The sequence below is a fragment of the Schistocerca serialis genome, chromosome 1, assembly GCF_023864345.2.
Source record: "Schistocerca serialis cubense isolate TAMUIC-IGC-003099 chromosome 1, iqSchSeri2.2, whole genome shotgun sequence".
Classification (NCBI taxonomy): domain Eukaryota; kingdom Metazoa; phylum Arthropoda; class Insecta; order Orthoptera; family Acrididae; genus Schistocerca; species Schistocerca serialis.
Window position 1 is genome coordinate 953,865,823 of NC_064638.1, and position 144,179 is coordinate 954,010,001.

The window sequence follows — 144,179 nt, forward strand, 5'->3', positions numbered from 1 at the left end:
CAGTTGGCACAGCATCATTGAGTTTTCACCGGGGATCAACAGAAACGTATCGCCTGTCGAATGAATTGCAATCTTTGTTACACCAGATCGATAGTTGGGTCCTTACACGGCTCATTCAGGCGAATTGCTGCATGATACATGCACCTCGCCACAGCTACATGCCGGTGATAGCAGAATTATGCTATGGGATACATTGTTGGGCTCCCACGGGATCTGTGGTGGTAATCGAAGGCAGTAGACTAAGTGAACATTACAGGCAATTTGTAGATGCGCAGTATACTACTTCTGGCAGCAACAAGTTCTCTAACGGACCTTGACATTGAGTCGAAGTGAGATTGAATGATCGATACAGGTACGCCTTTCCATGCTTCTTCAGCTCTAGACCAGCGTCATGAGCCATAGTGGCAACAGAGTGGTGGCATACTAGTCTCTCCTAAAGTTCTCAGCGGTTAGAAACCTGTAGAACGAGCTAGCCACTGCAATAGTCGAACACCCTCTTTATCGAGATAGTTAAGGTCAGCACGGGAAACATTAATTCTTACGTTTTCTTGTCGAAAGAAAACGTCACGAAGATCCTGAAGGTACACTATGTGATCAAAAGTATCCGGACACGCCCAAAAACATACGTTTTTTATATTAGTTGCCTTGTGCTGCTACCTACTGCCAGGTACTCCATATCAGTGACCTCAGTAGTCATTAGACATCGTGAGAGAGCAGAATTGGGCGCTCCACGGAACTCACGGACTTCGAACGTGGTCAGGTGATTGGGTGTCACTTTTGTCATACGTCTGAACGCGTGATTTCCACACTCTGAAACATCCGTAGGTCCACTGTTTCCGATGTGATAGTGAAGTGAAAAACCCACCACTAGCATCCAATGGCACCCTAAAACATCATGCCACTTGCTGGGCCCATATGACGACGAATGCAGCTTGGCAACGTTCGTTCTCCTGTCTCCACATTTTCATCTTGATACTGTGTATAGAATTGGGACTCGTCTGAAAAAACGAGACGGTGACACTCATGCGTCCAGTGTTGCCGTTGGGCGCGTCACTATGTTGCTGCAGCCTCTGCTGTTCCAGAAATCGGTGCATTGTGCAGGCGGATACGTTGCCTTACTTGCATGCAAGCGAACTCGTTTCCTCGCTGAAGGTACGTGTTGCGGCTGTATGGCTGTGAGGTCGGAGCGACACAAGCTGCTGATTAGGGCGCCAAACTGAGAAGTGCGCCAGTGGTGTTGAAGCGCAAAAATTTTAAAGGTCTTACTAGTATCCCAAGGACTGGCAAATAATAATTATCAAAAATAAATACAAAACAGTCTCGATCGCGTCTTTAGAATGTTTGTTTGTTGGTAACCGGTTTCATTCCTTTCTTCAGACCATCTTCAGGCTTACACCGCTTTAATACAGTAATAACACGCTTTTAGTACAGGAGGATGAAAACATGCTAACAACGTCTAAAATATTAGCTACAAATTTATACGCATTATGGCTGCTGTTTGCGATAGACAGAGCGAGATCCGTAGAAGTACGGTTATCACTGCTGAATAAGGCAATGTTGATCGCCTACAGAATTAGATCACTGATAATCAATGTAGAAATACTACATTGACTGGTTTAGTCTGATTTATAAAAAAAAAATAGATAAAGCAATAAATACATAAATTGCATATATAAAATTTTACGCGTCTATTCCATGGTAATGACAGGCATGCTGTAATCGCTTATGTGTTCCCCACTGTGGGCATTTGTATATACTCGCTGAAAACGCGATCGAGGCTCTTTTATTGATTGTTAACATTTTATACCGATCACTGTGCTTTATTCCAGAATGCTTTCTAAAACTTTAAAAGGCAAATAATGTCTCAGGGGTGGGGGAGGACACCAAATGATGCATCACTTCCGTGGAGAAATGTTCTCTAACTGCCCCTGTATAAGATCGCCAAGGGCTGTGTGAACAATACAACTGTCGACTCCGGCGCTAGTCGTATGGGACAGTTGACACATGCATAGCGTTGAGTATGGGAGCCCTGAACTAGTCGACTTCATACTTGCGTGAGAGATATGGGATCCACGCACCCAACGTGTGCAGTAATATCGCGGAATGATAGGCCACCATGTCGAATCCCAACGTGTACCGATAGACGTTTTTCCTTGCACGATGCTTGACAATTCTGACAATCAAACGGTATTCAAATGCGATTCCAGAATGGCACATCCTCTGCGTAATCTTGGATTATGTACAGAATTCTGTAGTACTACTCCTGCTCACTTTCTGCTGTTTCTCTAAATACCGAGCAAATTACAATTTGAGGTTTGTTGCAAGCCGTCTTTAAGGTATTCCAATTTGAATCCCTAGCTGTGTACTAATGTTGAACATTCGCCAGAACTGAAATTGCCTACTGCTGGGTAGAGTGTCACCGCACATGTGTATCTTAGCCAACTGGACCACAAAATCAGTATAGTCTGTACTTAGTTTCAAGACCTCGAGAGATTCAGTGTCCGAAGGGTCACAAATCCAAGACATAAAACGACGCACTGTACACGGCCGGCGGTGTCGGCCGACTGACCCCCCCCCCCCCTCCCCGGCCAGAGGCACGTGAGCGGGGCGGCCTCGGCCTGGCGTCTGTTTGGGCCGTCTGCTGCGTTTCCAGGGCAGCGGCGCGTGGAGCCACCGCCACCGCCACCGCCCGCCCCTGGGAGTTCCGCTGGCCGGCCGCCAGCCAGACGCAACGCTTTTAGCCGCCACGGGCCGTGGCGTACTGCGCCCAGCGCGACCCTGGAATTAACCGCGGGTCGTCGGCCCTGCACGCCAGCTGCCAGCTCGGCCGCTGCTGCTGCCGCCGACGACGGCCCTGGATTGGTCGCGCCTCCGTGTCTTCCACTTCTGTCTAGTCTTGACAGCTGGCAATCAGGGAACAGAGGGTGTCATAAAAAGGCTTTCAATGGTGCCGGAGCTAGTGTCCAGGCAGCCATGCGTATACTAGAACCGAAATCTAGTGCAACAAAGCAAAACAGAAAAGGTGAAATCTGTTTCAAATGTTTCTTTTGCATGCAAAATCCACGGCTACTACCAAAGGTTACATTTCTTGTCACTGCAAAGAAGAATGATATACACTACTGGCCATTAAAATTGCTACACCACGAATATGACGTGCTACAGACGCGAAATTTCACCGACAGGAAGAAGAGGCTGTGATATGCAAATGATTAGCTTTTCAGAGCATTCACACAAGGTTGGCGCCGTTGGCGACACTTACAACGTGCTGACATGAGGAGAGTTTCCAACCGATTTCTCATACACAAACAGCAGTTGACCGGCGTTGCCTGGTGAAACGTTGTTGTGATGCCTCGTGTAAGGAGGAGAAGTGCGTGCCATCACGTTACCGACTTTGATAAAGGTCGGATTGTAGCCTATCGCGATTTCAGTTTATCGTATCGCGACATTGCTGCTCGCGTTGGTCGAGATCCAATGACTGTTAGCAGAATATGGAATCGGTGGGTGGTAATACGGAACGCCGTGCTGGATCCCAACGGCCTCGTATCACTAGCAGTCGAGAAGACAGGCATCTTATCCGCATGGCTGTAACGGATCGTGCAGTCACGTCTCGATCCCTGAGTCAGCAGATGGGGACGTTTGCAAGACAACAACCATCTGCACGAACAGTTCGACGACTTTTGCAGCAGCATAGACTGTCAGCTCGGAGACCATGGCTGCGGTTCCCCGTGACGCTACATCACAGTCAGGAGCGCCTGCGATGGTGTACTCAACGACGAACCTGGGTGCACGAATGGCAAAACGTCATTTTTTCGGATGGATCCAGGTTCTGTTTTACAGCATCATGATGGTCGCATCCGTGTTTGGCGACATCGCGGTGAACGCACATTGGAAGCGTGTATTCGTCATCGCCATACTGGCGTATCACCCGGAGTGATGGTATGGCGTGCCATTGATTACACGTCTCGGTCACCTCTTGTTCGCATTAACGGCACTTTGAATAGTGGACGTTACATTTCAAATGTGTTACGACCCGTGGCTCTACACATCATTCGATCCCTGCGAAACCCTTCATTTCAGCAGGATAATGCACGACCGAATGTTGCTGGTCCTGTACGGGCCTTTCTGGATACAGAAAATGATCGACTGCTGCCCTGACCAGCACATTCCCCAGATCTCTCACCAATTGAAAACGTTTGGTGAATGGTGGCCGAGCAACTGGCTCGTCACAATACGCCAGTCACTACTCTTGATGAAATGTGGTATCGTGTTGAAGCTGCATGGGCAGCTGTACTTGTACACGCATCCAAGCTCTGTTTGACTCAATGCCCAGGCGTATCAAGGCCGTTATTACGGCCTCAGATGGTTGTTCTGGGTACTGATTTCTCAGGATCTATACACCCAAATTGCGTGAAAATGTAATCTCAGGTCAGTTCTAGTATAATATATTTCTCTAATGAATACCCGTTTATCAACCGCATTTCTTCTTGGTGTAGCAATTTTAATGGCCAATAGTGGAGATATTAGTGTCAGTGGCGTTGAGAAACGGCTGAAATTGCTAAAATAGTTCTAAGTTCGAGAGCTAGGTGGAATCTCTATAAAATTCTATACAAAGTTTCCGTATTAATTAGCCCTTTTGTTAAACATAGTATAACACAGATTCCATGAACAAATCGCTTTTCCCAACAGCTGGCAAAAAGCGCAAGTCACACATCCGTCTAGGAGAAGAATAGAAGTCTAAAGAGCTACCACCCGATATCTTCGAAATCCTTGTGTTGCAGAACCACGCAATATATTCTGAGGTCGCACATAATGTTCAGTCTGGAACAGAATGACCTCCATGATACCAGCCACCATGGATTCGGAAAACATCGATCATCCGAAGGCCATCTTACTCTTTTCTCACATGACATCCTCAAAGCCATGGATGAAGATGGTCCTGTAGATCCATTATTTCTTGAATTTGAAACATTCCCTTAGAAAAATTAATGAATTACTATGCTGGTAAACCCCTTACGTTATTTGATTTTCAAACAGCTGAGCAAAACTGAACGTACTCAGACATTTCTCTCTTTACTTATTCTGATCATCACTAAACTGACACACAATATTTTTAGCGCAACGCAATCTGACTTTCAATAATCCCTGCAAAAGAATGGCCCTGACTAACAATAACCTATACCTTTCATGAATCACTCACCTCACAAAAATCTTCGTTACTCGAACTACTGCAAAACAGCGAGCGCCAATGTATTTACCTTAATAGTGTTCAAAAGTCATTATATATATATATATATATATATATATATATATATATATATATATATATATATATATATATCAGTTCATGGTATCCAGTCTTACAAATTTATTCTTTCTGATGGACACACGTCCAGATCATCCGCTCTCGAAACTCCGCCATTTCTCTCCCCACATCCACCACTGCTGGCGGCTCACCTCCAACGCTATGCACTGATCACATCCAACTACCCAACACTACAATAGAAAATAAGCCAACAATGAAAACCAGCCACAGACTGCACACAGCACAGCCAGTGGTTTTCATGCAGAGCGCTACGTGGCATTACCAACATAAAAACTTAAACAGCCTACTTACAAATTCAGAAAATCATTTGACACAGTAGCAAACCAACACTTCTTAATGGAAGTACGATCACATGGGTTACTAAATGAAATTAGCGACTGGACTGGAGACTTCATGGTAGGGAGGTCGAAGATTTTTTGATTCCTAGTCGTCGACAGGCATGTGCCAGAGAAGTCTATTAGTACCCTTCCTATTCATGTTGTATATTGAAACACGTATGTAACATAGCAGCGATGGCGAGGCATTGTAGCATCTGTGACCAGAGAGTATGCGCTTGACCGCGCGAGTGTTGCGAGCGGTTCTCAGTCTGTCAGTTGTCGTTGCGAGTCTGTAGCTCTGTCTAGTTGTCGCTATGCAGAGCAGTACTCTAGTAGTAGTCGTGCAGTGAAGTATGCTAATAGTCGTCATGCAGAGCGGTCGGTCAGTAGTAGCAGCCCAGTGCGGTTGTGTGATGTAGGCGGTCGGCAACACTGGTCAAGATGGTGAATAAGGTATACTATTAATTAATATAATCATTAGATAATGAAAAAATTCATTTATTGTAATCATTCTCCAACAAGTCCCCCAATAATAATTTTTATTTCAAAAGCATTTTCTCAAAAATTTAATTTTTTATTGAACTCAAGATTTCGTTGCACTTCCCATTTCATTCCACTTCTTTTGAAGAAAAATTCCACTAAAATCACAAAAAAAGAGAATATTATTATTTGCAATGCAGTTCCTCCAAGCGGTGCGCAACAACAAGAGCAGAAATGTGACATCCATTTATTCTGAGGTAAGACTTTAATTCTGATTGTTTTACACAGGGCCAAAGACCGATATTTCGGTTTAATTAAATTTTCTTATCACTGAATGGACTTTATTTTTTCATGAGGAATTTATATTTGAGTCAGATTGCGAATTTCACATTTTTGTTGCCATTGTCAGTACATTTCATTGTGGGCAGGTTACGCATAGAGCAATGTCCATCAGCATTTCTAATTAGTATCGTCCTTTCTTTTAAAATTTTTGTGGGGAGGTTACACTTGGCTCCCATTTGTATTAAGTATTGTCTTTTTCCTTTTAAATTTCGGTGGGGAGGTTACACTTGGCGACACCCAGTCCAGGATCGTATTTCGTTGAGAGTCTTTTGAGCAACAGTCAGATATCTGCTCTTATTTGCTTAGATATAATTAGGATTTGGCGCAACGCTTTTATTAACTTGTGACTTTTTTCTACAGGTCAACGGCAATTCGTTGCTCTGTTGTATTTGTGTGTTGTTTTTGCATTTGTGATTATTTGTTTTGTGAATAATTGTGACTGTTGTTAAAATGCCGCGAAAGACTGTGAATAGTGTATCGCGAGGTATTATGAACGAAATAAGCGAATTAAATAACTTCACCAATAATACTAGTGACACGCAGTGTAATCATGACAATCCTGCGTCCACTAACAATCAGTGCATTCCAACCACTAATGATGACTTTCACCTTAATGATGAACAAACGAACTCAATTGTCTCGTCTGTTAATTTGACGACAATTGATGACGCGGGACGCTCTATTGTAATGAGCGCTGCCCAGCTTAACACACCCGATTTGGAAAATTCAAGTAACATACAAACAAATTTTTCGAATGAAAATGGTCAGTGTAGTGAAAGTACGACGGATTTATTTAATTCCGAAATAGGGTCTGACAGTGTATATTTAACTGGCAAACCTTTTTGTAAATTACAGAATGACCAAATGGTCACGCAAAACGAGACAATTCCAGATCGACCATTGAACAGCACAGAGAATAGAAATGCTAATTTTGAATCGGATCCAATTATGGCATTTTTGCGGCAAAATTTCAAACAGTTTAATGAAAAATTTAATAAAATTGATGAAAATTTCAAACAACAGAACGAAAAACTTGACAATAATGACAAAAAACAAGACAAACTTAGTGAACAGGTCCGACAACAGAGTGAAAATTTCAAACAACTTAGGGAACAGAACAGACAGCTTAGTGAACAAATTAGAGACGTTGCCGCGCAGTGCCATGACACTAAGGAACAGTTGCGCACGGAAATTGAGGCTTGTTCACAAAAAAATAGCGAAGAAATTAAGTCTGTTGCGCAAGAATTAAGGGAAATGCAAACAGCCGCAACAGAAACACTCAGAGACGAAATTAGCGGAGTCGCCAAACAGTGCTCTGAAAAAGCTACACAATTACGGGACGAGTTTAAAGCAATGACGGTAGAACTTTCGCGCACAATGGACGCAAAGATAGACGCGAAATTCGAACAGCAAAACACTCAGATTAACGAGCGCTTTAATCAGCACATACAGAACAGTGATACGCGTTTCCGCAGATTTATTCAAGATCAAAACAAAGTAAAACGACAAGTCATGGAAACAATCACTGCACAAAGACAAGAGGACAAACGTAAAATATTCGCGAAAGCGAAGACGTATGTAGACAATAATATTACTACAGTGTCCGACAAAATTAATACCATAGAACAATTGAACGCGGAATTACGGGATGAAATTTCTGACCTTAAATCAAAAACAGATACACACACAGTAAATATTCAAACAGTGACAGATAGATTCGAACAATTAGATCTAACACAGGATTGTGATGTTATCAAAGCTGATGTTAAAAAACTGAGCGAAACTACGCGCAAGTTGCAAAAACAGATTAATGCGTCTGATTCTAAAACCGATGATCAGGTTAAAATACTGACTGAAAAATATGATGAATTGGCCAGTCGTATTGATGTTATCGAAAATACTAATGACAATAAATCAGACGATACTGCACCTGTTTCATTTATCCAAACACCTGAATTTCAAAATTTACAGCAGACAATTAATGAGATCGATTCATCTAACAACACGTTACGTAGGAAGTTATCAAATTTACAACAAGAAGTAACAGAGATGAAAAACATTTCAGTTAATAACATGCCACAACAGACGCCACTTTATGAACATGTGTCAGACTCACGCAGCGCGTATAATTTGGGTAATCTACAGAGAGTACGGGACTTAGATTCCGATCAACCACAGTTCAATAGATTCTCTTACGATCCTGAACCTGTTCCATCACACAGAGATGATAATTTCGACTACAAACATTTTCTGTCAGTGAGAAAGTTTAAAGTTTTTAAAAACGATAGAACGCAGATTCACCCACTGGATTGGATTCAACAATTTAGCTTTGCTCTTCCACCGAATTGGCCTGTAACACACAAACTTGAATTTATTTGCAGTTTTTTGGAAGGCGAACCGGCAACTCGTATGAGACCGATCGCGAGGCAATGCTACTCAGTAGAGGAATTTCAGAATGCTTTTCTGTCAGCGTACTGGTCGAAGACGACACAGCGCGGAATTAAAGACCAACTAATTAGTTTGCCAAACTATGAAAACTCAAATTTTCCCAGTGTAACGCAATTTTTTGAGCACATGGTACAACAAAACCAGTACCTAAGTGAACCGTACAGTGAATCCGCACTTATACAACTATGCATCTCTAAATTACCACGGTCATTACGAGTGTCACTTCTAACGCGCCAGCAAAAAGAAAACATTTCAGCATTCAGAGATCTTTTACAGCTCTTGGAAGTACAGCAATCTGATTATTCTTTTGTAAACAAAAACCTTTTGAGTAACAACCAAGGTCAACAACAGTACTGCAATTATGATCAGGGACGTAATTTCAATCGGAAAGATAACAGACGCTTTAGGAACGACAACTACCAAAACTTTAATAACAGGCAAAATTCTAATTATCAATACCGTCAAAATTTTCAGCAACAGGAACAACACTTTAGTAACAATAGAGGTGTTTCGCAACAACAACATCAAAACCAGCCGGTTAACATACCTAACCAACAATGGAATACACAAGGTCAACCAGGCTTTAATGTTTCGCCGCGTGGACGTATAGCCCCTGGTCCAACAAATAGTAACGCACGGGAGCAGAGAAACAACTATGTACAAAGAAGACAGTATTTCAATTCCTATCGCAATCCACCGTATAGGAATGATTATTACGACAGACGTAAAAACGATGAGCACAATTACCAGCGTACATATAATAACAGTCGGTCTCACCAACAGCAAAATCATACGCAAGAACATATTCTCATGAATGAACCCGACAGTAGGTACCATCCAGAGCGTAACACGTCTGGAAGAAGTAATAGAACAGTTCAAATAGTAGAAATGCCACAGAATCCTCCTAGTAACAATAACACGTCAGATAGAATCTGACTAGATAATGTACAGGACGCATCTTCCAATAATACAAGCACTCCCTTAGACACGCAAAATGTTGTTCACGAAAATGTAATTACTTTTGACGACATCAGAGACACTCTTTTACAGGAAAGACCAGTTATTCAGAAAACCATTTCACATCCTGTTATCGAAATTAAAATTGGTTCATCGAAATTCTCAGCAGTAATTGATTCCGGATCACCAATATCAGTAATAAATGAGGAGACTTTCAACGAGTGCAACAAAGAGAATACCTATCCGACATTACCTTTAGGCAAAACAAAAGTGAAAGGAGCAGTACCGAGTAAAGGAGTAGACGTTAAATTACAGACGCATTTATCATTTTGTATCGCAGGTCACACTTTTCACTCTAATTTTTGGATTGTTCCTTTATTGACAACAGACGTTATTTTAGGTACAAATTTTCTGGTACAACACGACGCAGTTATCGATTTTCAGAATTCTTATTTAATGTTAAAGGATGAAAATGTACAATTGGCTTTAGAATTTCAGCACTCTTTATCTACGGAAGAACAAACAATTAACCGCACAGAGGTCATTTCCGCAACACGTAACATAGACTGTAATCCCACATTGTTCACGGATACGTACGTACACAACTATAATACTCCAGACGAAGCTGACTACGACGTAATGCAATTGATTTCTGATAAGGTTAAAGAGAGCAGTGCAAGTACAGACGACGAACGAACGCAGTTACACAAGATTCTTTTACAGCAAGCTCCAGTTTTTGACAACGTTCCTGGTACTATGTCCGGATTTATGTATGAATTTCAAGTCAAACAGCACGATACATTTAAAGCAAAGCATTATCCCATTCCATATATTCACAGAGAACGGGTTAAAAAAGAATTGCAGGATATGCTCGACCAAGGAATTATAGAACCAGCAGTTAGTCCGTACATAAACCCGCTACATATTGTTAAGAAAAAAGATGGCTCACTTCGCCTTGTACTTGATTCACGTCACATTAATGACATTATTATTAATGAAACAGATCGACCACAGACACTAGAGGAACTTTTACAGAAATTTCACGGTACAGCTATTTATTCTACACTAGATTTGAAATCGGGATTTTGGCAAATTCAACTTCATCCGAACTGCAGAAAATATACAGCTTTTCTCTGTTTCGGCGACTGTTATCAATTTTGCAAACTACCGTTCGGCTTAACTATTTCTTCTGCAGCTTTTATTCGCGGTTTGAATACTATACTTCCGACAGAACTTAAGGACAGAATTACGACGTATGTAGACGATATTCTTATCGCAGAAGCTAACTGGTCTGAACACAATCTGATTCTTGAACAACTGTTACAAACTTTTCGTGCACAAGGACTCACAGTTAATCTTAGTAAATCGCACTTTGGCAAAACTTCTATAAAATTTCTTGGACACGTAATTTCAGCAGAAGGCATTGCACCTGATCCGGAAAAACTTCAAGCTCTACGTGACATTACTATTCCCACGACGAAGAAACAACTACGCAGTTTTTTAGGCTTAATTAACTTTTTTCGCAAATTTATTCATCACTCTGCTTTAGACACGCCTAGACTATGCCAATTAACAGGTAAAAACACTATTTGGTCTTGGGATAAGCAAGCACACTCTGAATTCATGAACCTGAAACATGCTTTGTTGAATGCACCACTATTATCGCACCCAGATCTTGCTAGAAATTTTTCCATTGCCACCGACAGTTCCAACACCGCCTTAGGCGTACATATTTTCCAGGAAATTGAAGAAGATGGTTCAATAGTAATTAAAAACATCGCATTTGCAAGTCGCATTCTGTCACCTGCTGAACGAAATTACTCCGTTACAGAATTGGAAACATTATGTGTTGTATGGGCTTTCACGAGATTTAGGCACTTTCTTTATGGCAGACATACTACCGTTTACACAGACCACAGAGCGATACAATTTTTGCTTTCAGCTAAATTCACTCACGACAGATTAAGCAGATGGAAACTATATTTACAGGAATTTAATTTTACAATTGTTCACATTCCCGGCACACAAAATGTTATAGCAGACGCACTATCGCGTTCTCTCGGCAACAATCAGCAAGACGTAGCAACCAACTTCTGCAAAACAAATTTCAGTGTCATGTACATTCAGCAAGTTGCATTTGAAAACTTTATTTCGTCGTCATTACAGGACATAGCAAAGGAGCAAAATAAGGACAATGTGTGGAAAGAAATTAAACACCTTTGGCAAGATAGAAAAAATGTTACGATTAGGAACCATTACACTGTGCGCAATGACATTCTGTTTCGCCGCTCTCATCCTGACAGCAACAATTGGTTATTATGCATTCCTGACGAACTGGTCAACAAATTAATTTGGTACACTCATTTAAGCTACGCACATTACGGAGCACGAAAATGTTTTCTTATACTGAGACAGAACTGTTATTTTACCAACATGGAGAAACGTATACGACGAGTTTTAGCGTCTTGTAAAATTTGCCAGAAAGCTAAATCAGACACCACTTCACATATTCCTCCATTATATCCCATTATACCTGTTAAATTAAGACATATGGCCGCAGTAGATATTTTTGGTCCGATTCCGAGAACTAACAGAGGTTTTTGCTACATTTTTGTCGCTGTTGAGCTCACTTCAAAATTTGTTACTTTCACTCCGTTACGCAAAGCTACTGCTAAAACTATTTCGAAAGCATTTGTAAAACATTTTCTGTTTCATGTAGGGCATGTGATGAAAGTAATTTCTGACAATGGATCTCAATTTCGTAGTAGCGTATGGACACGCATGTTACGAGCCAGAAACATTTCTCCGATCTATATATCCAAGTACCACGCTTCTTCGAACCCCTGTGAAAGATTAATGAAAGAAATTGGTAAGCTGTGCCGAATATACTGCCACAAAAGACATATTGATTGGGATACACACATACTCTCATTCCAAGATGTAATTAATTCCATTCCAAATGAATCCACTATGCTATCTCCGTCTGTTATACTGAAAAATGCTGAACCACCTAACAAAATTAAAGAATTAATAACATTTCCTACATCTCGTCGATTACGACACAACGAAATAATTGACATTGCGCTGAACAACATCAAACGTGCCGCAGAGCGCCGGAGAAGACAGCAAAAACAGGTTTGTACACGCCGTGACTTTCACGTTGGACAGAAGATACTAGTACGTACACACTATTTATCCAGTAAATTAAAAGGTAAGTGCAGTAAATTTGAACTTCTATACGCAGGTCCGTATCGGATTCGCAGCACCCCTCACCCCAATGTTGTACACGTCGAAACTTTGAGAACCAGAAAATCGAAAGGCAGTCACCATATCTCAAACATTAAACCGTTTATTGAGTGAAACCACTGTATGATTCAACACACTATGATGTCATTTACTAATGCAATTAATTCACCTGACTAATTACTGATGATTATCGTATTTTTTCTTGGCAAGTGCCCGGCAAGGTAAGGTTAGCAGGTCGCTTTTCTTGTCGTTACACATCAGACCGTGCACATTTTCCACTTTTTTTTGTGTATATGATTGTACTCCAGTTTTGTTTGTATGATTGTGAAATAGTTAAGATATAACACACACCAGTCGACTTTGACATTTTTTTTGCCCTATGACATCTCAACATCGTGACTGTTTTACATTTTTTTTTTTTTTTTGCTACTGCATTGTATTATTCTGTGTACATTTTGCCTCTGAACACTGTCAATGCCTTTGACATATTACGTTTTCTGTCATGTTATGCTGTACGGTTAATTATGTTACCATAAACGAGTCATTATTTAGTGGGTATAGGATTTAAATGCAAGACATTAATCTTTGTTCATGAATTTCAGAAAGAAATGATGCGTGTAAGAAATAAATTCAACAGAAATGGGAATTTCACCTACGGAATAAACGAAAGAAGATGCAATAACTTTATGAGGAAGAGTAAATGGATCAGGATTAACAAGCATTAACAAGAATATACTATACTCATCGTAGAATAGCAGTCTTAACTAATTTTTTCTTTCAGAATACGAGGTGATTGATGCAGGCTGTCAGACTGAACTACACATCTTAGTTTTAGTGATGAAATATGCTAGAGATAAGGAATAGTTGTAATGAGTAATGAAGTGATTTTTTGCAGATGATAATGAATACTGATGAATAATGATGATGGATATGATGTTATGAATAATGAAGTTTTTCTTTACAGATGATGATAATAGTGAAGTTATGATGATATGGATAATGAAGTTTTCTTTACAGATGAGGATAATGTTGAAGTTATGTATTTATGTTATGTAGTTATTTAAGTATTTGTTCCAGTTTGCTTTGACAGCAGGTGTTATATTGCATAGTAGGATGACGGAAAGTTTTGGAAAGGACAGCTATGGAACACATTTTTATACACATTTCACTACCTGTTAATTCGAAGTTCACTACTTTTCAGCATAGTGTGCGTTTCTTCTTTCAGGTCAATAATCCATTTTGTATTTTTTTCAGGAGAAGCTTTTCATGATACTTGCTAAACCTGTTACTTATTATACCTGTTCTAGTACTTGCATTTTTTTTTGTATTTTACCCATTTGTGTTTATCATTTATAAATGTGATCACATGTACTGCCTTGTTACATAATCTTGCTACAGCTGACCAATGACGAATGACGTTACCTATCCTCATTTGCAGCAATAGGTCAAAAGCAAAAAGTGTTATGCCTCAGCAATTAATTATCGATCCCAACGCAATGCATTGCTACCAAAAAAATGTATTACCAGTCCCACATAATGTCACTAGTTTATGATAATTCTGAATAATACTGATCAACTCTGAATAGTATGTCACTTGAGTAAAGACTTCCTAATGAGACAAAAAAAAAAAAATATATATATATATATATATATATATATATATATATATATATATATATATATATATATATATATAAAATAATGCTTTGTCACTAGCTAATAACTGCCACTGTTTATTGTAATGAGACTACTCATAATGCCTGTGATTATTAATGCTATGACTGTAATTAACTGATTTTTAATAATGACTTCATAATAATCTGAATAATACTAAATGATGATTCTATTCAATACTTGCTGGCCACTGAGTGCCAATAATTAATGTCACTTGAAGAATTGTTATTAATTATGCCATTAATTAGCCCTTTTTTTCCCATGTTGAGTTTTCATGTTTTGGTTAATGGCCAATGAGTGCCAATAATTTGTATCACTCGATGTATTATGTTAATGCTAGGCCAATAATTGACTCTCCTTTTCAACTAAGACTTCTGATGAACATTATTCTGTCATACTTAATATACTTTGTAACTGGCCAAGGACCGCCAGTGTTTATTGTAATACGATTACCCATGATGCCAGCTAGATTGGAATGACACATAATTAATTAACTATGGTACTGTTTAATAATGCTTTGTAATTAGGAGAAGACTAATGATTCTTACTATATTAGAATGACAAATGATTAATTAACGACAAATGATTAATTAACTGTAATTAGACAAATGATTAATTAACTGTAATTAGACAAATGATTAATTAACTGTAATTAGACAAATGATTAATTAACTGTAATTAGACAAATGATTAATTAACGACAAATGATTAATCAACTGTAATTAGGAAAAGGCTAATGATTATTATTGGAATGACAAATGATTAATTAACTGTAATTAGGAGAAGGTTAATGATTCTTAATTATATTCTGTAACTGAAAAGAATGCAATTATTTCATAATACTTTGTAACCAGGAAAAGAAGGCTACTGATTCCATGTAAAACAATTAATGAACATTTTTCTGTAATACTACATACTTGGTACAGAAATGTTCAATAACTGGGCTGTGAATGCCACAAACTAATTAAGTCTGTAATTGTCAATATTATGTGACTTGATGTCCTTCACCTCATAAGCTGACTACCCTGAATTACTGCAATGTCCATTTGTCCTGTTTATCCTAGTGATCATGGAGCACTATCTTTGGTTTTGCACTAATTCTACGTGGGTGTGCCTTGTAAGAGCGTGGTGTTGACACGACATGCTGTCCACCACCGTGAGCGATGAAGACATTATTATGGTCCCACTGTTTGGTGTATGTAATGTACTGCCAAAATGAAAACATGGAACATTACTACGACAGTTCAGTGTCTTGGCTACACTGATAAATTCTGATGGGAAAAGATCTTCAAGTTGTGTCACTTGGTGTTGTACTTCTGTGGAAAGATATGGACTTTCAGAACAGCTGTGTGCAATCTAAAGTGCTACAACCATGATGCAATCCTTCCCTTTCCTATCCTAATTCTTGTCACATAATGAAAATCATTTTTTTGGTAACATCATTTCTGTTCGTAGGTTATACATTTTTTTCGATTCGCTGAACTCCAGTGCGAGTACACTTATGTCACTGGTCGACATGATTTTTTTTTGCTATTATGTTTATTTATTGCCAAAATGCTAAAGACATTTTTTTTATTTGTTCTGAAGTACAGTATATGTGCACTTTTGTCTTTTATATTGTATATACATTTTTTATTTTCTGAACTACAGTGCATGTGCACTTATGTTAGGTGTTAATATGTTTTTTTACTGAACTTCAGTGCCTGTGCACTTTTCTCATTTTTCAATATGATTTGTATAACTTTTATGATTTCCTGATATGTTCATTAAGTACACTCATGTCACTTGTCAACATAATATTTTTTGCCAGTCTGTTTATTTGTTCTGAATATGCTAAAGAATTTTTTCAGTGCCTGTGCACTTTGTTATCTGTCAAAAAATTTGTATATACATTTTTCTGATTTGCTACTATGTTTTGTATTCACATTTTGTCTTTGTCTGATATATTTTGTACTTAGTGCGTGTGCACAACATTTAAATATTCTGTAAGTTGTAGGATTTTGTTAATTAAAGAAAAATTTTGCCGCGCTTGGCAAGTCCAAATGACTCACCATCGCTGCCAAATTTTTGCCCCCCCAGTGGAGGGTTATGAAACACGTATGTAACATAGCAGCGATGGCGAGGCATTGTAGCATCTGTGACCAGAGAGTATGCGCTTGACCGCGCGAGTGTTGCGAGCGGTTCTCAGTCTGTCAGTTGTCGTTGCGAGTCTGTAGCTCTGTCTAGTTGTCGCTATGCAGAGCAGTACTCTAGTAGTAGTCGTGCAGTGAAGTATGCTAATAGTCGTCATGCAGAGCGGTCGGTCAGTAGTAGCAGCCCAGTGCGGTTGTGTGATGTAGGCGGTCGGCAACACTGGTCAAGATGGTGAATAAGGTATACTATTAATTAATATAATCATTAGATAATGAAAAAATTCATTTATTGTAATCATTCTCCAACAAGTCCCCCAATAATAATTTTTATTTCAAAAGCATTTTCTCAAAAATTTAATTTTTTATTGAACTCAAGATTTCGTTGCACTTCCCATTTCATTCCACTTCTTTTGAAGAAAAATTCCACTAAAATCACAAAAAAAGAGAATATTATTATTTGCAATGCAGTTCCTCCAAGCGGTGCGCAACAACAAGAGCAGAAATGTGACATCCATTTATTCTGAGGTAAGACTTTAATTCTGATTGTTTTACACAGGGCCAAAGACCGATATTTCGGTTTAATTAAATTTTCTTATCACTGAATGGACTTTATTTTTTCATGAGGAATTTATATTTGAGTCAGATTGCGAATTTCACATTTTTGTTGCCATTGTCAGTACATTTCATTGTGGGCAGGTTACGCATAGAGCAATGTCCATCAGCATTTCTAATTAGTATCGTCCTTTCTTTTAAAATTTTTGTGGGGAGGTTACACTTGGCTCCCATTTGTATTAAGTATTGTCTTTTTCCTTTTAAATTTCGGTGGGGAGGTTACAATATCAATAACCTGTCAGACAATATGAACCCTTTGCATGACACGCAGGCCTTAGTGGCTCTTGCGGGGAGTTAAAGGGGTATTTGCGTTGTCAACATTGGGGTTCGTGAGACCACAGAGAGCCAGTGTAAATAAATACTTTTCAGATAGTTGCTGAGCGGCTGGTGTAGTGGTTACGACAGCAATTGTTGCAAGATAAGGTGAAATTTTGTTTTTCCTATAATACTGTGGACCATTTTGACGCACATTTCATGCAAGGGGTGAATAGTAATCTGAAACTTTTCGCAAATTATTCAGCTACCTATAATGATGTACTGTCAGAAAAAAATCTACGCAAATATTCAGTTGGGTCTTGATAAAGTTTCAGAGTGGTGCAAAGATTGGCAGTTTGCCGTTTAAATTTTCATAAGTATAAAATATTGCGCTTTACAAAACAAGAAAGAAAATTGATAGGATCCTATGACTACAATATTAATCAAAGAACTCATACAAATACTTGGATTAACATTGTGCACGGCAGTAAAATGCAACAGTCACATAGGCTTATATAGATATGATGCAGGTGGCACTCTTCGGTTCGTTCGCAGAATAGGGCTCCAGACACAGATCCCTAAGGTTGTTAGGATTGAACCGAGCAGGGTGCGGTAAGAGAGCAGGGGGCGGTGAGAAGGATGTGTTCACACTCGAGGGGTCAAGAAAACATTGTTAACAGGAAAACATTTATTAATCAGAAATATAGGATTGTCTTCCCTAGACGCTGGCAGCTCTGTGAGGACCCGATCAGCAGAAGCGAGCAGGCAGCGCCTGCAATTCTGCTGCCTCGCGGAAGGCTCGTGTGGCGGCCTGTAACGCCACGGCTCGGTCGCCGGTCCCCCTAGCGTCGGCAGGCGCGGCCCTCGCTGAAAAGCCGTGGACAGCGCCCTCTGCGGGCCGACCTCCGAAGCGCTCTTGCCGGGGACGTGCGATCAGGAGACACGCCCTCCATCCCAGCCGGAAGTACTTCTTGTCGTGTAGAGACTGATTCGTGGCCTCCACTAAGGAGACACACCAGAAGCATCAGTGTAGGCCGCAAGAATGGGACAGGCAGCAGCAGTGGCTCCCTCTCACAATGGCAGATGACGTGCTGCAACTGCAAGTGAGATTACAAATAGCGTAATATTTATGTTAGTGCTTGTCTGGCTTCCCGGTCTCCTGTTTAAACTCCAGACCTACGCCCTTCCTGTCAACTACGCCCGTCTGTTTGCCTCCTTCCTCTCCCACCACCCCTCCTATGTTACCATCCATAACGGCGATTCCCACACCTTCTATCCCTCTGCAGGTGTGGCCCAGGGCTCTATCCTCTCCCCTCTCCTCTACCTCCTGTACACGGCAGATATGCCCCGACCCTCCCCTCCAGTACACCTCTTGCAGTATGCCCATGACACTGCATTCCTTGCCCCTGCTCCTACCCTCCAACGGTCCCACAGCCTTCTCCAGAATCACCTTGACCTTTTTGCCGCGTGGTGTAACCAGTGGCTCCTGACAATCAATCCTTCCAAGACCCAGTCAATCATCGTACGTCGTACCACTCGCTCCTTCCAGCTCGATTTCTCACATACCATCTGCGACCGTCCTGTCTGCCTCTCCCCCACCCTCACCTACCTTGGCCTCACCATTGAACGTCACCTCACCTGGACCCCTCATCTCCGCTCTATCCAATCCAAAGCCCACAACTGCCTCCGACTCCTCGAACTCCTCTCTGGCTGTACATGGGGGCTGAGCCCCTCTACCATCCTCCACACCTACAAATCCTTAATGAGTCCCCATCCTCTGTTATGTCAGTCCTGCCTGGATATCCACGCCCCCTCCCCCAAATTCTTTAAGTCCCTCCAGATCCTCGACCACCATGCACTCTGCCTCACCTTCTGTACACGCCTCCCATCCCCCACACGGATCCTCTATGACCTGATTCCTTTCCCCCATCTGCTCCTATTCTTCAAACATATCCGCATGCTCTACACCTCCCGCCCCCTCGCTCCCCACCATCCCCTGGTTGCTCCTCTCCTCTCCAACTCCCGCCCTCTGCCATGCCTTCACCATTGTGTCCCCCCTACCCTCCATCTCTACACCCTACATCACCTTTCCCAAGGTGGCTTCTGTCGACTCCCCCTCCCAGATGATGCCCTATCTCCCTCCATTTATCCCTCCTATCAACTCTGTTCCTCACCTGGCCCTCCCTTCCTCTGTCCTTTTCCTGGACTCCCTCTCCCCCTCCCATCCTGTTTTTTCCCAACCTACCCTCTCACTGGCTCCCTTCTCTCCCCCGAGTCCTTTTGCATTTCCCTCCTCTGCCTTTCCCCAATTCCTCTCGCATCTGCTCTGCCCCCCCCCCCTCCTCTACCTCTTTCGGTTCCCCCCCCCCTTCGTTTTTCCTCTTTTCCCCCTTTTTTCCCCTCATCTGTCCACTTCCCCCCTCTCCATCTGCCCTTGGCTGTGGTGTGTCATCTTCATGCCGACTTTTTAGTGCAGGGTTTCCAGTGAGTGTTAAGTGTTGTGCATCTTTTCCGAAGTGTTGCGAACGGACATGATACTGTCGCGGGGTGTGATTTTTATACCTTTTGCTAACAGAAAGTAGACTGTCGCCGTGTTTTTTAATTGCATGTCTACTATTTTACGTCTGCTTCCTGTGTATTTTATTAGCATCACCAACAACATTCTTTTATGTTTTAAACTTTCCACAATTTTCCACCGTTTTACAATTTAAGTCACCGTTTTATTGCCTGCTTTTATTGTTTCTTATCTTCTTATGTTTTAAAAATTATGTAGGCTGAAGAGCAGCGTACTAAGCTGCTGCCAGCTCGCCCCCTTCGGGAGGAATCTAAATTCAATAAAGGAAAAAAAAGTGTGACCTACTGCAGTGTGTGTAGCACTGATACCATGAATGAATGCACTACTTCTCTCGTGTGGTCAGCTTTACTAATGCCTTCAGACTTCCGTAACTTCGTCTTTCAGACGCTCTTTTCCGCTGAATCAGTGACTCTATACTTGTGTTATACTTGGGCTTTCCTGTGACACTCAGCTCTGTCGTCAGTATGAAGATATCCGTCTGTTGCCAATATGTCATTGTGCTTCACTTGAGGACGGGGTGCTCGGCCAGTCTCGCCTCTCGCAATCGCTTCCGTGTTCGCCGCCCCCTGCTTAGCATTTGCTCAAAGCTGGCAGTTTGCCGGTCATTGACTCAGGCGGCTTGAAATCTTGCGTCGCCAGTGAAGAACTTTAACAAATTTTTAGTGTTAGCCGGAGATACTATTCCGGGGAGCTACTGTAGGATACTGGGAAAATGCTGTCACTCTACAATGGCTCACAAAAAACTCGCGCATCCCAGGAAAGGCGCTGCAGGCGATGACGTGCTGTTAGCAAATACACTCGCGACGGTCGTCTGCTGCCATAGCCCATTAACGCCAAATTTCGCCGCACTCTTGCCGTACGTCCCACATTGTCTTCGGAGGCTATTTTACGTTGACGTGACTGTTAGCACTGACAACTTTACGCAAACGCCGCTGCTCTCGGTCGTTAAGTGAAGGCCGTCGGCCACGGCGTTCTCGTAGTGAGAGTTAATGACTGAAATTTGGCATTCTTAGCACACTCTTGACATTTTGATCTCGGAACATCAAATTCCCTAACGATTTCCGAAACGAAATATCCCTTGCGTCTAACTCCGACTACCAATCCTCGTTCAAAGTCCGTTAATTCCTTCGTGGCGCCATAATTACGTCGTAAACCTTCTGGCATACATCACCTGAATACAAATGACAGCTCCGCCAACGTACTGCCCTTTTATACCTGTGCACGCAATACTACCGCCATTTGTATACGTTTATCTCGATATACTATGACTTCTGTCACCTCAGAGTAGACTAACTACAAAGCGCGCAGGAGCTTTTAATTAACCATTTCTCGCCCGCTAATGCAACGGAAAGGAGCCCTAATAAGCGGTACAATTGCAAGTACCCTATATCAAGCACTTCGCCGTGTTTTGCAGAGTATAGATCGAGTTTAATGTCAGTTAAGGCTGGTTCCAAGTCCATGCTTCCATTGAAATACTTTTAAGCGATTTCCCTATCAGTAGTTTCTAACTTCTCTTTCGAAGACTGGGAAACACACAGCGATATGAAGTGGGACAAGCATGTAATGGCAGCTGTCGGGAAGGCGGATAGTCGTCTTCGGCTCATTGGTACAATTTTGGGAAGATGTTGTTCATCTGTAAAGGAGACCGCTTATAAACCACCAATACGACCTATTCTTGAATACTGCTCGAGCGTTTGGGATCCCTATCAGGTCGGATTGAGGGAGGACATAGAAACAATTCAGTGGCGGGCTGCTACATTTGTTACTGGTAGGTTTGATCAACACGTGAGTGTTACGGAAATGCTTCAGGAACTCGGGTGGGAGTCTCTAGAGGAAAGGAGGTGTTCTTTTCGAGAATCGTTACTGAGGAAATTTAGGGAACCAGCATTTGAGGCTGACTGCAGTACAATTTTACTGCCGCCAACTTATATTTCGCGGAAAGACCACAAAGATAAGATAAGAGAGATTAGGGCTCGTACAGAGGCATATAGGCAGTCATTTTTCTCTCGTTCTGTTTGGGAGTGGAACAGGGAGAGAAGATGCTAGTTGTGGTACGAGATACCCTCCGCCGCGCACCGTATGGTGGATTGCGGAGTATGTATGTAGATGTAGATATTTTGTTGACAGATATTCTATTGTGGAAATTAATTATCGTTGTTTTTACAAATTTCATACTGCGGTAGTGAAATTTATATTCATTTATTTTAACTAGATCTCTAAACAACATCAAACAGTCAGCTCAGTACCTCAGAACAGAGCTAAAATATTATCTTTAATTTTAATTCAGAAGTTGCCGAGGGATTAGATACATAATTAACTGTTGTTACTTGCTTAACCACTCCCACACCTGAAGGAAATAATCAACTGAAGTAAGTATTTATGAAGATAACTAATATGCACGCTCCTTGAAACTAAATTATTTCGTGACAGGGAAGGTTCTCATCAAAGTTCAAATCCTTCGTTATTATCTCTTCAGAGAAAATGCAGATTCCCTTCACTGTACTAAATGCTCTTGATTAGACTCTTTCCTGTATGTCGTTGAAAATTCGATAGACCCTGTCGAGAATTGGAAGACAGTACTTAATGGCGCTCTACAGTCTCGTAGGAGGAGCAGCTGCAGATCTCCGCCGGTGGTCTATGAATTGCTGTTGATATTTAGTAGTTTGTGTAGAAGCTTCTAAAATTGACCCAATGGAATTCAAGTATCATTTGGTTCGACGAGGGGCAGTCAGACAGTGGGTTACTTCAGTCATCGGTAAAAACACCTCCCGATGTATCCTTAGACCTTGATGCAGATTAATCAGTAAATATAACAAACCAAATGTCCGAAGGTCCTACAGTAGCCCCGCACGTATGTTCACTCTTGTAAATGCCCCGGTTATAAAACGAAAGTTGTTTAAATATCCAGAATGAGATTTTCACTCTGCAGCGGAGTGTGCGCTGATATGAAACTTCCTGGCAGATTAAAACTGTGTGCCCGACCGAGACTCGAACTCGGGACCTTTGCCTTTCGCGGGCAAGTGCTCTACCATCTTTTTTTTTTTTTGTTTTTTTTTTTGTTTTTTTTTATTGCCTTTCGCGGGCAAGTGCTCTAGCAACTTTTTTTTTTTTGTAATCTTTATTATGGAACAAACGGAGAGTACATATATATATACACAAAGCAAAAGTTCTTCAAGGTACCAGTTAAACATATACAAAGGAGTGTTAGGTAAACAAATTATTAGAATAACATGAAATACAACAAATTAGAACATATCCTGTTTTCCTTTTTTTTGTTTTTTTTGTTTTTGTTTTTGTTTAAAAATTTGTATTGAACAAACTAAGGTACATATATATTCACTATGCAAGAGTTCTTCAAGGTACCATTTAAAAATATACAATGACTGTTAGTTAAACAAAAAAATATTAAAAAAGAAAAACATTAAATACAACAAAATATAACATATTCTGTCTTCTTCCTTTTTTGTAAAAAAAATAAATAAATAAATAAATAAATAAATAAATAAAATTGTGTTTGTTTTTGGTCGATGCATGAGAACGTGGATAAGGGTGTTGCATCATGTGACAGGTAGGCATGGTACACCCCAACTTTGAGGGGGGTCAAGAAAGACGCTGCGGAGATAACCGGCAAAAGTTTGTCGGTAAGATGGTTTTCGGATGAGGGTGCTATGCGCGGTCACAACTTTGTACCAGAAGTCAAGGACTGTATGCGGACCACTCCGAAAGAGATATTCTAAAGCCTGTCCTCGAAACCAGATTAGGGTATGGTGCTTAGCAAGAGGGTAGTGAAATGTCTGGGGCAACAACAGGAAATCCGGGGTTACCGTCGTTGGCGGGGCACGGAGGTAAAAGCCCACGATTCGTTGGATGAGGAGCCATACGTTTTGTTTCAGGGGGCACGTAAGACGGTGCTCGTCGGTGTCTTCGAGCTGACAGTCAGGGCAGAGTGGGGAGGTGGCCAGTCCTATGCGGTAAAGTCGACTATTAGTCGGGAATTTCCCATAGACTAAAACATACCAGAGTGCAGACACAGACGACGGTAAAAAGGGTGCATGCACACACCCCCAAACCGTGCGCCAGTTAATGTCAGGATGCTGTAGCACCATGGGGTCGCAAGGGTTGGACAGCATAAACAAACGATAATAATCTTTTGTACGGGGAGGACGGGTGACTGGAAGATCGGGCCGAACGTAGCTGAGTTCTATGAAACAATTGGCGAGGTAGTACAATAATGGAGAAATAGGTGCCACATTGATCGGTGGATCGAGAGAAGCTGGTCGGAGGATATCTAAGAGACAGCGTGTTAAAGACGGGACCGGCCCCTGCCAGTGCCGCAACAGAGTGTGGACAAAGAGTGCAGAAGAGCGTGCCCGCACGTTGATGAGTCCGAGGCCACCTTTTGCAGGAGGCAGTGTTAGAGTGTTGTAGCGGACTTTGAAAAGTGCCCCTGCTGACACGCAATATCCAAAGGCTGATTGGATGCGGCGGCCAAGGAGTAACGGCAGTGGGAGGATCTGGGCGACGTGTACCAGTTTAGGGGCGACATAGATGTTTACATAGGACACACGTTGGAGTTGGTTTAAGTTACGGTGCACTTGACCGCGGACATGGTGCCGAATCGACTGCAAAAGCCGCCGGTAAGCCAGGGCCACTGTGCGGTGTGTGGAGCTCGTAAATTCGATACCCAAGTAACGCAGGGTGGCACTAACTGGGAGTGGGGTCGGCACCATAGCCGGGAGGCCGCGCCCAATGTGCATCATAGTCGATTTACGGACATTAAGAATGCTACCAGAAAGACGTCCATACTGCTGGATCCATTGGATGGCGTCATTGAGTTCCGTGGAGGAGCAGGTGAGAAAGAGGAGATCGTCCGCATAAGCCCTACAGCGAAAGGTGTGGTCACGCAAAGTGAGGCCCTGCAGTCTAGAGGTAAGTCCAGTGATGAGGGGCTCAAGTGCAATGGCATACAGTAAAGTAGACATAGGGCATCCTTGACGCACAGAGCGGCGTATAGGAATCGGTCCTACAAGCCTCCCATTGACTTGTACCATCGAGACCGCGGGAAGGAGTAACCGGCGAATGGCATCGACAAAAAGCAATGGGAACCGCATACGTGTCGCCACCATGAGGAGGAAAGGGTGTCGAACGCGATCAAAGGCACTCGTGAAATCGACGGATACCAGTGCTGCACGAAGGCGACAAACCGACGCCAGTGCAATGAGGTCACGGCATTCTCCCAGGGCTGTTTGTAAGGTGGCCCCACAACCACGTGCAGTCTGCTCAGGAGAAAGGACCGTAGGTAAGACGGTGCGTATGCGCGCTGCTAAGAGACGTGCATAGATTTTATAGTCTGCATTCAGTAGTGTAAGGGGGCGATATGCAGAGACATGAGACCCTCCCTTCGGTTTAGGCACAGGTAGAAGAATGCCAGTGACGAATTCAGGTGGAATTGGGAAGGACGGAGTAAAGAGTTCCTGAATCATTTCCGTCCAGCGAGGAAGCATTAACGTGGTGAACGCCCGGTAAAACTCCACTGGGAGACCATCTGGTCCGGGTGATTTGTTCTTGGCCCCTTTGTTGATCGCTTCTACCACCTCTTCTGCGGTGATTGCAGACATCATGGACGTTGACTCCGCTACGGTAAGGGTCCGTTCAGGGGAAGGACGGAGATCATCAGGAATGGGCGTCGCCATCGCTTCATCATCATAAAATTGGCGATAATGTTCAGCAAAGGCGGACACGACCGCCGCCTGTGTTGTGTGGTGAACACCATCGGAGGTCGTGATGTTGGGGACGAAAAGCCGACGTCGACGACTATGGTCGGATGCGGCATGGATTGTGGATGGGGTTTCGTCGTGGAGGAGGTCTTGTCGTCGGGAACGCACCACGACACCATGCAGTCGTGCACGTTGAAGAGAGAGGAGACGAGCTTTAGTACGTTGTCGTTCCCTGTGGGTGTCAGGTGATGGAGGGAGCGGATCGAGCTCACGGAGGACGGCGTAGTGAAAATTTGTGGTGTCTCGATGCCATGCTGCTGCTTCCTTGCCACATTGTATGAAGGCCTTTCTGATCGCAGGTTTGGCACATTTGAGCCACCAATGGAACGTGGATGTGTACTGCGGAAGGCGTCTTTCGCAAGACGCCCATGTAGCGGCAATACATTGTCGGCAGTGTGGATTATTAAGGAGGGAGGTATTAAGCTTCCAGTAACCTCTGCTGCGCCACACTGACTGAGGTGGCAGAGCCAGGGAGCAAATGACGGCGCAATGGCCCGAAAATGCAAGGGGCCATCGTTCAGCGTGGGCGACTTCATTGCCGAGGTGAGCAGAGACATAAAACCGGTCCAGTCTGCTCGCAGAATGTGCTGTATAATGGGTAAAACCGGGGGTATTGCCATGAATTTTCTCCCAAACGTCCACTAGATGAAAATCTTCGATTAAGGTGAGCAGCGCCGGGCATGGCGAATAACCAGGTACTTGGTCCTGCGGATGGAGGACACAGTTGAAATCGCCTCCCATGATAAGGCGATCATAGCGTCCAGAAAACAGGGGCGCCACGTCATGTCCGAAGAAAGTGGACCGCTGCCGTCGGTTCGTGGAGCCAGACGGAGCGTAGATATTGATGACGCGCGTGTCGAAGATGGTAACAGCCATGCCTCTTCCACAGGGAAGGATTGTCGTGTCCGTGAGTGGGATTCCTTCGCGTATGTAGAAAGCCACTCCACGCCCTGATTCATCACATGTGGACGTGTATGAGTCGTAGCCGTAGACTGGTGGTAGTGTGGCAACGCGTACTTCCTGAAGAAGGGCGACGTCGACGTCAGAGGCCCGAAGCATGTCACATAGGAGTTGCAGCTTGGGTGCAGTGCCGATCATGTTGATGTTCAGTGTGGCAAACCGGTATGTTTGTTTCAGTGGTGGTGGACGCGCATCTACCATCACCAAGGGAAGTAAGAGGAGGGCACCGACAGGAAGTCCCGTCCCATCAGCTGCAATGCCTCGCTTTTGATGTTAACAGGCAGCCTCGTCCGGCGGAGGTAACTCATCCGGAGGAGGGGGCGTACCTTCCTCAATGTCGTCGGCCCATGCTCCTGTGCCGTGGGTCTGTCCAATGTCCATGGGAATTGCGTCTTGGTGAGAGAGATCTGGAGTTGTCGGCGGGGAGACAGGCGTCTCAACCGGCGCACCGATCGTTACATTGTGCGTGGCGACCTCCATAGTGGTCCCGTCCTGCGAAACGTCTTGTTCATCGTGAAAGTTGTCCGCCGACCTCTGCGTGGAAATGTCGGCTGCTTGGGTGTCGTCTTCGTCGTCGCGGGTGGCAACGCTCTGAGAGCCCGTAGGGGAACGGCGACGGCGTTTGCGCCTACGTGGCGAGCATTGTTTGCGCACGTGTTCCTCAGTGTCGGACGACGGCAAGGAGGAGCGTCGACCTGGTTCGAAGGCGTCGGTGGGTACGATGAGATTGTCAAACAGGTGTTGTGTAGATGTACTGGTCTCCTCAGCGTCCGGTGCGGGAGCCTGTTCGGCGGCAAGATTGTCAGGTGGGACGTCTGTACCGTCCGTTGGTGACTGGGACGGTGGGACGTGCCGACCAGAAGGACCGGGCGACGGACTGGACGAAACTGTAGACGTGGCAAGAGTCGCTGCGTAAGTGACCGGTAGGGCGGTCATCGTGGGTGTGACGGACGCTTCCGACAACGGGAGCTGCGCGACACGTCGTTGAATGCATTCAGACCGTAGGTGACCTTCTTTCCCGCAACCGGAACAGGTCCGAGGTTGGCCGTCGTACATTATAATGGCACGGCAGCCTCCGATACGTAGATAGGAAGGCACGTGTTTCTGCAACTCGATGCGGACCTGTCTAACACCGTTTAAAACTGGATAGGTCTGAAATTGGACCCATCGTTCGGCAACATGTTCCAGAACGTTGCCATAGGGACGGAGCGCCTCGATGACGACGTCTGCAGGTAGTTCGAACGGCAGTTCGAAGATCCTTATAGTCCGTGTGCCGAGACCTGCGTGATCGACGGTAACGGGTCCGACGTTGCCGTCGGAATGACAGAAGCGCAGTCCACGTTTTGCCTCTTGAAGCACCTTGTCGCACGCCGCATCGTTGATCATTTTGACGTAGACGGTACTGCTAACTATGGACAAGTGGATGCCAATTAGATCCGTTGGTGGTATTTTAACTTCATCGCGTATAAATCGTTCTACCTCCAGGGCCTTGGGTCGGGCGAAGTCAGAACAAAAGTTGAAACGTAATGTCTTCTTCCGATAGTTGTGCGCCATGGTGGTCTAGAAGGAAAACGGCACTTACAGCGGCCGAAGTAAACACAAACACACCGTGCGCGCCTCGCCCGCAGCGCTCTGGCGCGTGACCGCCTCGCAGCACTGCCGGCGGCAGACTACGCCCATCTGAGCTACCGAAGCACGACTCACGCCCGGTACTCACAGCTTTACTTCTGCCAGTACCTCGTCTCCTACCTTCCAAACTTTACAGAAGCTCTCCTGCGAACCTTGCAGAACTAGCACTCCTGAAAGAAAGGATATTGCGGAGACATGGCTTAGCCACAGCCTGGGGGATGTTTCCAGAATGAGATTTTCACTCTGCAGCGGAGTGTGCGCTGATATGAAACTTCCTGGCAGATTAAAACTGTGTGCCCGACCGAGACTCGAACTCGGGACCTTTGCCTTTCGCGGGCAAGTGCTCTACCATCTGAGCTACCGAAGCACGACTCACGCCCGGTACTCACAGCTTTACTTCTGCCAGTACCTCGTCTCCTACCTTCCAAACTTTACAGAAGCTCTCCTGCGAACCTTGCAGAACTAGCACTCCTGAAAGAAAGGATATTGCGGAGAAATGGCTTAGCCACAGCCTGGGGGATGTTTCCAGAATGAGATTTTCACTCTGCAGGAGAGCTTCTGTAAAGTTTGGAAGGTAGGAGACGAGGTACTGGCAGAAGTAAAGCTGTGAGTACCGGGCGTGAGTCGTGCTTCGGTAGTTCAGATGGTAGAGCACTTGCCCGCGAAAGGCAAAGGTCCCGAGTTCGAGTCTCGGTCGGGCACACAGTTTTAATTTGTTTAAATACCTTTGCAAACACTATATTGTATCCTACCAGTCTTTTCTCTTCAGTACTTTTAGCAAATTCGTCACAATAGCAAAGTAAAATAAAATTCTCTTTAACGGCGGACAACACTGAGGTAAAAGCTGTTCAAGATTTGTACACGTCTATTGTCGACCGCACAACGTAGCAGAGTGAGTCATCTAGCGGTGCTTTTTCCTTTAGATTTAGCTGGCTAACGTTCGTTTAACAGTAATTCCACCAAACGTGACGTCATTTTGACATCATACACGCAGTATGTACGACCGCATGATGGCTATTGACTTTCGTTAGCATTCGATACGGGCCTCTCACAAGATTTAATCCGCGTACCTGTAATTAACAAAAACATGCCGGTCTTGAAACGATTTATTACAACTATCGTTATAATAAAATGTCACTTAATGATTTATCGACTGTTTATGCCTTCATGTAAGTGTTCTCTCTTAGGAGTGAGCTACTATCGTCAAAAATCTACAAATTAAGAATGAAACACACGTGCTTTATAATTTGCAGTATCCCGTTCCAATGTAACGGAGAACTGAAAACTTATCACAAACACATCATCACTGTCATTAAATGTGACTTCTTAACGCGTCAACCGATAGAAGCCTCCACGGTAGAATATGATAACCAAGAACGGAGTCAAACGTCACAAAGTTAAGTGCTGGTGTAATAAATAACGTTGTCGTTTAGGGAGTCGAAAGTTGTTGGTTCGCATCCCATTACGTGCATTTTTTTCATGTTAGCGTTGTTAATATGTTCTGTTAGTTTCTTATTAATGTAATACAAGTATGTTATGCAATGTTGGATGTTATTTACATTCAGTTTCATCTGAGAACGAAAGATGAAATAAACATTTAGCGATTTCCGTGTAAGTTGTTAGGCAGGAACCTAAGAGGACAGCTTAAACTACGGCAACTGAAATGAGCAACAACAAAATTCATATTCTTTCTTCTCAGAAATATTTGGCTCTTTATTTCTGAATACGTATCGTTTTTCGAGTGTGTGGTTAAGCAGGAACCTAAGCGGACAGTTTAAATTGCTGAGAGTGAAACGTGGAACATTAACATTCATATTCTTCCTTGTCACAAATATTTTGCTGTTTACTATCGAATGTGTAGCGTTTTCTGAGGATGTAGTTAAGCAGAAGACTAATGACCGAGTGCAACAATCTCGATTAACAGTTATCCGCGGTTAAGTCGATATATAATCCTGTTCAACGCAAAATTCTGGTGCACCGTAAGTTAAATGAGTGAATCGACCGTGGTTATTTTTAACCGGGGCTCTTTCGTGGTTTTCTCGACATAACCGCGATTTTAAAAGCATACGCTATTAAGATGGCGGCGCGTTTTGATGTTATGAATGGCATTGAGGAAGAATTGTCATACAAAATGGTTCAAATGGCTCTACGCACTATGGAACTTAACATCTGAGGTCATCACTCCCATAGACTTAGGCTAATTAAACCTAACTAAGGACATCACACACATCCATGCCCGAGGCAGGATTCGAACCTGCGACCGTAGCAGCAGCGCGGTTCCGGACTGAAGCGCCTAGAAGCGCTCGGCCAATTGTTAAACCTTAACTATTTAATCCTGGCCGTAACCGTGTTGGAGTGATTGTGGAAAGGGGAAACCCTTTTGAAGATTATGGTGACAGGAAGTTTGAAGAGAGATTTCATCTGTCGAAAGAAACAGTGCGGTGGTTATTAAACCAAATTAACGATAGGTTAGAATGTCCTACTGATCAGAATAACCCTATTTCGCCGATGAATAGACTTTTGATTACTTTAAAGGCATACGCAACATTCTTATTGGGGAGAACAGTAATATACATCGTATGACAGCACAACGACTCATCAGTGATGTATCATACATCATAGCATCAATGTCTCCTCGCTTTATAAAATTTCCTACAATAGAAGATGTGCGCTCTGTGATGTACGGTTTTAGTCAATTGGACCGATCTCCTGGTGTTCTTGGTTCAAATTGTTCAAATGGCTCTGGGCACTATTGGACTTAACTGCTGAGTTCATCAGTCCCCTAGAACTTAGAACTACTTAAACCTGACTAACCTAAGGGCGTCACAGACAACCATGTCCGAGGCAGGATTCGAACCTGCGGCCGTAGCGGTCGCGCGGTTCCATATTGTTGCACCTAGAACCGCCCGGCCACCCCGGCCGACAGTGTTCTTAGTACCTAGGATTGTACCCATATAAGAACTTTTCCGCAATAGGAAATCATATTTTTCCTTTAACTGTCAAACCATTAGTGATCACAATTTGTTAATAAGAGATATTGTCGCTCGATGGACGGGCTCTGAGCACGACAGTACCACCTATTTCTCAACTGCGCTCGCAGAGCTCAGTTTGAAAACGGAGAAATACCACAAGGTCACTTATTGGGAGATAGTGGTTATGCATGTAGATCGTACTTGTTAACTCCACTTTTAAATCAGCAAAACGAAGCAGAGCATCGATGTAACAGATCTCATATTAAAACTAGAAACACTGTTGAGAGAAAATATGGCTTGTGGAGGAGAATATTTCCCATATTATCTGTAGGAATAAGATGTAATCCAAAGAAAGCAATGTCAACAATTTTGGTACGGCTGTATTGCGAGGAGTACAAGCAGTGAAGAACCACCAGAAGATCCAGAAATTTCTCGACTTTTAAATCAGTTACGTGACGAGAGAGGCCCCAACGTTGAAGATAACGAAACTGTGCTACCTGTACAACAGATGTATCGTGATGACACATTACCAGCAAGAGCAGTTCGCCATGCTATAATTAATGAACCTTTACGATAAGCTAACATAAATTCAGAAATTGTTCAGAATGAAAAATGGTTCAAATGGCTCTGAGCACTATGGGACTCAACTGCTGAGGTCATTAGTCCCCTAGAACTTAGAACTAATTAAACCTAACTAACCTAAGGACATCACAAACATCCATGCCCGAGGCAGGATTCGAACCTGCGACCGTAGCGGTCTTGCGGTTCCAGGCTGCAGCGCCTTTAACCGCACGGCCACTTCGGCCGGCTCAGAATGAAAAATTAAGATTGTAGTTACGGGATTTCGCCGTATTTTTAATTTTTAATCTATTTTTTCTGTTACCTAGGGTACATAAAAGTACTCACTGAACTGGGTGTGTGATGAGAAACTTGAGGTGGAGTGCCAGGGACAGGATGTATGGCCTACAGACAATTACCAAGCTGCTGCTTTTCTGAGATATTTTTTAGTGTGGAACTGTTGATAATTCATTATTAAAGAGACATTTTTCGTATCACATTGGTTGTGAAAGCAATACAGTTCGCTGTTATTTACATACATGTTCAGTTTCTGTGTATGTACTTAAATTTGAGAACAAATGGCGCCTTTACATTTAGAGAGTGTAAGAGTAAAAGCGAGTGGAATAAAATGTAATGGGATAGCTCTGTAGTATGTTCACTATACATCCTAAACATCTCTTAAATTTTCTACTGTAACAAATATGTGAATGTCCAACAGTTTTGCAATATTAAAAGTGCACATTGTTTATTATGAGAACTGAGCCATGCACGGCTCGTGTTCATGTCATTGTCATTGTCATGGCACTGTCGTACCATCTCTGGAGCGACCAATATTATTTCCGGGTCATTGTGTGTCTGCAGTCAGTTGGAGATGGACCAGCAGTGCAGTCGGGACGCAGCAGCAGTGAAGTCGGGGATGGAGGGGAGCGGACAGCCAGTGCCGCCGACCGCTGGCGACACACAGGCACTGTCCGACAGAGGGAGGTGGGAGCGGGACGACCGTTGGTTGGTCGTTCGATTGGTCGCCTCATTGGACGACGTATATTTTCTCCTTTCACCGTATCCGCGCCTGGGCGGTCGGTCGGTTGACGAGGAGCAGCAAAGAAGTCTCCGTCGCGCATACTCTGGCCAGGGCCACTGGCGGTGTGCACGCGTGGTTGGAGTGTGAGGTGCTGCTTGCGGGGGCTACGAAGTTCGTCGCCCACCGATCTTGGACATGAAAGTTGAGTCCTCACTTAACCTACTATCGAGCCTCAACTGTTTACATTTCTTCGTTTGATCCAGGTATCGCTTTTGGGACATTCCTTCGAGCAACAACGTGTGTGTATTCAAATCGGCCAAGATTCCATCCGCCTTCCTGTGGAGTTTAACTTAATTTATTCCCTGTTATTGAAGTTGACCAGCGGTATTTTCTGCCTTGTGGCCGTTGACGTTCCGGTTACCTGCCCTGGCCGTTGACATAATTTTCGGTAGTGTATTTTCCTCGTCATGTTGTTGCTGTCCAGTGAGGCGTGAAGTTCGACAGCTGAGGTGTTGTTGGTCGTTGTGGGCGCCAATATTCTGTGTGTCGTTGTACTGAAATCTTGTGGTCGTTTCGCTGGTTGCGTAGAGAAGAACTCACTTTGTTGATTGGTCAGTCGGCTGTCTGTCGGTTGGATTGCCTTCAGATTAAGAAGTCGTTGGACAGGCTGCCTGTCTGACCTAAACGGACTTTAATGTTACAGTCCCAGGCCGACCCTTGGGAACTTCTGAGCGCCATTCCTTGTGTGTTACATAGTAATTTCATTGTTTGGGTTTTAGTTATTTGGGTGATGTGTAGCCTTCAGCTGAGTATCAATATCTCTTAAATTAATATTCTTGTATTGCTCTTAAGGCATGAGATTGTTATGCTTATACATGAGCCCTTCAACAGAATTTTACATGAGATGTTTTAAGATAAGGCCTTCTGCCTTTTTATTGAAACTTTTCTTATTGCTTAATATGTGGCCTCCAGCCAAGTTCCATTAAATTTAATTGCTCTTTAGATTGAAGATTTAGAAAATATTCTTGGGTGAAACTTACAGAAGAATCTTGTATTTCAATTTCTTGCTAAGGCCTTGTGTCTTGGATTTTAAGTGTGGTCTTCCGCAGATGTAAAGTTAATCAAAGGAGGTCGATTTAACTTTTGAGTGTTTTGCACCCTTGTTGTAATACTGTGTGTTGATGAATAATGTTTGTATGTTGAGTGCAACTGACAGCAACTTATTTGGGCCCCTTTCCACAACTTAATCCGCTCTGTCCTGCTAATCCAGACATTTCAAGAACCTTTCAGATTTGAGATTATTTTACTGCGCTTCTGCTCACTATTAATGCAGTCTTATCACCTAGATTAGCTTAACCTTGTGAAAATGCAGTAACCACATAGGCACAAAATAAATAATCATTTGTGTAATAACACAAAATGTTAGCGTGGGATTGTTTATTTGTTAAATTGTTTCCATATTAATCACTACTCTTTGTTTACAGTATGATTTGCTTCAAACATAAGTGTGTTCGACTATAAGGTCGTAACCCAGATCACTTACGTGATTGGGACTGTAGATTTCTAGAAAAATGTTGATGTAATGAAAACTGTGCAAAAAATTGAATTACATTGTTAATTCTAGCCAGTAATGCCTGTAGCAGCACTTTACACAATATTATATACAACTGTATGGTATAAAAATGAATGGATGAAATTGAAGACAAATTCGTGATTACAAATTGCCACCAAAAACAAGATCACATTGCTACAAATGGCAATGAAATTTTGTGAGCAATGTCTAATACTTTGATGATCAGTGCAAGAGCAATAATTAGTTAAGGAGTGTGATACTTCGGAAGATATGAAAGTGGCACCATAATGCTGTGGGTCGTCTGTAAGAAATGTCATACTTTAAGTTATTATTAAGGAAAAGTCTCTCCCTCACTCCGTCACTGATATTGATGCAGTTTTTTCACATATTTAATGCTCACCTTTGCAGAAGGTAATTCCTTGTCATAGCATACTGCCACTGAAAAATGCCTCACTACAAATACAGTTGTGGCAGAAGTTATGAGTTGCCATTGTAAACATTAGCAGGTGCAGATATTTGCTAAGAAAGCCACACCTGCCATGCTTGCTATAGCAGAAAACAGTGCCCCCATCATAACAAGGCGTTAGTGAAAAATACCGAACTACAAATTCTGTTGTGATAAAAGTTAAAATGAAAGAGGAAGCCGTCTGGAAGAATTTTGCACCGAGCATAACTTAATCATAGCAAACACTTGGTTCACGAATCATGAAAGAAGGATTTAATACATGGAAGAACCCTGGAGATACTAGAAGGTATCAGATAGATTATATAATGATAAGACAGAGATTTAGGAAACAGGTTTTAAATTGTAAAACATTTCCAGGGGCAGATGTGGACTCTGACCACAATCTATTGGTTATGAACTGTAGATTAAAACTGAAGAAACTCCTAAAAGGTGGGAATTTAAGGAGATGGGACCTGGATAATCTGACTAAACCAGGGTTGTACAGAGTTTCAGGGAGAGCATAAGGTGACAATTGACAGGAATGGGGGAAATAAATACAGTGGAATAAGAATGGGTAGCTTTGAGAGATGAACTAGTGAGGGCAGCAGAGGATCTAGTAGGTAAAAAGACGAGGGCTAGTAGAAATCCTTGGGTAACAGAAGAAATATTGAATTTAATTGATGAAAGGAGAAAATATAAAAATGCAGTAAATGAAGCAGGCAAAAAGGAATACAAACGTCTCAAAAATGAGATCGACAGGAAGTGCAAAATGGCTAAGCACGCATGGCTAGAGGACAAATGTAAGAATATAGAGACTTATCTCACGAGGGCTAAGATAGATACTGCTTCCAGGAAAACTAGAGAGACCTTTGGAGAAAAGAGAATCACTTGTATGAATATCAAGAGTTCAGATGGAAATCCAGGTCTAAGCAAAGAAGGGAAAGCAGAAAGGTGGAAGAAGTATATAGAGGGTCTACACAGGGGCGATGTTCTTGAGGACAACATTATGGAAATGGAAGAGGATGCAGATGAAGATGAAATGGGAGATATGATACTGCGTGAAGAGTTTGACAGAGCACTGAAAGACCTGAGTCGAAACAAGGCCCCGGGAGTAGGCAACATTCCATTAGAACTACTGACGGCCTTGGGAGAGCCAGTCCTGACAAAACTCTACCATCTGATGAGCTAGATGTATGAGACAGGCGAAATACCCTCAGACTTCAAGAAGAATATAATAATTCCAATCCCAAAGAAAGCAGATGTGGCCAGATGTGAAAATTACCGAACTATCAGTTTAATAAGCCACAGCTGCAAAATACTAATGCGAATTCTATACAGACGAATGGAAAAACTGGTAACCTCGGGGAAGATCAGTTTGGATTCCGTAGAAATGTTGGAACACGTGAGGCAACACTGACCCTACGACTTATCTTAGAAGAAAGATTAAGGAAAGGCAAACTTACGTTTCTAGCATTTGTAGACTTAGAGAAAGCTTTTGACAATGTTGACTGGAATACTCTCTTTCAAATTCTGAAGGTGGCAGGGGTCAAATACAGGGAGCGAAAGGCTGTTTATAATTTGTTCAGAAACCAGATGGCAGTCATAAGAGTCGAGGGATATGAAAGGGAAAAAGTAGTTGGGAAGTGAGTGAGATAGGGTTGTAGCCTCTCCCCAATGCTATTCAATCTGTATATTGGGCAAGCAGTAAAGGAAACAAAAGAAAAGTTCGGAATAGGTATTAAAATCCATGGTGAAGAAATAAAAACTTTGAGGTTCGCCGATGACATTGTAATTCTGTCAGAGACAGCAAAGGACTTGGAAGAGCAGTTGAACGGAGTGAACAGTGTCTTGAAAGGAGGGTATAAGATGAACATCGACAAAAAAAATGAGGATAATGGAATGTAGTCCAATTAGGTCAGGTGATGCTGAGGGAATTGGATTTGGAAATGAGACACTTAAAGTAGTAAAGGAGGTTTACTATTTAGGGAGCAAAATAACTGATGATGTTCGAAGTATAGGGGACATAAAATGTAGACTGGTAATGGCAAGGAAAGCGTTTCTGAAGAAGAGAAATTTGTTAACATCGAGTACTGATTTAAGTGTCAGGAAGTCGTTTCTCAAAGTATTTGTATGGAGTGTAGCCATCTATGTATGTGAAACGTGGACGATAAATAGTTTAGACAAGAAGAGAATAGTAGCTTTCGAAATGTGGTGCTACAGAAGAATGCTGAAGATGAGATGGGTAGATCACATAACTATTGAGAAGGTATTGAATAGAATTGGGGAAAAGAGGAGTTTGTGGCACAACTTGACTAGAGGAAGGGATCGGTTGGTAGGACATGTTCTGAGGCATCAAGGGATCACCAAATTAGTACTGGAGGGCAGTGTGGAGGGTAAAAATCGTAGAGGGAGACCAAGAGATGAATACACTAAACAGATTCAGAAGGATGTAGGCTGCAGTAGGTACTGGGAGATGAAGAAGCTTGCACAGAATACAGTAGCATGGAGAACTGCATCAAACCAGTCTCTGGACTGAAGACCACAACAACAACAACAACAACAACAACAAGATCTGTTATGATAAAAGCTTTAAGTTACCATTATAAACATTAACAGGTGCAGCTCATTGCTAGAAAAGCCATACAATGCTAATCTCACTACTGCAGAAAAGAGTGCCCATATTAGCAATGTGTCACTCAATAATGCCTCTCTACAAATACTGTTGTGTAAAACGTTCCACCATACACATTAGCAAGTGCAGAGTATTACTAGGAAAGCCACATATGGCATGCTTACTTTTGCAGAAAAGAGTGCCCACCACAGCAATGTATTTCTCAAAATACCTCACTACAAATTGTATTGTCATAAATGTTATAAGTTGCGATTATATACATTACCAGGTGCGGAGTATTGCTAGGAAACTGCCACACATGAAGTCATGGTTTGGAGCACTTTCCCTCATAATTTGTTAGGATATTTCTGGTATAAATAATGCAAAACATGATTACATTGGGCCTCATGTATATATCTGTTACAGCACATATGTTCAGTTCAAAGTTAGAGTAACAGGGATGCTTTATTAATATTATTTTGTTTCATTAACAGTCTACAACATTGTTAAATGATTTAAGTAGAAATTGGCACCCGACATTATGGCTAAAAGCCTTCAACTGACATGTAGCTTATTAATGTAAATAGCAGTGTTGCTAACCTGTTTTTTGTTAATGAAGTAATTCTAATTTTAAGTGACTGAATGAAACTTAGTTCAGACCAAATAAGTTGTAAGCAGATATTAGACAGACAACAATAGAATAGCAGCAGTCATCACTAACGGAACAAACACAGAGAAACAGTTTGAACTGTGAGACAACTTCACGGTAATACATTAGAATACAACACAGCAGAAAAAAATTACAAAAATTCACTGTCACAGGAAAAAAATCACATGTAAATTGTATTTTTCTTCTTAAAGTATTTTAGTTTGTCTTTTAGGGCCAGAATCTTTAAATTTTTAATCCTCAGCTCCTTATGTTATGCATTCATCATGTGTAACTGGTCCTCTAGTACTTCCACTCTCGGCTGTCCCCGGCGGAGGTTCGAGTCCTCCCTCGAGCATGGGTGTGTGTGTTTGTCCTTAGGATAATTTAGGTTAAGTAGTGTGTAAGCTTAGGGACTGATGACCTTAGCAGTTATGGCCAATAAGATTTCACACATATTTGAACGTTTTTTAACTTCCGCTCTCTTCTTGCACACATTTTCAATTACTGTTGCCGAACCTGATGGCCCTGGTTTTGCAGGCATCCTGCGACGATGCCTTGTATTTTTCGGTGTGCAAATGTTTTCTTTGGGTGGATCAGGAGACTGCGAAACAGACAGCAGCTGGGTGACATCCACCAGAACGTTCTTTGAAGTCTCGTTACTTTGTACTACGTCAGGTGTGTGGGAAGTGATAGGTTGTGCGCACTCTGCTAACTTGACAACTGAAGCAGGTGGCGTGTTCTCACTGTACTGCACTCCATGTGTAAGTAGGCTGTTTAGGTTTTCTTATTGGTAACGCCATGTAGCGCTTTGTATGAAAATGACGGACTGTCTAGCCACAGACTGCACACAGCACAGCCAGTGATTTTCATTCAGAGCTCTATGTGGCGTTACCAATTAACCTATACCTTTCACAAATCACTTACCTCACAAAAATCTTCGTTACTCAAGCTACTGCAATACAGCAAGCGCCACAACTGCCAGCTAAATAAAAGATTCAAACTACTGCAGGCACTAACTACTGATAGGCATAGTTAGCAAATGAAAGATTTTGATAGAGAACAAACAATGTATTTACCTTAATATTGTTCAAAAGTCATAATATATATAGCAGTTCATGACATCCATTCTTACAAATGTACTGTTTCTGATGGACACACGTCCAGATCATCCGCTCTCAAAAATCCGCCATCTCACTTCCCCACATCCACCACTGCTGGCGGCTCACCTCCAAATGCGCAACGCTACACGCTGTTAACAGCCAACTACCCAACACTACTATGGCAGACAACAATGCAAACTAGCCACAGACTGCACACAGCACAGCCAGTGATTTTCATACAGAGCGCTACGTGGCATTACCAATAAGAAAACCTAATGAGCTTACTTACATAGCCCCCATGCTCCCCACAAAAAATTTTACAAATTGTTTTGGTCAGTGGCCAATACAGATTTGAAAAAATTTTCATAATTACAATAACAAAGAAACCAAATGAACACATTTATTGATACAATGTTGGTCAAAACCTAAAATTTTCTCACAGTCCTGATCGTTCATCACAGTAAAATAGCAGTGTTTTTCTCAAAGCCTGAGCAGTAAATGCACACAGAAGTAGTGGATTTGCATGCACTCTTGAAGAAGTAGTGTTGTCCTTCCAACGGAAAGACAGTGTTGACTCTTGACATGCAGACAGGTAACGGGCCACAACTGAGCAAACCCACCGCAGAGTCAGTCGAAGTTTTGAAGAATATTGGTAGGTAGGTCAACACAGAGTAGACCCACTGTAGTCCTGGTAGAGATTACGGTATTGGTGGGCCACCAGAGGTGCAGACCCAGTGCAGTCATTGTAGAAATAATGGTATTGTTGGGCCATCAAAGATGCAGGCTCACTGTAGTCCTTGTAGAGACGACCATCAGTCATCTGTTGCGACTGTGCAGGTGCACAATCACCATCGAAGAGTCTTGTGGAGAATATAGCAAGTCCATAAACCACCACTTGTGCACTCACAAAGTTTTTGGAATTGACTTAGAACCAGCAGTGCTGTTAACCAGTCCCTTGCTGAATTATTAACACACGTCCAAACACTAACAGTCCTCTTTTTTGTTTCACATATTGTGCATACAGTATGACCAACAGAAATATGTGCAGTGAAATGAATGCTTACAAGTTACTTAATTTGATGATCTGGTGTCAATTACAATTTTATAGCATGAGAATACAATAACAAAGGTAAAAAATACATCATTAAATAACATAACAATACAGATAACATTTGTAGTAATACGGGCTTTACAAAAGAATCGAAATAACATATACATCTGTGTTACAGGAATTATGACATAAGTACATACATAAAAGATCAGAACATTTGAAACATCAACTTCACACATGAGCAACAAAACAGAACAGATAAATAATGTCTAAACATCTTTACAAAGTAAATAACATAGTATTAGAAAAATTCTACAACATAACTCTCATCAGCTAAACACATAAAGACAGGAAATACACAAATAAGCAAGGGTACACAAACACATAGCAGAATAACACAAGAGGAAAGTGCAGGGTTTGTTTTCAGTGTAACATTTGGTACTGCAGTCCAACCCAAAACTTCATTCCATAGATCTTTCGTCTTATTTCAACATTTGTTTCCACCAAAAAAACCCTATCCAAGCATGCTTTCTGTATTTATATGTTCACATATTTCTTACCTCATTATTTATTTCCCATTATCTTACCTCATCATTTATTTCCAAGAAAATCCTACCTAAACCTGTTGTCTCTAAACCCTACTTTTTTGTTCATATCCTCTTTCAAAACACTTTTTTGGCCAAACCATTTTCTTATAGCTTCTCAATGCATTTCTTCAAATTCATCACAACCCGTTCTCTTATATATCCTACCCTTTCTTAAGCTAACTTAAATCTACGGAGCTCAGATGCTAAACTAAGGGACGAGGCAATGCAGCAGCACAAAACAATTAACACAAACAGCAATGACAAAAAAATGCAAAGTGTCAAAGCAAGCAGCCGTAAATCTAAATTAACAGAGCAAATACAACATTACAACTAATATGAGCCAATGTGCAGCAACAAGAAAAATAAATTAGTAGTAAAACTGGCTTAACAGAGTAATACAAAGTGACATTCAGTAGCACTATGCCTGGCAAACAGCAACAGCAAATGCTATAACTTATCCTAAACATGACAAAGCTCAAGCAAAAAAAAAAATTACAGTAAAGATATGAAAAGTCTAATACCTATATCAGATCTTAACACTAGGGTGATGCATCACCTTGACTTACTCTATGAAACAAGTTACCCAGTCATTGACAAAAATTATGTATGCAATTCCTCTGAAGGGAAATGTCTTTTTGCACTCCCTCGTTTTTTTTTTTTTTGGAAGTAGATCATAAAATTATTATCTACTGGATCTGTAGGCATAAAATATTTATGTTAGTACGTCTATTAAATTTTATTTTAATCAATGCTGCAGTGCAGCTACAAACTAGATATTAAGCAAATTGAGCAATCTCTCAACTAGAAAGGCAATAGATGTAAAACGTTTCTCATCATTTCATTAGGCATTTTAGTAAATATCATAAATTAAGAGCTCCACAGTGTAATCATATGTTTTCAAGTTCGAGCATGTCGTATTTGCGATGCTTTCTGTAAAGGAATGTCAATAGCGAGGTTAATGGCATCTTTTTTTCCCACCTAATGGCTTTTTCTCCAGGCAGGTGGCACAGCTGTGCGCCCACGATGCGTTACGTGAAGGTCACTTAACTTTCTTACCGAAATATTTACGACCGCAGTGACAGTCTCATATAAAAAATTTCACAGGTCGAGAATTTGCGTTGCAAATGTGTAGAAACAATATCCTATGAATATAACAGTGTCCAAAAAATTTTCGCCGGCATTGTGATACATTCACCTATTTACACACCTTTCATAACTCTTAAAGTACGATTCTTGGTTTCAAACATCCTGTTTCGCAAATCAGAGTCCCTAACCACTACTCATTATTCCTTACCTTATTACACATATACATATTCGTCGACAGTTCTTCAATAATTCATCATAATAAATACGTAGCATAATCAGATTCCTCATATAGCATGGTCTCATTGATAATAAACATACATCAAAAGCATAATACACATCGTCGTCGTAATAATAACATCATAAAATCTCAGCCAAATCTCAAAAATGCCGTAGCTTTCTGCAGTAATTTCAAAACCTAAAAAAATTATCTGCTCATTTCAATAGTGTCATCAACCTCAATCGTACTTAAAAAATCGTGATCGCATACCAAATATGACATTCAAAGCTCTCATAGTATCACAATGGTTCCGAAAAAATATGAACAGTTCACAAAGTACAGACAAAATACAATTTCATAAGTGTGAAGTTATCCAACTGTGTAACTGCGTAAACATCTGTCACTGACGTAGTAAAAATATATTTGCTTCTCTGTTAAAATAATCAAATAGCTGTGTAATTCTGTGTCAGAGAAATATGGTACCGATATGTAAAGTTGTATAAGGAAATACCATATTAGCTAGGGCTCCTTGTGTTTGCCACACACTTGGTACACAAAGTAAACGTGTACCCCCCTGAGGATTAACGTAATTATACCCTCAGGTGTTACAGATTACAGCAATGGAATGAAATGTGTCACGGAAAACTTTCTTTGTAATTCAAAAATCTTTAAAAATAAATGTCTTAAGTACAAAATTAATCACTCAAATGCGTGTCCTGTAGCGCTAAATGTGCGTCTTGCTGTAAGATAATTCTGTGGAAGGGTCGTAGTTATCGTCCTCTGTAAGCAAAGTTCTGCTGAAGTCAATGTACTCACCTCATCATAAACAAAAGTGAAATGCTTTGCGTATAGATATCGTAGTTATTATGCTTATTGCCGTGATGAAGAAAGTACTGTACCGTAACGTATTACCGTGCTACGGAAAAGGCTGTCTCATTGTAGCTATACCACAAAGTTACTACTAAAATATGTTTTACTTTCCAGAATAATACATAAAAACTGTGCAGATATAAAACAGATACATCGCAAAAGCAACAATGTAAATTGTGTCACACATTAGTAGCGTCGTGATGTAATCGTGTAGCTGTCAAAGAAATCAAATAATAAGTCATCTTTAATCTCACAGAAAGTACTTCAAATAAAGAATGTCTTTTCAACTAACCCAAAATGTTGCATTAAAATCTCATTAGCAGTATTTTTTATGTTCCAAGTATGTAAGCCTTATAGTCGTTACGTAATCATGCAATTAACAAGCAAGAATGTACACACGTAATAACACTGTGTCCTCTGCTCACTATAACAATGCATTCGTAATTTCTGTTTAAATAAGTTCTCTTGGTTCTTGACTGGATATTGAACTTCAAACATTGTTGCATGTTAACAGATTCTAAGTCTGACAAAGCATACTAGTAATGTAAAGTGAAAAATTTTATAGCAAAGACTAAGTTAAAAAACAGATTATCTCTCAATAAACGGTTTTACATGTGAAATGTGGTGCAATCCTTTACTCTTCCTTGTACGCAGAGTTTCAGCTTCAACGCAATTATCATGTGGTATACGTCGGATTCTGTAAGGTCCATTGTAAATCAGAAAGAATTTGTGACTCAAGTGTTTCTTCTTATGTGACAATGAATGAGCTTTAATGAGAACTTTCTGACCAATATATAATTTCTTTGCATTTGCTTTACCGTGTAGTTTTCTCCTTTTGTCTGCTGCAGATTTTATATATTTAATAACCAAATCAATTATGTCTTTGTGTCGAAGTTTACGTGTATTCGGAAAAGGTACAAGCTCTCTGATTCTGTTCGGAGGGTCTTCAATCTTCAGTACAAGAATAGGTGATAAAGCAGTGGAGTCATGAGGCATTTCATTCAGCACGTTTTGAAATAAGTGTAAATATCTGTCCCAATGCTGATGCTTTCTGAGGCAATAAAGTCTGCAAAGCTTACTGATTTCTTTCATAATCCGTTCAGACGGGTTACAATGTGGTGAGTACAATGAAGGAGAAACAGGTTTGATTTTATGGTTCCGAAGCATGCGTCACCAAACAGCAGACCTGAATTGTGGTCCGTTATCTGAAATGACTTTACTAACGTGTCCAACTTCACGTAAGAAATTTTTAACAAAGGCGTTCGATACAGACCGTCCAGTGGCTTTACGTAACGGAGTGAAAAAAAACAGATTTTGGAGTAAGTTCAACAGCGACTAGAACGTACGAAAATCCAATCGATGTTCTGAGAAGGGGTCCCAAGAGATCAACAGCAGCAAATACTTTTAATTTAGAAGGAATGATAGGAAACAACTGAGCACGATGTGAGATAGTAGATGGTTTCGCCTTTTGACAAAGTTTACAAATAGACAAGACTCTTCGAATTCTCTTTTCCATATTGTTAAAATAACAAGTCGTTCGAAGAATATGATGACATTTTCGTGGACCAAAATGTGCGTAGCTGAAATGAATGTACCAAATGAGCTTATTAACAAAATCGTTTGGAATGCAAAGTACCCATAGCCTGTCATCAACAGTGCAGCGTTTGAAGAGTATGTTGTTTCTAACCAGATAATAATGCCGAATCTGAGTGTGTGTCTTCTCATGCCATTTACTTCTGATGTCTTTCCAAATCGGATCTTTGTCTTGTTCATGAGCAATTTCCTTTAAAGATGTGGAGATGAAGTTTTCAATGGCGACTTTCTGAATGTAAAGAACACTGAAATTTTTCTCGAGGTTGCCTTCTGTGTTACTTTTCTCAAGCCCAGCCGGTGCGCGTGACAGTGCGTCCGCAACAATGTTCTCCTTGCCCAGAATGTAGACTATTGTGAAGTGGAATTCTTGTAGAAACAATGCCCAACGTTTTAACCTGTCATGATTTAATTTTGAAGACATAAGAAATTGAAATGCACGATGATCACTGTATACTTTTACGTGCTTACCAGCAAGAAAGAAACGGAATTCGTTAAATGCCCAAACGATAGCTAAAGCTTGTAATTCAGTAACGGAATAATTTTTTTCAGATTTTGTTAGCACTCGGCTAGCAAAAGCAATGGTTTTCTGAACAGTAGTGTCATTTTCTATGGCTTCTTGAAATAAATGGGCACCAAGACCGACTTTAGAAGAATCCGTGGTAAGGCAGAAATCTTTTGACAGATCTGGATGAGCTAGTAATGGCGTGTTAAGTAGCGATTCTTTCAAAGAATCGATTTCCAACTGTGCTTGTTCATCCCAGTTCCAAATAGTATTTTTTCCAGTGAGAGAACAAAGTTTTGGTGTAACTAGAATTTGCATATTCAGAAAACGACGGTAAAAATTTACGAGACCTAGAAAACTGCGGACTTGTTTTTTTGTGGATGGAACTGGAATGGCTCTGATTGCTTCTAACTTTTCAGGATCCGGCTGAATGCTTTCAGAAGAAATAATATGTCCCAAAAACTTCACCTTTGTCCTACCGAATTCAGACTTTTGCAAGTTAACTGTAATTCCAGATTCTGCAAAAATATGTAACACGCTGTTGAGGATGCGATTATGTTGTTCCCATGAGGCTTCTGCTATCAGAATATCGTCCACTTATAAGGTGATGTGACGTTTTAAGAACTCAGGTAATATGGAATATAGCCCACGAATGAATGCTGCCGAAGAAATGTTCAAACCAAAAGGAAGTTTCCGAAACTGATAACAAACGCCGAAACAAAGGAAAGCTGTGTATTTTCTACATTCTGGATGAAGTTCGATCTGATAAAAGCTGGATCTGAGGTTAATGGAAGACAACACTTTTACACTATTAAAATTTTGAAGAAGTTCTTCCAAAGTTTGCGGCCTGTCTGTTTCAGGAATGATGATAGTATTGATTTGTCTCGAATCTAAGACAAGCCTGATTGATCCATTTTTCTTCTCAGCAACATGTAATGGATTGTTGTATGAGCTTACAGCATGCTTAATAATGCCCTCGTCAAGCATAGATTGTATTTCTGTTCTAACACGGTCCTTATAATGTGCCGGAATTACATATGGTCTAACACAAAATTTAGTATGCTCACGAACACGAAATTAGTATTGAAATCCCTTGATTGTTCCTGTTTTGCGAGTAAAAACTGTGGAATGTGCTTGTAAAATCTCAAAAAGCTCCTGCCTATTAGTGTCATTACAATTCTCAGTTGTTTGAATTTTGCTCTGAATTAACTCATTAGTATCAAATACGCTGTCGATATCATCCCTGTCAGTACTTGCAGAGTGATTGTTAGTGTCAAGTTCCGTCGAAAATTCCGAACTGTTGTCTAACAGTAGGTAAAGCCGATTAATTACCTCGTCATGGTTTGAGAGCCAATCTTCAAATTTCAAAGCTAACGACTTACTTTCTTTCTCTAAACTTATTTCAGCATCGTGAAAGTTTAAGATTGCTTTGTATTCTTTCAAAAAGTCTACACCCAATATAATTTCCGTCGACGATAATGGAACAATAAGAAAGTTCATAAAGAAGCTGTGGCTTTGACAAAAGAATTCTAAGTTGGTTTGTTCGCGTACATCTACACTTTTTCCAAAAATTGCACCCTGTAATTTAATCTTACGTAAAGGAAGTGTGGGGCAATCGTTCGATCTGTTGCATTTGCTAAAAGCTGTTTCATTAATTACTGAAATGGGACTGCCAGAGTCAAGTACTGCCGTAAATTTTACGTCATTTACTGTAATGTGAATCATAGGATATGCAATTTGTCATGTTTTTACGTCGTGTTCCTGGAGTAAGATGTCCCTAATGTCTTCCATTTTTACGTGTTTACTAGCTACGGCAGCTGCGTCGTCAGTTTCATAAGTACGTTTTGTGGCTGCTGACGGTATGAGTCATTGCCTATTGTCTCTCTGTTGGCGCGCGTCGTTATTGGGATTTGGAGACCTAACTTCGACAAATTCACCTTGTTGAGAGGGCCCTGCCCTGTTTGAATCCCGCCGGTTCTGATGTAATTCCGGTCTGTCGTTACGATCATATCGTCTGTCGTCATGTCGGTAGATTCCATGGTTTCTTTCTTGTCGGTCACATAGTGGAGAATTTCTCCCTGAATAGTAACTGCACGCTGGACCATTACGTCTGAAGTTATTCTGTCTCCCTTGATAATAATTATTTTGGTTCCCATATTGTCTGTTTCTCTGATTGTCTCTGTGATAGTCATTTCCGCGGAGAGGTGATCTTTACCTGTAGTTATTACTACTCTGCCAACGGTTGTCATACGGGTGGTGTCTGTTTTGTTCACGATTTACGTTGTAAGAATAGCCTTGCCGTGTCCATTTATTATTGTTGTGTTCCTGTTTTCGCGTTCCGCGATTGTCAGTGTCAATTTCCAATTCTTGTAACAGTCCCTGAAAAGCTTCAATGTCGCCTATGCAACGTCCTGCCAAAATAGTATGTCGTAAATGTTCAGGCAATTTGATTAACCAAATGCGGATGAGTTCTGAGGGGCTGTAAGGGTTTGACAGGTACTGATTCTTGTGCAACATGTCTTCAAAATATTTCACAAGACTGGAAAATTCAGATTGTTCGAAATGTTTCATCATTATGATGCTATGTTTTGCTCGGTCTTGTGTGGCTTGAGAGCAATATGTTGAGAGGAAGGCATGATAAAATTCTCCTTCACTGTGGCAATCGTGAATGACCGATCGCATTCTTACAGCTGATTCATTCTCTAAGTAGTCACACATAAATTCTAATCCGTGCTCTAATGACCAGTTGGGAGGAAATCAATGAGAGAATTGATGAAGCCACGCTTGTGGACGAATGTCGTTGCCGGAATTCTTAAATGTTTTTAATTTACGTGTAGTAATAAACAGCTTATAGTCAAAATCATCATGTCGGCGAGTCGCGTGTCGGTCATTGTTACGTCGTTTCGGCGGTTCCATCTCAAAATTCAGTGTACCTTGCCAATTTTTTTCATAATTTCCGAAGTGCCCTGTGTTATTATTTAGTGGCTTTTCCGTATTTCTAAGTCCCTCTTCCCGTGTTCGAGCGTGAGTGTCATCTGAAATATGTAATTCTTGTATTACCTGTGCCAACTGATCTTGTACTTCCCGGATTTCTCTTTGGTGTTGCGTATTAATTTGATTCTGATCTTGTTTGAATTTCCTAATTTGTTCGTACTCTTCTGTATCATTAAAGACTACCGGTCTTGTGTCATTCAGATTATCATCTGCCTTCGTAGATAAATTATTTAGCTGATCCGAAAGTTCGACTACTTTCTCTGATAATGAACTAATTTCCTCCATGTGTCTTTCTGAACCAATTTTCAGAGTATCTACTGTGTCCTTTAAGTTTTCCTGAGTTTTTCCAAGTAGCGTAACCGAATCGATAGATGCAACTGAGTCAATTTTAACCCGCAAGGTATGTTCATGAACAATGGTTTGCAGTTCTTTTATGGCTGCTTCGTGATTCTGTAATGCATTTTCATGCCGCAGAAAAATAGGTTGAAAATGCTCACAAATTTGTGTTTTTACGTCATTACAGACTTTTTGACATTTCGATTCAATGTTATGTAACTCAGTAGTTAAATCTTCACGTGTTTGTTCAAGTGTGGGGTCTAACTTCCGAAGATTTTGTGTCATTGTGTCTAACTTTTGAAGCTTTTGCTGTGTTTGTCTCTGATTTTGTTCCATTGTGTCTAACTGTTGCTGTGTTTGTCTCTGATTTTGTTTCATTTGTTGCATTGAAATGAGCGTTTTGGCGTCATTGGCCGGGAGGCCCCCCGCAGGGCAGGTCCGGCCGCCATATCGCAGGTCTTATTACATTCGGCGCCACATTGGGCGACCTGCACGCCGGATGGGGATGAAATGATGATGAACACAACACAACACCCAGTCCCTGAGCGGAGAAAATCTCCGACCCAGCCAGGAATCGAACCCGGGCCCAGAGGACGGCAATCCGTCACGCTGACCACTCAGCTACTGGGGCGGACATTTGTTGCATTAATTGCAACAATAATGTATTAGTGTCTGGAATCTGTTCCTCTATGCTTTTCGGCAGTGCATTTGCACCGGCAACATTCACATTTTGACAAGCAGAAAATGTGTCTCGACTTATTTGAGAAAACGTTGAGGACGCAAAACGTGAATCTACAGTATTTGCAAGATTGTGTCCTGTCGTTTCGGATTCCTGAGGTGAGCTGTTGCCGACCGATCGATCGATAATGCTTCCCTGTTCACTAATTGTTTCACTGCTTACACTATTATTGGCAGCCCCCTCCATTTCCCAATGCACAATTACCAAATTACTACTTTGAACATTAGTTAATTCATTACTCGGTGGCGCTAACACACTGCTTTCGTCTTCACTGTCATTTCTCAGTTTACTTTGGAGCCTAGTATTACGTTTTTCACACGCCATTATTGTCACAATATTTCACACGACAACACAGAAAAGCACAATCTGAAGAGCAAAATAAGAAAACACATTAACATAGTATTGAAAATAATATCGCGTTAATTGCAAGCACAGCTGCGAAATACTTGGTGCAAATCTACATGCATGCCACAACTGTTTTACTATACAACAATGAAAAACTATAACTACAAAGGAAATTCTCTCTACAATTACGCACTAGCAATAAACAAAGGCTACACTAATTACACAAACAACAAGAAAAAAATCAGAAGATTCCAGTGAGGTATCCGCAGCTAAGGGTCGACATATGAAACGTCCCTTAGAAAAATTATACATGACTGTGTTCAAACTGATACACAATCTGACTTTCAATAATCCCTACAAAAGAATGGCCCTGACTAACATTAACCTATACCTTTCACAAATCACATACCTCACAAAAATCTTCGTTACTCAAGCTACTGCAATACAGCAAGCGCCACTACTGCCAGCTAAATTAAAGATTCAAACTACTGAAGGCACTAACTACTAACAGGCATAGTTAGCAAATGAAAGATTTTGATAGAGAACAAACAATGTATTTACCTTAATATTGTTCAAAAGTCATAATATATATAGCAGTTCATGAAATCCATTCTTACAAATGTACTGTTTCTGATGGACACACGTCCAGATCATCCTCTCTCATAAATCCGCCATCTCACTTCCCCACATCCACCACTGCTGGCGGCTCACCTCCAACGGCGCAACGCTACGCGCTGTTAACAGCCAACTGCCCAACACTACAATGGCAGACAACAATGCAAACTAGCCACAGACTGCGCACAGCACAGCCAGTGATTTTCATACAGAGCGCTACGTGGCGTTACCAATAAGAAATCCTAAACAGCCTACTTACACATGTTAACAACATCCACAATCATACTAAACTGTGCATTGGAATCGTATGCTTTTGTTAACGGTTTCATTGAGGAACCAACAACAGTTTCGCTCGATCATGGATCTTGGTTTTTTGGGTTGGCTCCCCCACCTGTTTTATACGCTTCCACCTTTTCTTCTGCAAGATCTTTTTGAAGTCTTCTTTTCATGTTCTCGTAACTGGTTTTCAGCCTAACACAGGATCTTTTTTGTTACATCTGAAATTAAATAAATGTTGTAGTTTGTAGTACCTTAAATTGATTTTTATATTATTTACATTCATAAGTCCATTTTGCATTCTGAGGCTCTGAACTTATAACTGCAATAAAAATCTAAGATCTATATATGGCTGTTGTTTGCATATCAGTTCATTAAAAAGAAAGTGGTATAGGCATATATGAAGAATACGGGACAGGGCTCACTGAGAAACGTATGTTCACAATTTTCAACAAGTAAGCTTCCGTTAGTCACATATTATCTAGTTAACAAAAGCACGGCATTGCATTTTAAATTTAAAACAAACAAAACAATTCCAAGTGTAAATGTACTTAGCCCTATCCCCTATTTCAGTGGTACGCCAATAACACTTTCAAATTTCAAACTAAAAGCCAGAGTGTGCCGTATCCTATGCTTACGATTAACCCAGAAAAGTTATTAATTTATGAGTAAATTTACCAGGAGTAGAATTAAATTGTGCCTCCACATGGGACCACATTGAGTGTTGTTTTCTTTTAGGCTGCAGCCGTCCGTTTTCTTACTTTCAAGAACTGATGCATTTGCTCCCATCAGTTCAAGAAGTACATCTATCTCGTACTTCGAGAAATTCGGTGTTCTTCTTTTATTCTCCATTATTCTCCAAAAAAAAAAGAACAGATCAGTAATAGGAATCGACGTACGTTCACACACTTCTGCTTGTCGACGGAAAACACAGCAAAGGGAGAGTGTGACAAAAAAGTAATTCACCAGCGATTATCTGTGCAATTTCATATTTACTAACATCTTTGCGTCGCCAGGGCACGTTCTATTGCAATGTACAGAGTTTACCGCGATCAAACGCAGGGTTGGCTGAAGCCAGTTTTCTGACCAGCGATTAACGTTGGTGCACTGCAGAATCATTTGAAACACGATTTGCTTTTAACCATGATCGCGGTACCTTGGTTATCATGCTTTATGACCTGGGTTGGTGCATTCGGTCATAAGAGTACAGCTGCGACTGAAACGAGCAGCAATAAAATTTAAATTCTGTCTTTTCGCTAATATTTGGCTCTTTATTTCCGATTATGTGGCGATTTCCGAGGGTGTGTTTAGCCTGGAACCTAAGAATACAGCTTTAAATGCTGCGACTAAAACGAGCTGTAGTAAAATTTGTATTTTTTCTTCTCTCCAATATTTCTCTGTAGATTTCCGAATATGTAGCGACTTCCGAGTGTGTGGTTAAGTAGGAACCTAAGACGACAGCTTAAATTGCTGCCTGTGAATCGAGGTCCAATAATATTCATATTCTTTTCACGAAGTCGATACCGATATTGCGCGTAGCATCAAAACGTCACGCTGTTGTGAAACGAGCATAATCCGATTTAGCTCTCCAAGGAGCAACTACAGTCCAAAGAATAAAAACATCTCTCTCGCAGATGGAATGTGGTACATAGCCGTATTTCACAATTTATCGTCATGACCTCAGTGGACATCAAAGTTATGTGAATGATTGAATTAGATGCCTGATCGAGCTCGGGAAAAAATGTTTATATATTAGAGCAGTTTCTTCTATTCTGCCTCTGTGTGCGTCATGAGACCTCAGTGGACTTCAAAGTTATGTAAATGATTGAATTAGACGCCTAATCGAGCTCGGGGAAAAAATGTTGATATATTAGAGCAGTTTCTTTTGATATTTTAGAGCAGTTTCTTCTATTCTGTCTCTGTGTGCGCTTCACAACTTCTACGGATTCCCTGGCTATCGTTGATTACACTAAATCACAAAACTTGCGTGGCAGGATGGTTCCTTGAACGTGCCCGATTGAAACTTTCTTAAATCTCGCTTCACTTTGCTGATACATTAACATGACGCTATCCTGTATTATACAAAGAGGCAAACACGCTAATATCAATGATGGACCGCCGGCCGCGGTGGTCTAGCGGTTCTAGGCGCTCAGTCCGGAACCGCGAGGCTGCTACAGTCGCAGGTTCGAATCCTGCCTCGGGCATGGATGTGTGTGATGTCCTTAGGTTAGTTAGGTTTAAGTAGTTCTAAGTTCTAGGGGACTGATGACCACAGATGTTAAGTCCCATAGTGCTCAGAGCCATTTGAACCAACCATCAATGATGGACCGTCTTGCGTAGCTCTTTGGCTTCACAGATAGTCGGACTGATCGGATTCGTGACGTGTCTGACGTCTCTGGTTTGCAGCGACCAGTCGGATGACACATTAAAATGCCGCCATCCTGTTTTACTCTAAGAGGCAGACGTGTTAATATCAATGGTGGACCGTCTCGCTTAGCTTTTTGGCTTCACAGACAGTCGGACGCGTGACATTTCTGATGGGAGGCTCTTTGGTTTACAGTGGCCAGTTAGATGCTTTCTGCGAGATTTTGTTTTGACTGCGGCGTAGTGTCGCCCCGTTATTATTTTGTTTGTATTGGATCTGCTTGGCTACGCAGTCTTCCGTTGTGGCGTTCATGCTGCAGATCTTTTGGTGGGATCGCCGCATCCTTCTGGGTTAAGCAATGCACTGAAAATATATTCAGCTGCATTTATTTACGACGAACTTATTTTTCCGATGTCTCAGGTACAAGAGGCAGATCTTTTGCGTTTCCTTTGCAGTCTTACCGAAAACGAAATTTAAGAGTAGTTCTTTCTGGATTGGTTTAAGTCGTGTGTCCACCTGGACTGGGATATCCATGCATTCTATTGCCATCCATGATTGTACTAGGTACTAAGCGCCCCTGTCATTCGGTACCAAGTAAGTTTTTGGACACCTTTATGTAAATGTACACCTGCTTATTCTGTAAAATGAATTGTTTTCTAATAGAGCAGGTTATTAGCTAGCCTGGTATCTGCATGTTTTACAGAAATTCCTTTGTTCTTCCCATATCCAAGTGTACGTGTAAGATCACAGTCTGAATAAGGCCGTACTATGTTTACAGGTCCTGTATAACTGTATTGCTACTCAAACATCGGCACATTTCCCACTCTATGAGTGTTATTATATATTGAGCGACTTTCAGCATATGTAATTAAGTAATCCTGCAGGTGATTGATGGTAAACGCAACAGCGCAGTCAGCACTCGTTACAGATTAACTCTTGCCAAACGCCCATATAAAAGTTCAGTAGTATTCAGACATCACTGGTTGTACTTAAGTGATGTTCCGAGTTTTTAACACTCTATACAAAGTGCACAAATATGTTCGCGGTAAGGGCGATTTCGTAAATTCTGTGAATTTGTGGTAAGCTCCTATGGAACAGACTGCTAGGGTCATTCATTGGTCCCTAGGCTTACACAGTACTTGATCTAATTGAAACTAACTTACGCTAAGGACAACACACACACTAATACTGATGCCCGAGGGAGGACACAGGACACTAACCTCCGGCGGGGAGGGGGACTTCGACCAAGCGGCTACCGCGCGGCGATTTCCTAGGCCTTCATTACATTATCAAGGAGTCCCTCGAGCGAGAGGTCGCAATTTTAGTCTTTAGTAAGGCTCATTTAAAAGTGCTCTGGTATCAATTATGATAGGAGAAGTATTAGTTCCTAATGACTCACCATGTGCATCAATAGGGCAAGAGAAGATGAGTGTTTCGGGAGGTGCAGAGGTCAACATTCTGTTAACGTGCGTCCGCAGCTCGTGGTCGTGCGGTAGCGTTCTCGCTTCCCACGCCCGGGTTCCCGGGTTCGATTGCCGGCGGGGTCAGGGATTTTCTCTGCCTCGTGATGATTGGGTGTTGTGCGCTGTCCTTAGGTTAGTTAGGTTTAAGTAGTTCTAAGTTCTAGGGGACTGATAACCATAGATGTTAAGTCCCATAGTGCTCAGAGCCATTTGAACCATTTTGTTAACGTGCACCATGAACACTGAACAAAAAATGGCGCGCCTCAATGATCTTAAAGTTTCGCAACGTCAAGATCGAAGGCAAACTCCTTGGGAATTACAAACCATGCAGGATGTTCAGCTAGGTATCCACTCTTAAAGAACGCGTATAGCATCATATTGGTGTAACGGGGTGATGAGAACTGATGGAATATTATTTCACGCAACCAAGTGAGAAACATTCTGTTGTGGAGTTTATCGTGAAACGGGCTATCCTTTATGTCGTGGTTGCAGATAGTGCGGTAATACGTTTTATAGGAACGGAAAAAACTTCCAGATGCTGAATTTGTCCACGTGGTTCCAGGTGTTATGAACTGCAATGTCACACGCTTTTCAAGAGAGATAGATCTCTCTAATGGAGTACGAGTTTTATGTACAGTCCAGGGATCAAGCAAAAGCAAGTTACTTAGACCAACTATTGACCAAAAGCACAGCTCATACCACTGTTTTAGTTCTCATACGCCCATTTTCCCGTTCTTGCTTGCTCTAACGTAAATATTGCCTACTGCCCTTGTAGAATCACACAAACGAGAAAGAATCGTTGGGGACAGAGTACCTCCAACTTCTCACAGCACAATAAATAACCAGTTTATCATCCAGATTAACAGTGAAACCTCTAATTTCCAGGATTCCTTTCATATGGATGTCCTCTTCTGATCCCGGTTGTCGAAGCTGAAAGCAAATTCTTTACTGAATGATGACGTAAGTTTGTCTCATCTACAAATTTTCGGGCTGATTCCGCAGTTTGCTGCGCATCGTCAGATAGGCGCTTTGTTTGAAATTCGTTATCTTACGTCTTCCACATCTGTAGCACTGTATGAAGTTATGCAACCATCCAGTCCTTCCCTTGAAATAACTGTAATCTATGTCGCGCACAGTTTGATGTACGTAACGCAGTAGGTCACTATTACGCACATCCTGTACATCGTATCGAGCAGCCTTGAAATGCGCAAACACCAGTTTTTGTTGCACGTGTGCGCTCTCCTTCTTTGATATCCATATTTTTCTTATGAACTGCACGGTCATATTGCTGCGAACTTATTCAAAATCTGTTTATGATTCCTTTTTTTTTCGTTTTTTTTATTGTTCTGCGGACGATCTTACATGTACGTAAATATGTTCAGTTCCCGCTCCGTGGACAACGATTGTCCATCCTTTACTATGTTTCACTGGAGACGGGATTTGCTGCTTCCTGTCCGACAGGGATTATGTACTGCATGGCTCGATTCCTTTTTCAGTATCACTTTCACCTGTTAAGCATGTTTCGTCATCATTGTACTCCTCACGCACATGGTCCGCTCAGTCGAGCGTATACGACACCCCCACACATTCCACAGACATATCTTGCAAAAAAGTTAATATTTCATCTCACTTCGTTATCACTTTGCAAAATCCCTTGGGTTCCTTTCTGACGAATAAAATTAAAAACGGTAAAACACGTAACAGTCTACATTTCTCTGAGGGAAATTTAAAACCTGTGCTATCTCCGAATCCTGCAACCCTGTTATGCTCATTTGTAATTGACGAGTAATCATTGCCAAGTTGCAGGAGAAGCAGAATATTGCAAAGCCGTCAGCAAACAATGACAATTGAAGGAGAGATTTAACCGTGGGGTTAATAGCTTTGATTGTTGCTGCAAACAATCACGCTAAGACAAGCACTTGAGGGACACCAATCTCTTGCTCGAATGGCTTTGAGAAAACGTCGTCACGTGATATCCAAATAAAGGGCTGCAAAGGAAGGATCGTACAAGTACGTGTGTGTGTGTGTGTGTGTGTGTGTGTGTGTGTGTGTGTGTGTGGAGGCGTGCGTTGAAGCCACATTCATGGAGCTATCCGAGGGCGTAATGCCTTCAAGTAGAGTCATGGGCCTTCTCAAGATAAACGTATATATCAATGTGAAAAGAAAGAACTGTTTCACATAATTAGGATTGATTAATGCGACATTTAAACACTGTTATGAGTACAGCTGCTCTTTCGGTAGCAACTGCTGTCAAAAACTTCCGAGGCAGTTACTGCCGTCGTCAAAACTTCAGGAAACGCAGTAGCTTGCTGATGCGTGCCATCCGCAACCAACTACGGAGAAGCTGGTGGTTTTCATCAAGAAGTCTCACCGTCACCATCACCGATACGCTCGCTCTCATCAAAGTTAAGACCGCTGCAGCTTGTTCAACTTGACATAGCAAACAGGCAAAGTTTTCTGAGTCCAGTCCTTATTGCCCGTAAGGAGGAACAAGACAAGCCGGGCGAATCGTTTTGTAAAAACGAGACTAGCAGTAAAACAGTAAACCTCGGAGCACCCTAGTTCAAGGTAAACATATCTGCACTTCCGTAGTCATCTCTCTTTTGCAATAAGAAGAATTAAATATCTGTTCCCTAGTTCTTTCACTTATCGTTTCTTTTTGCAGCATCACATCTCATGTCCGAATGACAGTTGACCAAGTTGTGGTTAGTCCAGTGTGTATTTTGACGGGGAGGATGGCTGCTACAAGACGACTTGCTATTAATTTTATGCAAACCGCCGTCACACAGTGGGATTAAATTCTAGAATTAGATTCAAGCTGAATCGATAGTAGAGATCATAAGTAGCAAGGGCCTAGCTACGTTTTGATGTAAAGGTAACAAGGAATTTGTGTCCCATGAAAATACGTAGTCCGATTTTCTTTGCGTATTTTCAGAAATACGCAGAGAGCCTAAATCATAATAGTCGGACACTTGAAGGTGACTAATTTTTGTTACAACTCTTTTTTTTACCATATCTTTTTGACAGTTTTCCTTATATTGTGCTATGTTTCCTCAGTGTTGTATACTTTTCATTCCATCTTACATACTGGCTAGCGTAACACTCTTAATAATTCATAACAAGTAACACCAACGACGCATTTGTATTTTTACAGATATTGTTCTGTACTATCTAATCCATTTCAAAATCATATATTTTCAGACATTCCTACTCTCTAACACCTCAGCCATCATAACAAGTATTAATCTACTTCTTCTTAGAAGATATCCAGCCAGCTTCTACCATATTGTATAACTTACGCTGTTGACTTATAACTCCTATTTCTCCGTCTTAACCCTCTCTCCTCTATTCTACCCACTTTTTATGTAATAACATTATTAGATACTGCAAGTCTTCCTTTATTTGATTTTCTTTGAAACGTGCTTCACCCGTAACTGTGGTTAAAAAGTACTGAGTCAAGAGCTTCGTCTGTTCTCCATGAACATGGTGGGTTGTTAGTTTTAATGACTTTGCTTTTTATAACTACAACGACATAATTATTTTCATTTAGTCAATAATTATGAATGATACGCATTTCAGTACTGAAATCAGAGGCGCGCACACACAGTGCGTTCCGCCTGCAAAGTATTTCCGTTGCCACCAGTTTGTCTGTTTGAAAATATCTCCATAGTTGTTAATCCCATCTTCAGGCTGGCCTAGAATTTCACAATGGCAATTGAATTAGGTGCTGCTGATTTTTACTACCACAGCCTCAAAGAAAACAGCCCCTCTTGAATACACCGAAACACGAAATTATTTCCGACCAAAGGTTCTACAAAAAACCTACAGAGACCAGGTACTGTGTCTAGGGATAACACATTACCTGTCTCATAACGAAATTCTTTTATTGTATTTTTCAGCCTTGAGTCACACAAACAGCATCGTTATTTGTTTCGACCTCTTGGAGAGTCGTCATATGACGATCTTTTTAAAAATAGAGAAAAAAGGGATGGTAAAATATTAGGTAACTGATTAAAAATAATGAAAAAAAGAGATGGTAAAATATTAGATAACTGAGCTATAAATCGAACAAAAAACTTTACAGACAGCCAAGAACGTTTGTTTAAGCATGGGCCACTTTTGTTAGTTGAAATATAGTTTGGAGCTTGTGGGAAGTTCCATTATTTTTGCTTCTTCTCTACCACAAATGCCGGCGGAATGTTGGCGGAACATCATCTTTGTATTCACATAAGTGAACGGATGAAACTACTACTTGCTAATGATACTAGTGTCGAATGACTTCTTTACCAGTTTTCCTGCTTCATACTTAGTGTATTTAAGAGGAATCGCAATAAAATGTTCCGCAAGCTGAAGGCTTTCTTACTTTGATAAATTGCGTTCAGCTGTATTCAGCAAAAGAGGAAGGCAGTACTTTTCAGGCTGATATGAAAACTGGGCATTGTTTCAGCCAGGAAGGAATGATAGCTTCTGACAATCAAATCTGACTTCTCAACTCAATAACGATGTTAAGTTACAGCGCAAACGACTTTCAGACCACATTCTTTGCAGTTATTATACTAAAGCCATATTTAAGGCAAGTCCCACTTAAAAGATTTTTTTCTGATAATTATTGACTCAAGAGGTGCTGCAGCGTTCTCAAGAATTAGTTGTAACTTTTTTCAATTCGTTTAGTTTAACCTTGTTGATTATGGCTTGAAATATTTATGCATGCCAGAGGATATTTAATTTTTTTAACATGCTGATCCCACATAATCTTCTTTTTGGAACTGACACTATGGTCGAAATTGCAATTCTGCTTACTGTAGTTAAGGTGACTGAGAAATGTCTATGATTTGTTTTTTTAATTAAAGAAACAAAATAAAAATGTTTTATTCCATCGAAAACAGCAGTTAACAACATGATTTTCCTGGAAGAGCTAGTAATCACTAAGTATTACTAGATGGATGCTTACAATAATCGTTGTTTGCATTCATTTTTCCGTCCAAGAATACTGCAGCAATGCTGCCCTCAAATTCCTCTCCAAAAGCGGAGAATAAATCATTCTTCGGAGCTGCTGAGAAAGTTTGCCATGTCGGCGGGACCTCTCGTTCGCGTTTGCAAACTTTGCGTTTCCATCGCCCGCTCCTCGCTGATTGTTTCTGGAAGTTGCAAACATTTGCCGTCGCGAGTCCCAGACATCCCAGGGAATGAACTCGCCATTTATGAATATTATCTCCGCTCTCGGAACGCAGCAGCCGCAGAGCCACAGCGCCCCCTCTGGGTGCCGTGCTTCTTGTGCCTGTCTTCCTCGCCACAGAGGCTTGGCGACAGCCGCTGATACGGACCCACCCCTTCCGCCTCTTATCGAATGACGGGCCAGCAGTAAAGTCTGGCCAGCGTGCGATAAAGGAAATGAAGAGGTGGCCGACCTCTGATCCAAAAGGACAGTCTTGGCGACCGCTGCAAGATAAACCGCTCGACCAGCGAAAGGGTAAGCCGTGGAGAAACCAAAGATACTGTCATACGGTGTTTGCTTAAAATAGCAGCAAAGTAAACAGCAGTCCCTCCGCTGAATCACGTATTTGGGAAGCCCTGCGCTTCGGTCTCAGTTTCAAACAAAAGTGTCTAATTGTAACAGATTTTTTGTTTTTGTTTTAAATCAGTCTCTTGAATGGTTTGATGCGACCAGTCTCGAATTCCTCTCCTGTACCAATCTTTTCATCTCAGAGTAGCATTTGCAGCCTGCTTCCCCAAATATTTGCTGAATGTATCCCCGGCTCTGTCTTCCTCTAAATTTTTACCATCTACAGCTCCCACCAGTACCAGAGAAGTTCCTCCCTGATGACTTAACATACTTTCTATCATCCTATCCCTTCTTATTGGCAGTGTTTCCCATATTTTCCTTTCCTCGTCGTTTCTGCCAAGAAACTCATCATTTCGTACCTTACCAGTCTGCCTAAGATTCAACCTTCTTCTGTTCTGGTTTTCCCCACAGTCGATGCTTCACTATCATGCAATACTTTGCTCGAAACATACATTCTCAGAAATTTCTTCCTCAAATTAAGGTCTATGTTTGATACTAGTAGACTTCTCTTGCTCAGTAATGCCATCTTTAGCCAGTGCTAATCTGCTTTTTACTCATATATCTCCTTGCTCCGTTCATCGTGCGTTATTTTGCTGCCTAGGTAACAGAATTCCTTAACTTCGTCTACCTCGTGATCCCCAGTTTCTCGCCATGCTCATTACTGCTACTTCCCATTAGTCTCGCCTTTCTTTGACTTATGCGCAGTCCGTATTCTGTACGCATTAGACTGTTCATTCCGTTTAGCACATCCTGTAATTCTGCTTCACTCTCAGTGAGGGTAGTGAGGGTAGCACTGTCGCCAGCGAATCTTGTCACTGATATCTTTTCACCTTGCACTTTAATCCCACTTTTCATCCTTGAATAACGTATTTCACTTCCATACAGATAATGTACATACAGTAGAGTCTCGATAGTTCGAGGTGAACGGGACCGGAACTACCTCGAACTATCTAAAACTCAGACTATCGAAATTTAAATGGGAAAAAGAAATATTATGATATTGTAAGTAATACAGGTCGAAATATGAACTTTATTAACATAAAAGTATTTACACATGCATTTGCATTGGCAGAATAACAATAATTATATATTTAGACAAGTAATAGTGAAGTGTCTTTTGTTTGACGAAGCTGCAACGTTTCCTCGCGGCAATGTAACGCTACCGTCTCAGGAGCAGTAGGTCAGTTGGTGTCGCCTCAGGCCGTTGTTCCACGTAGCATATGGCGGCCTCGAGAGCAGCGTAGCCATCCGTGTGACTCATCATCGGTGCAGCCTCTGCCTCGTCACTCTTACACTGCGATGGAACGTTAACCATGTCAATTATAGAAGAGTCTGTCACTTCCAACTGTTCGTCCGAATTTAACCACTCGCCTACTTCCACCTCTTCTGCCTCTTCACACCCTGGCAATCTTCTGATTAAATTACACAATGGTTGATCGTCCTCATCTGCTAAATCTTCAGTTTCTGTGTCTGGACTACTTTCCTGTAGAATTTTCCTCCATGACTTAGAAATTGTGTCTGACTTTATTTCGCTCCAAGATTCGCTAATCCAGTACACGACGTCCTTCAAAGTCACTTTTTTCAAAGCTCCTACAATGCTTTCGTTGTCTTCGGAATGCAGGACTGACTGTAGCAATCGCCGTCGATATATTTTTAGACATTCCAGAACGCCCTGATCCATGGGCTGAATGAGACAGGTAACGTTTGTTGGGAAAAACAAGACGCGGATACCGTCGCACTGCAGTTATCCTGCACTTGGATGTGAGGACGCATTATCCATTAGCAAAATTGCTTTGCATGGCAGTCCCCTTTCTTTTAAAAAATTCTAGCAGTGAGGTACAAATGAGTTAAAAAACCAGTTCTTGAAGATTTCCTGATTCTGATGTGTATAGACAACTGGAAGAGCAGAGATGTATACATTCTTGAATGCTCTTGGCTTGGCAGACTTCCCAATCACAACTAGTTTCAGTTTGTGGTTTCCGGTTGCATTTGAAGCTGCCATAACTGTGAGCCGCTCTTTGCTTTTTTTGTGCCCAGGAGCACTTTTTTCTTCACAAGAAGCAAGTGTTCTCGCTGATAACATTTTAAAATTTAGCCCAGTTTCGTCACAGTTATATATTTATTCATTAGACAAATTTTCGTCAGTTATGATTTTTTTTAAACTCGACGATAAATTATGAAACTGCCTGAGCGTCACCAGAGAGTTTTTCTCCACATACGTCTCGTTGACGCACTCCATACCTCTTCTTCCATTTGCCGAGCCAGCTTACAATAGCGGCGAAATTGTCATCCCCTTCCTGCCGCTGGTTTCTGAAAAACAAACCTTTTTCTTGCAAGATTGGGCCAGAAATAGGAGCACCCTTCTGCCTCTGTTGGATAACCACATAAACAACACCTCACTTGTTTTTTCGAAGGCTGACTTTTTTATACTTCTTCGACTGAGAGATTCGTGTGAGCATTTCTGTGAAGAAAACTGTTCCAATTTAAGCCGGTTTCTTCGCCAGTCACCAACAGTAACTTCACCGACACCATATTCGAGAGCAAGTTTTTTTATTGTTTCTCCTTTGTCAAGTCGTCTTAGTGCTTCTAATTTTAGATGCAAAGGCACAAATTTCCTCTTTTCTGTTACAGCACTCATCTTTGTTAGGTGTACAACGGAACACGCAGTCAACAAACAAAACGACACACAACACTGTACAGTACAGGTACTGGGAACTACAGCAGCGTATGAACTCCCCAGTTTTGATCGGTAGCAGCCGGCAGCAGTCGGGGTATTTCGTGCCATACTGACAACAGATGCTCGTGCAACAGGGCAGCGAGCTAATCGTCGGTGTTGATTGCATTGTTGTCTGCGTTGTCACTGAGCTGTACTCTCCAACCTCTCTCTGATTATTGGAAACTCGAACTATCGAGACTCGAACAATCGAGACTCCACTGTATTTAGTTTCGTTGCTGCTGTTGTTGGGGAGGACGGACAATCAAATGAAAAGCTGATTGGCCTACCTGAAAGCAACGTTGCGCGCAGTATTTAATAGGTCTATCGCATCAAATGTCTTTGCCTTCCATGAATAACTTTTGCTTTTTAATAAGGATAGGGGTTGACCTAAAAGGAATGAAAAACTACTTAAAATGCGTAAACTAAATGTTATTAAACGCATATATAGCAATTTAACTAACCAAAATATTCACAAATGAACATAGTCAGAAAGTAAACACATTCGTTTCCACAGAAGCAAAAAAATTTTTGTTTTGATTGAAACGAAAACATAATTTAATACGTTCCTTCTAATGGAAAGGTATTCTCAGAAGTGGAAGTAGAGTTGGTGAACAATGTTTAAGAAAAATTTTGCCGTTATAGCTACGTGCAAAGTGAGCGACAATAACCTTGAGAAGCCTCATATTCTAACTGTAGAGAACACAGGTTGACATGACAATAACAGCGCGAAAACTACAAGACAGTTTTGTCGTTTACTTGTATGACTTGTAGGTCATCTGAAAACCCGATAGTACTTAGAACAACCTTATTTAGCACGTCCGTAAAAAAATATTTTCGTGATAGTGTTCTCGGTCGATCTTCCACCTCAGAGCACTTTCTGCCACAATGTTCACCTTCAGTTACGATTATGATCTTCTCCCAGGTATTCTTTCGTATCACAGATGCCACTATTGATCTACAACGCCTGATAACGCTCTCTCCTTCACAAAAAAGAAGTTTTGCTGTTGAACTTTCACGACATAACAACTGCTTCAATGGCATACAGTCATTACGTCGGTTGCTGTTGTATAAGCTGCTCAGGTTATTTACTGTTTTTGTGTAAATTGTCAAGGGATCCGTCTGTCAAAAACTCCATTATTACTACAGAGTTGATATTTGACTTCATAACTGGGTCACTAAGAATTTAAGTTGATCGAAGGTAATATAAGAGGAGGCCAAATAGATTTTATCAAGTGGTGGCAATATATGAAGTTACCTACAGTAAAGAGATTGAAGAGTTGAGGGCTGCTACTACCGGCGACAGAAAATTTCGACACAGGCATGACAAAGCTTACTCGTGTGACAATTGGTCTCGTAGCACTCAGCGTGATAATCCACGGTAACGAACAAAATTTACCTGTAAATACAAACTACTTACGTATTTACCATGACTAGCTTATGACTGAAAAATATTTATACGAAAAAATGTATCAAACCACTAACATATTAATTTCTTTCGACAGTGAGATGAACTGTGTTTACGGGCTGTCTGCATCTCATAAAACAGCATTTTGACACAGCCAAAGAAGTCTAAAATGTGTGGATGGGAGTAGACGTGTAGAGAACACCCATCAACAAATTGTGCCATGTCACATTCTAACCAGTGACTTACAGTTGTCACAAACAAATTAAAAATAAGATCATCTGTTGTAGAAACAAAACTAAACAAATGAAAAAGTGCGATTCCTGCAATTCGACTGTTTTTGGGGCTCCGCAACGCAGTCGGTGAAAACTGAACCCTTAGAGGATCTCTTTTTTGTCCGTCAGTCTCTCTGTCCGACTGTTAAAAACCGTTTTTCTAAGGAACAGGGAGACGTATCAAGTTGAAATTTATTTCATATATTAATACCTACAGTTCTTTGTCGATGTAAACAATTGCAGCTTCTAGGTTAATTTAATGACAAGATACGGTTATTTATATCACACATGTTGATACCCGCAAGTACACTCATTGAAGACTATGAGGTACTTTCCGTTGAAAGTACATCAAACAATTCGCCTACAGAAAGCAATCCGATTTCAATGGAATTTACGTATGTTGTTTGACTGCAAAACAAAATTATACTAATTAAAATGTTGACCCTGAATATTTCCAATCTTCATCTTAGTCTTGCAAATAATGACTGTACCAGAACTATTGATGTAATCACAAAGCAAATGAACATATAAATTAACACTTACAACTTTCTCATAAGATTACAAGAGAACTTACAAGACAGCACTTTTCTGAAATCTTTTACTGGTGTTAAATCTCTGAACTGAAATGATGTTTTCACAAATATGTTCCGACTATCACTGTACGTTACAATGGGTATGAAATTTGCTGATAATTAAATTTGATGGCCTACCTGTGCACACTGAACGCCCGTTTGTTCTGCAACCCTCTACTGTTAGAGATACCGATGAAACTGTCAAAAATCAAATTTCATTTACTGCACATGCAATGTACAGTGCAAGACGGTATCGTATAACTTTTCATGAAATGCTTCTGCAGCACACAACTCACGGTCTGCAATGCGATTATACAAACACACTGATAAAGGTAAAGACTGAAAAATGAGGAACTAAACTTAACGACTGATAAATGAGGGCAAAGACTCCAAGTGTAACTACGCTTCATTAATAACGACACACTCTTTTACAAAGTTCTCACAACTAGAAAAGTTAGCAAAAGTCTTTCTTAATAATTTTCCTGGGTTCAGTTACTTTTCTTGACACTTATTTCAGTTATAAGACAAATCAATGTGCTTCACTATAAAACTTCTTACAGTAAATTTTAATCATTCACACACAATGTTCTAACAATAGTAAACTGCACAATTACGGATGTATAAAAGAAACTAGATTACCCTAGAAAACTTCCCTTCTCGCATCCTTGCATTCATATCATCTCAACTCCACAACTTTCTTCCTCAGAATATAATAATATAAACTCCTCTTCATATAATGCTGCCTCCAATACATGGCAGGCCAGCTTCCATCCTTCTAAAAGCAACTACATAGCCAGACTGTCAAACACACACTAACTCACAGCAACTTTCTACAAAATGGAGTAGCCTCTCTGGCCAACATCCGTGGTCTCAGGAACAGATTTACAATGGATATGGTTATATCAACACAATGGAGATTGAGTACATTTATCAAATTCACTATTTCATTCATATCTATGATCAAAACTTCTTGAAAATCGTCATGGGAAGTGAGACAGTCCTCTTTCAAGTTGTATCGATGACTGAAACTATGCAATCATCTTGGTCCACTACAATGTTAGTATAGGAGAGAAGAAAAAGAGAAATTCTAAGATACAAATTATTAGATGATGGTAGAAGACGATGCCCATATTATCAAATAAAACAAAAACCTCAAACAAGGTTTCCATCAAGCGGTGTCGTGCAGTTTGAAATTCTGTGTGCTGTGCACGTTGCAAATCAGAAATTCACCTACCTCAGAACGGCGTCTGCTCGATGTCCCTCCACTCGACAACGTAGATACTTACAAGATTATGTAAAAGCAGTGTTGACAAAAAACACCAACTATTATCTACAGCCGGCCGGAGTGGTCGAGCGGTTCTAGGCGCTACAGTCTGGAACCGCGCGACCGCTACGGTCGCAGGTTCGAATCCTGCCTCGGGCATGGATGTGTGTGATGTCCTTAGGTTAGTTGGGTTTAAGTAGTTCTAAGTTCTAGGGGACTGATGACCTCAGACGTTAAGTCCCATAGTGCTCAGAGCCATTTGAACCATTTTTAATATCTACACTTAACTGCGGCCGCACAACTCCAGTAATGAAAAAAGTGTCATTGAACAATTTATCGGGCAGTAAGATAATGGATTGGCTTCTGGAAAATAACGTCAGAAATTTCCACACAAAAATGTTTATTTGTTCTTATAGCCAAAGAAACGGTACTATTCAGTCCACATTTATACTGTTGGTCATTTTTCTCAAATTCACAATTCATACACTCACTTCGCACACACAGCAGCCAGAAGTCTGTCCGTACCCGAACCAAATTAAACAACGTTTTCACAGTCATTAATTTCATCACCACCACAGTCGGTCCTTCTTATGGATTTCTGAAAAAAGAAAACTGGTCGCCATAAATGCTCAGTGGTTGAATACTGAAACATGCCACGCGGATACTGTGAAGGCCAAATTCTCACACGCGAATATCTGTCCAACAAAACAATTCTATGACTTCTAAACTTCACAAAACTGTCCGTAACGACATCAGCGTTAGTCAGGATATGTACCTAACGCGAGAAACTCAACATTCCTTCATTTTAGACATTATTTTGACGAGCACTAGTAAAATGACCATCCGCGTTCAAAGTTAGCGAGCAACTCCTTTCTTGTGGCCTCACTCCTAGTATAACTAACAGGTAACTAGCGGGAACCGTCGCAATTCTGATTGGCTGACCATACTGGCTGCCAATCAGAGTGCTCACTCATGAACATACTCGCGTCAAAACTGGCCTCCACCATCCTTACATACAGACGCATTTCTGTCATTCTGATATACAAATACTAAACTAATGTTTAATAAACGAAAACGCAATAAATCTGGAACTATCCTTTAGATACAGATAACACTCCATCTGACTTTCTGGCTGCTTTATTACGATAGCAACCACACCTAGACATATGTCATCAGAAAAGTGGGTAATTCCCTACAAACATTTTCCCAAGACAGGCTTGCGTAATTCTTGCAAATTACTAAAGATGGTATATAATGCAACATTAAAATTTGACAAATGTTCCACTTACACACTCTCATTCACTCACATTTACTCCCACAATATTAGACACAAATAATAATTTTGTCTGATCTTTATCTTACAAAAACGAAAATTAATTAAAGTTTTAATATAAAATCTCAATTTAATTAATTCTGGACACAGAGTTCTGTTTATGTTTTTAGATAATACCAAAAGATAAACTATTATATTTCCAAACTGAATTTTGACATTTTAGCAGTTTTTTCTCTAAAACTATAATAGTTATAAAGCTGAAATTTGGATACAATCTTCTCCTGAATGCCAAAAGGTTGTGTACCGATTTTGGAAATGATCGAATAATATTTAATACTATTTACTTAGGTTCTTATAGGTGGTGAATGTACTGTCGCTAAGAAGTGACACAGGAGCCGTTCTCACGCTGCTGTCGTAGCAAGTGTACATGACTTATTTGGTAAGACACAAGTGGCGGCCCCCTAAGAACCTAAAATTTCTCCTGAGCATATTTCATGGTTCTTACTGTGTTCAAAAGTTGAATCTTTAACTACCATGACACTATTAATCAAACTTTGTTTTCGTCAGTTAAATTAATATCTAAATTACATAACAATATTATATACAATTACATTGAATATCAAGGGCTAGGACTGAATAGCATGCAACCAAATTAATTTACAGAAAATTTCCATCTCTTTCTCATATCACATTTTTCTTACAAAAACTGAATTAACAAAATATTTAGCTCAGACAGATTTTACATTTGCTCTTGAAACTATAAACTTTTTTCTCAAACAAAAGGTTCTTATTCTTCCATAATGAATTTAAGCAAAAACAATCAATTAACACCCAGCTCCATCAGCGTCCAAAAAATTGACTGCAAATATAATTTCGGCACTGTGGAGCGTGTCCTTTCCTATTGCAGAATATATTCACTTTGATATAGTGGTCTTGTCTTTACCTAACATTTCTCTGGCAACACGTTGAGGTTCTGATAATTGTCTCCAATGAATAAAATGGTTGCGGATCAGTTCTATTCGACAATTACATATGGGCCACATCATGGGCTCGTCATTGGGATACAGGGTCCAGTTCTGTCTCAAACTGGGTTCTCTCTCAATCTCGTATCAGGTTCTGTCATATTTTCGTTCCTACAATATACAGTACGTCTAAGAGTCCATTCTTAATCTATGTATCCTGCCTAACACACATGTATTCTCTAATCAGCAATTGCTGCTCTCAATTCAAAAGCGAAGGCCTCCATGAAAATTTTTTCGAAACTTACTGTCCTCCACAATATACTTCTTATTTACCCACAAAATTTCTTTCAGATGCAAGTTCATATTTCATTGCAGTTTAACATTTTCTTTACAGTAGTTACATTTAATACCTGTCTTCTCAGTAAAAAGTGAATTAACTGTCCCTCGAAAAAAAAATCAGTAGTACCCCAAAATTGGCACCATCGGTGAATTCTTTTTTCAAAATCTGTTAACGATTAAGCCAGTTTCTGTTACAAAATCTGCTGATTCCCGAAACCACTCTTCTTTAACTCTATTTCAGGAAACAAAATGTTACTGCTTGCATTCACACAAATAAGCTATTGTAAGCAAAGAACAAAATACATCATCATAAAATATCCTGCAGAGTTATCTCCGCCACTATCTGCGGCTCTGAAAAACATCATTCCACATTACGTAAAGAAATACAAAATTACTGAGCGCTGAAAATCATTCTGTCCACCTCCTGCAGTCAGGCAGCACCTCCTATACACATCATACTAAAAGAGAAAACAATTTTATCACATTACTAAAATTTATTTATGCCCACTAAAGTAGCTTTGAGTCACATCTTACATACTACTATATACAAAGAATATCCATTCTATAGAAAAGTCCTCAGAAAAATCTCTGAAAAATATCCTTGCCAGCTTCTGTGGCTCTAGTGAAGCCTTACATTAGACACATATTACATAAGGAATACACTATTATTGGCAAAGAATACCAAAAGTCCATGTAGAAAATTTGAACATAACTCATACCACTTCTGTGGCTCAACCCTTCTTGTACACAATATTCAAGAAAAATTAAAAAAAAATCCTTATAGAACAGTACTGAACCTGCTAGCCAATTACTATGGCCTTTCATCATCTCAAGGTCCTTATAGATAATGTTAAGCATGACTCATGCCAACTTTCTGTGGCTCATCACTATATCCAAGAAAGATACACTACTGAACATACTAAATACACCTAAGACCACCTCTCTGTGGCTTTCAAGTCATCTCAAATACAAAACTTCTTTTTACCTTTTAGGCAGGCAATCCTCTCTTTCCCTAAATGCATCACCTTTACAACATTTCTGCCACTTATATAAAACTTCGGGAAAATTAGACATCTTAAGCTCACCCCTGTGGCTTTCAAAACAATCCGATTTTAGACTTTACTTCCTTGAATAGGACCTCTCTTGCCTTAAACACATTTCTTACGCTGCAACGTTATTACAGGTTACAAGAACTTTTGTATTACTCTCCATACTACTGTATAGACACCTTAAAGTAATCTTTTCTGTCATTAACAGGCAATTCTCTCTCATCTGATTAGTCACTTCTTAGTTTCTACTGGGACACTACCTCTTTGTATACTTAGTATTACTCTAGAAACTCTATTCCAACACTATTTACAATGATAGGGAAGAAGGAAAGACGATATAAAAGTTATAAATGAAGAAGAGGAAGACTGACAAAACAAAAAGAAACGGAAATAGTATTTGTCAGTAACTCGAGCACGTAGTGTTCATCATTTAGCATTGCAGAGAGTTCAACGCACTCTGAGGCTCCTTAGTTGCTGCTATTTAATGGCTGCTCCATTATGTTGTCGTTCAAATCACTGGCATTGCGCCACCCCCTTGCCTCTGATAGACCTACTTCTCTCTCTTCACCATACCCATAATAGCCTTTAATTAACTTAGCTGTCCTGCAAAGACGTATTGGCAAATCTTGAACAACAGAAAATCTTTCTCCAATGAAAGGAACAGATATGATTTCACACTGTACTATAATTACCACCTCCATATTTCCAAAATCCAATTTTCCTCGGTACTCTTGCAAAAAAAAAAAAAAAAAAAAAAAAAAATACATAAAAAGCGTACCTACTAACATTTCCACACTTAGACCTTTAATAATTAGAAAGTTTAGTTCAACCTGAACTCCACCAATAGTAATTGGCAACAATATTTGTTGTTTCACAACATTTTTGCTTTTACCAGTAGCTACAATAATGTTTAACCTACTTACTGGCATAATCGTTATTTGTTTACTTTCAGGAAGAGCATTAACAAATTCCTGTGACATAGCAAAAACTTCCGAACCACTATCAATAAGAGACTTAACTTTTTCCTTAAAAATCATTACCTCAATTATAGGTTGCCTAGGATATATTTTTAGACACTTAGATTCAGGCTCGTCTAGCAAACCGTGCACCACCTCTCGTCTACTATTACTAGCCTCATTCACTAAATTACTCATAATGGAAAAGCATCTCTGTCTTCTTCCTCCTCTTCATCTGAAATATATTCTTTTTCTGCAACCCCATCCAAGGTGTTGACAGATTTATTTACCTTACCCCCCTCTTCTTCCTCTCCTGATTCCTCATCTTCACTTTCTGAAATAACTCAACTTACTTTACCCATAAACTCCTTCACACTGTCCTCCTCTTCCTTCTGCGTTTCCATAATATTAATTCCACATTCTCCAGGTAGCCTCTCATCTGTTCTGCGGTGCTGACTAACCCCCACCTCCTGATCTGTGTCCTCACTTTCTGTATTGAGTTCCTTCTTAATATGGTTCCTGCGATCTTTGTTTGAGCTTTTCCTTTCACAAAAACTACTGCATTTACTGAATAGCCAAATTGTTTTACAGTCTCATTCTCCTCTACCTTTCTATTTTCTATTATGCTACTCCCATGCTGTTTAGTAGGTGCCTTCTTAATAAAGGGCGTCGCTAGCGGGTTTAACTTACATGATTTCAGTCTGCAAATGCTAGCGTCATTACGGACTACTGACAGTTTTCCTCCTGTGTAACATCATTGCCTCTGACATTTCTGTCACCTGTCAGGCCACACCTACCTGCAGCTGACGGCAATCAAAGTATTGTACTCGGCCATTGAACCTATTTCCAACAGAGCCACGACCCCTCCCCCAATATCTGCCTCTATAACTGTTCGTACGCCGTATGTCTATTCTGTTTACATTGAGTTCCGCTCTGTTTTCATTGGGTCTAGCGGAAGGCCTAAATTCTCTCCTAGTACTTTCTACCTCTTTTAAAATGTTTTCTACTCTTTCCAAATAGTGCACAAACCGGTCAATGCCATCCCTGGGTGCAGAAATATCTTATTTCACAAGTAAAATTGCAGTTTATTTTCAATCCCCATAATAATTTGCTCTATTTCTACTTTCGGATTCAAATATGACAAGGTAGTCATCCATTTGTGTACAAACCTTTTGATGCTGTCTCTCTTGGCATCGTATTTTTCCCCCGACCAAAATTTATTCAACACCTCCATCTGCTTCCTCTTTCCCCAGTATTCTTCAATGAGCGCTGTTTGAACTCCACTAGACTGTCGTATTTATCTGAAGCTAGATTACCCCAGATTCTAGCTTCTCCCATTAGATTAGAGGTGATGAATCCAATCTTTTGCTTGTCGTCCCAGACTTTAGATAATACGTCTTCGAAATCACTACAAAACTCTTTTGGGCGAACATTCTTATTTGGATCAAATTTCTAAAACAGGCGATGCATCACATAGGCAATTTCTGAAGATTCCATAATACCATTAGACAATACACAAACATTATTGATATTACCATTCTGTTCAACTTTTTTTAATTTACTTTCACGGTTACACAGTTGCTCTTTCACACTGGTACTAAATTGCTGGGTATCAGTTTCAATGTTAGTAATCTTACTAGCAGCTTGCACACCAAACTTAACACACACATGTTTTCCTTCTTTGATATTATTTTCTAATACAATGTGACTTCCCTCACAGCACTTTCCTACCTTGTGAATCTGTTTCTGAACTTCACTTATTTCTGTTGTAATTGTTGCCCTATCTGCTGGTTGTTTTCAGCAAATTGCTCAACTTACGAAGTAGGTTCACTTTTCACTGTTACAGTAGCAGTATTACATTCGAATTTTACTTGTCTAATTTCTTCTTTAATATTGTTACCAAACAAAGTCAGGTCATTTTTCCACGAATCTCACAAATTCGAAATTTTGCTTTCCATCTTGGAGTCCACATCAACAACTTCACTGTGTAATTCATTTATTTCAGAACTTAGTGAAGTTTTTATCTCTGACTCCATTTTGGTCATTTTGGAATCCATCTCAACACCAAATTTTCTAATGTTATCGTCAATATCAGAACTTAATGACGATTTCATTTCACTACCCATTTCCTTCATATTACCATTAATCTTATTCATATTCTTTAGAATATTTACTAATATATCTGAAACACTATCTCTTGGTTCACAAGCAGCTGATATTGGTTCTTGCTTTACGTCTTTACCAGTAGCAGGTATATTTTCAATATTGTCTCCCATCACGTATTGTTCACTACCCGGCCCACAATTAACATACAGTGAATCTGGCAAACTATTACTAACATTTGCTTGTAAAACCTCAAAACTGAAATTATCAATCATGGAATCTTTTTCATCTTTTACATTCCCCAAATCTACCTCCAGTTTCTCCTCTACATTTTCCTGACTGTTTTCCGCCATTTCAGACAGTTTTTCAGCACACACACACACAAAACTCTCAGTAGAACAGTACTCATCTTTTACCTCGTCTGCATGACTGCACGGCGAGATGGTACTGCAGGTCCGTTCTCCAGGCTCTGCTTCCACTGGCCCTGTTTACGGGTAAGCACGGCTGCCAACTGCTCTGTCTGCCTGGCTGCTATTGTAGAATGCCGCCTCTCGAACTTCAGTTGTCGACACCTTTTCTGCTCCAGCGCACCGTCTGTAGTTCTCGCTGCATGGTACACTTCACTAGTAACTCTGCACTCGAGGCCTTTGCAGCTGCACTCCAACAACAATTCATTAGCACCCGTTTATATTGTCCCACAATAGTTCCTTTATCACTCGCGTGTGAATACTTTACGGGTCCATTTAAACTCGGCTGCTTTTTTATAAATTACCTACGCATCCAAACTTTACTACTGCTCTTCGCGAAAACTGATGCAGCAATTGGGGCGTAGCGGGGTTTGAAATTCCGTGTGCTGTGCAGGCTGCAAATTAGAAATTCTCCTATCTCAGAGCGGTGTCTGCTCGATGTCCCTCCACTCGGCAACGTAGATACTTACAAGATTATGTAAAAGCAACCTTGATAAAAAAAACACCATCTAATATCTACAATTACTGAGGCCGCGCAACTCTAGTAATGAAATAAAGTTCTGTAGAAAAAATGTCATTGAATAGTTTATCGGGCAGTAAGGTAATGGATTGTCTTCTGGAAAATAACGTCCGAAATTTCCACACAAAAATGTTTATTTGTTCTTATAGCCAAAGAAACGGTACTATTCAGTCCACATTTAAACTGTTGGTCATTCTCGTCAAATTCACAATTCATACACCCACTTCGCACACACAGCCGCCATAAATCTGTCCAAACACGACCCGAATTAAACAACGTTTTCACAGTTATTAATTTCACCACTAATCTGAGTTAATACATTCGATCCTTCTTATGGATTTCTGAAAAAAGAAAACTGCTCGCCATAAATGCTCAGTGGTTGAATACTGAAACATGCCACGTGGATACTATGAAGGCCAAATTTTCACACGCGAATATCTGTCCCACAAAACAATTCTAGATGTTCCAAACATCACAAACCAGCCCGTAACTACATCAGCGTTTGTCACGATATGTATCAAAAGTGAGGAACTCAATATTCCTTCATTTTAGACATTATTTTGACAAGCACTAGTAACATGACCGTCCGCGTTCAAAGCTAGGGAGCGACTCCTTTCTTGTGGCCTCACTCCCAGTATAACTATGAGGTAACGAGCGGGAGCCGTCGCAATTCTGATTGGCTGACCATACTGACTACTCGCTCATGAGCATACGCGTGCCAAAACTGGCCTGCACCAATCCTGACATACAGACGCAATTACATCATTCTGATATACAAATATTAAACTAATGTTTAATAAACCAAAACGCAATTAATCTGGAAATATCCTTTAGATACAGAGAATACTCTAGCCGACTTCCTGGTTGCTCTGTTACAACAGCAATCACACCTAGACATACGTCATCAGCAAAGCGGGTAATTCCCTACGAACATTTTCCCAAGACAGGCTTGCGTAACTCTTGCACATTACTCAAGATGGTATACAGTGCAACATTAAAATTTCACAAAAGGCCCACTTACACACTCTCATTCACTCACATTTATTCCCACAACAATATTAGACACAAATAATAATTTTGTCTGATTTTTATCTTACAGAAATGAAAATTAATTTAAGTTTTAATATAAGATCCGAATTAACTAATTCTGCACATTGAGAGTTCTGTTTATGTTTTTAGATAATACCCAAAGATTAAATATTGTATTTTCAAACTGAATTTAGTTCCCTAAGTGTCGGTTTTTTACTTTTTTAACAATTTTTTCTATCTCTGAAACTATGATAGTTACACTCCTGGAAATTGAAATAAGAACACCGTGAATTCATTGTCCCAGGAAGGGGAAACTTTATTGACACATTCCTGGGGTCAGATACATCACATGATCACACTGACAGAACCACAGGCACATAGACACAGGCAACAGAGCATGCACAATGTCGGCACTAGTACAGTGTATATCCACCTTCCGCAGCAATGCAGGCTGCTATTCTCCCATGGAGACGATCGTAGAGATGCTGGATGTAGTCCTGTGGAACGGCTTGCCATGCCATTTCCACCTGGCGCCTCAGTTGGACCAGCGTTCGTGCTGGACGTGCAGACCGCGTGAGACGACGCTTCATCCAGTCCCAAACATGCTCAATGGGGGACAGATCCGGAGATCTTGCTGGCCAGGGTAGTTGACTTACACCTTCTAGAGCACGTTGGGTGGCACGGGATACATGCGGACGTGCATTGTCCTGTTGGAACAGCAAGTTCCCTTGCCGGTCTAGGAATGGTAGAACGATGGGTTCGATGACGGTTTGGATGTACCGTGCACTATTCAGTGTCCCCTCGACGATCACCAGTGGTGTACGGCCAGTGTAGGAGATCGCTCCCCACACCATGATGCCGGGTGTTGGCCCTGTGTGCCTCGGTCGTATGCAGTCCTGATTGTGGCGCTCACCTGCACGGCGCCAAACACGCATACGACCATCATTGGCACCAAGGCAGAAGCGACTCTCATCGCTGAAGACGACACGTCTCCATTCGTCCCTCCATTCACGCCTGTCGCGACACCACTGGAGGCGGGCTGCACGATGTTGGGGCGTGAGCGGAAGACGGCCTAAAGGTGTGCGGGACCGTAGCCCAGCTTCATGGAGACGGTTGCAAATGGTCCTCGCCGATACCCCAGGAGCAACAGTGTCCCTAATTTGCTGGGAAGTGGCGGTGCGGTCCCCTACGGCACTGCGTAGGATCCTACGGTCTTGGCGTGCATCCGTACGTCGCTGCGGTCCGGTCCCAGGTCGACGGGCACGTGCACCTTCCGCCGACCACTGGCGACAACATCGATGTACTGTGGAGACCTCACGCCCCACGTGTTGAGCAATTCGGCGGTACGTTCACCCGGCCTCCCGCATGCCCACTATACGCCCTCGCTCAAAGTCCGTCAACTGCACATACGGTTCACGTCCACGCTGTCGCGGCATGCTACCAGTGTTAAAGACTGCGATGGAGCTCCGTGTGCCACGGCAAACTGGCTGACACTGACGGCGGCGGTGCACAAATGCTGCGCAGCTAGCGCCATTCGACGGCCAACACCGCGGTTCCTGGTGTGTCCGCTGTGCCGTGCGTGTGATCATTGCTTGTACAGCCCTCTCGCAGTGTCCGGAGCAAGTATGGTGGGTCTGACACACCGGTGTCAATGTGTTCTTTTTTCCATTTCCAGGAGTGTATAAAGGTGAAATTTGGGTACAATCTTCTCCTGAAAATCAAAAGGTAGTATACCGATTTTGAAAATGATTTAATAACATTTATTTAGGTTCTTGTAGGTGGTGAATGTACGGTCACTAAGAAGTGACACAGGAGCCATTCTCACAATTCCGTAGTAGCAGGTGTACGTGACACATTGGCTAAGACACTAGTGGCGGTATCTTTCACAGCGTCCGGCTCCAATGTTGCGGTCTGTATAGCAACGAATGTTATAGCTCATTAACTCGCGACGTTACACTCAGACCATAATGATGTCTATAAACAGCAGTGTCTGAGGAAAAGACGAAGAAGGAGCTGTTGTTATTTACGTTGCATGTGTGTTGAATTCACTGTAGCAGAGAGACACGCAGTGGCGGCTCCCAACAAATCAACAGATACACATTCACATTCGACATTCAGTCGTAGACTCTTCACAAAGACTGAAAATATCTGAGCCGATAAATCGAAAAAGGGTCAAATGATGCCCCAGGTGTACGTTAGGAAAATGATGGAGTTGCCCACAGGAAAACCGAATTGTATTGATAATCAGAGTCACATTTCTGAGAGCAGTCAAGTTTCCTCTCGACTTACTGCCCACTATGTTGTTACCTACCGGCCAGCGTTTGAATCTTACTTTGTTCCTAAATGTGTACCTGAATGGGCTGTTCCCAGTGTACACTGACGATCTGTCAGAGTGAAAATCTCATTCTGGAAACATCCCCAAGGCTGTGGCTAAGCCATGTCTCCGCAATAACATTTCTTTCAGGAGCGCTAGTTCTGTAAGTTTGGCAGGAGAGCTTCTGTAAAGTTTGGAAGGTAGGAGGCGAGGTACTGCAGAAGTTAAGCTGTGAGGACGGAGTCGTGCTTGGGTGGCTCAGTTGGTAGAGCACTTACCCGCGAAAGGCAAAAGTCCCGAGTTCGAGGCTCGGTCCGGCACACAGTTTTAATCTGCCAGGAAGTTTAGTAGGTCACATTGTTAAGAAATTGTCACGAAGAGCAAAAAGACTCTGAAGATGTTCAGCATTTGGTGCAAAGTTGGCCGCTGACACTGAGCATAACAAAATGTAATTTAATTCATAGAAATAAACAAAAAGGCCAGATAGCATGTGCTACGAGATCGATGGCTAATGAGTGGATCAGTCACAACCTTAAATATATAGAAAAAAATCTCCCCAGAGCGAATTAATGTGGAACAATCACACGAAACTAGTCGTAGTTTATAGAAGGAGTCCTAAAATCTGTTATTCGTCCAAAATGGAGACTTCTTACAAAACCTTCATTCGCCAGGTTATGAATATTGTCAGTCAGATAGAAATCCTAACCACGTTGTTCCAACGGAGTAAAATGTAAAATTCGGACAGCTATGAACGTTGTTACGCGTTTATTCAGTATTCATGACAGAATTTCCCAACAACGTACGGAAAGAGACCTATGAAAGGACATTGTACACTAAAGACATTTTTCCTTTCAAAATTACAAGGCGTCATGATCTATTTCTACCGAATTATAACTAGTGAATAATAGAAGCTCTAAAGCATACAGAGTGGTACTGACAGTCTTAATCCCCAAGCACAATTATCGAACGGGACAGGAAGACAGAAAAGTGATTCCTGTATGCCATTTACAATTTGCCACATATCGGACGGTGCTTTGCCGAGTGTCGGTGTAGATGTATACTGAAAAGGCAAAACATTTTGACCTGGGGCCGACCGCGAGAGCGATGCCACCATGCGGTATTCAGTACACGTAGCGTGGCGAGGAAAGTGTGAGTGGTTCTAATTAAAGTGCTGCTACTCACAGAGATACAGTGTGGGCTGTAATTATCGTAAGGTGGCGAAACTTTGTAGATAATCTAATATGTTTTGTGGATTCTATTTATGCCGGAGAAAAAATAGTTCCAATTTTGGTCACCAGGGCAAATCTGGCTCTGTGAATGCTAGAAGAACGTACACAAATGTTTCCATATGTAATGAATTAGGAAACTGAGTGGGCGGAAATGGTGAAACAAACTAGAAAGGCATAATGATTATTTTGTTACAAACCGCTACTTACACGGTTCCAGCATGAGCACCGCTTACGTCGATGAGATGCTGCATCCGTAAAACAACATGATCAACGGGTGCTCGCAGTAATTTCGTTGGAATTGGAGCAACTTGTTCCGGTATGCTGAACTTCAGATCAGGTAGATACCGAACGTGTTCCTTGAAAACACGTTCTTTTAGATATCCCCAGAGCCAAAAGTGACATGGATTCAGATAAGATGATCCTGCTGGTCATGCATGTGGAAAACCTCTGGAGATAACATGTTTGTGGAAGGTTGCAGTACGCACATCTTTCACTCGGCGAGCGACAAGAAGTGCTGTCCCACGTTGCATGAAAACAGTGGTTTCCACACAACTGCTGTCTTCCAAATCAGTAATCACATGCTGCACAAGGAGGTCTCGATAACACGCAGGCGTCAGAGGCCTTCCAATATATTCGTTTCTAATAAGAACGGACTGAGATTAAAGGTACTTTTGGATCCACATACGGCAGTTACATACGGGGGCAGTGGCTTTTCGTGCACAACGAGTGATTTAACATACCCAAAATTCGGCAGATATGTGTAATCACTGTATATTCACTGTACCCTTCTGTGTAAATTGTGTCTCATCACTCCATAAAATGTCGTTGTTGTTGTTGTTATTGTAGTCTTCAGTCCAGAGACTGGTTTGATGCAGCTCTCCATGCTACTCCATCCTGTGCAAGCTTCTTCATCTCCCAGTACTTACTGCAACCTACATCCTTCTGACTCTGCTTAGTGAATTCATCTCTTGGTCTCCCTCTACGATTTTTACCCTCCACGCTGCCCTCCAATACTACACTGGTGACTCCTTGATGCCTCAGAACATGTCCTACCAACCGATCCTTTCTTCTAGTCAAGTTGTGCCACAAATTTCTCTTCTCCCCAATTCTACTCAGTACCTCCTCATTAGTTATGTGATCTACCCATCTAATCTTCAGCGTTCTTCTGTAGCACCTCATTCGAAACCTTCTATTCTCTTCTTGCCCAAACTATTTATCGTCCATGTTTCACTTCCATACATGGCTACACTCCATACAAATACTTTCAGAATCGTCTTTCTGACACTTAAATCTATACTCAATGTTAACAAATCTCTCTTCTTCAGAAACGCTTTCCTAGCCATTACCAGCCTGCATTTTACATCCTCTCTACTTCGACCATCATCAGTTATTTTGCTCCCCAAATAACAAAACTCATCTGCTACTTTAAGTGTCCCATTTCCTAATGCAATATATAAAATATTGCCCAGCAACAAGTCATCAACTTCTATCCTTGCCAGAAATCGAAGAACAAATTCAGAGCATTGTAGCGGGTCATAAGGTTTCAGTTGCCTCATCGTCTAGATCTTGTGCGACTGCCATGGTAAAATAGACCGCCAAACGTTCCGTACTGTTGAATATGGGATGGACAATTCTCGTGACCCTGTACGAGCACTAGCGCGCCTGGGATATGTTCTGCTTGGTCATTTACAGCAGCGGCAACCTCTCCAACCTCTTCCACCTGGCTAGGACTCCTTGCTGTACCAGGTGGCACACCAAGCTCACTCACGGTTTCGAATTTCAGTATCATATTCTGTAAACCATTTAATGACATCGGGACTCTTCTCAAATCTTTCAATCGGCGATACTCTCTGAATGCAGCACTGTAATTGCTGTCGTTCACATAAAACAATTTCACTAGTAGCGCGAGGTCTTTCTTCTCTTGTACAAACAGTGTACAAAGTCAGATTTGCACCTGGTGGCCAAAACTCAAACTAATGTTTTTACAACGTAAATCGGTTCCGTATTAACACGTTACCATATCTACTAAGCTTCGCTGCCATACGATAATCACAGCCCACACTGAACCTCCGTGAGTAGCTACATTTTATTCGTAGTCACCCGGTATATAAGAGGAGCAGAGATCTATGCGGTCGCAAATGGGGAAATCTTGCGACATAAGCGACTTTTACATAGGGCAGATTGTCGTGGCCCAGTTTCTGGTAATGATCGTCTCGGAAGCGTGGTAGCAGGCAAGGTGTTGAACGTCAACACCTCAAACAGAACGTGGGAAACGGAGGCTTGCCTGCTCTGTAAACCAGAATAGGCGGTGATGTATGGTTGATCTGACGGCCAGAGTACAGTGCTGTTGCATGTTTTGGAACACAGCAATGAGCGGACATTTTTGAACATGGGACTCACCTACGTGTTGTTATCGTAACCCAACGGTATCGTCACTTACAATTGCACTGATGACAGGATCCACGAGATTGGACCTTGGATCAATGGAAACGTGTCGCCTAAGTGCATGACCTTGCTGCATCAGCTTGATGGCTCTGTCCGGATACGCCATTATCCAGGCGGAACATGTACGCCACTACTGACACCGACTGGTGGACTGAGTACTACGCTATGGGGGACATTTACATGGGCTTTCGAGGGACCTCTGGTAGTATTCAAGCGCACCAAGACAGCTATGGGCTACTTCAGCACGACCACCTGCATTCCTTCATGTCTTATCTCTTCCCCAACAGCGACGGCCTTTTCTAGCAGGATAGCTGTTCGTGTCATAAAGTCAGAGTCGCGCTACAGCGGCTTGAGGTGCGCAACAGTGACCTCATGTTGATGTCTTGCCCAAAAAATTCTTCTGATCTGAACTCGATTGAACATACCTGGGACGCTATCGGGCACCAGCTCCACAGCTACATTCACCGACCCACCGAACAATAACATAAAGGAACTGCGAGTCTTTGTACGTGGAGATCGAGTGGCACTTGCCTCCGGGAACCCACTTAGGACTTGTTGACTGCGTGCCAAGCACTGTCTCTACTGTATCGGTGTTCGCCTGCTTAGCTGAGTGGTAGCGTGTTTGCCTCCCATCCAGTTGCGCAGGGTTCGATTCCCGTCTGGGCTGGAGATTTTCTCCGCTGGTGGACTGGGTGTTGTGTTGTCCTCATCATCATTTCATCATCACCGACGCGCAAGTCACTCAGTGTGGCGTCACCTGAAACAAGACTTGCAATCCGGCGGCCGAACTTCCGCGGATGGTGCCTCCCGGCCAACAATGCCATACGATCATTTCATTTTTTACGGAATTGGTTTCCAAAAGTAGACGAAGATGCTATTAAACAAGTGCTTAAATTGTTTTGTTCGTCGCTGTAGAAGTCATCTTGCAACTACTACTCAGACAAAACGCTAGGACGAACACTTCTCGGTGCACCTGTCACTGAAACCGTACTTCGAAATACGTTAATCAAATTTCGCACAGTATCGCGATGTGGGAGTGTTGTTTCCGGGAAAACTGAATTAAATGTTTGACGAACTGAAACTGTGTATTTACCGCCAGCTTTGAACACTTGTTCGACTAAAAACACACGTTCTTCAATGGTTAGCATTTTAAAAGTGACAAAAACGAAACAAAGGAACCAAACTCAAACGTTCACGTCAACACGTAACGACACACACCAACAATACTACTGACGCTGGTTGAGATAAACGAAACAGTGGAATGTTGCGAAGAGCCACTTGAAGGAAAGTAACCCAGGCAGTCGAACAATCATACGGCACGCGCGGATAACAATCATACGGCAGTGCGGAGAGACTTTTTGAACACCCCGTAGTACAGCCAAGTCTCGTCAACTGTCACGATGTTATTCACATACTGAGATTGTCCCTTACAAAATTTCTTTAACATCTCCCGGCACCATGTCACAAGTCGTGTCGTTCGCTCTTCAGTCATTGCATGCGGCACCCAGAAGCAACAAAGTTTCTTTATTTGCAAATGATTACGCAGAATCGAACTAATTGCTGGTGCATTTAGTCCTAAGGTATCCTCTACCTGCTTGTCGGTCACTACCCTGTCTTCGTCTAGCATTTTCCTCACAGTATCAATGTTTTCCTCTGTAACTGGTGATCGTAACCTTCCCGTCCCCACAGCGTCCTCCAGAGTGAAATTTCCTCTTTGGAATTATCTGTACCACCTGAATATAGTTGTACGATGCGAACACACATCACCGAGTGCAAGAGTCATTTCTTCAAAGCACTGGTCCATGTTTAAACCAGGCGCGAAGTTGTGCCGCAAAACTGCCCGTATCTCACTTCGTGACCCGGATGCCATAGCATACACTTCAAACTAATCCTGCTCGTGAATGACTGCGCCCACAGACTTGGCACAGCGGCTAAAACGCAAGTATGAGGTAATCTCAGATCACATCAAGAATAAGCCTCCTGCGATTTATTGTTGCGTCGTCTTTCCTAGTACCCTTCGTAGCGCAGGCTCAGCGACAATTTGGTACATGATGCGATGACCAAGTGACGTTTTAAATAGGAGAGCTTGGTATACTATCGCCAGTATACGCCTGCAGATGGCCAGAAGATTCTGCGCCGAAATATCATAGCAGCATCTGGCAGTCCGCACGAAATTTTGTCAATTCACAGAAGTCTCTTCAGATGAAAAGACACGCTGACACTGTTTCGTAATAATAAAACCGTCACACAAAACGTATCTTCAAACTCAGTTTAAACCTCAATATCCAGTAACTAAAATATAACTCCAGAGAAAATGACATCATTATTCTTCATTACAGTTTTCTTTGTTTGAAGAAAAGCATGATCTATACTGCCATAAATAACTGTTGTATGGCAGTATTAATTAATACATAACAGATGTAGTTTAAAACATGCTAACTCTTTTGTTCCAAAAACGAATACTGTTACAGGAAGGGATTTAGAACAGCTTTTCAAAATTGGTTCAAATGGCTCTAAGCACTATGGGACTTAACATCTGAGGTCATCAGTCCCCTAGACTTGGAACTACTTAAACTCACCTAACCTAAGGTCATCACAAATATCCATGCCCGAGACAGGATTCGAACCTGCGACTGTAACAGCAGCGCGGTTCCGGTCTGAAGAGCATAGAACCGCTCGGCCACAGCGGTCGGCAGCAGCTTTTCAGAAAACCAATGCTGCCACTGAGAAGAATTTTGAGTTGAATCTCGTTGCACAATTAGAGAAAAATGGGCTCTGAGCACTATGGGACTTAACATCTATGGTCATCAGTCCCCTAGAACTTAGAACTACTTAAATCTAACTAACCTAAGGACATCACACAACACCCAGTCATCACGAGGCAGAGAAAATTTAGAGAAAAATATAGCAACTTATATGCACTGATGTGACGAAAGTCATGGGACACCTCCTAATGTCATGTCGAACCTCCTGGCCGGCGTAGTTCTGAAACTCGACGTGGCATGGATTCAACAAGTCGTTGGAAGTCCCCTGCGTAAATAATGAACCAGGCTGCCTCCACAGCCGTCAATAATTGCGACAACGTTGCCGGCGCAGGACTTTGCGCACGAACCAACTACTCGACGGGATTCATTTCGGGTGATCTGGGTGGCCGTCATTCGCTCGAATTGTCTAGAATCTTCTTTTTATTTATTTATTTATTTATTGTTCCGTGGGACCAAATTAAGAAGAAGCCTCCATGGTCACGGAACGAGTCAATAGATGAAATTATAGCACGGTATTAGAAACAGATAAAATGAAATATAAAAAAAACATATTCAGGTGACAAGTCTTAAGTTTAAATAAAGAAAATCAACAATGTAACACTGGAATTTGCTTAATTTTTTAGCTCTACAAAAATGGCTCTGAGCACTATGGGACTTAACTTCTGAGGTCATCAGTCCCCTAGAACTTAGAACTACTTAAACCTAACTAACCTAAGGACATCACACACATCCATGCCCGAGGCAGGATTCGAACCTGCGACCGTATCGGTCGCGCGGCTCCAGACTGTAGCGCCTAGAACCGCTCGGCCACTCCGGCCGGCTTTTAGCTCTTCCAGGAGCTCCTCGACAGAATAGAAGGAGTGAGCCATGAGGAAACTCTTCAGTTTAGACTTAAAAGAGTTTGGGCTACTGCTAAGATTTTTGAGTTCTTGTGGTAGCTTATTGAAAATGGATGCATCAGAATACTGCACTCCTTTCTGCACAAGAGTCAAGTAAGTGCATTCCGCATGCAGATTTGATTTCTGCCTTGCATTAACTGAGTGAAAACTGCTAACTCTTGGGAATAGACTAATATTGCTAACAACAAACGACATTAAAGAAAACATATACAAAACTATTGAATAGGGGTCGACAAGAGGTTTTCGAACTTACACCACATACAGCTCGAACAGCCCGTTTTTGAGCCCAAAACACCCTTTTTGAATCAGAAGAATTACCCCAAAAATTAATACCATACGACATAAGCGCATGAAAATATGAGAAGTAGATTACTGTTCGTGTTGAAGTGTCACTTATTTCAGATACTGTTCTAATGGTAAATAAAGCAGCATTTAGTTTCTGAACAAGATCCTGAACATGGGCTGTCCACAACAGATTACTATCTATCCGAACGCCTAGGAACTTGAACTGTTCCGTCTCGCTTATAATATGCCCATTCTGTCTAATCGAAATATCGGTTCTTGTTGAATTGTGAGTTGGAAACTGTAAAAACTGAGTCTTACTGTGATTTAGCATCAAATTATTTTCTACAAGCCACGAACTTATTTCATGAACTACATTATTTGACACTGTTTCAATATTACACACAAGATCCTTCACTATCAAGCTGGTGTCATCAGCTAACAGAAATATTTTTGAATCACCTGTAATACTGTGGTCGTGCGGTAGCGTTTTCGCTTCCCACACCCGGGTTCCCGGGTTCGATTCCCGGCGGGGTCAGGGATTTTCTCTGCCTCGTGATGGCTGGGTGTTGTGTGCTGTCCTTAGGTTAGTTAGGTTTAAGTAGTTCTAAGTTCTAGGGGACTGATTACCATAGCTGTTAAGTCCCATAGTGCTCAGAGCCATTTTTTGAACCTGTAATACTAGAAGGCATATCATTTATATAAATAAGAAACAAACGCCGCACTTAACAGCGCCCCATTGAGACTGAACATTACTACCACTCTCAATATTGCGGAGAATTACCTTCTGCTTTCTGTTCTTAAAGTAAGAGGCGAACCAATTGTAAGCTACTCCCCTTACTCCATAATGTTCCAACTTCTGCAGTAATATTTTGTGGTCAACACAGTCAAAAGGCTTCGTTAAATCAAAGAAAACACCTAGCGTTCGCAACCTTTTATTTAACCCGTCCAAAATCTCACAGAGAAAAGAGAATATAGCATTTTCAGTTGTTAAACCATTTCTAAAACCAAACTGAACATTTGACAGCAAATTATGTGAATTTAAATGCTCCAGTAACCTTGTATATACAACCTTCTCGATAACTTTAGCAAACACCGATGGCATAGAAATAGGTCTAAAATTGTCAACATTATCAATGACTCCCTTTTTATAAAGTGGCTTCACTACCGAGTACTTTAATCGGTCAGGAAACCGACCACTCCTAAAGGAAAAGTTACAGATATGGCTAAGTACTGGGCTAACATACATAGAAAAATACTTCAGTATTCTGCTAGATAACCCGTCATATCCATGAGAGTTCTTGGTCTTTAGTGATTTAATTATTAACTCAATCTCCCTCTTGTCAGTATCATGGAGGAGCATTTCAGATAACAGTCTCGGAACACTTTTTTCTAAGAGCGCTATATGATTCCCTGTTGGGACTAGGTTTCTATTCAGTTCACCTGCTATATTCAGAAAGTGATTATTAAATACTGTACATATACGCGACTTATCAGTAACACGGACATTCCCACTACGCACTGATTCTATATCCTCGACCTGTCTCTGCAGACGAGCCACTTCCTTTACGACTGACCATATGGTTTTAATTTTATCCTGAGACTTAGCTATTCTATCTGCATACCACATACTTTTTGCCTTCCTAATAACATTTTTAAGCTCCTTAAAATACTGTTTGTAATGGGCTGCTGCATTTAGATTTTGATTTCTTCAAACCAATTGTGGCTCAGTGACATGGCCATTATCATCCATAAAAATCTAATCGTTGATTGGGAACATGAAGTCCGTGAATGGCTGCAAACGGTCTCTAAGTAGCCGTACATACGCATTTCCAGTCAATGATCGGTTCAGTTGGACCAGAGGACCGAGTCCATACCATCATGGAGACACCTCCAGCTTGCACAGTGCGTTGTTGACAGCTTGGGTCCACGGCCTCGTGGGGTCTGCGCCACACTCGAAACCTACCAACAGCCCTTTCCAGCTGAAATCAGAACTCATGTGACGACGACACAGTTTTTCAGTCGTCGAGGGTCCAACCGATATGGTCACGCTCCCAGGAGTGGCACTGCAGGTGACGTCGTGCTGTTCCCAACGGCACTCGCGTCGGTCGTCGGCTGCCATCGCCCATTAGCACGAATTTTGCTGCACTGTCCTAACGGGCACGTTGGTCGTATACCCCATATTGATTTCTGTAGATATTACACGCAGCATTGCCTGTCTTTTAGCACTGACGCACTCTACGGAAAGGCTGCTGCTCTCAGTCGTTAAGTAAAGGCCGTCGGCCAGTGCGTTGGTCGTGGTGAGAGGTAATGCCTGAAATTTCGTATTCTCAGCACACTCTTGACACTTTGGATCTCGGAATATTGAATTCCCTTAGGATTTCTGAAATGATGTCCTATGCGTCTAGCTCCAACAACCATGGCGCGTTCAAAATCTGTTACTTCCAGTGGTGCAGCCATAATCACGTCGGAAACTTTATCACGTGAATCACCTGAGTACAAATGACAGCTCCGCCAATGCACTGCCCTTTTATACCTTGTGTACGCGATACTATCCTCATCTCTACTCATGCTTATCGTTATCCCATGACTTTTATATGCATATCGGGGAAAAATTTGTGCATGTGGAATACAGGAAATGATTAAATAGATCAATGGCACATGCGGTCGTGGGGTACGAGGAACTGATCCTTGCTAAAACACCCATATTACACTACTGGCCATTAAAATTGCTACATCACGAAGACGACGTGCTACAGACGCGAAATTTAACCGACAGGAAGTAGATGCTGTGATATGCAAATGATTAGCTTTTCAGAGCATTCACACAAGGTTGGTGCCGGTGGCGACACCTACAATGTGCTGACATGAGCAAGGTTTCCAACCGATATGTCATACACAAACCGCAGTTGACCGGCGTTGCCTGGTGAAACGTTCTTGTGATGCCTCGTGTAAGGAGGAGAAATGCGTACCATCACGTTTCCGACTTTCATGAAGGTCGGATTGTGGCCTGTCGTGATTGTGGTTTATCGTATCGCGACTTTCATGAAGGTCGGATTGTGGCCTGTCGTGATTGTGGTTTATCGTATCGCGACATTGCTACTCGCGTTGGTCGAGATCAAAATGGTTCACATGGCTCTGAGCACTATGGGACTCAACTGCTGAGGTCATTAGTCCCCTAGAACTTAGAACTAGTTAAACCTAACTAAGGACATCACAAACATCCATGCCCGAGTCAGGATTCGAACCTGCGACCGTAGCGGGTCGAGATCCAATGAATGTCAGCAGAATATGGAATCGGTGGGTTCAGGAGGGTAACACGGAACGCCGTGCCGGATCCCAACGGCCTCGTATCACTCGCAGTCGAGATGACAGGCATCTTATCCGCATGGCTGTAACGGATCGTGCAGCCACGTCTCGATCCCTGAGTCAACAGATGGGGACGTTTGCAATACAACAATCATCTGCACGAACAGTTCGACGTCGTTTGCAGAAGCATGGACTATCAGCTCGGATACCATGGATGCGGTTACCCTTGACGCTGCATCAGGAGCGCCTGCGATGGTGTACTCAGCGACGAACCTGGGTGCACGAATGGTAAAACGTCATTTTTTCGGAAGAATCCAGGTTCTGTTTACAGCATCATGATGGTCGTATCCGTGTTTGTCGACATCACGGTGAACGCACATTGGAAGCGTGTATTCGTCATCGCCATACTGGCGTACCACCCGGCGTGATGGTATGGGGTGCCATTGGTTACACGTCTCGGTCACCTCTTGTTCGCATTGACGGCACTTTGAACAGTCGACGTTACATTTCAGATGTGTTACGACCCGTGGCTCTACCCTTCATTCGATGCCTGCGAAACCCTACATTTCAGCAGGATAATGCACGACCGCATGTTGCAGGTCCCGTACGGGCCTTTCTGGATACAGAAAACGTTCGGCTGCTACCCTGGCCAGCACATTCTCCTGATCTCTCACCAATTGAAAACGTCTGGTCAATGGTTCCCGAGCAACTGGTTCGTCACAATACGCCAGTCACTACTCTTGATGAACTGTGGTATCGTGTTGAAGCCGCATGGGCAGCTGTACCTGTGCACGCCATCCAAGCTCGGTTTAACTAATACCCAGGCGTATCAACGCCGTTATTATGCACAGAGGTGGTTGTTCTGGGTACTGATGTCTCAGGATCTATGTACCCAAATTACGTGAAAATGTAATCACATGTCAGTTCTAGTGTAATATATGTGTCCAATGAATACCTGTTTATCATCTGCATTTCTTCTTTTTGGCCAGTAGTGTAGTACGTGGTGCAGCCTCCACAGGTAGAAATGCAGGTGCTGACTCTGGCATCCAGTCGATCGTACAGACAGCAAACACTGCTTTCGGACACATTATGCAACGTTTATTCGAGCTGTTCACGTACTTATGTAAGAGTTGTTGGTTGACGAGGGACACGAGTAACTTATCGTCCCACCATTTCCCTCAAGTGCTCGATTGGAGACAATTTCGGAGGACGTACGGGCCACGGAATTTGCTGCACGTCTTGCAAAGCAGTCTGAGTTTCAGGGCAGTGAGTTGGCGAGCATTATTCTGTTGGAACAACACATCACATTCCTTTTGCAAGAACAGCAAAATAACTGGTCCAACAACATTCTGCATGTACCGAGCGCTGTCCCCTCCAGAAACACCAAAGGTGAACGAGGGATCTGGCTTAACTTACCCGAGGCCATAAGGCATAGGGTGGGGGCAGTGTGTGTCTTGGACGAATGCACAGTGTGAGACAGCGCTGACCACGTCTACGCCATACGCACAAACGACCATCACTTGCATGCAAGCAGAATCTGATTTTAATGCTGAAGATTACGACGCTCCATTCCGTCTTCCAAGTGATCCTCTGACGACACCAGTCGAACCGTGTGCGTCGATGCTGTAGCATGAGGAAGACGGGCTAGAGATGTGCGTGACCGTAGTCCCAGTGCTAATAACCGGTTCGCAACAGTTCATGTCGACAGGTCGTGGCCTACAAGCCGTCTTTACAGTGCTGTGGTTGCTTTATAATCTGCAACTGCTGCCCTTAGAATACGTAGATCCTTGCGGTGTCTGTGCTGCCCGGGCGTCCAGAACCTCATCTGCGAGTGTGAGAATGTTCACGTGACCACTATTACCAGCATCGATACACAACTAACGCAGCACGTCTAGTTTGTGTGGCAGTTCTCCGAAAGGACCCTCCTGCCACTAAGAAGGCCACAATTTGGCCCAACTTGCTCAGTTGGCTGTAGGAAGCACGAGTGCGGTACGGTTGCCTGTTTACTTCACACGTTTGCATCACACGGAGTCTTGTGGCAGTGAGCATTCCCCGTCAAAGGGTAGACATAGATGGTGCTCTGGTACCTATGCCACTACCCTTTCTCTTGGCAGACGGCGCTGAAACCATTACCAGTACATATACTACACTCCAGGTGGCATACGCCTCATCATAACAAAATCGACGTCGTCTTTCTAGGTGTACTTATTTTTTTCTGACAGTGTGTATATATACACTGACGAGAAAAACCTCGCAACACCAAGATGAAGTTATGGATGAAAATCAGGTTTGTCTTAAACAGACTTTGTAATGGTTGTGAGCGTTGGTTATCTTTGAGATTGGACTTGGTGAGTTGATGTTAGTCAAGAATGCTTTTAAGGTGACAAAGACGCCATTTTCGACGCCTCACTGAGTGTTGTATGGCTTCAAGAAGCTCTGTGTTCCTTCTGCGATATCGCAGAAAGACTTGGCATGAATGTAGCCACTGTACATGACTGCTGGCAGTAGTGGTCACGAGCACGTACGGTTGCAAGAAGACCAGACTCTGGACGGCCATGTGGCACTACCAGACGAAAGACCATCGTGTTCGGCGCATGGCTGTGGCGCATCGCTCTGCATCTGCAGCAGCAATATCAGCAGCAATTGGCACCACAGTGACACAACGAACTGTTACAAATCGGTTACTTCAAGTACAATTCCGAGACAGACGCCCTGTAGCATGAATTCCACTGATTGATCCCAAGTCACCGCCATTTGCGACTTCAGTGGTGTCAATGGAGAGCTCAAGGAGGACAAACTAGAGGTCTGTTGCGTTGTCTGATGAAATCTGGCTCTGTCTCGGTGATGGCCGTGTGTTGATTAGAAGGAGGCCAGCTGAGGGCCTGTAACTAATCTGTCTACGCGTTAGACAAACTGGACCTACACCTGAAGTTATGGTCTCTGCTATAATTTCGTATGACAGTAGGAACACCTTAGTAGTTATCTCATGCACACTGACTACAAATTTGTACGTCAATCTGATGATTCGACGTGTTGTGCTGCCATTCATGAATAGCATTCCGGATGGTGCTTTCCAACACGATAACGCTCGTCCATATACTGCTATTGTCACGCAACACGCTCTACGTATTGTCGAAATGTTGCTTTGGTCCGGCCTATCACCAGATCTGTCTCCAGTCGAGCACATATGGACATCATCGGGCGACAACTTAAACGTCATCTAGAAGCACCATTAACCACATCTGTATTGGCAGACCAAGTGTAACAGGCATGGAATTCCACAAACTAGCAAACAGCAGCAATGCCAAATGCATGCACGTTTGCTTGTTTATATTCAACAGTCTGGCGGTTTCACCGGTTATTAAAGTACCAGCATTTTACAGCTCAATGGTTTATCTCATGATTACATTACCCCGTGATCTTGCAATATCAGTCACTTAAATCCGTTACCTAAACAAATGTACGAGGGTTGTTTTTTAAGTAAGGGCCGTTCTCGCATATAGTCCCATAGTTCGCGCGGACGCCGCAACAAGCCACCGCGCCACTTGCCGGCATCCTTCCCGTTCACACGGATGCAAGTTGCAGCTCTGTAGCTGACGTGTACGCATCGCTGTGCTACTTTATAATGCTTACGATTATTGAATCGCCCGCCGCGTGTGAGATACGGTCAGTGATGCGTTTTTTGACCGCGAGAAGCCTATCAGCTGCAGGAATTCATCGTCAGTTAACAGAAGTTTATGGCTTGAATGCAATGAGTGAAGGTAAAGTGCGCCAATGGGCTAGAGAGTTTAAAAATGGCCGTCAAAACGTCCATGACGAAGAACGCTCAGGCTGGCCCTCTGTGATCACTGATGATTTGGTGGCTGCAGTCGAAAAAAAGATTAGTGAGGACAGAAGATTCACAATTTCCACTCTTTCTTTGGAACTTCCACAAGTTTCAAGATCGGTTTTGTACAAAATTGTGTCTGAAAACCTAAACTTTAAGATACTGTGTTCTCGGTGGGTACCCAGACTCCTCACAGAGGACCACAAAGGGAAGAGATTTCCCACTTCATTGGACTTTTTGATTCGTTACGAGGAAGAAGGGGATGACATGTTGAGTCAAATTGTCACTGGAGATGAAACATGGGTATCCCATATCACTCCCGAAAGCAAGCGACAATCGATGGAATGGCGACACACAACCTCACAAGTCAAGGTCAAAGCCAAACAAACGCTGTCAAAGCGCAACATTATGGCAACTGTGTTCTGGGACCGGCGCGGTGTTTTGCTAGTGGACTTTATTCCACGAGGAACGACAGTCAACTCAGATGCCTACTGTGCAACTCTAAAGAAGCTCCGCAGAGCAATTCAAAACAAAAGGCGCGGCATGCTGACAAAAGGAGTTTTGCTCCTGCACGATAACGCTAGGCCTCACACCTCTCAAAAGACTCGGGATTTGATTGATTCTTTTGGCTGGGAAGTTTTGGACCATGCACCATACAGTCCCGACCTTGCTCCTAGCGATTTTCACCTTTTCCGGTACCTGAAACACCATCTTGGCGGGCAGCGCTTCAATGACGACGATGAAGTGAAAGCGGCCGTGAACTCTTGACTGTCGGAGCAGGCGGCTGAATTCTTTGAAGAGGGAATTAAAAACTTAGTTGTACGGTATGACAAGTGCTTAAATAAACAAGGCAACTATGTAGAAAAATAGGTAAAAGTGTGTAAAAGTTTTTTTTACAAAAGTATTTGTATCTTTTTTTAAAAATAAAAACGGCCCTTACTTAAAAAACAACCCTCGTATACCCCAAATTTCATTCAATGGTTTATCTCATGATTACATTACCCCGTGATCTTGCAATATCAGCCACTTAAATGTGTTACCTAAACAAATGTATTCCCCAAATTTCATTATACGGTAATATTTTTTAGTGCTTCGATTTGTTCCCCACCAGTGTATTTCCCACATACGCGCTTAACTAGCACAAACGCTTTAACGTGATTTGCGTATGCTCGCATAGAGCTGCTGTCAGACTCATGTAATTTTAATCATAACGATTCGCAGAATCCGTCAGAGGCTAATAATTTACCTGACACACTAACTAAAACAACTTACTATACGTTGGAATCACTAACACAAACCTCCAACCTAAGTTCATAGTGAAGAGTTTCGTGGAAACGGAATTCTAGCCCACCAGCTCCTCCGTGATCACTTCGCTGTTCAACACCAGGTGCAGAATCTCACACTCTATGAAAAGGAATTTATGTCCGCTGACCTCAAACTATCCCACAAAGTCTGTTGATCCGACTGCTGATTTTTGCGCTTTCATCTCTTCTTTGCAGGACGCAGCCTATAACCCGGTTTCTATTTTCAAATACTGAGTGAAATGTAACACGTTCTTGTACACTGGAGCCATATTTGGAATAACGGCATACACCAACAGTAGACAAGTGGAAAAGTCAGCCATATTTCGTATTTAATTTGCATGTCAATATTTTATCCGAGTACAGAGACACTAGTTTGGTTCTCTGTAATCCGGTTATATGTAGTATTCGGCCGATACAAATCCCTGTAACTTGTCTAGTGAATAGAAATTATAGTTTTCCGTGTCTAATCACGAGAAAGATATACGTTGTCGCATTCAAACTTCCCATTCTCACAAAGATTTCGGTAATATCTCTATGAAATGCAGATAAATACATTGGCAAAACTCTTTCAGTGGTTCTAATATTCAACGATTTCTGAACGAAACTATGTCAAGCTGAATCAAAAACGTCCACTGCTTAATCTATTAACGGTCATTTGAAATTATGCTTGAATAAACGGGGCAGATTTTAGAAGAAAAACGAAGGACAGCTTCGACTTAAAATATAGAAATTTTGCAACTGAAGAGTAAAAGTTCAGTACTGAATACCTGTCCGGAATCCTTTTCCCATCTCGCCGCTAAAATAGCAACACCATGCAGACTGCACGCATCAAAAGCCAAATGCATGACGTGTACGACATGTTTGGATATGCAATTGATCAGCATTTCAGTCAACCACACAAAGCAGGACATGATTAACGCTCTAGTCATTCTGTACTTCAGGAAAGATACCGCAGTGGTTTTCTCACTCAAAAATGGCATCTGAATAACATTTATTTGTTATGGTTCGTGAGAAGACCTGCCAGCTATCAGCTCTTGTCCGAATTAGACAGTACAGGATCGTGTACCATCAGAACTTTAGTTTATTGTTCCGTGATACTGCCGCTCGCATTGGCTGGGATGCCGCCACTGTCATGTGACTATGGCTTCTACTGCATCAGGGTGGCCATACACAATGCCATGCAGGATCTCAACTACCCCACACTACTAGAGCCGAAGAGGGTAAGACAAGCATTTTCACTCGGCTGAACAGAAACAACCAGTCATGTCACGTAACTAGAGTCCGGAAATAGACTTGTTTGCTGCACGTCAACTGTCCACAGGAATAATGCGACGACTTCAAGAGCACCACGAATCATCAGCATGGCGATCATCTCACACACTTTTATTCACCCGGATAAATTCGAACTTGATTTATACTGTCCAGTTATTGTTTATTTTGTGTCGGTCACGTAAATTACGCTATCAACTGTTGCATTCTACAAGCAAATAGAAATACACAAGCCAACAATATGTGAAAATAAGTTCAAATTAATACTGTATAAGACATAAGCAGTAAATATCATGCAACTTAAATATGCTTTGAATGTAGGGAACAAGGAACGCGATTCAATTGATAATGAAATTTACAAAGTATTATTGGAATTTTCCAGATATTGTTTAGTTATATCTTTCCTATGCTGATGCTGAGATAGACTTCTGTACCTGCGTTAAGGCAGGGCGTATGGAAAGTAGGAGACAGTACTTTAAATGACTCAATTGGAGATACTTATTGGTTCGACGTCGGTATTCTGCACTCACAAGAATGAATTCCGAAACGAACATAATCTGCAATAGCTAAAACACGCTGCAAGTTATACACGTTCGTGGTCGAGTCCACGTGCCTCATAATACTAATTTTTAGAATGAAAGGAGTTCGAATCACAGACCTGCCATCGTAATTAATGTTTTGCATGGTTTCAGTGAATGACGACATCAGGATGTTCCCTTTGTCAGCCCTTCGCACTTTTCTTCCCTCCATGCTACAGCTAAGCCAGATATCTTCCTCTAAAAACAGTACCACCGATGATAGCCGCACCATCCCATCACAAACTATGGTGTGTTGTGTAAGTGTAAAGGTAACACTATAAATAAACAACAGTCTAGTGGCGGTACTGACTTTAAAGAGATTTAAAAAAAAGCTATGGTGGTTACCCTCGCTAATTCCTCGCTGCGGGCAGATATTTCCATAAAATAGGAGATAAACTACAAAAGATACCAGTAACTCAAAAGAAAACAAACATAAGCTAATTTGGACGCAGACTGGATATTGTTATAATGAAATTCCTTCACAACACTACCTGATATGCTCCATAGCGGAGTTTCCATCCATATTTGCCATGTGTGCATTGTAGACAGCAGCATGTTTGAGAACAGGACAGTAGTACGAAGCATGTCCAGAAATTAGGAGGACTCAGTTGTTTAAAAATCGGAAGGGCAATATGTTAATGAAAAATTTACAAATTCATGGATAAACAACGTTTTTTCGACACAGACGCCTTTCTTCTCAAGGCCCATTATGAGCCAAGGAATGAATTTTCTGATACCGTGCTCAAAAGAAGTCTCTCGCATTGTCTGACGGCACACTGGACCTCATCGTCAGTAGTAACATTTTTCCAGCGCTAAAGAACTTCAGGGCGTCAAACGATGAAAATCTGAAGTTTGTGACCCTGGTGGTAGATGATGTCCCAACCGTATAAATCCAAGAGTTGCTTTGTGGCATTGGATGAGTAGGGTCGCGTATTGCCTGCTTCAAGCACACGCCGTTTGTTTACATTTGACTTATTTTGTTCTGTATCGCAATCTGTAGCTTTTTAGGTTTTCGCTTTTTACGTTTTCGCTCATTAATTGATTCTCCCTGTGACAAGAACTCAATGAGGAGAATACCATTAGGTCCAAAAAGACAGACACCACAGTTTTTCGGCTGGAAACAACGATTTGAATTTTTTCACTGATGGTTACGAGGGATGTCGCAACCTCATTGACTGTCGTTTCATCTCAGGGATGTAGTGAGCCAGACACCTTTCGTTAGCTGTCGTAATGGTCAATGAATCGTTCGAGGCGCTTGAGAAATAACGCTGAAGAAGCGATTCTGTTGGCTTTGCGTTGAACTTTGAGCTGTTTTGGTACTTATCTTGCGCAGAGTTTTCAAAAACAAAGCGTTTCAGTGATTATTTTATGCCTTCAAGTATTGCAGGTGATTCAAAAATATTTCTGTTTGCTGATGACACCAGCTTGGTAGTGAAGGATCTTGTGTGTAATATTGAAACATTATCAAATAATGTAGTTCATGAAATAAGTTCATGGCTTGTGGAAAATAATTTGATGCTAAATCACAGTAAGACTCAGTTTTTATAGTTTCTAACTCACAATTCAACAAGAATCGATATTTTGATCAGACAGAATGGGCATATTATAAGCGAGACGGAACAGTTCAAGTTCCTAGGCGTTCGGAAAGATAGTAAGCTGTTGTGGAAAGCCCATGTTCAGGATCTTGTTCAGAAACTAAATGCTGCTTTATTTACCATTTGAACATTATCTGAAAAAAGTGACAGTTCAACACGAAATGTAGTCTACTTCGCATATTTTCATACGCTTATGTCGTATGGTATTTTTTGGGGTAATTCTTCTGATTCAAAAAGGGTATTTTTGGCTCAAAAACGGGCTGTTCGACTTTATGTGGTGTAAGTTCGAAAACCTCTTGTCGACCCCTATTCAATAGTCTGGGAATTCTGACATTGCCCTCACAGTATATATTTTCTTTAATGTCGTTTGTTGTTAGCAATATTAGCCTATTCCCAAGAGTTAGTAGATTTCACTCAGTTAATACAAGGCAGAAATCAAATCTGCATGTGGAATGCACTTCCTTGACTCTTGTGCAGAAAGGAGTGCAGTATTCTGCTGCATCCATTTTCAATAAGCTGCCACAAGAACTCGAAAATTTTAGCGGTAGCCCAAACACTTTTAAGTCTAAACTGAAGAGTTTCCTCATGGCTCACTCCTTCTATTCTGTCGAGGAGCTCCTGGAAGAGCTGAAAAATTAAGCAAATTCCAGTGTTACATTGTTGATTTTCTTTATTTAAACTTACGAACTGTCGCCTGAATACGTTTCTTATATTTCATTTTATCTGTTTCTATTATCGTGTTATAACTTCATGTATTGATTCGTTCCATGATCATGGAGACTTCTCCTTAATTTGATCCCACGGAACAATAAATAAATAAAGAAGAGATCCGGAAATCTCAGGAAACATTTCGTTCATCTCACTCAAAGTCAGTTGACGGTCGCCACAAATCATTTATTCGATCTTACTCATTATCTCGTCACTCACAAATAAAGAACTTCTACTCCTTTATTCATCTTGGACCTTCATTGCGCCGGCCGCGGTGGTCTCGCGGTTCTAGGCGCGCAGTCCGGAACCGTGCGACTGCTACGGTCGCAGGTTCGAATCCTGCCTCGGGCATGGATGTGTGTGTTGTCCTTAGATTTAAGTAGTTCTAAGTTCTAGGGGACTGATGACCACAGCAGTTGAGTCCCATAGTGCTCAGAGCCATTTGAACCATTTTGAACATTCATTGCGAAAGGCTTAAAAACACGACACCACTTGCACATATTAGTACAGCTCGTAACCCTATCCCCAGAAACAATTTTGATTTCATTAAAAACCTGGAACGGCGCGTTTCCCTTTGCTGGAAGAAACAGTGTTACAGTCATAACCTCGCCGCTGGCGGGACTGGCAATAGAGACACTCATTTCAACACGGCACTACAGCAGAAGTTTTCAGACGGCTGACACAAACGAGTGTACGTTCCACCGCCAACACCATGCCTTTGAAAGGGCTGTTGCCAGCTTCGTCGAAAACAAACCTCTTTGAGTATCAGAGGGTCAGTGCTCTTTCTTCCTGGACATACCTCTCTCGTGCTGTTAGAGTGGAGGAAGACAGTCTGGTTGATTTGCTTGACACATTGCATTGCAGCACCATTAGAAAACATGAATCGAATCAGACTGTGATTTCCATAATTAGATATTTGTCATTTGTAGTTCGTACAATGTGGCAACATTTTATAACCGCAGTTCTGTCTTCCAGAACGGTCAATCAAGGACAGCGCTGAGCTACGATTCACTTGTTCCATGTAGCGCTCGGTGTACTACGACTCCACTTCTTCATCAATGTCCTGAGTAACTTGCAAAGTGACGATACCAGTTTCTTCGTTTGGCAAGAACAATAACTTATTGTCATTCATGAAACACCAACGAAAAGAACGACTTCGAACAATGACTGATTGTCTTTGACGTAATAATATATCTCAAGCAGACTCTCGAATGTGTAACACGTTTCCACATGAAAGAGTGACCACTAAGGTCTACTTGGAGTTCGCAACCATTAGGGCAGAAGTTCACAGGCGGTTCACTGGGGTCTTTTAGATAAGAAACCAACTGTGCTGGCCGCTGTGGCCGAGTGGTTCTAGGCGTTTCAGTCCGGAACCGCGCTGCTGCTACTGTCGCAGGTTCGAATCCTGCCTCCGGCACGGATGTGTTTGATGTCCTTGGGTTAGTTAATCTAGGGGCTGATGACCTCAGATGTTAAGTCCCATAGTGCTTATAGCCATTTGAACCATTTTGAACCAACTGTCGCCATGAACATTTCAGGCTGCAAACCTGTATTGATTCTGTGAAGTGCCTGAGGCACTTGTTTGTCAACTGCTTGCGTTATATCATTATTAACAACTGCTTGCCTCATCTACGATGGTGTCACTACCTTCAGAATCATATCACAATGCCCTAATGTATCCATTCTGGAGTTACTCTCTACGTATCATATCCGGCAGTCGAAGATACAGAAATCTGGATGTCTTTCTCGATGAATAATAGTCCACATAAGAATTGGAGATGGTGTTGTATCATCTGGGACATGAATCATAAATAGAGGTTTACGTGAAGTCAGTTCGTGTGAGAAATCAAAGTAGAAAGTCAACAAAAAGTGATTCGTATGCCCCTAGTTGCCTGTCGCAAAGTCTACAGACAACCTTATTATTTGACAGACAGCGATGAAACTTTACTCCGCAGTTATAATGCGCACACTGAGACTGGCATTCATCACTTAGAACAATTACTACGGACTTAAGTTGTTGTTATGAAAGGTGTATAATAAGTCAGTCACTCTTCTGTATAGACAGAAAGTCGTTTTCTCCAGGAGCTATCTCTCTCCCATCTCCGCACGACCACCACCTCCTCTGTCCTGCCGGCCGAAGTGGCCGAGCGGTTCACGGCGCTACAGTCTGGAACAGCGCGACCGCTAGGGCCGCAGGTTCGAATCCTGCCTCGGGCATGGATGTGTGTGATGTCCTTAGGTTAGTTAGGTTTAAGTAGTTCTAAGTTCTAAGGCACTGATGTTCTCAGAAGTTAAGTCCCATAGTGCCTAGAGCCATTGGAACCATCCTCCGTTCTCATATGAAAATGAAACATATATGATATTTAACACCCCATTAGCAATTTCTCCTACCCAAATTCATTAGGACCAAATCATCTTAAACTGTTGCTCCCACCAATAGTAATTGAAATAACTCGCTAAAAACTCTCCACAACTCCCAACAACTTCCCCCTTTCGGCTAGGACAATTTCTTTTATTGTGTCACGTCATCTTTATGGCATCCGCCGAAACTAACGTCACTACTGCGAAAAATCTAATGATTAATATAATCATCTGCACAATTTCGAACATTTAAAGTCATTAATCAGTATGATTCTATGCATTAAAATTCTACACTACTGGCCATTAAAACTGCTACACCACGAATATGACATACTACAGACGTGAAATTTAACCCACAGGAAGAAGATGCTGTGATATACAAATGATTAGCTTATCAGAGCATTCACACAAACCGAGCGAGGTGGCGCAGTGGTTAGCACACTGGACTCGCATTCGGGAGGACGACGGTTCAATCCCGTCACCGGCCATCCTGATTTAGGTTTTCCGTGATTTCCCTAAATCGTTTCAGGCAAATGCCGGGATGGTTACTTTAAAAGGGCACGGCCGATTTCCTTCCCCATCCTTCCCTAACCCGAGCTTGCGCTCCGTCTCTAATGACCTCGTTGTCGACGGGACGTTAAACACTAACCACCACCACCACCACCATTCACACAAGGCTGGCGCCGGTGGCGACACCTACAACGTGCTGTCATGAGGAAACTTTCCAACCGATTTCTCATACGCAAACAGGAGTTGACCGGCGTTACCTGGTGAAATGTTGTTGTGATGCCTCGTGTAAGGAGGAGAAATGCGTACCATCACGTTTCCGACTTTGATAAAGTTCGGGTTGTAGCCTATCGCGATTACTGTTTATAGTATCGCGACATTGCTGCTCGCGTTGGTCGATATCCAATGACTGTTAGCAGAATATGGAATCGGTGGGTTCAGGAGCGTAATACGATAAGCCGTGCTGGATCCCAACGGCCTCATATCACTAGCAGTCGAGATGACAGGCATCTTATCCACATGGCTGTGACGGATCGTGCAGCCATGTCTCGATCCATGAGTCAACAGATGGGGACGTTTGCAAGACAACAACCATCTGCACGGACAGTTCGACGTCGTTTGCAGCAGCATGGACTATCAGCTCGGAGACCATGGCTGTGGTTACCCTTGACGCTGCATCACAGACAGGGGCACGTGCGATGGTGTACTCAACGACGAACCTGGCTGCACGAATGGCAATACGTCATTTTTTCGGATGAATCCAGGTTCCGTTTACAGAATCATGATGGTCGCATCCGTGTTTGCCGACATCGCGGTGAACGCACACTGGAAGCGTGTATTCGTCATTGCCATACTGGCGTATCCCCCGGCGTGATGGTATGGGGTGCCATTGGTTACACGTCTCGGTCACCTCTTGTTCGCATTGACTGTACTTTGAACAGTGGACGTTACATTTCAGATGTGTTACGACCCGTGGCTCTACCCTTCATTCGATCCCTGCGAAACCCTATATTTCAGCAGGATAATGCACGACCGCATGTTGCAGGTCCCGTACAGGCCTATCTGGATACAGAAAATGTTCGACTGCTTCCCTGGCCAGCACATTCTCCAGATCTCCCACCAACTGAAAACGTCTGGTCAATGGTGGTCGAGCAACTGGCTCATCACAGCACGCCAGTCACTACTCTTGATGAACTGTGCTATCGTGTTGAAGCTGCATGGGCAACTGTACTGTACGCGCCATCCAAGCTCGGTTTGACTCAATGCCCAGGCGTATCAAGGCCGATATTACGGCCAGAGGTGATTGTTCTGGGTACTTATTTATCAGGATCTATGCACCCAACGTGCGTGAAAGTGTAATCACATGTCAGTGCTAGTATAATATATTTGTCCACTGAATACCCGTTTATCATCTGCATTTCTTCTTGGTATAGCAATTTTAATGGCCTGTCCAACTACGTGCCCTCTCTCAAATGCTGACATCTGCGTATATTGTTCGCTCGCCTGCCTGTGAAGGATACTTACCGTCCAACTGACTACACAGAATGAAATTCGGGGTATCGAGATGTGCCCTGTTTACCATCCTATCCAGCTGCGCGATGAAACTGCGCTGCAGCGTCACGCTTCACACATTCATCCATCGGCCGCCAAAGTTGACAATTTTGTACTTCCCGCCTATACCTGTATGGATATTAAGTCTCCGCGTTTGATTTCACTTTTAGAAATTAGATTCAGCACTACCAACATATTTTCGAAGTCAGAGACACCTCTTAATCATAGTGGATAATATATTTTGTGGGTGAGAGCTTCTCTGAATTAATCCCACGAAACCTGGTGCGACAGCAATGGTTAAAATTGCTTGTGACGCTTCCTTTGGTCAGCATTCTTAAGCAACTGAGGTATGGATGAGGCCGAAATTCTCGATACAGGTAATCTGGTTCAACTAATGGACGCTGGCTCAATTGATATTAATTAATAACAACATACATGGACATAGATGCATTGACAGATTACGAAATTACGCTACTGGCTATTAAAATTGCTACACCACGAAGATGACGTGCTACAGACGCGAAATTTAACCGACAGGAAGAAGATGCTGTGATATGCAAATAATTAGCTTTTCAGAGCATACATACAAGGCTGGCGCCGGTGGCGACACCTACAACGTGCTGACATGAGGAAAGTTTCCAACCGATTTCTCATACACAAACAGCAGTAGACCGGCGTTGCCTGGTGAAACTTTGTTGTGGTGCCTCGTGTAAGGAGGAGAAATGCATAGTTGAATAGGAGCGGTGCCATTATTCGATGATGTTGGCAGGAATGTGAGACCCATTACCGAACACAGCGTCAAGGCGGAAGCGGTCGACAGAGAGAGGAGACATAACGTGGGGCCCGAGAAATCGTCAGAAATGTTTCACATACTCCGGATTCTTCATCATCACTGACTCGACGAGCAGCTGGTGTTCCAGTGACAACAAGGATCATTAACAGGATGCTCATAGAAAGGGGTCTAAGTTCACGGTGTTCCTCGCGCCGTCTTCCATTGACCTCTGTAAACCAACAAGCCCGTTTACAATGGTGTCGGGAACACTCAGGCTGTAATCTTATTGACTGGAGTAGGTCTACGGCGATGAGTTCCTCTTCGAGCTGAGATGCCCAAGAAAGCGGTGTTATAAAAACCTGTCTGCCGCCCGCCATATGGCTCGACAACCAGGAGAGATGATCTAGGGTGCCATTTCATCTCAGAGCGAGACCCGTTTATTGTCATCCGCGGCACCCTTTCAGCATAGCGGATCATCGACGTTTTGTTGTTCTTCATGACAAGCCATATGGGGCTTACGTTTCAGCAAGATAATGCGCGTCCGCACACTGCGAAAGTTTCTACTGCTTGTCTTCACACTTGACAAACCATACCCTCGCCAGAAAAGTCGTTTGGAGCATTATGGGCAGGACCCTCCACTCAGCTCGTGATTTTGACGATCTCTAACTGGAGATAATGTGGCGCGATACCCCTTAGAGGGCACCTGACAACTGTATCAACCAACGAAAAGCCGAATAACAGCTTACATAACTGTCAGAGGTGGACCAACGCGTTATTGACTTGGTCAGTTGTGTCGCTCTTTATCTTGAATAAGTCATCCAATTTTTATGAAAGTAATCATGTCCGTCACATTTACCAACCTCCGTCCTTCGTGATGTGATTTTCTTTAGGATTTTCTTTAAGATTTTCTTTATGTGTATATTTTAACCGAAAGTGTCTGTTACGTTGCATCAGAAACAACTTTTAAAGGGGCCTTTTTTCTGCTGAGATTGTGCCTTGCAGCATGCTCGTTGCAGGGGAGTTCGATGAAGGGTGAATTCACCTTCAAAACGTACCTGGCGTCATTCACCTACCTGTTACAGAGGGGTCCCAATCGTCGATTTAGTAGTGCTCATGTATATAGGCTTAGTCAACAACATTAAACATGCAGCGTTCTATCGAGCAGTGCGACTCAAACTCTGTGTGGAACTCGGAAAGTTCGCTATGGACACAACTGAGATGGTGCAGCAACAGGTCCGGAACTAAAAACCCATCAAAAGCTGCTCCACGAGTGCTTCGAAGACAGTCGAGAGAGTGTGGGACAAACCTAGCTTAGGACTTATATCCACACGTATTTTGAAGAACATTAAATAGGGATCTTTTCAACTCATTTTTTTACCGGACTTTGACTTCTTACTTTTTACAACAACCCTACTTTGCTCTAAAATTTAGGTTGAGATGAAGCAACACATTAGGGGTAGTCCAGGACTTGCAATCGGAGTTATAAAACTACCGCAGACTGTCACAAGAAAGCATAGACTACGGTAGTTTTCCTAGTAGCCTTTTTCAGTTAAGACTGTAACCGCGTTACCTTTACTTAAGGCAGATTGCATGCGCATCGGGCGTTAGTTCTTTTCGATCCCTTCCTTCGTGTATGCTATCAATGTTTTTCTAGCTGCCCCTAGAAACTGGAAGCTGCGAACCATGTAGAAACTGAGTGAGGGCATATGATAGGCCTCGTAAGCTACGACACATTTTTATTCTGTGTAGCTAAGCCTTCTGTCTGCTCGTTAATAATAAACAGTATTTATTGCACAATTGAACTGCCAATGTTTAACTCGGGTTCTATTTGAAAATTGTTGTTTGTTACGTGAAAAGGAGGAATGTTGTAGTACCGAAAAAAACATTATGGTAGAGCGCTAGAAAATTAATTTTTTCAAAGAGATAAAATATAAAAATTCGTCAAAACCAATCCATATCAAACATCGATTCAATAATTTGTCGAGCCTATATAAAACAGGCTTCTGCTATTCGTAAACATCTCCCGCACTTATCAGTAATAACAAGAAACTCTTGCCTTCGATCATGATGAAGAAAGTTCTATTGAGTATGAAATAAAAACAGTAACTATACAGGTTTTTCATGTCCGTACATGTAACCTGTACGTGCATCAAAATTTGCTGTTTCGGTACGTAAAAACGCAGAATTTACGTGGTCGGCTAATTTTTATTAGTTATCAAATTCAATGTATATTCTGTAAGGACATAAAATACGCAAGCGACTGACACTGAACGATGTGCATACAAAGAGAAGTCGTCGACTCCCAGTATCTCCCTCACACATTCATTTATGTTTATTCCCTGCAAATTCTACCAATGCTACCGGTAATCCTACCGTTTACTACTCGTTTATGTATCAAAACTACCGAACCGTAGTTTTTGTAAAGCGCAACTCTGCTTGCAATAGATTGTTTATGTACGAATTGAGTGGAGAATTCGATAGAATTATACCACAACGTTCAACCAGTTTTTCTTCGTGCTTGCGACTGTTCTGAACAGCGGCGGTGTTGAGCAGCGCACCAGCACGCTCGACAGCCACCGCTCCTGCAGTGGGGCAGAACACCCGCAGCGTCTACCCGCGGGCGCCCGTCTCACCTCACCTCACCTCGCGCAACGCCCTTGATTTATCCTCTTCGCCGTAATCAGCCAGCCGGGCGATACGTTAATTAGTAACTACTGCCGCTCGCGAGCTGAATTCCCGCAGCAGAGCCAGCCATTAAGTAAGTTCCCGGAACTGCCTTCCTCCATCGACGGGGGTGCGCACGAAAGATATGAAATCTGGCAGCTGATGGAAAAGCATCGCATTTGCACTTCTTTATCTCATTATTCTCCCTTTTTTCGCACTGTAATTTAAAATACTTTTTTTTAATTTATCGCCGAGTGAAGCAGGAAGCGAATTCAAGTTCTGGAAGGCAAAGCCGCGCAGCTGATAGGCAGAAAAAATTAACTTCGGTTTCAGCGAAATGGTCCTCAAGAAACTTTTTTTTCTCCTTTTGAAGAACTGAAGAACGGCTAGCTACAGCGTCAGAAATGAAACCGTTTATTGTGATCATTTTTATCATCCAAGGCGGATGGATGATTGTAAGGAAACTGGATAACGACATACACTCCTGGAAATGGAAAAAAGAACACATTGACACCGGTGTGTCAGACCCACCATACTTGCTCCGGACACTGCGAGAGGGCTGTACAAGCAATGATCACACGCACGGCACAGCGGACACACCAGGAACCGCGGTGTTGGCCGTCGAATGGCGCTAGCTGCGCAGCATTTGTGCACCGCCGCCGTCAGTGTCAGCCAGTTTGCCGTGGCAGCGACGCACGGATGCACGCCAAGACCGTAGGATCCTACGCAGTGCCGTAGGGGACCGCACCGCCACTTCCCAGCAAATTAGGGACACTGTTGCTCCTGGGGTATCGGCGAGGACCATTCGCAACCGTCTCCATGAAGCTGGGCTACGGTCCCGCACACCGTTAGGCCGTCTTCCGCTCACGCCCCAACATCGTGCAGCCCGCCTCCAGTGGTGTCGCGACAGGCGTGAATGGAGGGACGAATGGAGACGTGTCGTCTTCAGCGATGAGAGTCGCTTCTGCCTTGGTGCCAATGATGGTCGTATGCGTGTTTGGCGCCGTGCAGGTGAGCGCCACAATCAGGACTGCATACGACCGAGGCACACAGGGCCAACACCCGGCATCATGGTGTGGGGAGCGATCTCCTACACTGGCCGTACACCACTGGTGATCGTCGAGGGGACACTGAATAGTGCACGGTACATCCAAACCGTCATCGAACCCATCGTTCTACCATTCCTAGACCGGCAAGGGAACTTGCTGTTCCAACAGGACAATGCACGTCCGCATGTATCCCGTGCCACCCAACGTGCTCTAGAAGGTGTAAGTCAACTACCCTGGCCAGCAAGATCTCCGGATCTGTCCCCCATTGAGCATGTTTGGGACTGGATGAAGCGTCGTCTCACGCGGTCTGCACGTCCAGCACGAACGCTGGTCCAACTGAGGCGCCAGGTGGAAATGGCATGGCAAGCCGTTCCACAGGACTACATCCAGCATCTCTACGATCGTCTCCATGGGAGAATAGCAGCCTGCATTGCTGCGAAAGGTGGATATACACTGTACTAGTGCCGACATTGTGCATGCTCTGTTGCCTGTGTCTATGTGCCTGTGGTTCTGTCAGTGTGATCATGTGATGTATCTGACCCCAGGAATGTGTCAATAAAGTTTCCCCTTCCTGCGACAATGAATTCACGGTGTTCTTATTTCAATTTCCAGGAGTGTACTTCATTTTACGTAAAAGTTTTTGATGTAGTATTTTTTCTCGACGAGCTCGTTTCGGCGATTACCCATTATCGGATACAATATTGTTAGTGGCCTACTCGTAACAGTCAAGTTGTTCGAATATCTGGACGTGACGTTGCAAAGCGATATGAGATGGAACCAGCATGTGCGAACTGTGGTAGAGAAGGCGAATTGTCGACTTCGCTTTACTAGATGACTTTTAGGAAAGAGTGGTTCATCTGTAAAGGAAACCGCATATCGGACGCTGGTGCAACCTATTCTTGAGTACTGCTCAGGTGATTGGCAATGTACCAGGTCGGACTGAAGGAAGACATCGAAACGATTCAGACGCGGGCTTCTAGATTTGTTACCGGCTTCGGGAACTCAAATGGGAATCCCTGGAGGGAAGGCGACTTTTTTTTTTTTTTTTTCGAGAAACATTGTTGAGAAAATTTACGGAACCGGCATTTGAAGCTGACTGCCGAACGATTCTACTGGCGCCAACATACATTGCACGTGAGATCCACGAAGATAAGATTAGAGAAATTATGGGCTTATACGGAGGTATAAATGGAGAGGCAAAGGACCTGCTAATATAGCAGGTAACTGATGATGATGACGGAGGTATATAGCCAGTCGTCTTTCCCTAGCACTATTTGCGAGTGGAACAGGAAAGGAAATGACTAGCAGTGGTACAGGGTACACACCGCCACGCACCGTACGGTGACTTGCAGAGTATTGTTTTGGATGTGGATGTACATCCGCAACCGAGAGGATGGACAGAGGACATCAAAAAAGTTCAAAGAATGGCAGCTCGTTATGTGTTATCACGAAATAGGAGAGAGAGCGCCAGGGATAAGGTACATGAATTGAGATGGCAACCATTAAAACAAAGACGATTTTCCGTGCGGCTGGATCTCCTCGAGAAATTTCAATCAACAGTTTCTTCATCAGAGTGTGAAAATGCTTTGTTGGTGTCCTACCACATAAGGAGGAACCCTCATCACAACAAAACAAGAGAAATGAGAACACACACAGAAAAATATAAGCGCTCGTTTTTACCGCGCGTTGTTCGAGAGTGGAATAGTAGAGAAATAGTTTGAAGGTGGCCCGATGAACCCTCTGGCAGGCTCTTAATTATGAATTGCAGAATACTTATGTAGGTGATATAGGTTGGTCAAATGTACCTGTGAAGATGGTACAACAGGTATTACATTGTTTCTTACGTCTATGTTAGTCTACGTCTACATGCTGTGGGTAACGCTCGTTTCACAACAATGTCATTTTGATATCACAAAATATCGACGACCGCATGATTGGCTATCGACTTTCATTAGCATTCGACACCGGCCTCTCATAACGTTTTAAACACGCAGTACCGGAGACTTACAAAAACACATCATTCTTGGAATGATTTCTTATAATTATTCCTATAATAAAATGACACATAATGATTTCTGGATAGTTAATGCCTTCATATAAGAGCGCTTTCTAAACGGTGAGTTATTATCGTCAAATATTTACAAATTAGGAACGAAACACATTTGATTTACAATTCACAGTATTTCAAAATTTTAAACATGGCTGAAGCAGCCACTGTTGAAAATCTTCACGGTAAATGATAACAGCCGAACAGTTGCAGAATAAAGATTTATTGAAATCCTTGACCACGGTTTCGGTATATATACATATACCTTCATCAGAAGCAAAAATACACCTGAACACGGAGACACCTTCATTAGCAAAAAACTTAGCAAAATAAGTGAGATAGGAGAAAAAAAAACAGTTATAGCTTTAAGTAACCATGAAAATTACCAAAGTATTACAAGCACAAAAACTTTTAGTCACTTACTAAAATCACATCCTGCAGAGGAGATGCATAAAACAATCGTGCCAAAGGCGTCGTCAGTAGTTAAAATTGAAATATCACCTCCATCTGTACAGCATAATTATAAAGAGATGGTCGATGCGAACACGACATATTATCAGTGCTTAGCCTGTCAACAAGCGTGAAGACGGTGTGGAAGCACAGAGGGCAGACAATTTCACCAAGAGAGGATACTTGTGGTATGCGCAAGGCACTCGCGCACATTAAAACATAGGAATACATACTCATGAGCATCAAAATTTTAAAGGTTGTGTTAATTTAAACCCTCTGTCTTAATAAACAAAACACATCAGAACTATTTAAAACAGCCGCATACAACAAAAAATATGAAAACCAATTTGCCTGTGTCTTAGTGTCAAGCAGGTGAAGCTTGCACTAAGGAACATATCCCGCTTTGGATACTTTCAAACCCCCTTTTTTTTCTTTGTTGTACTTCAGTTCCCCATCTGGGGTGGGTTGGCAGCAGCATATGCGCTGCTCTTCAGCCAAAAGACAATAATGATACAACAGAAGACATTTAAAATTACAAAGGAGAAAAAATGCCGTCAAAGATACAAAAAAGGGGGAACATAATGGAAGAAAACAGAAAAAAAATGGGCGACTTTAAAATGGAGATATAAACCTTAAAAAAGTATTGTGCACAAATAACCTCACACTGGGACAATTAAAAGAACTCAAGGTGAAGTATGACTGCAGCATAAAGGTATCGATGGACGACATAGTTCATAACGACCACCAACAGTAACACAGTGTACAAGTCCAGTACACAATTAAAATCATAACTCCTGATGCACAGGAGAACTGCACCAAACACAACACTGACGTAGCACACTGATGATGATGAGTAAAACACAGGATCTGCCAGGGGCATGGAGATGAAGGAGAAAGGGAGAAGGGAAGAAGGGAGGAATGGGGGTAGAGGGGGGAGACAGGCAGGGGCACATGAAGACAGCTATGGAGAGAAGGATGTGGGAGGGACATAGTTGAGGAAGGGGTGCAGGGACTCATGGGAGGGCTGGGGGGGGGAAGAGGAAAATCCGCACTGAGAGAAGTAGGGGAGAGGAAAAGGAGGGCCCTGGGGGGGGGGGGGGAGGGAACAAGGCCAGGTTACAGTGGAAAGGCAAGGTAGACATCATGGCGAAGTTCTACAGCTGGAAAGGGGAGGTGTTGGCAATTGCCCTGGAGGGGGAGAGAGGTAGGGATACAGCAATAGAGGGGCGGCAATGGGTGAGGGTGGAGAAGAAGGAGGAAACCAAAGTGGTGGGGGGGGGGGGATCAAGCCTGTCTACATTGTAAAAGGATGTGGAGATGTTGGAGGAAAAGGAGGAGGTAGGGGAAGGGGATGAGGTCTTACAGGAGCCATCTGGGGGAAGGAAGGTGGGTATGGAAGGCAAGGTGGAATGCATGGCATTCGAGGATTTGAAGGGCCTTGTAAAAGTGAGTGGGTGCTGAGATCTGGGAAATGCTGTCATAACACAGGAGAGGACAGATGAGGGATTTGTAGGTGTGGAGGATGAATGTAATCCCCATGTCCAGCCAGACAGGAGTTTCAGGAGGCAGAGGTGAGAATGAGCTTTCTGCTGGGTGGTCAGGAGGTGAGGGGTCCAGGTGAGGTGATGGTCGAGGATGAGGCCAAGGTATCCCCAGTGGGCGAGGGGGGGGGGGGTGAGCTGGATGGGACGATCGTAATGGGTTAGGTAAAAGTCATGGAGACGAAAGGAGTGGGTGGTGCAGCCTATGATGTTTGCCTGGATTCTGGAGGGGTTGAGAGGAAGGAACTCGTTACACCATGTGGTGAACTGGTCAAGGTGGGTTTGGAGGGGGCATTGGGACTGTTGAAGGGTAGGATAGAGAGCAAGGAAGGCGGTGTCATCAACATATTGTAGAAGGTGGACAGGTGGATGTGGCTTGGGCAGGGAGAGGGGAGAGGACGGAGCCCTGGGGGACACCAGCAGTGGGATAAAAGATACGGGAGTTGGTGTTGTGGAGGGTGACATAGGAAGGACGGTGTGAGAGTAAGGAAACGACCAGACGGACAAAATTGATAGGCAGGGCGTAGGTTTTGAGTTTAAAGAGGTGACTGGTATGCCATAAACGATCCTAGGCATTTCGGAGGTCGAGGGAAACTAAAATGGCGGAGCGACCGGAGTTAAGCTGGAGGGAGAGAAGGTGAGGAGGTTAAGGAGTTTGACTTCAATGGAGGAGGAGGATCGGAAGCCACACTGGGTAAGGGGGGAGAAGGTGGTGTTGATTAAGGTGCTGATGGACACGATGAGAGGATGGATTCGAAGACCTTACTGCAGACGGAGGTGAGGCAGATGGGACGATAGGAAGAGGCGACAGAAGGGGGTTTGCTGGGTTTGAGGAATAATAGGACGTGGGAAGTCTTCCACATGTCGGGGTAGAAGCCAGTAGAGAGGATGATGGGCAAGGACAGTCAGGAAGGAGAAGGGGCTTTCTCTAAGGTGGTGGTAGGCGACACAATCGTGACCAGGAACCGTGTTGCATTTGGCCTGGAGGATAAGTGTAATGTCTTGTGCTGTGATTGGAGTTTTGATGTCGGAGGGGTGCAACTGCCCCAAGTACTGGAGACTAGGAGCAATCAAACCGCTTCTTGCTCCAACGCAATATAGTCTGGATGACTAGAAGCTAGTTTTCTTGTCTGTTATTGCTGCTGAGATGCTCCTTTCCTGTCTTGTTGCGATTTTACGTATTTTTTATGACTGTTATTCTCAGTTTTTGATGCGTATATGTGGTCTAAATGATTCTGTTATGTTTTTTATTTATGACGACAGATGGTTTCGATTTAAAACATTTTGTTCGTTTTCGCTAGTGGGTATCCTAGCCTTTAATATGCGCGAGATCTCGCGCATAACACTAGTGCCCTCTCTCATGGGATATGTTTCTTAGTGCAAGCTCCACCTGCTTGACACTAAGACACAGGCAAATTGGTGTTCATACTTTCTGTTGTATGTGGGTGTTTTAAATGGTTCTGATATGTTTTGTTTATTAAGACAGAGGGTTTAAATTAACACAACCTTTAAAATTTTGATGCTCATGAGTATGTATTCCGATGTTTTAATGTGCGCGAGTGTTTTGCGCATACCACAAGTATCCTCTCTTGGTGAAATTATCTGCCCTCTGTGCTTCCACACCGTCTTCACGCTTGTTGACAGGCTAAGCACTGATAATATGTCATGTTCGCATCGACCATCTCTTTATAATTATGCTATACGGATTTAGGTAATTTTTTAATTTTAACTACTGATGATGCCTTTGGCACGATTGTTTTATGCATCTCCTCTGCAGGATGTGATTTTACTAAGTGACTAAAAGTTTTTGTGCTTGTAATACTTTGGTAATTTTCATGGTTACTTAAAGCTATAACTGTTTTTTTCTTCTATCTCACATATGTTGCTAAGTTTTTTGCTAATGAAGGTGTCTCCGTGTTCAGGTGTGTTTTTGCTTCTGATGAAGGTATATGTAAGATATGCAGAAACCGTGGTCAAGGATTTCAATAAATCTTTATTCTACAACTGTTTGGCTGTTATCATTTACCGTGAAAATTAACAGTGTGCCGTTTCAGTGTAACCGAGAACTGAAAATTTATCAAAAGCACATCACCATTATCATAAATGTCACTAGCGGACCAACGATACAGGCTATCAAGACGGGATACGATAGCCAAGACCGGGGTTAAACATTGTACGAATAAGTGCTAACGTAATGAACAACGTCGTTGTTTCTGGAGTCGAAAGATGTTGGTTCGCATCCCGTTACACGCAATTTTTTTCACGCTAGCGTTGTTAACACGTTCCGTTACTTCCTTATGAATTCAATACAAGTATGTTCTACAAGACTGGACGTTATATATGTTCAGCCTGATCCGAGAAGGAAGGATGAAATAAATATTCGGCAAATTCCGAGTATGTGCTTAAGCAGCAAGCTAAGAGGACAGCTTAAACTGCTGCGAATACTCATATTGTTGAAACTTTCTGGCAGATTAAAACTGTGTGCCCGACCGAGACTCGAACTCGGGACCTTTGCCTTTCGTGGGCAAGTGCTCTAAGCTGTGGGTACCGGGCGTGAGTCGTGCTTCGGTAGCTCAGTTGGTAGAGCACTTGCCCGCGAAAGGCAAAGGTCCCGAGTTCGAGTCTCGGTCGGGCACACAGTTTTAATCTGCCAGGAAGTTTCATATCAGCGCACACTCCGCTACAGAGTGAAAATCTCATTCTGGATTCGTATTGTTTCTTGTCATAAAGTCGATAGCCGATCACGTGGTCGTCGAGATTGCGATTGACGTCAAAATGATGTCACGTTTGTGGGAATTGTTGAGAAAAGAGCATTACTCACATACTGTATGGCACCTTATGCTTCCGTCTTAGATGGTATGACGTGGTCCATATGGCATCTTAGAGCGTAAATGTCGGTTTTCTTTTTGTTATGATACGAGCACGTTAGTTATATGCTTAATTTTTATTTGCGTGATCTTCTAAAGTTATTTTTTGACAACTTATCTGTCAGCTTCGGCTCCATCGATTCTATTTCTTTAGAATGGAATTTGTGTTTCGCAGAAAGACAGTGATTACGTTTCATTTTTCAGAGATAATATTTCTGTGGTTCTTACATGGAGGTACAAAGAGAATGGAGGTGGCATTACAGACCTACGCTGCACGTTCTTTTGATGCCGAAGTGGGCGGGGTCTGTCGCCATTTTCAATAGCCGAAAACATTAGCGGACTATTGTTTACGATTGCCTCTAGTTCACTATTTCCGTAGTGTGCGCACAACATCTGCTTTAAATAATAAAAATAATGAATAACGTAGTGTCAGGAAGGCAATTTCCAAAGTTTTTCTGTCCTTGAATGCGTATTTGCTCTAGTAACACCACACATTTGGCCTCGTTAACGTAACTCGTTTTTCGCTGCTATATTTCGTATAACCAGAATTTTACTGTATTTGTATCGATAGCAAATGACTCTGGAACTTCGAATCAATACTTGTTTGCTGACTAGTATCGGTGCTGCTTCTTGATCGTTATATTTTCAGCTTTCAACTCGTATGCACAACATTTTTAGTGTTCACGTTTGCAATAAAACTTACCTACGTGTTCTTTGCTAGCCCATAACATGTGTAATGTGGAAAGAAGGGAGGCACGCTATCGTATCTTGTGCATATCGACAAAGTGTATGATTATTGAAATGTCAAATAAATAGAACTGCATAGAGATATACCTCCACGCAGACTAGAGTTCTTGTTTTATTAGACTGTCAGGGCATTAATCACACTAAGGTTTACCTATCTTCTCACATTTAAATCTTACCTATGATGCGTCATTCAGTGTGTGGGCACTATAGCAACATACGATATAATTTTTTAAACTTCTTGCAGCATTTTGAAGTGCCATAAATGTGGTCAAACGCTTAAGACCTCTTAAAAATCGATATTTTGCTTTAAATTGTTTGTGAGTAAAGTTTTAATAGTGATAGCCTAAGCTGTGTAAGATGTAGGCCTACCTTTCCAACAGAGGCCTATTTGATTCTTTTGCCAGAATCCTTCTCGCCAGTAACTCTACCATTTTCTCAGGAATAACCAAACAAAACACAGTTGGAATGTACGTTTACTTCAATCATCTGCTTGGTTTCACTTTCGAATTTCATTTTGAGGTTTTCAAAGTATATGAGTCTACACTATACTTTGTATATAGCAACAGCTACTTAGTTTCATGTTCCATGTATCATTTGCACGATACATCGTAGTCACATAGAACGAGTCATCAATGGCATCAATTTTTTTTCCTTTTTTTTGGAAATACCCCTCCATGCTGATCATTTGTTAGTTTTTACTTTTTTAATTAAAGATAGACAGATGTTAGTCAGTAATTCCTGCCCACCACCTTTTACACATTACAGTAATAGATAATCTTCTGCGGAATAGGAGGAGTTATCAAAGAGAAACATTTTCAATTTAGTTTTAACTTTTATTTTGCTGTGTGTCAAACATTTTATATCAATCTGTAAGTGGCCGAAACATCTCGGCCGCGCGGGATAGCCGTGCGTTCTAAGGCGTCATGCCACGGTTCGTGCGGCTCCCCCCGTCGGAGGTTCGAGTCCTCCCTCGGGCATGGGTTTGTGTGTGTTGTCCTTAGCGTAAGTTAAAGTTAGGTTAAGTTGTGTGTAATCCTAGGAACCGACGACCTCAGAAATTTGGTCCCACAGAAACTTACCACAAATTTCCAATTTTCCGAAAAACTTCTCGTTGCAGCGCTGTGAACACCTTTTTGTTCTACAACAGCCTTAATCTGGCGTAATGAAAGTATTTTTTCTTCTGGTATTGTAATTACGTACATGGAAGAGCAGTTGACTATTTAAAACAAACTTGATGAGGAAATAACCATACTGATACTGTGAAACGGATGGATTGCTACTCACATGCCGAGCACAAGGCGGGCACGACGGGAAGAGAGTTCACATAAATTGTCAGCCAACGCCTTCTCAGAAAGGAAGCACAGCACATGTACATATTCATACAATCATACACTCAGAACTCCAGCACGCATGACCACTGTGTCCAGCTATCCAGCCAAAATCTTTTTTGAAGGGGCAGAAAATGTGAACAATGAATAATAATTATCAGCGAGAGGAATTTAGGAGATCAGATGCTGCACCAACAGCGAGCGCGGTTACGTAGTCGTCTGTTGTGTGGGGACGATACGTTGTGGTTCGGATGTCGGAGCGTTTGCGACTTGGAAAGCAATGAAAAGCACCGGAAAGAAGAGAAAGTACAGACACTGAGTAAAGTAAGGCAAATCTAAAGTTAAGTGACAGAAATAAAACCATTACAATAAAAGTAAACAGTGCAATAATAATTTACGTATACAGAAGAAAATATTGATTAAACTGCTCCATTTACTAACGAAATGTGACTATTTAGATTACGATCGGATCGATTGGTACACCCGTAAACAACGCAAGCTGACATTTTCGGTGAAACAACTGTCTCCACACAATCAAAGCACCCAACACGGCTGAAACTGGACACGAGCACGTCAGAGTGACGTCATGGGGAAGTTTCAAAGCGGTGAACCATGGAGGTACGAATGCTGTGAACCTAAAGTTTTAGGATAGTGAAGATGACGAACGTCAGCTTCAAGTTTGTGACGTAATGACACCTCTCTTCTTTTTTTTACTCCATGGGTTTTTAAGTAAATGATAAGTGTTCTATTATTTTTTATTCATCACGATAATTTACCGTTTTTATTTAATTTTGTCAATAAAATTTTCGAGACATTTGTTGTGTTTGAAATCCATTTCTTCGTTTAGCACGTATTCTGGGAATTTTTCTATATGAATGTAAATTTCCATTTCCTCCAAAATATTCATTGTGTGTCTTTTAGGTATTTTGTGTAAAATTTTTAGGGCATTTTCAATATTTTCTGCTTTTTAAATGCAAGAAAAATGTAGATTGGGTGCTTTCGCAATTTCGTGTGTGTTCTTTAAATCTGATTCCGAAATTTCTACCTGTTTCTCTGATATAAATTTTATCGCAGTCGTCACAAGCTAGTTCTTAGACCTTTGGATTTGAAAAAGTGGAGATATTTTCCGTTGAGCGTTGTTATTCGCACGAAATGTTAATTTTATTTTTGTCTTCTTAAACAAGTTGTTAATCTTTTCCAGTTTCTGGCCTACGTATGGCGCTGTAACATAGGTAGGTTTATTTGCGATTTTTTCCTTTTCCTTCTAACGTTATTTCTTTTCGCTAGAAGCACATAAGCACTACTTTTGGAAAACTAAATGTAATCTATGATTTTCCACGAAACAGAAATTCCGTTATAAACACGTAGCATCGCTGGAGCCGAAGTTGTCAGAAAGCTGTCAAACAATAACTCTACAAAATCACGCAAATGAAAAGTAAACATCTTACTAACGTCATCGTATCACTACAAAAAACAACCGTCATTTACGCTCCAAGATGCCATACGGACCACATCATATCATGTAAGACATAAGCATAAGGTGGCGTACAGTATGTAGACGTATACTAACACAGACGTAAAGATCAACATTATATCTATTATACCATTTTCACAGGTACAGCTGATAATGGCAAACCGCCGAAACGAGCTCGTCGAGTAACGTGTATCACAACGAGTAAATAAAAAAATAACGTAGCAAAAAACCTGTACATAAAATAAAATGTGTCGCTAACTGGTTTCGTTACGATCATGTATCCATCCTAGTTGATAAAAAAAAATCTTTTCTGACGCTGTAGCTGACCATACATAGAGTATTCTTCAAAAGAAAAAAAGGGCTGCTGCAGACCTTTTCGCTGAAACTGACGTTCATGAGAAACACGAGTGCCGTAGACACAAGGAATCTGACCATTGTCGATACTGCATGACAGACATTCTTAACGTCATGTCGTTGTTTGAGAGTCTATCTTTCCATATCACTCTAGTGAAATGTTCAATTTTTTCGCGGCTTACTTCTAAAATACGTAACTCATACAGGGTGGCGCAGGGAAACGGGAATTTCGAAATAACGTCATTTCCATGAATAAATTCATAAAACTAGTAATTTATTAACGAAAGTGAATGTATTCAGTATGACATTATTCAGTATGTCTTTACAATCAAAATATCCAAAAGTGTCTCTTTACTTTTTAAAGATGACATCGGAAAGATGTGCGTTTCGGCGTTCACACTCTAACAGCCTGTTATGAAAACTCTGGAATGCGCGGTGTAGCAAATCTTGGGGAATGGCAGTTATTTCGTTTTCAATGTTCTCCTTCAGTTCATGGATTGTTGTAGGACGTGTACGGTACACCTTGCCTTTAAGATATCCCCACAGGAAGAAGTCGCACACACTAAGACCAGGGGATCTAGCAGGCCATGCAATGTCACAGTTACGTGAAATAATGCGTCTTCCAAACAATTGACGAACTGCTGCCATCGATTGTCGAGCAGTGTGTGACGTGGCTCCGTCCTGCTGAAACCACATGTTTTCGACGTTAAGATTAAGCTCGTACAGTCTCGGTGTAAAGAATGTTTGAAGCATTTCAACATATCGAGCGGATGTTACTGTCACTGCACTACCATCCTCACGTTCAAAACAATAAGAGCCGATAACACCATGACATGAAACAGTGCACCATATTGTGACCTTGGCGCTATGTAGTGGTCGCTGGGGAAACTCACAAGGATTGTCCTGTGCCCAATAACGAAAATTCTGTTTGTTCACGAATCCGTTCAGGTGGTTCAAATGGCTCTGAGCACTATGGGACTCAACTTCTTAGGTCATTAGTCCCCTAGAACTTAGAACTAGTTAAACGTAACTAACCTAAGGACATCACACACATCCATGCCCGAGGCAGGATTCGAACCTGCGACCGTAGCGGTCTCGCGGTTCCCGACTGCAGCGCCTATAACGGCACGGCCACTTCGACCGGCGTTCAGGTGGAAATGGGCTTCGTCTAATATCCATAAGTTACCAAGGAAATTCGCGTCCTCATTGATTTTAGCCAATATCTGGCTACTAAATTCCATACGTGACGCTGGGTCTCGTTCATGTAAGTGTCGCACAATCTGCAACTTATAGGGATGGTAGTGTAATTCGTGCAGTATTCTTTGTAAGCTTCGTCGCTTAATCCCTAGCCAAGATGCATGCTGTCGAACGGAGCGTCGAGGACTTCTCTCGATTGCAGCTCTAGCAGCTGCAATGTTCTCTGGGGTACGTACCGTTGGAATGCCACCTGGAGGTTTCTTTTTCAGGGCAGATCCTGTTTCTTCAAAATCACGCACCCACGTTGTAATCGCATGCGCAGATGGGACCCGTCCATGACGTCCAAGCTGGTAATGCTGTCGAAATGTTCTCTGCGCGGCAGTCGCACTATCACCATTTTTGTAAAACGTTCTCACAGCTACTGCACTTTCCGCACAAGTCCAATTCTCCATGATTACTAAATGGCAATGCGTTCACATCAATTGTGCAAAGTTTCGAACATCTGCCGGCGCTACAGTGCTGCCAACTGTAACGTTCAAAATTTCCCGTTCCCCTGCGCCACCCTGTACAACTAAAATAACTTCCACTAATAATGGTTTGATGAGCGTAATACACGGTGTTTCGAAAAGAATATACATATTTCGAATGCATGTGTTTATTAAACTTTAAGACATACGAATATGAAACTTTAGACACATATTTACGAACGGCTCATGTTCAGATTACAGATGTTCAATATGTCCTCCATCAGGGATCGAACAATATCACATCGATACTCAAATTCCTCCCATACTCAGACATGCATGTCTTCCGTCACTGATTTTTGGCAGTACGGATCTGATTCTTCAGTTCTTCCAAGTTCTGTCGGAGTTGTGGTACATAAACGTTGTCTTTAACGAAACCCCACAAGAGTGTGTCAGAGAGTGTCAAATGCGGTTACCGTGGAGCCCAGCTGAGACATGCTAAGTCGCCAGCTCCTTGACGACCAATCCAATGGTTCGGTAGAGTCTCATTCAGATATTCAAGCATTTGGCGACTTCAGTGACGGAGTGCCCCGTCTTGTTGAAAAATGAAGTTGTCTTCTTGCAGCCTCGGAAACATACTGCTGACCGTTAACCTTGTTTCCGTCAAAGAATAATGGGCCGTAAACAGATGATAGGAATATCGCACAATACACATTGACTTTGGGTGAATCTCGTACATATTCAGTGGCTGCATGTGGGTTCTATAGGCATCAAATTCGAACATTGTGTTTGTTTACCTGACCACTAAAATGGAAAGTCACTTCATCACTGAACACGATGCGTTGCACGAAAGTGTTATCATTGTCAATACCATCAAGAATCTCATTACAAAATGCAACACGTTTGCGTTTGTCATCAGGACGCAGAGCTTGTAACAGCTGTAACTTTTACTGCTTCATAACCAACCGATTGTAGCTCCTGACTGGCACGACGAGTTGATTTTGAAGGACTACGTTGGAAAGCAGTTTGAATTCGTACAACATTTTCTTCAGGAACACGAGGGCCGCCAGGACTCTTTCCTTCACATACACATCCTGATTCTAGAAAGTATTGATATCATCTGCGAATGTTCCACCAATTCGGAGGATCAATTTGGTACCTTAACCTGAAACGTCTTTGTACTGCCATCTCGGAATTGCACTTCGCAAACTCGAGAACACAAAATGATTTCTGCTGCGGTGTAACCATTTTAAACATATGACAGTTACCAAGCAAAACAGAAGACAACTGACATCTAGCGGCTATTAATATAAACCAGACTTTATATTCGTTTCTCCGATAGGCGAACCGAGGTGTAGCGATCTAAAGTTTGGACGAAATAATACTTTGTAATACGTATATTATTTTTGAAACACCCTGTTCTTGACACACACACACACAAATACACACACACACACACACACACACACACGCACACATCCTTCCCTTATGTTTAATGGAGGTGACGAGAAATTTTGGCAGTACAAATCAAATGCACAGTCATCCGGCTTGGGATGAACAGATAGTGAACTGTTTCGATATTAAGAGACTGATGTACATCTACTTGGGTTAGAGTTATGGTAAGAAAACTTACTGTATAAAAAATATCTGCATGAGACAAAAACTCTTTTAAACCAGCGTTTGCTCTACATCAGCTAATGCAAAAGGTATGCTGGAAAAGCTACATACAAAAATCGAACTGATCACATTCATGTTTCTATACACTTTGGAATTCATATTTCATGAATTACTAACTGTACTAATTATAGCTGTATATACCGCATTTTGCACTGAGTTAAAATTATTAAAACGTCCACGGCATCCATGTAGTTAGTTAATGTAGACTTCTGTGCGATATGTTTTGCATTTAGGACGTATCTCTATTTATGCTGACCAAAGGACTTATGAGTTGGCTTATTTTGCACAGTTTCACTCCACACTATCTTATGTAATTATGTGCTGGAGAAATGTACCAAAAAGTAACACACTTATTAAACAGCGCGATCAGGGGCTATACTGTGTAAAATTAATAACCGCACCTGTTACAGAAACGTCTACAAAGATTCTGTAGCTTTTCCCAATTCATTTACTACTTAACGCTAATTGTGGTTGGTAATAAGAATCAGATAAATCTATACTTTGATTTGCACACTCCCAGTCGAAAACACAAAAATAATTTTCGTGTGCAACTTTGCCTTCTTGTCCCGACTTCATAGTGGATTTATGTACTCTACCGCAAGTCTTCGACATCTTCCTATCTAATATAAAGCAAGAGCCAATACAAAGTAAAGTAATATCTCACTTGCTTCCCACTAATTATATCAGCTGGATGATCTAAATTGAAAATTCCGGCAAGCTACTTGAGAAGCAGAGTAAAAATGCATGTGTTGTTACAAATACCTGTGTATTGAGCTAACAGCAGTAGATAGCGGAAAATATTGAATAGAACAGACGCGGAAGCAGTTTTTGTCCAACTTAGCGGACTTCATGCTAATTTGCTAAGTTACATTTACCTGACCTAATCACAAAGTAAGCAATGTGGTGATGGTTTCTTGTGATAAAAGTGCGCAGATTAAATTTCTAAGAGTTGATTCTCTTTTGTTAATACGTCTGTCGTTTTGTTTGACATCCGTTAAAGTTTCCGTCCTAGAGCTGATCTGCAGAACATGATGGATGAATGAACGCAGCTGTTCTGGTGACGTTGTCTACAATACACTAATATATTTCTGTGGTGCGATGCTTTACCCTCATTATGCGTCGTTGTATTCCGTCTCGTGATTCATAATGTAGAACACTTTGTGTTGAATACGCAAGAAAAAAGATTGACCTGATCGATCACATAAGCTGTACAATTGGAGGATAAGATCGTAGCTGCCAAAACGCACTAACTGCCGTAATGTTTATAAGAAGCAGAGTCGGTTGGTATGAAGTGTTTGCGCTTCCTGACCCACTATAAAGCTCTATCCGATGCAGATTCACAAACAGTGTATGTGAGAAAATGGTAGAGTGTCACAATGATCTGCATTTCGGTGGATAGGAAAACAATAGTCTGCCTTCAAATACCTCAGCTGCAACGCGGTCCATATCCTTGTCGCGTTTTTATCAATTATCACAGTTTTTGCGATGTAGACAAGTATGTTCACTATACCCCAAGTATGTGAGTCTGATGGGCTATACTATACAGCTGAGAGTGCCTACACAGCCGGAAATATGTACTAGTGAACAATATAAAATGAAATGGATGCTTTAATCCCAACAGTGACACACAGTGCAGAAAATTGATATAATTCAAGAAGTGGTCTGCCTGACCTAAAGTGCGCGTCATTTATGACGGCGGCCGAGTTTAGGTTCGTTCTGCACATCTGACGTCACAAAACACAGTCATCCAATGAACAGAGAACGACGTTGCCAGAGCTCGACTGCAGTGCATAGCACGGACGAGTGTCTTCAGTTTTAGAAACGTTCAGTCATAAATAAAGTAATTGAACAAAAGCAATGTCTTGATAGCAGACTTTCTTTTATAGAAAGTTTGGAAAAAGCATTCAGTTTATACCAATTGCTTCATACTCTATCAATTAATTAAACCAAATAAGCAATAAGCCTCCTAATTCAGGCGATAGCAAGGAAAGGTGTTTGTATCATTCTCACTAACCGCTTTTTCACAGTAAAGAAGAGCAGTAATTGTTTATTTCCTATTGTACTTCGACGAAACGTGAGTAATTCATAATCATACCAACAGTGTGTGTGTGTGTGTGTGTGTGTCGGTATTTTGCGTGATATTTTAATGTCCTCCGGGAGAAATGTTGAGTGACGAGCTGTGTAGCGTAATGGTTATAGTGCATGGCTACTAAGCAAAAGGTTCTGAGTTCAAGACCTTGATCGATGCTTAATATTTTCTTTATTTAAAAAAAATATCGAAGTGTCTTACTTCATGAATTTTATTCGTTTGCATGTAATTTTTTGAAATTTCTAGTGGCAACTAAAATCGACCATACGGAAAGTATACACTATGGACTTTTACCTCTGCAAACTCTTCAAAATTTCGTGCAATGGTTTACTACATCTAATGCTGCACAATAACTGCGTTGAACAGCGAAACAAAATTAAGTCATTTATGGGGGAAAGGTATCAGTCAAGAAGATGTGTAAAAATCAAATTTTTGGGCCAAGTAGTTTTTGTGAAATCGAATGATAAAGTGTGTCAAAGCGGCCGAAACACCATGTGTCTGCACAGGCGAGCAGTGCAATGATGACAAAATCGCGCACATCGCGGAATGCGGGGAGCACGTCCCTGTAGCAGCGAAAGTGTTAATGCGGCCATGGTGGCTTTACTTCATAAACTGCGTGCTCCCCCCTAAACGTAAGTTTGCGAACTATACTATACTATGGCGCTGCTTCTCTTGGCGCGTACAACTGGCAATGTAGCAATCTCCCGCGTCTGGGCGGGCATGCGCGAGCCGCCAAGATAAAAGAATTGAACTATAGTGTTCAGTGAATATCTTAGATCTTTACTCATTTTCACGTCACCATTGGAGATGTTTTATGAGATGAAATACTGTCATGTGTAAATGTGCAAATTAAACGTAGGATGGGGTACTGGCTGGCTGGCACAACTGTATTCGTATTGTGCATGTGGGTATACGCATCAGCCGGCGTGGCCGTGGCTATACTGGCAATAGGTGGTTGATACACCCAAGCGCTCCCAACTGGTGCTCCAGTTTCGCGTTGTCCATAGGAATCCAGTGCTGACATCCGTCTCTGCCACAGCTGCACGGCTGGCACATAACAACACAAATGAGCTGCGAACTCTGAGAAGCCTCGTGTATCCCAGCAACACATCGTTGATCAAAGTCACTTAATTATGCGTCTGTTATCCGCGTACAGTATCCCTCGCGTCCCAATACAAATGCCGTGCTGCCAGGCAAGCTGCTTACGGGGCTGCTGTGACTTATCGTGACAGTAAAATTATGGCCGTCTTTCCGACTCCACAGTGCGCATCTGCGTCGTCTGCCGTTTAGCTTAAGCGGATGGGACTGTTCACACAACTTGTTTCTCAAGCACTTTCCCATCAATGTATTTACTCGGGTCCCAATACATCATGAGATTTTGTGGTATTCCAAGATGAGAACATTCATATTTATTTATCTATTTGTGCTGGGAAGATCTGGGCGATCAGGCCCTCTTTCACATGTAACCAGACATTCTACATGTTTTATATTACATATACTGCTGAAAAATATTAGGACATCTAGAAAGACGACGTCGATTTTGATCCGATGACGGTATATGCCACTTGTGGAATAGCAGATGTACTGATTATGGTTTGAAAGTCGTCCGCCAACAGATAGAGTAGTGGCATATCTACCAGACTGCCAGCTGTGACTACCCTTTAATAGGGAAAGCTCACAGTCAGAAGGCTCAGAGTGGTGCAAACGGGTGAATAAATCTGGAAACCATGTCATGGAGACACACTCGTGGTTCCTACAGCCAACTGAGCGAGTTTGAAAGAGGTCAAATTGTGACATCCAGAAATGGGCCTTTCAGGTAATCGTCACACAAGCTGGACGTGCCGCGTCAGTTACGCAACAATGCCGGTATCAAAGGTCACGTGAACATTCTCAGAGCCTAGATGAGGTTCTGGACATTCACGCAGCACAAACACCCACCAAGATCGTCGCATATTAAGGGCAGCAGTGGCAGTTGGTACGGCTACCACAGCGCAGATAAGAGTGCTTGTGAGCCCAGACGTGTCAACACGAACTGTTGGGACATGGTTATTAGCGGTGGGACTATGAGTATGCACACATCTAGCCCATCTTCCACTCAAGCCACAGTATCGACATGCACGGCTTGATTGGTGCCGTCAGAGGATCACGTGGAAGATGGAATGGCGCTCAGTGGTCTTTAGCGATGAAAGCTGTTTCTGCCTGCACGCAAGTGATGGCAGTTTGTGCGCACGACGTAGACCTGGTGAGCATTGTTTCGTAGAGCACGTTCGTCCAAGACTCACTGGACCCATCCCAGGTCTTATTGTCTGGAGTGTGATAGGCTACAACTCTCATTCACCTTTGCCATCCAGCGTTCGGTAGATGCCAAAAGTTGTTAGGCCCGTTCTTTTGCCGTTCTTGCAGCAGAAAAGTGATGTGCTGTTCCAGTGGATAATGTTTGCTGACACACTAGCCGTGCTCTACAAGACGTGCAGCAACTTCTATTGCCAGCACGATCTCCGCATTTGTCTCCAATGAAGCATGTGTGGGATATGATGGGACGATAAGTGACTTGTGCAACTCGTCAGCCAACAATTCTTACAGAACTACGTGAATACAATGAGGCGGCGTGGCGTAACACATCCCAGGACAGTACTCGCCATCTGTACGATCGGCCTGAGTCAGCGCATACACTGCTACCTGTGGAGGGTACACCACGTACTGATATGGATGTTCCAGGATGGGTCATACCTGGTATCTCTGAACCACGTGTGCCTTTCATGTACTTCATATGCAGTGTTGCAAAATCGAATGTTGAGTTAATTTGGAACCTCTAAAAGGTAGTATCAGGTTTTTTTTTCTCGTCAGTGTATATCACGATAAGCATGCTATACTACATTTAGAGTCCGCCCCTGGTAGCTGAGTGGTCAGCGCGACGGCATGTCATACCTAACGGTCCGGGCTCGATTTCCTGCAGGGTCGGAGATTTTCTCTGCTCAGGGACTGGGTGTTCTGTTATCCTTATCATCATCATTTAATACCCATCGGCACGCAAGTAACCGAAGTGGCGTCAACTCGAAAGACTTGCACCAGGCGAACAGTCTACCCGACGGGAGGTTCAAAATGGTTCAAATGGCTCTGAGCACTATGCGACTGAGGTCATCAGTCACCTAGAACTTAAAACTACTTAAACCTAACTAACCTAAGGACACCACAAACATCCACGCCTCGAGACAGGATTCGAACCTGCGACCGGAGCGGTCGCTCGGTTCCAGACTGTAGCGCCTAGAACCGCTCGGCCAATCCGGCCGGCCCGACGGGAGGCCCTAGCCATACGGCATTTGCATTTACTACATTTAGAAAATAAACATTAAAGAAAAAAGTTCCGCATTCTGTTACTGGACTCACTGACCGCCTTGTCATCCGCTACCAGTGACGTCATAGGATTCAAAATGGAGTGGCGTATCGTCAGCACACCGCTTTCTCGGTCGTTGTCGCCTTTCTTGACTTTGGAGTCACAACTTCTCAATTTAGCAACTCCTCATTTGGCATCACGAGGCTGAGTGTAACCCCTTTCAGTCCTTCCACCAACGAAAAGTTCCTCGCAGTACTGGGAATCGAACCCGGTCCTCTGCTTAACAGTCAGACACAGTCATCACTGAGCTGCTGACGTGGTACAAACATTACAATAGTAGAAACAAACACACACATGTGCTCGGTTTATTTTCGTAAATGATAAGTACAACAATAATTAGAAATTTCGGTAAGATAGGTTTTTAATTATGAGTGCTAGCAGCAATCGGCATGAGAGAAAGGGTAGGAGGAGGAGGCCGAGGGTATGGAGGAATGTAATAACACACAGTTAGTGAACATAAGGGTAAACGTGAGGTGAACCTCAAAGAAAGGAAAAGGGAAACTTGGAGAAGATAGGAGCATTGGCTTTATTATTTAAACACAGGGAGAGTGGCCACACAAATTAACGGGGAAACGTTATGACCGTGACAGAAGGAAGTGTTTGAATTGTGCGCAGAGTGCGGGAAGATTGACCTAGTGGCGGACAGCAGCGACAAAAAAGGAATTTGTAAACGTTTCAGTTTTATGAATGGGCACAACTGGGATTCTAGATTAGTGAGACGTGATGTTTCGATTGTAATGAAATGATAGGTGTTTAATTTCTGATACACGGTACTGGTGTTTACCCACAGAGCGCCCGGTGAAGCAGACAAAGCGTGCGGTAGTCACGTAACGTCTGGCCGTCACCGAGCTAACTGGGCGTCTGAAGCACTGGCATGCCCATATTGACGAATGTTGCAGATGTAACGCATTCAGGCATTCATGGTTAGTTTTTCTCTCACACAAGACAATAAACAAAAGAATTCAACCACCTAAAATTTAACAAAGTCGACCTTAAAAACTAAAAAATGCGGATTGTACAAACAACGTTCTCGTCATTGTGTGTATTAAGCACGTCACCTGACGTACTTCTGCCTACAGCCACAACACCATACACAGGTGTAGGTGGACCATCTGAAATCTTGAAGTTTCCACACGACAATAAAAGAGAAAGATGCACACACACAAAAATTTACTGCTTGTAGGGCGGCTGGTAGGAAAATTTACTGTTGTGTAAATGTTTGTAGAATGTAGAAACACTGCATTTCCCGGCCGATGCACCATATATGGGGCGGCTGGTGGAATTATGTCAATTTTATGTTGTTTATATAAATGTTAGGTTTGTAGAATGTTAAACCAGTTCCTATTATTTAGAATGTTATTTATGCTGTCTTTTGCCGTTCTCAACACTGGCTCTCTAACTACAATATTGGCAACCAGAAAGTGATTAGTAAAACTTGAAGCCTGTAATTAGAATTCCTAGTGCCGACTTCATCTGAGAATACACTTATAGTTACAGCTTATAGCTCTGAGGAATTAGGACATTGTCTGGGATTTATAATCAAAAACGGCCGTGAAAAAAAAAAGTTCTATATTCTGAAAGTCACAGATGAAAACAAACGAATCCACACAATCTAACTAACAGAGCGGTTCAGAGTCTAATGCGCTGATGCAACTATAAATGTCCAAATTAAATGTTTAAATGAATGCTCGCCATAATTTGATGATTAGGTTCATCAAACGCCACGCTAAATAATGGTAGAATGTTTGTCCCGCGGCGGCACGTGAAAATACGACAATACGCAAACTGAAGATCGATAATTAAAGTCATCCCAGAATTAACACTTCACTCGAAAATGATTTCATGGTTACGCGTATCCCGAGTAACTTAATACGGCATCCGAGGCTGTTTGTAGTAATGATACCGACGCGACGCGACTCCCGACACAGATGGCGTGCTATTCAGCGTCTGGAGAGAATTGGGGCCTTGCTTCCTCACGCAGCGTTCTTATATATAAAGCCGCGGTGCGGACGGCTAAGGGAACGCCTGATCAAATCGGCTCTCCCGAATAGCCGCTGGGCTAGTAATGCACCACATTAAGTTATTGAATAAATCATAGCTTCCTTTGCTGATAGCCGATGAAGCTCTTAATTTAAATGTGCATTCAGCACACAGGTCAGTAATCATAATAAAAGTTTGACGTGGCTAAGTTAAATATTTTTGGCGAGAGAATTAATTTAATTACACTACACACAGTAGACGAGCTCTGAACCTGTCCTTTGGAGATACGCTGTCGCTATAGTTTTATAGTTATTCAAATGAAACTTCTCACATCTTTATGGTTATAGCGGATCTCCATTCTACTTAAATATAAACATCCTAGCCTTATTTATTAGCCTACTTAATCTATCTTTCTTCCTTAATTTTTAAGACAAAAACCAGAAAATTATGAATTTCAACTAAAATCTTAATTTGTGAGATCTCGAAGACTGTTTCTATTAAATAATTATGAAAAAGGAATCTAAGTATACATTTTTAAATCTCTAGCTCTTTTCTGTTGCGCCAATGATCTTTACAGAAAAACGTCCAAATTTCGAAAATGGTTAAAGTTATTGAACTGATATTCAACACATATTAATTTAGTATTACTCCTGACATGCTAGAAACATTTTAGGTTATTTTTAAAGTATTGCGCAACATTTATTACGTCAGAGCTAGTTACAGTGGTTACAGTGGACTGGCTGGCACACAATGGAAAGACTGATGTGCATTTATTACGGCGTGAGTAGGCTGCTTCCCTACATCAACCTCTACTTAATTTTTTTGTTTTTGAATGTTAATGAACGAAAAAAAATTTAATTACAGAAAGGGAAGCAAGAGTACAGCTTAACTTCCTATGAAAATTTAAAACTGAAATGTAAACATATAGAAATATTAAAAGAAAACTGATTACCTACATTAATTATTTAAATTGTGGGCATGTTCACTGCCTCTTAAGCAACATTATTACTCAAAATTTTAGCAAAGTCAATGAAACACTTTGGCATACATATTGCCTTAGACAAACAAACACATAAAAATATGTAAAATTATGAAAATCTTAAATCTATTAAAGACATGCTTACATACACAAATTCAAAGAAATTAAGTTATTCATGATACATAAACAGATGATTATATCTTAGCAGTCTTTTCTAAACCTGAAAGAGAATTTTACAAATCATTTTTACACACGTGGTTGTAGCCGCTTTGGCTGGCGTTCTACACTTCCATTCACAAGGGTAAAGGAGGGGAAGTTGCTATGGTGTGCGTCCTTCACGTTCACTCTAAATTACATGGGGAAAGGGGAGGGGTCACTGTTAGTTGTGTCCAAGTCACTCCACGTTTTCACGCAGCTACCAGGCTGCCATTATCTGGTTTGTCTTGTAGAACAAACAAAAAGAGTGCCTCAGACTCTGTTCACTTAATATCTATGGGTGGGTCACAATGAAATGGGGATATATACATTTTATCCTTCAATATTTTGCTGGAACAAAGTTAACAGAACTTTTCAATATTACTCTCGTGGTTACTTAATTGTCATAAAATTGGTAAACAAATGGCTTAAAACGCCATTAGTGAGAGAAAATTTTATGCTCAAGGCATACAATCATAAATCCTATTTAATCTGAATTTATTATTTATGGGCCGGAACACTGAACCAATGCTCGGTACATTCCTGATACATTTGTATTTTATTCACTTAGCTGACATATCTTTGATTACCTTATTCTTAGAGATAGTATGAGTATATTTGATTAGTAGTTGTTTTCTCAGCTTCTTTGTACATGTGAGTAACTTTTGGTAATAGTACAGTTCTGAGTGTTCAAAACGCACTACGTTCAGTTGATTACTAAATTCACTTATTGGTCCTCTGCTGCTGTGTCAGTTCCACATCTGCAATTATTTACTTATTTCATCGAAGTCTATTTATGCTGAGCTATAAATAATGGTTCACGTCTGCCATTATGTTACTCAATTATGTTGCTAGTGCATGTACTTAAGTAATACTCACTCCATTAACATTTAAAGCATAGGACAGAACATTTATTTCGTATCTATAGTGTATTGCAGCTGATCAGTTTGCTCACGTGGCAATTCATTTCCACTCGATCGGATGCTGAAACCACAGGTAGTCTCTCTCGACCTACCACTAAAGTGCATCAAGTAATTATGGACGAGCGTAATGCTAAATTCCTTAAACCTATAGGACACCATGAGCTTCTCTATCTCATCTAACATAAGGGTACCTATGGTCGCATTCACGCCTCCAACTCATAACCTCAATACATGTAGGTGTGTCCTGTCACACACTACACCAAATAACGGCCAGCTCCAACCTTATAAATATTTCAAAGACGTGTCCATCACGTCTCAACCACAAACACTGTTCAATTCTATTACACTGCCATTCCTTGCTACACAAGGTGAGTTCATTTTTATAACTTATCTGCATAATTTTCCATAACACTAAGCAATCTCTTTTACTATCAATTATTTAGCTCTACAGCATATAATAGGTTTCACTGTCACTTCAGATCCTGCTTGAACACGAATTTGTATATCTCTTTTAAAATATTATTGTGGGACCATTTCCAATAAAACAACACTTTGTACTTATTATATTACCAAGGTTCTATACATAATTGTTACTCAAATACATTTACATCTTAATTACATCATACTTCTCTGTTGTTTATGTCACTGTTAGGTTTGTCACATTAGGTTTTTTTTTCTTCACTAATCGGTGGATAGAATGGTTACAGAACTCATGGCTTGATAGCCATGACAGAAAATTTTTGTATTGGAAAGAAGAGGTCGAAATTTTTGTGGATAGGAAAGATGAAGAGAATAAGTGAGATCTGAAATGGGAAAGAAGATCTCACACAGCTGGGGCTACACAGCTGCCACACTGTGTAGAGGTTACAGAACAACCTCCTCCCTACAGAATTCATTGGTTTATTATTGGCTTGATAATCATAACGGAAAATTTAATGTGTTTGAGAGTAAGAGCCGAAATTTTGGTGGATAGGAAAGATGAAGAATGAGTGAGACCTGAAAAGGAAAGAAGATCTCACACAGCTGGGACTGCATAGCTGCCACACTGTGTAGAGATTACAGAACAACCTCCTCCCTACAGCATTCATTCACTACCTATGAATTTCTTTAGGTCGATCACGTTCCTGAGACCTAATAGCTTTTTACTTTTAGGGTACTCTAGCCTATATGCATTGGCATGTGGTTTTCCTATTATCCTGAAAGGTCCTTGGTATACGAACATTAATTTCTTTGTTTCTACATTTATTTTCTTTGATTTTTCCTTGGTTTTGACAAGGACTAATTGACCTATTTCAAAACTAGTAGGTACAGCTTTTGCGTCATGACGCTTCTTCCTTTCCAATGCTCTTTTTCTTATATTTGCCCTAGCCTTTAATTTCTTCTCGTCTGTGGATATTTGCGTTAGAATAGGGAATTCTACCATATCTGCAATCACATTGTGCGGTTCTTGGCCAAACATCAATTCGCAAGGCGCAAAACAAGTTGCATCATGCCTTAAGTTGTTAATTACATTCTCAAAATACTTAATGTGCTCTGCCCAACTTGAGTGTTTCCGAGCACAATAAGTCCTGCAAAGCCTATTCAATTTTCTCATAATACGTTCACTCATATTTCCTTGGGGGAAATAGGCAGATATTTTCAGATGTTTCACTCCGGCCTTAGCCAGACATTCTTTAAATCTATCAGAAGTAAACTGAGGCCCATTGTCTGACAGCAAATTCTTCGGAAGGCCAACGTTCACGAAGAAATTCTTGTCCAATTTTTCTACCAATGTTTTTGCATTTGCTCTTTTAATTGGGTATAGCTTAACATATTTACTGAATCCATCAACAATAACAAAAACATGGGTGCAAGCACCTCTCGAAACAGGAAGAGGGCCAAACAAATCACAAGCCAGTAATTCTAGGGTTTCAGTTGGCTCTACTGAGTGCATATCCCCTTGTATTCTGGTGTTAGCAGCACGGACTTTCTGGCACACTACACAAGATGCTAGACGCTTGGTCACACGGCGGTACATGTTGTCAAACACAACCTTCTCTTTTAAATTTGCAATGCACTTCTTTGCACCGTAGTGCCCATACCTCAGGTGTACATAGTCGATTAGTAAGTCTACATGTTGTGAGGGAAAGCACAGCTTCCACTCAGAAACACCTACCTTTTTCCTCCTAAACAGAATACCTTTATGCAGACAATAGTATTGCGAAACCTTAGGATAGTTCGCATTTCCTAAATAGCTCTTCACTAATTTCAGTTGGTCATCTGCATTCTGCTCACGTCTCAAGTTCTTAATCACTCTCTTTAATGCACTTTCTTCCTTTACTTCGTGCAATGCAAACATTCGAACGTCATTTAGGTCTGTTGCTGTAATTCCCACGTCATCACAGAGCTCCGCACTTCTAGATAACCCATCAGCTACCAGATTGTCTTTTCCTTGAATATATTTAACCTCAAGGTCAAACTGCCGGAGATACAATGACCATCTTACCAAACGAGCATTCCTCAACTTACAGGTCTTTAAAAAGGTCAACGCCTTATGGTCACTGTAAACAATTATCTCGTGATCTAATAGATACTGCTCAAACTTCTGTACCCTTAATACAATTGCCAATGCTTCTAGTTCTGAGATGCCATAATTTCTCTCTGCTGCCTGTAAAGATCGACTTGCGAAAGCTATAGTCTTGTGCACTTCTTGTTCGTTCTCTATTTCTACTTGGAATATCTCCACAGCTATACCATAGCCACTAGCATCAACAGACATACAGAATGGTTTTTCAAAATCAGGATGATGTAAAATAGGACTATTAATTAGAGATTGTTTAAGCACCTCAAACGCCTGTTGACATTCTGCTGTCCAAACCCAAGGGGTATTCTTTTTCAGCAGGAGGTGAAGACAGTGCGCATTAAAAGCCTGATCACTAACAAAACGCCTATAGAAGCCGAAAAGACCGATCATCGATCTCAACTGTTTCTTGTTTCTGGGAGCCTCAAATTTTTCAATGACTGCTAGCTTGCCTGGGTCAGGCAGAATACCTTTTCCACTTATCATATATCCCAAGAAACCTATTTCCTCTTTAACGCACTCTGTCTTTTCAATCTTTAGTTTCATGCCACCTCTCTCAATAGCCTCTAACACTTCCTCTAATAAAGCTATGTGTTCTTCCCAGGTAGGAGTTGCTATTAACAGATCATCTACGTAGACTGTTATTTTATTACTTAAAGCTGGTCCTAAAACATGGCACATCACACGTACGAAGGCACAAACAGAGATATTAAGTCCGAAAAGTACCACAGGTATTGGTAACAAACTCCTTCGTACAAGAAAGCTGTGTACTTCCTTGAACTTTCCGCCAGTGGCAAATTCCAATATCCACACGTGAAGTCCATAGAAGTTAAGAATTTTACTCCCCGGAACTTTTGCAATAACTCGTCCATGTTCTGTGGTCTATCACTTTCACTAACCACTATTTCATTCAACCAACGAGCGTCCAAGACCAATCTGACACTCCCGTCTCTTTTTGGTACAACAACAAGAGGATTATTGTACTCACTGACCGCTTTTGCAATCACACCCCACTCTAGCATTCTCTGTATCTTCTTTCGAACTGCCTCATTCCTAGCTACATGTATTTGGTATGGCTTCCTGAAAAACACTTGGCCAGGTTTCACCTTTAATTGACATTCATAACCTTTGACCACGCCAGGTCGATCTGAAAATACCTTATGATGCCTTTTTAAAACCTGTCTCAGTTCTTCCTTCTGATTAGCTGAAATTTTATCGATTTCCTGCAATTTAGCTTCTAATTTGTCCAAAATAATTGCTTCTTCTTCTTCTGTGTTTAGCTTACTTTTACTAAAATTAACACCTTCGTCCCAATACCTCCTATTTTTCAGAACTCGTATAGGCAGCTCCCAATTGTCATCATTAGTTACTACATGTTTATCAATAAAAGGTACCGTAATTACTCCGGTTATCGGCAAGACCATTTTTAACTGGCTTCTTTCAAAGTCAACAACACTCTGGTATTTTGACAAGAAATCTATGCCAATTAAAACCTCAATACTGAGATTGTTTACAATTAAACATGGATGATCAATTAAATTACCATTAATGTTAAAGGGCAGCAAAGCTTGTTGCTTTATCGTTTTTGACACCTTGCGAGTAGCACCAATTATTCTTAGTCCTGATACCCTAATTACTGTAAGCTTGTCTTTACCAGGCAATGCATCAAAGAAGGACTGAGATAACGCACTCACCTCACTTCCACTGTCTAAGAGACAACGTACATTGATACCCAACATATTCACTATTATTATAGGGTGGCTTATTCTAGGTTGTACAGGTGGTTCCTCAAACTCATCCAATAATTCCTTTTGGATTTGTCTCCGACTAAAGTGATCGACATCTGTCTTCATTACATTTAGGTCAAAGTGTGTAGGGGTTTCCTGAATTACATTTTCAGCTGCCTTTTCCAGTCGGTCTATTAATTTCAAATCGAAACACCGCACGACTTCATTACATTTAGTTTGCTGAACATGACCCAAATTACTGTAGTCTGAGCGATTCTGCGCCTCCAGACCGGGCATAACACTAGTTACAGCTAAACCACCTTCACCATTATCGTCGGGTTCCTTCTCAAGTGACATCTGGTCACAGCTACTGGGTTCATCGACCCCCAACAGGCTACCCTCTACATTCTCACTTATCTCCTGTCCTAAATCTATTAGTACAGTATCAACATCCTGCACAGGCACTTTAGATAAGAGCACATCATCCTCATCGTAAATATAAGCATGAATTTCTTCTGCTTCTTCACCTGACAATTCAGTATTTTGTAGCTCTTCCCTACCATTACACTGCTGCGCCTTCTCTTTCTCTTCCCACTTAGAAAGCGTCTCTAACACGGTATCTATCAAATACTGTGAGTGATCTAATATTTCTGCTGTATTCTTAGGTGCTACCGACTCTTCATCCACATGTTCAGTCTGAGTATTCTGATCTGTCTTACCAATTCCCATAACTACTGGCTTAGGAAAAGTAACCGCCTGGTGAGCGCCAGTATCCTCATAGACAGGAACTAGTTTTCCTGCCTCGGCCTACTACTGTTTCCTTTATTTCTATTATAGTTAACTGGCACAGCATTGCTTTCCGTACTGTTGTTTACCTGCATAATTTTGTTTGGAACAAAATTATTATCATTTGGATGCCATTGTTGGTTCTGATAATTATTTCTCCAATTCCTACCTCTCTTAGGATGGCGAACACCTACTGTTCTGATGTTTACGTTGCCATTCTGCTCGTTCTTAAAATTACTACTACTGTTATTAGCATTTCTGTTATTACGTGCTTGCTCCTCATTGGCAGCAACACGTTCTACACGTTCCAGATACTCAATGAAACGATCCAGATTGTCTCTAGGGGCAGATATAATTCTAGTTTGCCAATACCATGGCACTTTGGCTTCAAGACCTAGTATTATCATTTCAGGTTTTAGCTTTTCGGCCAAATGTGACAAACGTGAGATCCATGACCTAGCAAACTCTTTAATGGATTCCTTGCCTGCATTGAAGCGTTTTCCACTCCAAAATTCTCTCAACACTTCATTTTGCTTATTACTAGACCAATACTCATTAATGAAAGCTGTTTTAAATTCCGCTAATGTTTTACACTTGAACATAACATCAGCTGACCAACGCATGGCGTCACCTGCTAAATGGTTTCTAATAAATGAGATTTTCTCTCGTTCAGACCAGTTTCTAATTCAGCTTTATTGGATTCTAATTTATTGTCCATTACCTCAAACCGTTTATTAAAATTAGTCTGGCTGGCCACAATCCTGTTATTTATCTCAATTATACCCGATTTTAATTCAGCTGTCATTTTAGCATTACTGGCTGACATTTATTGCATTACTGGCAGCTATTGCTTGTAATATAACATTCAAATCAATAGCCCCAGCATCTTTGGGTTGTTCACTAGCTGGCTTTTTATCACACTCAGGTGATGGAAAATTAGCTCCAACACCAGAATCATCAAAACTAAACGAAACTTCTGATTGATTAGTCATATCTAACTTCTTCTGTTTAAACTCTACCACCTCTGATGACTGTTTCGTTTTTAACTCATCAGATAAACTATCATCCAATAAATTAACAATTTCTAATTTCTGCTTTACTACAGGGGTATCTATTATTGAATCATTGCCCTTTCCCACACTACTATCAGGTGACAATACTTCATATTTTACTTTAACATTACTACTTTCATGCATATTTACACTTGAACCGTTGTCTGGACTTACAGTCCCCTCAACAGACATAGGTTCTGATTTAAGTTTAACCTCAGTGTCTTTTGGCGGTTCCATTGCCGACAGTCTTTTAGTGCAGGTTAGTAAAATTTTTAACAGCTTTTCACTTAACTTAGTTCCTTCTGCACAACGTATGGCGCTGCTGGCATGGTATACCAGGATTACTGATGCGACGCAGCTCGCTGAATTGCAGATGGCACTCCGACGGCTGTTGTGTGTTTGCGTGGCCCGCAACTGCAGGCGCGGCTCCGGCTGCTCCGGCGGACGACTGCGGTGAGGCGAAACTGGCTTCTCGCGATGCCGGCAGCGCCGCTAGACTCAGTGCCAGCTCCGTCAATCCTGATGCGTCGTTAACCCAATTGCGTCGTCCACATAGACTCGTAACACTTTCACTGTTCTATTACTCAGTTGCATGTCGCAATTCACTCGCGAATCCGAATAGTTAAAAATCACTTTCACTTTTACTCAGTTTATTTCCCGGCCGATGCACCATACATGGGACGGCTGGTAGAAAAATTTACTGTTGTATAAATGTTTGTAGAATCTAGAAACACTGCATTTCCCGGCCGATGCACCATATATGGGGCGGCGGGTGGAATTATGTCAATTTTATGTTGTTTATATAAATGTTAGGTTTGTAGAATGTTAAACCAGTTCCTATTATTTAGAATGTTATTTATGCTGTCTTTTGCCATTCTCAACACTGGCTCTCTAACTACAATATTGGCAACCAGAAAGTGATTAGCAAAACTTGAAGCCTGTAATTAGAATTCCTAGTGCCCACTTCATCTGAGAATACACTTATAGCTACAGCTTATAGCTCTGAGGAATTAGGAGATTGTCTGGGATTTATAATCAAAAACAGTCGTGAAAAAAAAAGTTCTGTATTCTGAAAATCACAGATGAAAACAAACGAATCCACACAATCTAACTAACAGAGCAGTTCAGAGTCTAATGCGTTGATGCAACTATAAATGTCCAAATTAAATGTTTGAATGAATGCTCGCCATAATTTGATGATTAGGTTCATCAAACGCCACGCTAAATAATGGTAGAATGTTTGTCCCGCGGCGGCACTTGAAAATATGACAATACACAAACTGAAGATCGATAATTAAAGTCATCACTCGAAAATGATTTCATGGTTACGCGTATCCCGAGTAACTTAATACGGCATCCGAGGCTGTTTGTAGCAATGATACCGACGCGACAGGACTCCCGACACAGATGGCGTGCTATTCAGCGTCTGGAGAGAATTGGGGCCTTGCTTCCTTGTGCAGCGTTCTTATATATAAAGCCGCGGTGCGGACGGCTAAGGGAACGCCTGATCAAATCAGCTCTCCCGAATAGCCGCTGGGCTAGTAATGCACCACATTAAGTTATTGAACAAATCATAGCTTCCTTTGCTGATAGCCAATGAAGCTCTTAATTTAAATGTGCATTCAGCACACAGGTCAGTAATCATAATAAAAGTTTGACGTGGCTAAGTTAAATATTTTTGGCGAGAGAATTAATTTAATTACACTACACGCAGTAGACGAGCTCTGAACCTGTTCTTTGGAGATACGCTATCGCTATAGTTTTATAGTTATTCATATGAAACTTCTCACATCTTTATGGTTATAGCGGATCTCCATTTTACTAAAATATAAACATCCTAGCCTTATTTATTAGCCTACTTAATCTATCTTGCTTCCTTAATTTTTAAGACAAAAACCAGAAAATTATGAATTTCAACTAAAATCTTAATTTGTGAATCCAGAAGACTGTTTCTATTAAATAATTATGAAAAAGGAATCTAAGTATAAATTTTTAAATCTCTAGCTCTTTTCTGTTGCGCCAATGATTTTTACATCCAAATTTCGAAAATGGTTAAAGTTATTAAACTGATATTCAACACATATTAATTTAGTATTACTCCTGACATGCTAGAAACATTTTAGGTTATTTACTTGATTTTTAGAGTATTGCGCAACATTTATGACGTCAGAGCTAGTTACAGCGGACTGGCTGGCATACAATGGAAAGACTGATGTGCATTTATTACGGCGTGAGTAGGCTGCTTCCCTACATGCTTATATAGCTTTCCTTGCCTTCCCACATAACTGCCTCTATTTTGGAATTATTTATGCAGCGTGATACCAATATTTGTACGCCCGCAGTGTTGTGATTATAAAGATTTCACACCAAGTTACTGCATTTTTTTAAAGCTAGAACGCAACTATAGTACTTTTCCCTTAAATAGCCGCACCACCTGTTCCATTTACACTACAGCAAGTTGAGATAGTTGAGTTGATCGTAAATGTGTAAATCACTGATTCTCTCCATCGCTCGTACCCGCAAAACTCATTTCTGAAGAAAAATATTTGCTGTCGCCATGCCACCTGGATTCAGAAAAAGAAATCGCTACATGGTTTTCACATTTGACTCCGATTTAGATGCCGTTCATGTTGATAAACACCTGTCTGTAATCTCATGCAGCTCGAAATGAGATAGGAATTATGTATACTGTAGGCCAGTTTTGCTTAATGCATTTTCAAATTGGAAATCGGTCGTTACTGTTGTTCATTTCATTGACACTTTCTGTCGTGGGTTATCTGTCATACTGGAGTTAATCGAAACGGACACCAATTAATTACACTCTATGAGATACATAAACTTCAATAATGAAAATTCGTGATCATGACTAATGAAGTTGTGTCTGAGTGGGTGTTGTGAAGTGTCGCCAAAAGAAAACACTTCGTTAAATAACTGCTGTAATGAACCTGTCATCTGAAAAACTTTATCGTAAGTAATCATATTTCTATATCTGAAATTTCGTTTCTGTCCATTTCCGAAGTCGTGTTTAACGCACAAAATCTTCCAACCCCTTTAAGAGGTAAGAAAAGTTTAAAGTGACGAGAATGCCTCGTTTGCGAGTGAGTGAGGTATTCGCCACTATAATAACAGCCGGTGCCAAGAAAGTGTAGACTTAGATCGGTATTACCGAAACAAACGTGGCATTTGCAGCATTACTTCTTGCGATATATTCGAAAGTAACCTATCTGAACCAATATACTTATCTTTGTGCATAATACTTACACACCAGGCGACAGGGCGCACAAGAGCTTTGAGTCCAATACATTATTGAACATTACTGATTACGGTCATGGAGACTGAAATCAGTTGAACAAGGTAAACTAAAAAATAGAACCCAACTAAGAAAATATGACGTCATCTGTAAACCAAAAAACTAACCAGACTGTGAGAAAATCAACGAATAAGTACTTGAAAAGCCTTCTTGTTCTTCTTTGAGCTTGTAGGCTTTTGCCTGTTACGTCCTCCTATGATGCCTTCATTGTACGCTGTTAATTGTTTCTCTGACCTCTTCACTTGATTGTTGTTCTGTCTAATGATCCTTTCCCTATTGACAGTTCACCATTATTTTCAGTATTACACTTCCTTTCATTCTCGTAACGTAGATTTTCCATTTATTTCTACACAAGCAGCAGAGATGTGATTTTTGAGGATACTGAAAGGCTGCACAAGAAGAGATTTAGTAAAGAAAAATGTTAATGAACTGAATGTGCATGGCATTAATGAGGAAATAGCTGAATACAGAGACAGATGGAGACAGCGCGTGAATAGAACAGGAGATCAGGGACTACTCAAGAAAATAGTACAGCTCGAAAGAAAGGAGGACATCGATCGATCAAGTAAACGATGGATATAAAACTTGTGAAAATGAAACCAACATCTGATCCCTGTAGATGACGATGGCGACAACTTCTGAAGCTCTTCTTCAATAATTTTAACTTCGAGTCCTTGAGTGATTACTGTGTTCCTTACTACGTCAGATGGAGCGCAGCGAGGTGACTGCAATAATCTCATCCCAGCAGCTTGTTTTCTGCGTCCATTTTCAGTTGTTGTCGTTCTGGTATCGCTGCCATATAATGTGTAGAATTCTGTTGTCATTGTTTTACGTTGTACTTTTCCTGTACATTTATTTCGTCTGTGAAGTATTTCTCAAGAAAATGAACTTCCTTACCGTGTCTATACTCCAAACGTTCGCTGAAATTTCCCTTGGGCACGGGTTTTTTCGGGGCAATTAGTTAAGTTACGGCTCTTAACAGCTTTGTCACACTGCTGGAAAAGTCTGCCCCTGGTAACTGAGTGGTCAGCGCGACGGAATGTTCTGCCTAACGGCCCGGGTTCGATTCCCGGCTGGGTCGGAGATTTTCTCCGCTCAGGGACTGGGTGTTGTGTTGTCCTTATCGTCATCACTTCATCCCCAACGACACGCAAGTCGCCGAAGTGGCGTCAACTCGAAAGACTTGCACCAGGCGAACGGTCTACGCGACGGGAGGACCTAGCCACACGGCATTTCCATTTTTTTACTGCTGGAAAAAAAGAAATGCAACACCCTCAAGGACAGTGTTGAGTGGCACCAATGTGTAACGTGTATACTGAAGTGTTAGTGATTCAGGAGGCCTGTCTCTGCACCCTCTGTTTTGATTCTGCAGGCAGTAACTGCGCTGAGTTTAGATGAGATGTTTGCAGCATTCATTCTAGGGTACAACCACTCCCCGCCGATGTGCAGGTACTCCTGTTGAAGTGCTTCGAACATTTGAACGGTGTCGCATTGTGGTCCTGTAGAAAGCTCGATGGACTGCTGCACATGTTGGACTGAGTACATCGGTTGTAGGTCCCTGCTTTCAGACAATGGTCGGTGGAACATTCCCACACCTGTAGACCAGGTTTTGGGCGTCCACGTAGTACAGACGCAGGTCAACATCACCACACTGTGTGAACGGCCGTGGTCGACCGAACATCATCCAAGGACGAAATCCCTGGATTATGTACTATTCCAGAGCACATTCGCCTACGACACACAGGTCCCATCCCAGCCTTTATGATGTGAGAGACCACGAGTTGCACATTTGGTGTTTCTGTACTGTAAAATAATCAGTGCCCGCAACATTGCCTTTAAAATTGCTACACCAAGAAGAAATGCAGATGATAAAAGTGTATTCATTGGACAAGTATATTAAACTAGAACTGACATGTGATTACATTTTCATGCAATTTGGGTGCATAGATCCTGAGAAATCAGTACCCAGAACAACCACCTCTGGCCGTAATAACGGCCTTGATACGCCAGGGCATTGAGTCAAACAGAACTTGGATGGCGTGTACAGGTACGGCTGCCCATGCAGCTTCAACACGTTACCACAGTTCATCAAGAGTAGTGACTGGCGTATTGCGACGAGCTAGTTGCTCGGCCACCAGACGTTTTCAATTGCGGAGAGATCTGGAGAAGGTGCTGGCCAGGGCAGCAGTCCAACATTTTCTGCATCCAGAAAGGCGCGTGCAGGACCTACAACATGCGGTCGTGCATTATCCTGCTGAAATGTAGGGTTTCGCAGGGATCGAATGAAAGGTAGAGCCACGGGTCGTATCGCATCTGAAATGTAACCTCCACTGATCAAAGTGCGGTCAATGCGAACAAGAGATGACCGAGACGTGTGACCAGTGGCACCCCATACCATCACGCCGGGTGATATGCCAGTATGGCGCTTCCAATGTGCGTTCACCGCGATGTCGCCAAACATGGATGCGACCATCATGATGCTGTAAACAGAACCTGGATTCATCCGAAATAATGACGTTTTGCCATTCGTGCACCCAGGTTCGTCGTTGAGTACACCATCGCAGGCGCTTCTGTCTGTGATGCAACGTCAAGGGTAATCGCAGCCATGGTCTCCGAGCTGATAGTCCATGCTGCTGCAAACGTCGTGGAACTGTTCGTGCAGATGGTTGTTGCCTTGCAAATGTCCCCATCTGTTGACTCAGGGATTGAGACGTTTCTGCACGATCCGTTACAGCCATGCGGATTCCTGTCATCTCGATTGCTAGTAATACGAGGCCGTTGAGATCCAGCACAGCGTTCCGTATTACCCTCCTGAACCCACCGATTCCATATTCTGCTAACAGTCATTGGATCTTGACCAACGCGAGCAGCAATGTGGCGATACGATAAAACACAATCGCGATAGGCTACAATCTGACCGTTATCAAAGTCGGAAACGTGATGGTACGCATTTGTCCTCCATACAGGAGGCATCACAACAACGTTTCACCAGGCAACGCCGGTCAACTGCTGTTTGTGTATGAGAAATCGGTGGAAACTTTCCTCATGTCAGCACGTTGTAGGTGTCGCCACCGGCGCCAACTTGTGTGAATGCTCTGAAAAGCTAATCATTTGCATATAGCAGCATCTTCTTTCTGTCGGTTAAATTTCGCGTCTGTAGCACGTCATCTTCGTGGTGTAGCAATTTTAATGGCCAGTAGTGTAGTTTCCGGCTCGCCGGAATGCGGCAGTCGGTCGGTTGGTGTGAATCAGCCAGGAAATCTCCGCACAGCGCAGTGGGCCGGGCCCGCTGGCGGTCTCTATGCAGTGACGGAGTGTGTGGGAGCTGTTCCGATAGCTACGGGGCTTGTGGATCACCAACCCAGGACACCTAAGTTCAGTGGTGATTTAATTACCGAAGCCAGACTGTTCTAGGCGCTTCAGTCTGGAACCGCGCGATCGGTACGGTCGCAGAATCGAATCCTGCCTCGGTCATGGATGTGTGTGATGTTCTTGGGTTAGTTTAAGTAGTTCTAAGTTCTAGGGGACTGATGACCTCAGATGTTAAGTCCCATATTTCTCAGAGCCATTTGAATCATTTCAATCAGACTGTTCACATTGAGCCGTTGGTTTTCGTGGTTGGCTGTTAGGCGTATTCCCGTGAGCAACAGCGACTGTCGGAGTTGGCGAGAGTTTGGCCACCATCCGGTGGAGTTTAACTGTGTTTTGGTTGTTTGAAGTCCAAGTGCACCAGCGGGATATTCTGCCCTGGCCGCTGACGTAAAATTCAGGCAGCTTCCTTTCCTCACCGTGTTGACGCTGTCCAACACATGTGTGGTTTTGACGGCTTATGCATACTTGGTTGTGGGCGCCTACGCCTTTTACGTTTTGGCTTTGGAGTTCCTTGTGCGCTGGTCGGGTGGAAGGCAAGTCGTCTTGCAGGTGGCTCCGTTGACTGTCTCTTGGTTGGGTCGCCGGCGTATCGGATGTGGTTGGACCGACTACCTGTCTCCCCAAAGCGAACGTTAATATTTCACGTGCAGACCGACCCCCGGAAACCTCTGAGCGCCGCTGGCTGTATTGCCTTTTCTTATTGATGTTTGATTGTGTATTTTAATGGCTTGTAGCTTATGGTTTGAATTTGTATGCTACTTGGGTTTTAAATAATGGGCCTTCAGCCGCTTTAAACATGGAAGTTCCTTACTTGCCAACTCTTGGTTTGTTTGGGCCTTCAGCCTCATTTAAAATATTTTTTTGGACGAAGCCTTGGCCTTCTCCCTTTTGAAAATTTAGTTGCAATTGAAAGAAAAACAGACCATTCTTTGATTTAAATTCTGAGGAAGACACTCCTAGCAGTGTTGAAACCCGGTAAATTCGTTTAAATATAGTGACCGAGGGCTGTTTTTCTTTCAGTTGTAACTATTCACGGTCTCTGAACGTGCAGCCA